The 144,179-nt window shown below is 36.2% G+C and overlaps 1 protein-coding gene across 1 annotated transcript; it reads left to right on the forward strand.

Moving 5' to 3' along the window:
• Positions 1-4,580: 4,580 nt before the first annotated feature.
• On the forward strand, positions 4,581-111,350 carry LOC123529605 (serine/threonine-protein kinase mTOR-like). The gene is made up of 46 exons (XM_053520765.1): positions 4,581-4,867; positions 8,514-8,769; positions 10,135-10,370; positions 10,975-11,076; positions 13,283-13,381; positions 14,457-14,591; positions 16,102-16,164; positions 17,111-17,278; positions 22,315-22,427; positions 22,937-23,116; positions 23,520-23,812; positions 25,076-25,159; positions 25,767-25,885; positions 26,316-26,412; positions 29,629-29,834; positions 30,504-30,507; positions 36,350-36,597; positions 54,387-54,473; positions 56,923-57,090; positions 57,657-57,769; positions 58,655-58,910; positions 59,607-59,750; positions 60,408-60,550; positions 61,058-61,220; positions 61,860-61,993; positions 63,453-63,531; positions 67,485-67,725; positions 74,955-75,148; positions 77,150-77,257; positions 80,062-80,187; positions 80,996-81,127; positions 84,066-84,184; positions 86,442-86,673; positions 90,658-90,755; positions 92,185-92,281; positions 93,080-93,301; positions 95,779-95,961; positions 97,517-97,651; positions 98,393-98,567; positions 98,896-99,031; positions 99,552-99,699; positions 100,717-100,839; positions 102,029-102,111; positions 104,500-104,703; positions 108,927-108,951; positions 109,909-111,350. Exons 2-46 carry the CDS (start codon positions 8,544-8,546, stop codon positions 110,335-110,337), a joined length of 6,870 nt encoding a protein of 2,289 aa, XP_053376740.1. The 5' UTR covers positions 4,581-4,867; positions 8,514-8,543; the 3' UTR covers positions 110,338-111,350.
• Positions 111,351-144,179: the final 32,829 nt, after the last annotated feature.

Consider the following 144,179-nt stretch of genomic DNA (forward strand, 5'->3'; position numbering starts at 1 on the left):
TATGACGCAAGGAGGGTGTGCAAAATGCTCGAGTTATGCATTGTTTTCGAGTGCCCCAAATATTGATCAGTCTATGGTGTTCACTGATGATGTGTAATAATTACATTTTCAAAAATAGTATTACAAACGTTATATGCTAGACATTTCAAAATGCAACTTGTACTAATAATTATGATAATGATATAATAAATTCTTTATTCAAACTCATTAAGATGCGTACATAACATACGAATCTTATTTTCAATGAGGCCTTCTAACAAACACAAAACCATTTACACATACAAATGAAAATGTCACAGGCTTTCCATAGAGCAGACTTGTACATGAAGATAAACGCATGTTAACATAGTGAATCTCTACACTGTATTAATAAAAAGAAAGTTTTTAAGTAAACATTTAAATGAATTTACTGTGCCAACATTTCTAATTGAGTAAAGTGTGTATTTTCAAATTTCTATAGCCCTAAAAGAAAACGAACATTTAAGGAATTTTGTTTTAGGTTAAATGTGCTGAAGATCAAAATTTGTTTTAGAACGAAGGAAATATTTGAGTATCCTCTGTGTACGTTATTGTAAATCACTACTGCAATTTAATTTCACTGAAATATGAATGATTCAACAGTTAAATGCATTAATAAACATTGTAGTTTTAAATCTTTGTACAAAAATAATCCCAGATCAAGGACCATTCCAAATAATGTGTTTTATATTACTAGTACTAAGAATGCGATATCTAATTAATATGCACCCAGATGAACGCCATTTATATGACCATAAATAGTACCCGAATTCATATATGAATTTATTCATTAATCTCTTTGGCATCAAGTTAAGAGAAAAGAAAACGAAAGTATTCAGTTTTGTCTGGAAATGTCAGGTGCAACCGAACTATCGTGACAACTTTACAGCTCTAGTCTCTCTCTAGTTACAGTTATTTGGTATATTATCCCGACACACTTCCTAATCGAAATAACTAGCCTCTTACAATCTTTTTATAAATAGTACATTATTCACCTGTTGTTCATAGCTCTGTACATTACAAGTAAGATTTTTGGTTGCGGGGTTATCCCGCTACCAAAGTTACAAGTGTATTTCTGACAATCATATAACATCTTTATTTGATTCCAAAACACATCCAAAGGATGTTCATGTGCTACACAAAATAGTCCCATTCATGAACAAATTATCAATGATCAAGTAGTTCTTATTCAACATGTATCCTTTCACACTGACCACTTAGATTATACAAGATTTATCAATGATAAGGTGTTCCAGCCAATGGTTATATCATTTCCAGCTGGCAATTTAGATAACTTCATGTTAAGTCAGGGAGAGTTCATCTTAGATATGAGGCACATTTGTATTTGTTTCTCATACATGTATATTTATAGATTGGCATTTAAACAGAAAATAAATCTACCTAAACCCGCAACCACCAGACGTCTCAAGGCTTTGATTTATAGTGTATCTGTCTGACTGTAGCAAAAGTAAAGGGGCACACCTCCGGATATATGTCAAACTTTTCCAAGTTTAAGAAACACTTTCATACAATAAATGTACATCACAATGCGATCCAATGCGCTTCAGGAGCTGTTTTATTCAATGAAGTGTGCACCAATTCCAAATGACTTCATCTTTATTATCTGTTACAAATCTTGCAGAGTACAGTAATATCACCAGCACATCAATATCTGACTTTATTACGACCTTAGTTAGAATTATAGATTCTCGTCGCTGTGTATACATAATAATATTCACGTAGACTGCCGACAGAACATGATGATTGGAAGTTTACATAATGTCATAAATAGTTCTAATGATGAAGAGTTTTAACTTTAAATTCGTTTGAAAATAATGCAGTAAAACGTTGCTTACCGCCTCATACCCCTATACCCACTCTTTTAAAGGGGCATGACTCAAGGCCTATATATATAATGTCTAATGTCATTTATGCAGTTTAATTCTTTTATGACTAATAATAAAAATTTGCGCATTTTAAAGTTTGTAATTCAACGAAATAATAATAGTTTTATATTTTTTACCTGATCATAATATTTTACAGTTGTAACACAATTTACTTTATTATTCTATATTTTCTTTGACTAGACCAGTGAAACAGGCTTAATGTTTAGAGGGAAGGCAAACAACACCAAATATCACCATATGCAAAACAACAGGGAAAGAAACTGTTTGTGATTTTTCAGTTTAAGGGAAATCGCCATACGATTTGTGTGCGAAGAAATTTATAAACCTTTAAAATATTTCGTCACAAAAATTGGTTCAGGTTTGAAAACACGGAAAATTGTATATTTAAAAATATTTCTTAAAAAACTATTGTCCGTTCAAGCTCATGCATTATTTCACATATTTATTTCTGTGTTAATTATGTCAACAATCACTGCTTATTCAATAATGCTATACCAAAACTGTTCAGTGGGTTCTTGTGAAGGATTTTTAAGCCCAGTTTGGTGATTAAATAGCAACAACCGCCATTCATTATTTGTTACCTTGTGTTCAACTGACGATTTTAGATTCAGCACGTAGTCAAAGTCCTGTCCTATATCTGATCCATGGTTTTAGGTAAAAGCGCGCATTTTGCAAACTTCTTGAACAGTCAATCTTATAAGACTGCCCAAAGTAAATAGATTACTCCTAAGATGAGATTACATAACATAACCATGGCAACAAGAAGATGTATTGTAAATGGTTAATTGAATATTAAAATCATATGTTTACTGATAAAAGAGGTAAAAGACGTTTGAATGACTCTTTGTAAGTTATTAACTCGCTCTAAAATCGCGATCCATTAATGGACATTGTTTATTAGAACAATTTTTTTTTGGGTTATTTTTTTTTCAGTGGCGCGCAGCGTCACAAAACATCAGAGTTTCGAGACAAAAACAATTATCTCTGTTTCTCTTATAATATTTCCTTTGCTTTGGTTATATATATTTGTATGATCTACTTTGTCACTCAGTGTCCAGAATCCTTTGAACAAGGTATTGGATTTAGTGAAGCATCCAGTCTGTATCGCTGGCACTATTGTTTATAGTTTTTGACTGAACTATCTAAGATATTAATTGTTTCTATTGGAATTTTCAGACCTAACAGTTCGTCTCGTAATATAAAACTTCCTAGGCCGACCCGGTCTCTCTATTTCTGTCAAATAATGGTGGAGAATGGGGTTGAATGTGCCATATTTTGCCTTCCTCTCGGGCGCTAGTTCAGTTTATCAGTACATCAAGACCATGTTTACATGAAATAACATTTCCATTAAAACATGAGATGTAACAACAGCAGATATAGTCTTTAGTTTAAGAATACTGCTGGTATGAACGTGGCCTGTCAAACGTCACTACCTGCCCCGCGTCTGGTGTAGGTTGTGACAGTATTCGAGGTACAATTTGCGTGGTTCACCCTTACCATACAGTATGGTATAGCATTATAAAACTACATGGCATTTAACCTTTTAATATTTCTGAAATCACACATCTCAAAATTATGAATTTCATAATATATCTTATGTCAATAAATATACATAATAACGTACTATCAGAACACAAATGTGTAATAATATCAAAAATTTACTTATAGCGGTGCAAATTGGTTTTTCAAACACAGTTTCGTTGTTCTTTTGTTTACAATGCTTGCACATGTGCTTTCCAAGGAGTGTATTTGAAAAATGGCGCGTTTAAAATATTTGCAAATGCCGTCACAGCTCTTCAATAAAGATGGAAAGTCACGTGTGGCACATTCAACCCCGTTCTCCCCCCTACGTACTGAGCTACTACTGTTGAATAGATCGAAACGGGAGAACGATCGAGTCGATGGAGCCTTCTTTCCAGCTATTGAGATCCTTTATCAACCAGTTGATTGGTAGATACCCCTGAAAACTTGTCAACTTGGAAATATGACAAGTCGCCTCCTTAATTACTTAATTAGGCCTACTGGTACTGATGATAAACCCGAAAAGAAAATGAGGTTTTTTACCTGCAACTTTTTTATTTCTGCAATTTGTAATAAATGGTTGGTATCAAAATAAAGCTTAACATTTGCTGAAAACTTTACATAATTCAAATTTATATTTAGTTAGCAAACTCACACGATGTGAGGCCCTGAAAGGGGTTAGTAAAATGGGGACTGTAAGCTGGTTGACAGATGATAAATTCGAACTCTTTGTCTTCTACAAAATTTTCTTCGTAGTATTATATTGAAACTTTCCCCCCAAAAGCTGCAACACTCATTCCTGATCAAGTAATGAAAAGTGACCCAATGTCAGGCTTTCATGTGGCGACGGTGAGCATGCGCAAAAAAAAAACACCCTCTTCCCCAGCAATTTTGGATAAATATTTTTTATACAGATAAATGTAAGCCTTCATTTAAGCCTTCATTTATTTATACAGAATATTTACCAATTTTGTTTTTATTTACACCAGTTGGTGTTGTAAATGGAAACTATTAGATGGTGAGTTCAATTTTATAAATAACCGATTGCAATAAAATATTTCCAAGGTGGTCGGATCTGTCCGGGTTTATCGTTAGTACCGGTACGGAACGGAACTTGTTTGTTTCAAGTATGGTACAACAAAGGTGATCCACGGCCACATCTCCGACCGATAGCGGAGAATAATTCCGGTTAACCGGTATTGGCTGCTCTTTTTCGGGCAAATCAGTTTCCATTCTAATTCATATATTTCTTTACATCATTCGTGAGTGTTGAGACTACACTTCGTTCAATCTGTCTTGAAGATGACGATAACATCATCCTTCTTGATTCGTCAAAAAAAAAGAAATGGAGAAAACATAAATTTCCTGAACAATAAAAATGTAGATAGACTGAATTGTAGGACAGCAATCTGCTTCTTAAGGTTCGTAATAGTTTAAGTAAAATGAAATCATGTGAAATAACAGAAAAAATGTGTTTGTCAAGCAAGAAATTTTGAGAAATTGCAAAAAATATCTGTGCTCGCGAAAACGTATGACATTGACAGGACGTTTATTATTAAACTGATGGAGCTAGAAACGTGTTAATATGATTTGAAAATAGCGTATGATAACCCACAGGATTAAGGTGGTGGACCTGTAATGACACTTGGCAGTCAGGCCAGAGAAAATAAAGATCAATTGTAATCCTAACTTTAGGCTTTTAAGTTCGGAAGTGGCTATTCCTACGGTCCCGTAAGAATAGCCTCACAGGCTATAGGAGAGATCGCCATGACGTCACGCGTTAACATCTGTTTATCTGGTGGTTGGCAAAACAAATGATTTTAACACCGTTTGCGTATTGAATCAGAATTTTTAATTTTTAATAACTTTTTTGCTCATGTATGGATTTTCAAAATTCAAAAAGATTTGAAATACTAACAATCTTCATATTTTTGTATCCAAATATCTTTTTTCAATGAATAACCGTTTTAAATGACATATAATTTTAAAAACGGCGTAGTGATTTTCACAACCTTTTGAAAAACACTGTAAGTTAAGCGTTCATAATTAATCCATTTTATTTCGAAATAACAATTAAAAGTAATCAATAAATTGCTTGTTTTATAACCTTTCCACTGATCAAAAAATATTTATGTAATTTGTGTTTTAAGAAAGTTTAGACCGTTAGAAAAGCATCACTATTTACAAAAAACATGGACGGTCGGCTTCTGCCCACCCGATCACTGTCTTATCAGTTCTAAAAATAGAATTTGTATACAAACACGATCTCTCCTATTCCTACGGCTCTCCCGTAAGAATTGTGAAATAGCCCGCAGGTGGCTATTCCTACGGCTCTAAAGACATTTTGTACGGCCATCTTGTATTGCATTGCACTGAATTAATTCAACTGGTATATTTTCGAATAAATTGTTTACCTTTGTCAATCTTCATTTCTCTTCTCTATTTTTTTTTATCACAGAGACATGAAGGGGACATACAACCATCAGCATGATATTCAAAACATGATGTAAACTTAGAATAATGACATATTTATTACTCACAATATTATCATTACATTCATTGAATTTATGGATTTGTTGCTTATATCTATACATATATAGAATCTAGATCTATCATTCGATGACAACAATATTACACATAGACATAAATAAGCCTTTTCCATTATTCGAAATCACTTCCTGTTCTCTCGGTGTGATACTGAAAAGCAGGGCCTCTGCTGTCAATCGCCAATGTCGCCATTTGCGATAATTTTAAGAATTTGGCGCTAAATTTTGCGAACTGGCGAAAATAAGTGGCGCATAGTTTTTTTTCCTCGGCATTTGTTTTTTCCGTAGTGATATAAGCGGCCCAATAATTGGTTCCCGATACACGTGTTTACCTAGACGCTGGTAGTGAATAAAATCGATAACCAGTCTAGGCGGTGTTGACAATTTGACTATTGAAGTTGGTTGACACTTTGAGAAGATAATTGCGTAATAATGTGTGAATTGATGATTAACCAGTAATCAAAACATCTGCCAGCTTGTATGTTTGACCTCTGCCGAGAATTCACCAAAATTAACGCCGATTACGGTGTACTTCATGTGTTGCGATTTTTTACAAAAAAAAAAAAAAGATCGACATGTTTGTGGCATGCAGTTGTATGACTGACGAATTTTAAATAAGTACGAAAGATACATTTAATTTGTTAGTTTTTGCAAGATAATTTTATAATTCCTCAGTTTTCATAAAAGATTTTAACGATGGATCCGAAAACAAAAACACATCGACCTCAATTTGTATCCTGGACCTGGTTAATTTCTTTGAAATGTTCAGAAGCTGGAAGATATCACTTGCTACCATGGCTTCTTAAAAATCATTAGACAAGTGTTCAACTCGACCTTTTAGAATAGAAAAAAATCCGAATTTTCCTTTCCGAAAATAAATGAGTCCTGAAAAATTGGTAATTCTGACCAAAGAGCTATAAAAATAAAAATTACTTCTACAATAAACTAATGCACCTTCAAAACTTGTTATTATTCCTAATGAAATTATTTACAGTATTTTATTTCTCTATGCACACTATGACAGCCAACTAAGAGAAATAAAAGTGGCTCAGAACTTTGGCTCAAAAATGGCTCTAAAGTGGCTCCAACTTTTTCAAATTGGCGAAAAGGTTGGCAACAAGTATGAAAAACCCAGAGGAGGCCCTGGAAAAGCAAACAATTTGTTCGAAATTATGTCATATGAATTAATTCAGTACAGTGCAATTCAAGATGGACATACAAAACTGTCCTTAGAGCCGTAGGAATAGCCACCTGCTGGCTATTTCACTATTCTTACGGGAGAGCCGTAGGAATAGCCTGTGAGGCTATTCTTACGGGACCGTAGGAATAGTCACTTCCTTTAAGTTCGGGGAATGGGGGGATATTCCGGGGTGGCCAGTAACTCAAATGATACAAATCTACCCAAATCTTCACCAAATCTACCCAAATCTTGATAGGAATAATCAAATCTTCGTAGATTAGGTGTTTATATAACATATTTCAACATAAATATATCACTTTGATGGATTATTATGATAACTAACTAGAAAAATTGGCGTTGAATTGAAAGTGCTCATTATTATGTGATTACAAACACTTATGTTACAAATATGATTATTTTAATACTTTCTGTAAGTTTGACATTATTTAAGACAATAGTAGTAAATTCATGACAGTTTCTCTCTCTGTTTCGAACATGTAAAGTGCTAAAGTACCTAAGGGATAGGAGAGATTGTGTTTGTAAACAAATCCATTGTATTTTCTATTTTTAGAACTGATAAGACAAAGACCAGGTGGGTAGACGCCGAGCTTCCATGTTTTTTGTAAACAGTGATGTTTTTCTAACGGCTTAAACTTTCTTAAAACACAAATAATATCAATAATTTTTTGATCAATGGAAAGTGTATAAAACAAGCAATTTATTGATTACTTTTGATTATAATTTCGAAATTAAATGAATTAATTATGAACGCTTAACTTACAGTGTTTTTTTCAAAAAGTTTGGAGGATCGATACGCCGCTATTAAAATCTTATGTCATTTAAAACGGTTATTCATTTTAAAAAGATATTTAAATGGGAAAATATGAAAATCGTAAGCATTTCAAAACTTTTTGAATTTTTAAAATCCATAAATGAGCGAAAAAGTTATTAAAAATTAAAAATTCAGATCCCATACACAAACGATGTAAAAACATTTGTTTAACCCACCACCAGATAAACAGGTATTTATGCGTGACGTCATGGCGATCTCTCCTATATGTTTCTCGTTTAACAGGTCAGATTGAAAAATCTGTAAATTTACAGATTATCTGTAAATGTACCGCATTTTTAGACCTGTTTAAGCCTTGCTGGTAATTGTTATGTTTAGTGTTGTATCATCTTTTAGTCGTAACCAGAGAAGTGGATTGATTCATTTGTCAAAATTCCATTCACTTAAGCCATTGCTCACGCATATTATTTGTTTAGAATTGCAAGGTAATGCCTTACCAATGCTTACTTAATTTCATTCTTATAATCTGTACATTGTTATGCAAATTTCAGTAAACCAGAGTAGAGAAAACAGTTGCAAACATGTCAACTCAGGTTGTTATGGTGCAGTTTGTTTCTGGACTGAAAAGTCGTAATGAAGAGACAAGAATCAGAACAGCCAATGAACTGCATCATTTTGTCAGCACAGAGCTTAGAGAAATGCCACTGGAGGAGCATACACATTTTATGGACCAATTCAATCATCACATCTTTGAGATGGTCTCCAGTTCAGACCTCAGTGAACGGAAAGGAGGAATTCTTTCTATAGGTATTGTTTTATTTAACAGCCACAGTTCGCTTAAGTGTGTGCCCGCTTAGCTCAGCAGGGAGAGCATTGGTCTATGGATCGCAGGGTCGCAAGTTCGATCCCCGGGCGGGGCTTATGTTCTCCATGACGATAATGCGTATGTTCTACGTGATTTGATAAAAGACATTGTGTCTGAAGTCATTTGTCCTCCACCTCTGATAATTCATGTGGGGAAGTTGGCAGTTACTTGCGGAGAACAGGTTTTACTGGCACAGAATCCAGGAACACGGGTTAGGTTAACTGCCCAGGGTTTTTTCTTTCTGTTTCGGGAACATAGCCTATACACCCAATATTGGGAATTCTGACGCGTAAATGTTCCATATTGGGAAATATTCAGTCCCATAGGATATAGTAAGGATGTGTTTAAGCACTTTCTCAAACACTTGTTTCACATTGTACAACCTCTTTAACATACTGCCATCACAAAATTGTCCATAATTTGGTCAGTGTTTGTGCAATTTTGATGAAATTTTTTTCAGAATGTAGATTGGGAATTTTTGCACTCATTTTGGGAAAAATACATACTTTTTGGCATTGGGAATATAGCCGAATGTCGGCTATAAAAACGGCCGAAAAAAAAACCCTGCTGCCTGTCGTTACATGACTGAAATTCTGTTGAAAAACGTCGTTAAACCAAAAACAAACAAACAAACAAAACAGTTCTCTTAAACAGGATAAAAACTGTCATACATATAGGCTTGTTTATTCATGCACATTCGGTAAGCTAGTGGTAGAGCGCCATCTTCAGTTGCAGGAAATCATGGGTTTCTTCCTGGCTGCATCATACCAAAGACGTGAAAAATTGTACAAGTAACCTTCTTGCTCAGCATTAAGAGGATAGTGCTAGGACTGGTCAGTGTGGTGTCAGTATAATTTGATTGGATGGGATATCATGACGCATGTCTGTGGGGTGATATTCCAGTGAGGCAGTACTATAAAGTTTGGCTTTGTACTCAAAAGTACAAGTAGACACCATTGTTAAATTTGTTTATATGTGACTGAAAAATTGTTGAAAAAAGCACACTAAACCCGAACACATGCACATGCATGCACACAAGCATGCACGCACACAGTTGACTTTTAACACATGAGAGGTCACAATTTTGCACGCATGCTCTCACACACACATGCACACAAACTTATCTTTACAGATGAAATCCTACATGGGTGATGTTGTACTTAAACAGCAAAATTAGCAAAAAGATTCAATTACATGATACATTTACAATGTTCTCATTGTTGAGTTCTGCTTATTGTCTTTTGCATGAAACATTCGTAAGGTATTTATGTGAAATTTGATTTGATGACATCTTGATTTTATTTCAGTGAGCTTGATTGGAGTAGATGTAGGTAATACTGCAACGAGAATCAGTCGTTTTGCCAACTACTTACGTAACTTGCTACCATCGAATGATGTGGGTGTGATGGAGATGGCAGCCAAAGCCATGGGTATACTAGCATTGTCCTCTGGTACTTATGCAGCGGAGTATGTAGAGTTTGAGGTGAAACGTGCTCTGGAATGGTTAACTGGAGACAGGAATGAGGGGAAAAGACTAGCTGCAGTACGTTATTTACTGTTAAATAATTTAATTTCGTGGTTTTGGTCAAAACGGCAATTTCGTGGGGATATTAAATTCGTGGATTTCAACTTTTGAACATAAAATGAATGGGACTTTTACTTGTTAGTTGAGATTAAATTTCGTGGATTGACTCAACCACAAAATTCACGAAAATTAGTCCCCCACGATTATTAATGATTTCATAGTATACACATTATCGTACATCTAAATTCTAATATGTTGTCCTGCTTCAGACTCAGTGTGTGCTTGAAAAAGTATTTATAGACATTCATGCAGGTAGGAATTTTCTAACACTGTCAGAATATTCAGTTGTCCAGTTGGTGTAATTATTATGTACTTGTTTCAGAATTTTTTGCACTCCACACAATCTATAGGGATGCACTTGGACTTGGCATTGTCCATTAATCTGTCAGTCCGTAATTTGTGTTGCGCATAAATCTCAAAAAGAATTTGTCCAAGAGTCATCATACATCACGGGATGTTATTCAGCACTCTTCTTTCCATCATTTGAAAGCAGAAATTCGGATATCATTCAAAGGAAAGTGAACTTATTTATATTTACCATTTTTATTATTTTTGATTTCAGGTGTTGTGTTTCAAAGAACTGGCTGTAAACACTCCTACCTTCTTTTTCCAACAAATACAGCAGTTTTTAGACTGTATATTCACAGCTGTCAGAGACCCAAAGGTTTGTATATTGGCTTATTTCAATAGTCTTTTTGGCAGCTCCTGTGGTGTAAGTCTTCTTTGCAGCCTTTGTGGATGCAGTCTCTAAGTCAGACATTTTCTCAACAAGACATATAGTTGATGATATTTACTGAATAACAGTGTAGGTGATTTCAATGAAAATTTGTCCACTTTTTATTTACTTTGGGTATTCATGCAAGTGTGTATTGAAACTTTGTTAGTACTAGGTCAAATCTTGACTTTTCAAAGAAAAAAGTAGAGCTTTTGCACTTGCCGTCTCTGTTACCACAAAGCTATTGACTTGAAACTTAAAACAGCTTTTAGCTCGACTTTTCGAAGAAAAAGTAGAGCTATTGCACTCGCCCTGGTGTTGGCGTAAGTGTCGGCGTCGCCATTGGTTAAGTTTTTGATAAAGTCAAATATCTCTGTTACTATCAAAGCTATTGACTTGAAACTTAAAATGCTTATTTACTATCAAAGTCTACACCAGGAGAAACAATCCCCATAACTCTGGTTTGAATTTTGACAGAATTATGCCCCTTTTTAACTTAGAATTTTTTGTTAAAGTTTTTGATAAAGTCAAATATCTCTGTTACTATCAGAGCTATTCACTTGAAACTTAAAATAGTTATTTACTATCAAAGTCTACACCAGGAGAAACAATCCCATAACTCTGGTTTGAATTTTGACAGAATTATGCCCCTTTTTAACTTAGAATTTTTTGTTAAAGTTTTTGATAAAGTCAAATATCTCTGTTACTATCAGAGCTATTCACTTGAAACTTAAAATAGTTATTTACTATCAAAGTCTACACCAGGAGAAACAATCCCCATAACTCTGATTTGAATTTTGACAGAATTATGCCCCTTTTTAACTTAGATTTTTTTGTTAAAATTTTTGATAAGGTCAAAAATCGCTGTTACTGTCAAAGCTATTGACTTGAAACTTAGAATACTTATTTACCATCAAAGACTACACCAAGAGAAATAAATCCCATTACTCTGATTTGAATTTTGACAGAATTATGCCCATTTTTAACTTAGAATTTTGTGTTAAAATTTTTTATAAAGTCAAATATCTCTGTTACTATTAAAGCTTTTGACTTGAAACTTAAAATAGTTATTTACTATCAAAGTCTACACCAGGAGAAACAATCCCCATAACTCTGATTTGAATTTTGACAGAACTATGTCCCTTTTTTTTTAACATTGAATTTTTTATGCCCCCAAAGGGAGGCATATTAGTTTCCAGCTGTCCTTTCGTTAGTTTGTTCGTTTGTCACAACGTTAACTTTTTGCATGAAGGCACTTTACTCGCGAACCACTGCACCCAGGACCTTCAAACTTCACATGCTGATAGTACTTATTGAGTACATGACCCCTACTTTGGGGTCACCATGTCAAAGGTCAAGGTCACCAGGTCAAAGTCAAGGCGCTGCGGGGGCTTTTGTCACCATTAGTGACAGCTCTTGTTGCTTAAAGTTTTTGATAAAGTCAAATATCTCTGTTTCTATCAAAGCTTTTGACTTGAAACTTAAAGTAATATTTACTATCAAAGTCTACACCAGGAGAAACAATCCCCATAACTCTGATTTGAATTTTGACAGAGTTATGCCCCTTTTAAACTTAAATTTTTTAGTTAAAGTTTTATAATTTTTTTACTGGCAAAGCTCTAATTCAGAGTTAAGCTCTTAGAAGAGTCGAGCCTGCTGTCTTATGGACAGCTCTTGTTTCCTGTGAAATTATTTGAGTTTTATCTCCGGATCATTGCAGTGTAAGTTAAGCCATTTTTATTCAGTAAATACTGTTAATCGAGGGCTTAGAGCAGAACTGGTCTATCTGTATATAGAAATAGAAGCAGATAGACAAGTTTCGCTCTAAGCCCTCGAAATACAGAAATGTTTGCAGCTTATTTTCTGCTGTACCGATATTTGCTGTCTGTGTTCACAAAAATAAATACTCTCTAACATGCTATTGTTATAAATACAGTCCGTTATGTTTAAGCAGATGGTCAGATTTCTTTAATCTTGCCCCATGGCAGTGATTTCAAATAGGGTGAAATATTAGCCTCGTGATAATATCTAATTTTACAATGTGATTAGTTAATTTGTTGTATGCAGTGTCCTGGCTCTAAGAATACTAGTAGAAGAATTATAAATTATACTGCAGTTTTAAGCTATGATTGATTTCATGATTTGATATATTCAGCCCATGATTCGGGAAGGTGCTGTGGCAGCATTGAGGGCAGCTTTAGCGGTAACGTCACAGCGTGAAGGAAAGACCAGCCAGACTTCACAGTGGTACAAGGTTAGTTTCATCTTACATGTTCTATACTATTTGAAATACTAAAAACTGTCAGATAGTATATGTAGTACAAACAAACCAGCCAGAAGTATTGTAGATTTTAAAGGATTTTGATAAATGGCAAAAAAATGCGGTGTTATTATAGGATAAATTGAAAAAAGTGATGAAAATAATACTGCATCAGAAAACAAAACATTAAGTTATAAGATATCTTCAGGAATACTGTGCCATATTAGAAGCTTGATTTAAATGTAAACAAAAACAAAATTGCAAAAACTGATAGACAAGGGATCAAATTATCCTTAAGAAGATAGGAATGTCTTTTTATGCCCCCGGTATCTACTGATGTGGGAGGCATATAGTGATTGTCCTGTCCGTCCGTTTGTCCGTACGAGGTTAACCAAATGGGACCGTTTCATCTAGCATCAGTACCCCTTACTAGAATGACTTGATACTAATGCAGATGTAACCTGTGACCATTCCTCATCTTCAGACATCACCTGACTTCAGTTTGACCTTGACCTCATTTTGACTTAGGTTGCTTTATATGGGCCATCTCTTGGTTAACCAAATGGGACCATTTCGTCTAGCATCAATACCCTTTATAAGAATGAATTGATACTAATACAGATGTAAACTGTGACCATTCCTCATCTTCAAACATCACCTGACCTCAGTTTGACCTTGACCTTGACCTCGTTTTAGACTGAGGTGCAAAATCTATCGACCAGGATGCCACTTGGGGCATCAAGCGTTTATTGAACGCAGCTCCTTGTTTCCAAGATTTTGGGAACGTGATACATACTCTTTAAGAGTATGGAATTTTAGCAGCTTTTTCCTCAAATTGGGAAATATTTTAGGTTAATTGAAATTTATTGTAGTAAACAAGATTAAAGTTAAATTAAATTCTACAAGAAATATGGAAAATACTGCTAGAAAATGAGATAAACTTGGTGATTGCTAATGACAGTTTTAGTAATGATACATATGAAAATGTGACTTTTAAAATTGCTTGGGTCTGGATCAGGCATTTGAATAAGAAATTGAATATATATAAATCATTATTTTGTATTTGTAGCAATGTTTTGATGAGGTAGACAAAATGTATGATGATACAAATGGTCGAGAGAAAAAATTAACGAAAGAAGATTGGGCCCATGGCTCTCTCCTGATTGTTAATGAATTACTCAGGTGCAGCAATGTGGAAGGGGAGGTATGTATCTCATATAGTGGAAAGTAATGGGAATAGAAATACAGATCCTTCCCAGGGGCCTCCTTGGCCAAATGGTTAAGATCCTTGATAAATGAGCTGTGCCATGAGAAAACCAACATAGTGGGTGTGCGACCAGCATGGATCCAGACCAGCCTGCGCATCCGCGCAGTCTGGTCAGGCTCCATGCTGTTCGCTTTTAAAGTCTATTGGGATTGGAGAAACTGTTAGCGAACAGCATGGATCTGGTCTGGATCCATGCTGGTCGCAAAGCCACTATGTTGGTTTTCCCATGATATGGCTCAAATCATTTGACCATCACTGCTATGGGTTCAAAACCTTGCAAGAGACATTTTTTATACGCCTGAAGGGACGTATTATGTTAGGACGCTGGTGTCCGTCTGTCCGTTAGCAATTTTGTGTCCCCTCTGTAACTCTTGAACCCTTTGAAGGAGACATAAATATTCACCACATTGAAATGACGTGCAGAGCACATGTTCTGGATGGCTCACTTCAAGGTCAAGGTCACACTTAGGGGTCAAAGGTCATATGACTATGTTTCGTGTCTGCTCTGTAACTATTAAACTGCTGGAAGGATTTTAAAGAAACTTGGCACAAATGTTCACTACATTGAGACGACATGTAGAGCGCATGTTCTGGATGGCTCACTTCAAGGTCGAGGTCACACTTAGGGGTCAAATATCATACCTTTGGGAGTATATTGCTCTGCATTGCGGTGCTCTTGTTTCCTATGTGAGAATGCCATTCAGCTAGATTCAAGAAGGTTGATGGTTCTACCCATGAGCTTGCCCATGCTTGAAATACAAGTTACATGTGGAGTCTAATTCCACCTAGAAAGCTTGAAAATCGCCAATTGACCAGATCTTTCAGTGTGGCTTAAAATCCAGCAGAACAAAACCATGAATTTCCCATGGTGCATTTTATTTAATGGTACATAGACAGGAAATTGTTACCAGAATGAAGAATTTTCCTTAATAAACTGTCAAAAAAAAAGGTATAAGTGACCAACCAGTGACAAAGTATTGAAGTGGTTAATGCCAAAGTACATGTAGTTGAAATCTTTTAACTTGAGGTTGACCTAACCAGAGATGACATAAGTGCTTTAACAGTATAAATTGTAAGCTGCTTCACTGTAAATGTATTACTTCTAGGACCATACCTTTAATTTGGGAAAAATCCTGAAAGTTTGCAAAGCGGCTAGGCAGAAAATTTTTCCATATTTTTTAAAATATCTACACGTGTGTGTCAGGTTAACAATAAATCCATAGGTGGCAGCAACAAAAGTTAATCTGTCCATTCGTGACACAAATCTTCAGGACAGTCGAGTCAGTTTGGAAGTGCCATTTCGATATTGATTAACTCTTTGCAGCGGAGATATGTGCACATTTATGTGATATAAAATAATGATTTTCGGGTGAGTATCCGTTTTTTTCATCAGATGGGTTGTGGCAGATTTCACATTGATATTATATTTTTGTTATTGTTGTTTTAGAGACTTAGAATGGAAATGGAAGAGATAACTGCACAGCAGTACCTGCATGAAAAAACACTCAAGGTGAGTAATGTATGTCAAGGTGAGTAATGCATGTCAAGGTGAGTAATGTATGTCAAGGTGAGTAAAGCATATCAAGGTGAGTAATGCATGTCAAGGTGAGTAATATATGTCAAGGTGAGTAATGTATGTCAAGGTGAGTAAAGCATATCAAGGTGAGTAATGCATGTCAAGGTGAGTAATGTATGTCAAGGTGAGTAATGTATGTCAAGGTGAGTAAAGCATATCAAGGTGAGTAATGCATGTCAAGGTGAGTAATGTATGTCAAGGTGAGTAAAGCATATCAAGGTGAGTAATGCATGTCAAGGTGAGTAATATATGTCAAGGTGAGTATTATATGTCAAGGTGAGTAATCTATGTCAAGGTGAGTAATATATGTCAAGGTGAGTAATGTATGTCAGTATGCTTGAGAAAGTGTAAATGTTTATGAATCTAATATGCTGAAAAACTGCTGATTTTTGTGGATCTCAAGGTGGCATTAATTCCACAAAATTAAATTTCAATGAACTCAAAAATCACATTTATTTTTAAATTTCATGCTCCTACTTAATTGAAATTTTGGTGAAAAGTGATGAAAACCACAAAACGGTAAGTACAGGTAATAAGCTGAAAAATATATTACTTATATCTTTAAGTTTTACATGAGATATGCTTTAAAGATAAGAAATGTCATAGGAGTATATCTGTATACATGGAATACTTAAAGGACCGTTTGTAGAGGGTGAAGATACTTATTTGACTTCACATATCCTTAATCATTGTTGACTCATCAAATTGGAATTCTTTCATTGAGGAAGTCATCTAGCTAATTTGTGAATGGTTGGTGGTTCTAACCAAGATAATGCTGTGCCAAAAGGGAACACCAATAAAACTAGACAGTGACTGTATGTATCTTGCTTGCATGTGACTTGTAAGACAAAATAAAGATTGTCTCGTACATTTATTGCAGGAGTTTTCCAGAAATAAAATGCAAGGGAGCTTATTAGCATTACAGCACTTTCAGCAGAAGTCGTCTCCCCTGAGCAGTTTCAGTCTTGGAGGGAGGCAGATTACGCGCAAACCGACATTGTTCGAAAGCAGATTCTGTAAGGAATTGATGGCAGAAAACTTTGACAAGGTTAGTGTGTCAGGAATGCAAATGTCCTGAACCAGTGAAGTCATTTTTAAGTTACGGTAAATTTTTGACACACTGCGGGTCATGTCTTGGTAATTTATTCTCATAAACTAGAATAAATTGTGGGTCCAGCATACAAGAATTGTAAAATATGCCACAAATAAAAAGCAACTCTGGTTAAATGATAATCTAGAAAACATGAATAACTTTTTGAAGATTAAAAATAACAGAAAGGTTTGCACATGAAGATGCAGATTAACCTTTACCTTTAGCCTGCTGGCGGCAAGTGATTCTTCCCTTGCGACCAGTGCAGACCAAGATCAGCCTGTACATCTGTGCAGGCTGATCAAGGTCTGCACTGTTTGCTATTCAGTCAGTTAATTGTCAGTGAACACCCCTTTGAATAATAAATGGTATTGCCAAATTGAATGATGGACCAATCCATTTTAGAAATTTAGCAGGCTAAAGGTTTGGACAACAGTCATAACCTGAAAACTTTATCTTAGATTAATTTATTTGTTGTTTATTATGCCAAATTGAGATGGAGATGTAGAGGATATTTGTTTGTTTCAGTGTAAGATTGAATTATCTTTCATGAGTTAACACTAGATGCAGTACTTTCACGGGTGGCATAGCCATGAGTGATAGTGTAAGATATGGTGTTCAAGAGTGAAAGATATTTTGATCTTACATGTAAAATTAACAAATTCTATTTTTATTTCATGTTTTGGCTAAATTTACCCGTTATATAGTTTATTAATAGAGAAAAAAATATTTGTGTGAAAATACCAGATTATATTTTCAATAATATTTCGGTAAATCACTGAAAAATGTGTAAAAAATCATCACGTTGAAGAGATATTAGCCGCGCAATGGGAAAACCAACATAGTGGCTTTGCGACCAGCATGGATCTAGACCAGCCTGCGCATCCGCGCAGTCTGGTCAGGATCCATGCTGTTCGCTAACGGTTTCTCTAATTGCTATAGGCTTTGAAAGCGAACAGCATGGATCCTGACCAGACTGTGCAGATGCGCAGGCTGGTCTGGATCCATGCTGGTCGCAAAGCCACTATGTAGGGTTAACGCACGTTTTTTTGTGTAACAACATCTGCAGAATCCCAAGGGATTGGTTGGTGCACGAGCCCGTAGGGCGAGTGCACCAACATAGCCCGAGGGATTCTGCAGATGTTGTTTCACGAAACAAACGTGCGTTATCGCTATTCTTGCATAAAACACAACTTAAGTGCTGGAAATATCGAAAAAACAAGACTATCCAGCTGACATTTAGCCGATCGAAGTCGGCCGTTTCAGGTTGTTATGGACACATGTTTTATTTATGCATTTCCAGGGCATACAGAAACAGTGCGTATTTTATACATGTCGAACGGACATTCTTGTTGTGGTAATTTCTTTAATATTAAATATATGTAAAATAAGCATGACTTCCCCTTTTTCCGATATATCGGTAGGAACTTTAGCTTTAGAGGCTCGGAATTATGAGAAAAGGGCATAACCCTACACGGCATCCTGTCTTTACACAATTTGCAGGTGAGGTGCCGACAGAACACAATTCTGCTTGGTTTAAATTAATAGTCTGCCCCTTACGCTTTTTAAATGTAAATATTATCGTTTAATAGAAACTGGTATCAATACCTATATTCTTCATGTAGTTAAGAATGAAATCTCTAGGCCTATAACTAGAAAATTTTGCTTTGCACCCCACCCCGTCGCAATCAAAGTTTGATAAACACAAAAATTTGAATTTTTCCAACCTCGATATAATCAACTTAGATTGGATTTATAAACTCAAACATGGTTGGTGAGATCTACAAATAAATTGAAAAATATATAATAAATACTTTCTGTTCATCAAATGTTCATTAACTGTGGAAAAATCCTTCAAACTTTACGCTTCGTCATGTTTATGCTTTACATTACACACCATCACTGTATCAGTAGACTGCATAGATGTGTAAAGTAGACACAAACATTTTTTAAAAGTTTTAGTGTAAGATTTAAAGTTAGCATGTCAACTTTCTCGACTCAAATTAATTTGGAAAACGAAATTGTATTTTTGTAAATTGTTGTTTGCCTATCATTTTCAGGGATTAAATCGCGGCGTGTAAACTTACTATGAGTCTAATACGCGTAATAATACAATAATAAGGAACGTCAATTCAGTCGCGTATCAAGAGAGGTAGCGCTTATTACAGGTTAAAGTAAAGTTAGGTTGAAAAATGATATTTTTAATAAATATGCAGATGAAAAGATTTCATAAATCTCGGACCTTTCGACTTCGGCCAAAATTGATTCGGGATCCATAATTTGCTTACGTTGGACCCACAACAGCATATTCAAAACGTTCACCAACAGCGCGTGCTCACGAGAATCTCCTTGTTTGTACACGTTTTTTACACGTTTGTGCATGCCCAAAATCGGCAAAAAACAAAGGTTTTATGCAAGAATGTTGGTTTTCCCATGGCGCGGCTCAATTATGTATGAGTCTAGGATGACTTTAGTGCTGTTCTGGTTTTTATGCTCCCACATTTATGTGGGGGGCATATAGCATTGCTGCCGTCAGTATGTCCCAAAATTTTGTGTGTCCAACTCCTCCCACACTATTTGCTTGATTTGCTTCAAACTTTCACAGATGAACAAGCTTGATGTACAGATAACAATAAAGGAATGAACTTTTGCTGTGACTATTTTTAGCTCCACTATTCGAAGAATGGTTGGCTATTCTACTCGCCCCGGCGTCGGCGTGACCTTTCTTGGTTAAAGTTTTTCGGCAACCTTTGTTTTTCTGTCATATTTTTGTTACTGTTGCTTATATCTTACTGTAACTTCACATAAACATTGTCCAGTATACAACCAAAATATGTTTAGGGGATGAGCCCATTATACCCAAGGTCAAGGTCACCAATCTGTTATACTTAGGTTATTTTTAAGGTTAAAAGTATTTCGTCTGTCATATCTTTGTTACTATTGCTTATATCTTACTGTAACTTCACATAAACATTGTCCAGTATACAAACAAAGTATATTTAGGGGCTGAGCCCATTATACCCAAGGTCAAGGTCACCAAGGTGTTATACTTATTTTTAAGGTTGAAGTTTTTCGGCAACCTTTGTTTTTTCTTTCATAGCTTTGTTACTATTGCTTATATCTTACTGTAACTTTACATAAACATTGTCCAGCATACAAACAAAGTATGTACAGGGGCTGGGCCCATTATACCCATGGACAAGGTCACCAAGGTGTTATACTTAGGTTATTTTTAAGGTTTAAGTTTTTCGGCAACCTTTGTTTTTCTGTCATACCTTTGTTACTACTGCTAATATCTTACTGTAAGTTCACATAAACATTGTTCAGCATACAAACAAAGTATGTGCAGGGGCTGGGCCCATTATACCCAAGTTCAAGGTCACCAAGGTGTTATACTTAAGTTATTTTTAAGGTTTAAGTTTTTCGGCAACCTTTGTTTTTCTGTCATACCTTTGTTACTACTGCTAATATCTTACTGTAAGTTCACATAAACATTGTTCAGCATACAAAGTATGTGCAGGGGCTGGGCCCATTATACCTAAAGTCAAGGTCAGAAAGTTGTTATACATTTTGTCGAAAGCTTCGTTTGTAGACATATCTTTGGTACTTTAAAAGATAATGACTTGAAATTAAAACATTTCTTTATAATCATCATCTGCATGTGTGGTTACAAACCCCATAACTCTAATTGTATTTTTGACAGAATTATGCCCCTTTTGTACTTTTTGCAATCTTTGCTTTCTGGATATAACTTTAATGCAATATAAGATAAAGACTTCAAACTTAAAATGTATCTTTATCATCATCATCTGCATGTGTGGTAACAATCCCCATAACTCTTGATTTGTATTTTTGACCAAAATATGCCCCTTTCATACTTCATTTCCTGGACATAACTTTGGTACTATATAAGATAACTTGAAACTCAAACATATCTTTACCATCATCATCTGCATGTGTGGTAACAATCTCAATAACTCTAATTTGTGTTCTTGACAGAATTATGCCCCTTGGTGTATCTTCCTTTTAAAGTTGAGGTCTCTTATTGAGACATATATTCATTTTACTGTCAAATTGCCGATTAGTGGAGCGCGATGTTTTACGGACAGTTCTTGTTATTGCAGTTATGGCCCTTTGATAGATTTACTATATAGAATATAGAGAAAAATCTTGTGTCCAACTCCTCAAACGCTTGAATGGATATGCTTGAAAGTTTCACAGAAGAAGGACCTTGATGCGAAGATGACCATAATAATTTACTTTTTTCTGTGGCTATTTTTTTTTCTAGAATTATGGCCCTTTCTTAATTTCACAAAAATAGGCCGTAGTGAAGAAATTTGGTGTGTTCATCTCTTCATACACTTCTTGAAAGAATGGATTAATTAAAAGTTGCTCAGATGCACAACCTTACCTGAATATGCCCATAAAGGATAGGCTTTGAGAATTTTGACCAGTGTTATGGCCCTTTGTTAATTTCATTAGGTTATAGTGAAGAAATTTTGTGTGTTCATCTCCTCATACTCTGCAGTATGTGGGGGCATTCTTGTCTTATGGACACAATTCTAGTTATTTAAAGCTTCAGTTACTTCATGTTGATTTTGATTTATATCTGGCATCCATTTCAAATCTTTACACAGCAGGAATTATTGCGGTACCCAACAGGCCAACATTGTAATTGCTTTGTATCCTTCCTTTATAGAATAAATAAGTGGTTTGTTACTGTCAGACTTTGGTGGACCTCTATTTAGGATAGATTGATTTAAACTGGACAACCAGAAATGCTGGGGGCGGGGGAAGTGGGGTTGGGTGGTTATCTGCTATATGATAAATAATAAGTAGACAGGCAGGTGATTTTTGAATCAAATTTAAGTCTCAATGAAGAGAAAATCACATGCATGGACTAAAAAGGAGGGACAAAGTTAGTTCAATTGAAAAACAGCAAATATATTTTGTTAAAGGTTGGCTTTATGGTTACACATACTTATATTACATAGGTATGTGGACTGGTGTTGCGTCACAAGTCGAGCAGAAGTGTATATGTACAACAGACGCTGCTTATAGTGTTTCCTAGACTGGCAGCATTCAATCCAGAACTGTTCTGCAGGCTGTAAGTTGTATAATCTTTATTATGTTTTGTTGCTTTCAGAAGAATCAGTTTTGGTATGAGTTATTTTTCCTTTGTATAGTGGACAAACCACTTTTACATGTAAACGTTAACAAGTTACCTTCATTTTCTTAACTTGATAAGGGAAAAGGAGATGTGCTTATTTAAATAAAAAGAAGAAAACAATTATGCCAGTTTTACCTTATTTCGCAGACATTTTAATAAGGTGACCATGTACTAAAGGTGTTAAGCCATTTTTACGCTTTAAAAGAATGGCCACAGGTGGGTAGATACATGTAAGACTGTATTGAAAACTTTGAAACCTTGTATTCTGCTTGCAAACTTACTTGGCAGAAAATAATGTTTCTTGGATGTATATCAACTGCATTGTTACCATTTTTAGCTGTAAAACTGAATTGAGTGATGTAGGGCCATTGTTAACGTGTTTGTATTACAGGCTAGGTTGTCCATATAAAGAAATGGTATTTTCAGAGTTTCACTCTTTATTACAGGTACTTAGATGAAACAATACATTTTCTGCTGGGTGCCCTCAAGTCTCAGCGTGAGAAGACGACAGCATTCCAGGCTATAGGTCTTCTGGCGATATCTGTACATCAGAAAATTGTGAAGCACATCCCCCGTATTATGGAGATAGTTAGATTGTCTCTGCCGTCAAAGGATACCCAGACGAAGTAAGAATTAAAAGCTGATAAAATAGCACAGGTCAATTTCTGTTGAAAAAAACTTTGAAAGAACACACACACACACGCACGCATGCATCATGAGATTACCTCATGTGGCAAGTGACATAACTCTAGCTTACATGTTTACAAGATTATGCCCCTTTTGTAACTTACAAATTTTGTGACAGTTTTGCATGTAAGCAGGTTTCTCAGGAAATACCTGACCAAATGTTTCCAGACTCTCCATAAGTCTTTGGCATCATGGGATGACCTCTCCTGGCAAGTTTCATAACTGTGGCATACATTTTAGCAAAATCATGCCCCTTTGTCATCTTAACAAATTTTGTTTCTAATGTAAGCTAGTATGAAGATAGTTAAGTGTGCTGTTAACTTTGGTGATTTACACTTTCAGGAAACACAAGAATTTTGTAGTAGATCCATCAGTATTCACATGCATAAGCATGCTGGCAAAAGCTATAGGACCAGGAATGCGTAAGGATGTACATGACTTACTGGAGTCCATGTTGGTCACAGGGTTGAGCCCAGCACTAACTGCAGCACTGCGGGACCTTGCAGCACAGATTCCACAACTGAAGAAAGAGATACAAGATGGACTGCTGAAGAATCTTTCTCTTATACTGATGGGACGTCCCTTGAAACACGCTGGTGCTCCAAGAAGTCCCGCAACGCCAGCACCAGCTTCTGGTATGTAAAATTCAATAGTAGATACAATAGTCGGTGTAAATTCTGGACACATTTGCATCTTAATCCCAATAGATTTAAGGCCACTTTAAAGGTTGAAATGGCATGTGTTCTTTCAAAAGTCACCAGTATTATTGTATAAATTTATTTAAAAATTGTTACAAGTCTAGATACTAGTTAATAGTTTATAAAGCAGTTTAGTCAGATCGGTATGAACAGATATTCATATATAATTGCTGGTAGCTCAGATCAGAATTGAAAACTTCCTTGCATAAATTCAAATATTTAGTAACTGTTGAATGGAAAATATCTTGTAACTAGTTTCTGCATTATATTCGAGAGTCTTGATGCATATTATATAATTTCATCAGGGCTTAAAGCAGAATGATACAAACAGTCATAAATATTCTTTCCCCAGGAAGCTTGTACAAGGTTGTTTAAACATTTAAGGGTTTTTTTTGCAAATTGAGAACAAACCTGGAGAAGTCGATATCAGACCGAAACTGGTTGTTTCAACAAAAAAACTGCTCTATTTACCCAGTGTATTAGGTGTTGTTGCCTTGTCTTCCACTGGCTCTGTTTTAAATTGAGAACAAGTGCAAACTCTACTAATATTAGGTTATTTAAAATTGTTCTGTACAACTTAGTGATATATTTGGGCGAGTAATTTGAAAGGACATTGCCGATATTTGTTTCTTATTGATATTTTTGGGATTGGTACGAGTCCAAATATACCCTAAAGTATATTGTACAAGACGGTGTTAAATGTGTTTTTGTTACGATTATTTTTCTCAGACATAAAGGAAAACAGTGATTGAATTCAATATTTTAAACGTATACAGAAGCATCATGTCAAGCTTTCATTAATGTTAATATTCATGCTGATGATTTTATCTGTAAAATGCTGTTATTGTTTTGTTACCATGGAGATTCACATAAGCCAATATGGAATTTATAGTAACCAGTATGGAAATATATTGGATGGTCACATGGTACAAATGCAGATTGCTGATTGGAAGAGAAGAAAGACAGTAAAGTCAAACTTCATTCACTTGAACTCAGCATGACCGGCAAAGTGTGTTTGAGTTTTCTGTAGTTCGAGCTGTCAAACAATATACATTATACAGGGATGTTTCCAGGACCTGACGATGGGTTAGAGCGAAGAGGGTAGTTTGAATTATCTAAGTTTGAGCAAAGTTTGACTGTATAGTTAATAATAATGGGCTAAATAAAGTTATTTCTACGTGTGTATTTACTGTATTACAGTATCATCAGCTTCTGTCGTGGAGGGTCAGGATGTCACCAGTATCACCCTGGCATTGAAAACACTTGGCAGCTTCGACTTTGAAGGTTTGTTTTCCTCTTGTTGTGGTTTACTACAGATTTGGCTTTATATGGCTACCCAGTTGTTGTGTCCATTGTTTAAATAGCCACATACACTTGAAATAAACTGCATAGAGTTACTGAATGTATAGACTTTAGTATAAGGTGTTGTTCTCCAGAAAAAAAAAGATCATTTTGTAAGTATATGTTATTTTGGTAGAGTATTCAGGATTCACGAGTCTGAGTGTCTTCAGTTAGAGATTGTATCTAAACTCGAAAAGATCCTTACATGTATATTGATTTTTCTGTCAAGTAGATATATGCATTAACTGTTTCATAATGAAAAACAGAGAAATATTATAAAATAAATGCATTTTTAAGTGTACAATAGGTACAGATTCAGGAATGTTGAATTTAAAAAATGTAACAGTACATACACAGACTATGTATATCTTTGTGTTTTAATAAGTAATTGATTGTACATATTATTTCATTGTTTGATTCTTTTTTGGGACATATTTTCAAAATATTGAGTCACAAAGTCCAGATTGTTCTCTTGTGTAACATTTTTGAGTTAATTCTAAATTACAGCAATCATTTATGATCAAGACACTTTAAATTCTAATTTTTGTAGGGCATTCTCTGACACAATTTGTGCGACACTGTGCAGAACATTATCTGTCTAGTGAGCACAAGGAGATTAGGTCTGAAGCTGTGAAAACATGTGCTAGACTTCTGACTCCACTACTAAATGTGAGTATACAAACTGGAGGAAATAAAAGTTTCATAGATTTAGGATGTTGCTGCTTTTAATTCTAAGTGGTAGCTTATCATTTACCCTGCTAAATTTCTAAATTGAACTGGTCCGTCATTCAGTTTGGGCAGTACCACTTACCATTGAAAGGGGTGTTCACTGAAAGTTCAGTGACTGAATAGCGAACAGTGCAGATCCCTGCAGGCTGATCTTTGTCTGCACAGTTCGCAAAGGTAGAATCACTTGTCAACAGCAGGCTAAAGGTTAAATAGTCCAGTCATGAGAATTTTCACAACAAACAGTGTAAAAGTGAAAAGATACATTTTGTTTAATTTTCAGTCTTAAAAAGATTGTTTTACGGATTTGTCGTTCCACAGATACTAACAAAAGCTATTTTTTGATATTTGCATGTGCTTTCAATATTTGCAGTTATTAGCCAGTAATCAAGGTCAGATCAGTATGGCTGCTATGAATACTGTAGCTGAGGTGCTGAATAAACTTCTCGTTGTTGGGATTACTGATGTAGGTAAGTTGCAAATTGGGTTCAAGCCTCGCTTAGGGTGTAGAATTCTTCATGTGAGGAAGCCCTTCAGCTGGCATACAGAGGGTGGGTGGTTCCACCAAGGTGCCCTCCCTTGATGAACTAATGCCCGAAGGGGCACCTAGGCGTCTTCCTCCATTATATAAAGATGGGATGTTGCGATATAACTTATAATTGTGTCAGTGTAATGTTAAACCCAATAAAAACAAATATATAAATGGGAACTCTTGAGTTTACATATTGATAGAAATTTTCATATGGATTATATAGATTTTATTATGAATTAAGGAACATTCAAGTTTGATATCTATTTTTAGCTCACCTGTCACAAAGTGACAAGGTGAGCTTCTGTGATCGCGCGGTGTCCGTCGTCCGTCAGTGCGTGCGTCCGTCCGTCCGTGAACTTTTGCTTGTGACCACTCTATAGGTCACATTTTTCATGGGATCTTTATGAAAGTTGGTCAGAATGTTCATCTTGATGATATCTAGGTCAAGTTCGAAACTGGGTCACATGCCTTCAAAAACTAGGTCAGTAGGTCTAAAAATAGAAAAACCTTGTGACCTCTCTAGAGGCCATATATTTCATAAGATCTTCATGAAAATTGGTCAGAATGTTCATCTTCAAAACTGGGTCACGTGCCTTCAAAAACTAGGTCAGTAGGTCTAAAAATAGAAAAACCTTGTGACCTCTCTAGAGGCCAGATATTTCTCAAGATCTTCATGAAAATTGGTCAGAACGTTCAACTTGATGATATCTAGATCAAGTTTGAAACTGGGTCAAGTGCCGTCAAAAACTAGGTCAAAAATAGAAAAAGCTTGTGACCTCTCTCAAGGCCATATTTTTCATAGGATCTGTATGAACATTGGTTTGAATGTTCATCTTGATGATATCTAGGTTAAGTTCGAAACTGGGTCATGTGCAGTCAAAAAGTAGGTCAGTAGGTCTAAAAATAGAAAAACCTTGTGACCTCTCTAGAGGCCATATATTTCATGAGATCTTCATGAAAATTGGTCAGAATGTTCATCTTGATGATATCTAGATCAAGTTCGAAAGTGGGTCACGTGCAGTCAAAAACTAGGTCAGTAGGACAAATAATAGAAAAACGTTGTGACCTCTAGAGGCCATTATTTTCATGGGATCTGTATGAAAATTAGTCTGAATGTTCATCTTGATGATATCTAGATCAAGTTTGAAACAGGGTCATGTGTGGTCAAAAACTAGGTCAGTAGGTCTAAAAATAGAAAGACCTTATGAGCTCTCTAGAGGCCATACTTGTGAATGGATCTCCATAAAAATTAATCAGAATGTTCATCTTGATGATATCTAGGTCAAGTTCGAAACTGGGTCTCGTGCCTTCAAAAACTAGGTCAGTAGGTCTAATAATAGAAAAACCTTGTGACCTCTCTAAAGGCCATATTTTTCATGGGATCTGTTATGAAAGTTGGTCTGAATGTTCATCTTGATGATATCTAGGTCAGGTTCGAAACTAGGTCACGTGCGGTCAAAAACTAGGTCAGTAGGTCTAAAAATAGAAAAACCTTGTGACCTCTATAGAAGCCATATATTTCATGAGATCTTCATGAAAATTGGTCAGAATGTTCACCCTGATGATATCTAGGTCATATTTGAAAGTGGGTCACGTGCCATCAAAAACTAGGTCAGTAGGTCAAATAATAGAAGAACATTGTGACCTCTCTAGAGGCCATATTTTTCATGGGATCTGTATGAAAGTTGGTCTGAATGTTCATCTTGATGATATCTAGGTCAGTTTCGAAAGTGGGTCACGTGCCATCAAAAACTAGGTCGGTAAGTCAAATAATATAAAAACCTTGTGACCTCTCTAAAGGCCATATTTTTCATGGGATCTGTATGAAAGTTGGTCTGAATGTTCATCTTGATGATATCTAGGTCAAGTTCGAAACAGGGTCATGTGCGGTCAAAACCTAGGTCAGTAGGTCTAAAAATAGAAAAACCTTGTGACCTCTCTAGAGGCCATACTTGTGAATGGATCTCCTTAAAAATTGGTCAGAATGTTCACCTTGATGATATCTAGGTCAAGTTCCAAACTTGGTCGCGTGCCTTAAAAAACTAGGTCAGTAGGTCAAATAATAAAAAAAACTTGTGACCTCTCTAGAGGCCATACTTTTCATGGGATCTGTATGAAAGTTGGTCTGAATGTTCATCTTGATGATTACTAGGTCAAGTTTGAAACTGGGTTAGCTGCGATCGAAAACTAGGTCAGTAGGTCTAAAATTATTAAAATCTATTGACCTCTCTAGAGGCCATATTTTTCAATGGATCTTCATGAAAATTGATCTGAATGTTCACCTTGATGATATCTAGATCAGTTTCGAAACTGGGTCACATGCGGTCAAAAACTAGGCCAGTAGGTATAAAAATAGAAAAACCTTATGACCTCTCTAGAGGCCATATTTTTCATGAGATCTTCATGAAAATTAGTGAGAATGTTCTCCTTGATGATATCTAGGTAAAATTCAAAACAGGGTCACATACCTTCAAAACTAGGTCAATAGGTCAAATAATAGAAAAACCTTGTAGCCTCTCTTAGAGACCATATTTTTCAATGGATCTTCTTGAAAATTGGTCAGAATTTTTATTTTGATAATATCTAGGTCAAGTTCAAAAGTCACTATGTCAAATAATAGAAAAAACGACGTCATACTCAAAACTGGGTCATGTGGGAAGAGGTGAGCGATTCAGGACCATCATGGTCCTCTTGTTCTTTGTTACTATTGCTTATACCTTACTGTAACGTCACATTAACATTGCTCAGCATGCAAACAAATTATGTGCATGGGCTGGGCCCATTATACCCAAGGTCAAGGTCACCAAAGTGTTATACTTAGGTTATTTTTAAGGTTAAAGTTTTTTGGCAACCTTTGATTTTCTGTCATATCTTTGTTATTAATTCTTATATCTTACTGTAAGTTCACATAAACATTGTCCAGCATACAAACACACAAGTGAGCTTATTATATCCAAGGTCAGGGTCACCAAGTTGTTATACTTGGTATTATTTTCATGTTACTGTCAAATCGCCGAATAGTGGAGCACGCTGTCTTACGGACAGCTCTTGTTGAGACTTTGAATGTAACAAAACACATCCAGCAAGCATTTTAGGTGGTCATGCAACAGTTCAGAAGTTACATGAAGCTTAGTTTACTTTCTTTTACTGTTAGATCCAGATATACGCCTGTGCGTTCTCGGTTCCCTGGATGAGAGGTTTGATGACCATTTAGCTCAAGCTGAGAACCTGTCAGCACTGTTTGTTGCCCTTAACGACGAGGTATTTGAAATCAGAGAGATTGCCATCTGTATGATTGGACGCTTAAGCAGCAAAAATCCTGCCTATGTAATGCCGTCACTAAGGAAAACACTGATTCAGGTTAGAGTTAGGCTGTCATTTAAAGAAATTTTTTGTTTATTGTTTTCACTGACAAATTAATAGACTTCTAGAATTTCCCTGTTTTAACTCAATTGAAAAAGGATATTTCAGGTTTGAGAATGTAAAGTTTCATTTTGTTTTGATTTTTGGGGGTTTTTTCCGGGCCCCTCCCCCTTTTTTTTAAATTGATACTGTTTTTTTCCCTTAAAAAAATATTTTTTATAGGGGGGTGTGACATTTTTTTTTGCGTGGAAAAATTTTTGCTGGCATTTAACAGCCCGGTTTTTTCGGGTCAGTGTCCCCCCTGTTCGACTAAACATTTAGCCACCTTACATCTTAGAAAGGGTTTTAGGGAGACCAGCGGTGGGAAATTTTTTAAGCAATTTTCCCGGGGGCATTTTTCGAAAATTGGTATAAAGTTGAGGAATACCGGTTGGTTTAAAAAAACCCCCAAATTTGGTTGAAAACAAAAAAATTTTAAAAACCCGGGCCATTTGGGTTTTAAATGTTTAGATCCTGACAGAGTTGGAGCATAGCGGTAGGACGGAACAAGGAAAAGCAGAAAAGGCCCCCTGGGTTTCTTTCTTTTTAGCTAAGGGCGGCCAGGTTTCGTAGGGCCCTTTTACAGGGTTCCTAAAATTAAAAGGTATGATTGTTTTATTTTTTTAGGTGGGTTTGCCCTTAAATTAAGAAAAATAGTGAAAAAATTTTTTTAATTTATTTTCAGTAATTTTTTTGCTTTTCTTTAAAAGGGATTTTTAAAATTACACAGTTTTAATTTCTTATGCATGTTTTTTCTTAAACCCATTTTCCCTTTTACATTTTGGGGAATATTGGTGTCTTCATTGGGTTTAAAACATATGATAATGAAATTTTTTTCTCTTAGGGGTTAAAAAACATAAATAATAGGGGAAAAATTGGTTTGAAAAAAAAAAAAAAAAAACCCGGCTTGAGCGGGAAATTTTTTCTTATAACCAAAGGGTTTAGTTATTTCATTCCTTTAGAGCTGGTTTCATTTTTTGGAAATTTTTTTAAAACGAAAATCGCAGCCCTTTTGGGGCATCAATATACATGTTTTTTTTCCCCCCCCGGTTTTTAATTCCAAAAGCTGAAAAAATCCAATCCGAACCCTTCAGAAACTGTGATGGGGCGGCTCCCCAAAAGGGGAACAACCCCAGGTAAATAAGAAAACAAAATAATTTGGGGCCTAAACAGTAAGAAAAATTAGGTACAATACCCCCGGGTCAGGCTGTAATTTTGGGAAACCCCGGGCAAGTTGTGTTTTTAAAATTTGGGATGTTTTTTTACTACCTTTAAATTTAAAGAATGAAAAAATCCAGCACGGGTTTTTTGTTTAAAAGACGCCTGTAATTAAAATACTATTTAGAAATGGCGTTACACTTGACAAAACAAAACGTACAATATACAAGGGCGGTTTAGTAAGTAACAGGGCCCATGCTACTATGGGTGAAAAAAAATTTTTCCGAAAAAAGTAAAATTGGAAATTTCCTGCTGGAAAAATTGGGCCCAAAAGGGTGGGTTGAAGAGCCCTAAAAAAAATTTTTCATTTCTTTGACCCCCTTTTGGGACTCAAAATACCGTATATTTTTTTACAAAATTCCCAAAAATGCCCTGAGCTTGAATTATCTCCCCCTTCCTGGAGACAAATCCCAAAATTTTTAAAAATACCCTTTTTCTTTTTGAAGAAAAAATGCACCACCCCATAAATTTAAAAAAAGTAGGAAAGTTACACATATTATTTCCCCTTTATGGAATGCAACATATATTTTAGACCTTCCCCCCCTTTAAAATTTTTGAAAAAAAGGGGGGTTTAAAAGATTCAAAATCCCCGAAATTATTAATAAATTTCACCCAAAAAATTTTTTTTCCTTCCTACAAAGTCCCCCCAAAAAAGAAATCCTTCAAAAAATAAGTTGCATAAAAAAATTTTTGAAACAACCAGAAACGGGCTAGGCTTGATAATATTGACCTGCCTTCCCTATCAGATTTTAAAAAAAATAAGGGGTTTTTTAAATTTTTTTTAAGACAAAAATAAAAAATTTTTGAAAAAATTTTTGTTTTTTAGGCAAAGAATTTAAAGAAAAGAAGTTTTTTTCAAGTGATTTTATATTTTTTTTGTAATTTAAAACCGGTGAGCGGAATTGGGGAAAGAGGGAAATCAATGGAAAGAGCTGTTTTCCTATCACTTTTTAACCCGTTACCCAAAATTCCCAGATTACAGAAACAGAGGTAAGGGGTTTTTATTAAAATATTTTTGGGGTGCGCCATGAAAAACCAAAAATAGTGGGCCTTTTTCGACCAGCAAGGATCCAAAACCAAACCTTGGGGCATCTCGCAGTTTTGGGCAGGATCCCTCTGTTCGCCCAAAGGTTTTTTCTAACTGCAGAAGGGGTTTTAAGCGAACAGCATGGGTTCCCGAAACCCGACTTTTCGCGGATTTCACAGGGTGGTCCCGGTTTCCCTGCTGGTCCCCAAAGCCACTATGTTGGTTTTTTCATGGCGCGGCCCCTTTAATACGGGTTTCTCTCACTTTATCATTTTAACACTTTTATTTATGTAAGGGTTTAAAAAATGAAAAGGTTTTCAAACCAATTTTAAAAAAGTTTCCAAAAAATATGGGACACCTCGGGGAACCTCTCCCCCGACCTTCAACCTATGTATGGAAACCCCTGTGGGGGTTATCAGTAAAGGGCAGGACCTTAAAGCAACCTTTTTTTTTTTGTTAAAAGGTTTTAAAATTTTCGAAACAAATAAAATGTTGTTGGGACTTGGAAAATGTTTTTTTTTTAAATTGAAGAAAAAATTTTTATTTAAAATTTTTTCCCAAAAGAAAGGGATGCATCTCAAACTGTTGGGGTTTTTGGTTAAACTTTTTCATAGACTTTGAAAAGTCAAAGGTGAGAGCTGTACATTTTTAACAGATGTCCAAAGGGCAAGACCCGTTTCACGGGCATCAAATTCGAAAAAAGTCAAAAAAAAGAACTGTTTACTGTTAAATTTAAATTTTGGGAAGGATGGGTTCCCCTTTTTGTCTAGTATTTGGGGATACAAATCAGTTTAGGGGGACCCTGTTTTTTTCTGGAAAACATCTTTTTCATTACCCGTTTTTGTAATAAAAAGGGGATTTTTTCAACCCAAAAACCCCGTTTTTACAATTCCAGGGGTCATTGGGGGACAATTGGGGCCCCGTTGAAATTTAAGTAAAAGGGTAAGGGGGTGGACCCTTTCAAAAAAAAAATCCCAAACTAAATGGAAAAGGGTTTTGGGGTTCCTTAAGAAAAGAACAATCAAATGGGATTTCCCCAGAGAGGGTTTTTTTGCTTTGTTCAGCTATTTTTTCTTGCATTTAGAAAAATTTTTTTTGGGGATAAATTTTCAGCAGTTGGAATATTTAAACAAAAGCCTTTCGCAGTCAATCATAATAGAACCCAATCTGTGGAAATTTACAAGTTGGAAATTTCCCCGGGGGTTTTTTTATTTTTAAAAAATGGACTTTTTCGAAGAAAAAAAAGGGTTTTTGCAGGGATCTTTGTTAGCTCGGGGGCCCGGCATTGGTTTTTTAATTTTTTTATAAAATTTTTGTATCTCCCGTTTCTACAAAGCTTTTGACTTGAAATGTAAAAAAAGTTATTTTTCTATCCCAAAATCTACACCAGGGGAAAAAGTCCCCCCTAATTCTGATTTGAATTTTTTATAGAGTTAATTTCCCCCTTTTTTAAATTAAAAAAATTTTTTTTGGGTTTAAAATTTTTTTTCTGGGAAAGCTCTAGTTTCAGTCAAACACTTTTAGAAAAAGTCCCAGTTTTAGATTTGGGAAAAAAAGAAACCCAAAATATTTTGACTTAATAAAATTTCTTAAGGGGGTTTTTTTTTGGGCCCGTAAAATTTTTAGAGAACAAGTCTTTAAATTGGGCAAAAATCCAGAACACTGGTTTTGGTTTAAACAACTGGGGTAACTTTAAATGAAAAAGCTGTTTTAAAAAAGTAGTCAAACTTTTTTTTCAAAAGGGAAAGTTTTTGGCAACATGATAAATGGTTAAGGGTTTTTTACCAGCAAAATAATATAATTAAAAAGGGAAAGAAAAACAAAATTTGCAGGTGTTGAGAGTAAATGGGGGGTCCTTGGAGCCCTGGGCCCCACAACAAAAAGGAAACCCCTTTGGTTTTGATACAGAAAAGGGGGGGTCTGGGGAAAAGTTTCTCCCGCATTCTGGGTCCAAAAAACCCGTCCTGACCCCTCCCAGGATGGTAAATTATTCACTTGCATTCATGGAACTTTCAGAAGTTTGAAAGGAACATCTGACTGTACAATAATGTGTATACAACTGTAAAAATACAAAATAAAAGGTTTTCAAACTTTGTTTAGAGTGACCCTGTGGTGGATGGTAGGGGGGATGGAGGTTAGACTTAAGTTAACTTTGTTGTTTATGATGTAACCTTTGATGTATCGCTAATGATCTTGTATTTTTTAAAAGATTCTAATGATAACTTCTCTGTTTGAATTTTATCTGATTTTTTATTAATGTAAATTCAACTGCTTTTAGTAATAGAACTGTGTTTGTATCAAATAATCAAATTCTGAGAACTGTATAATTTCTGTTTTCCTGTGGTCAAGTCAGCAGGCCTCGACCTTAGCGATGGACCGTTGGACCAACGCAACCAAAATATTGGCAGGTCCACTAACTATCAAAAGTTGGGTAGACCAACGGTCAACCAATTTTCAGTCACGGTCTGCAAGTAAAATAAAACCCTTAAAAGTGAAAAATAAGAGGAAAAAATCGTACCCATATCGGAGAATTCACAAAACGAAAGTTGATTTTGCCTTAAGTAAGGCATTCTACAGTTATAAGCATTGGCGAGTTTAAGTCAGGATAGCACAAATGGACTACTCCACCGATCGGGCGAGTGGTTTTTAGGTGGTAACTTTACCAAATTGAGAAATTACATCAGGCAAAATTACCTGGGTTGACTGGAATTTACCCGCGAATCGTAAAAATATCAAAACGTCATGCTGGTAATTTTCCATTCCACAAGCACCTGCGCCCTATCGTAATATCTAATTTACATCGCGGTTACTTTTGACACAAAAAACGCGCGTAGTGCATTCATTTTTTAATATAATCGCTTCAAATTTTCAACACCGCTTGAGAACTAATACAATTTGAATTCTATAACAATTTTAATAAGATATCGACAGGAATGTAGGCAAATTCTTTAAAAACGATCAAATTTTCATATAATGTTTCGTAAAATTTCTAACAGCGCGATCTTCATTATTTATTTCTTTCTTAAAGTAAATAAACGGTACATACTATGGTAATAAAATACAGACTTTTGACCAGAAAGAACAAAAAACACAATTAAAAAATCTTAAATAATGAAAAAGCGGCAGCAATTTAAATACATGGAGTAAAACGATTTTTGGCAAACAGATTTCTGTTAGCGCGGCAGAATAGGTTACGTGACCTCGTGAACGTAAATAGAAATTGTGGTTTTAAAATAAAGCAGTATGATGTCGTTGCGGTTTTTAGTAAGTTTTAAATGATTCTTTGTACATGTATTTTTTGACACAACACTTTGTTAGATATTCTTCTAAAACAATAATGTAAATTCCTTGAGGTCGCAGAGGTAGAATATCCACTATTATCGTTCACGGTTTAACACATTTACATGTCAGTTTATTCGGGATATTGCACATTCGCTTTTAAAAAAATAAAGAAAAAACTTTTTTATTGATTTCTTCTCAACAATTTAAGGAATCGAGAAAGTACAATCAGACAGTGATGTGTCACATGGCGCGAAAACATGACGTAATGCCATGACAATCTCGGGCAACTATACCGCTTTGATCTCCACTTCAGATGCCATAATATTTAAACTGACACACTTCATTTAGCTCTTTGAGGAGGTGTTAATTGATAATGAAAATAAGGCCAATTTCTTTGTTTATCAACAGAATAATTACAGACAATTGTTAATGGTTTTTTGGTTTTTTTTTTGGTTTTTTTTTCATTTTCAACACGGGTCGGATGGATGATGATTATTGTGTCCATATTTTGGGACACTTTTCAAAACAATTATTTTCGGGATAACAGATTGCTACAGTCTTCATTTTTAATTATTTTAGAAATAAGTCCTGTTTCTTTGAGTCGTATAAAGTTATGACGTCTACAACATCACAATTTTTGTAATAGAATTGGAGGTCCACTAAAGTCTGAGTAGGTCTACTAGATTTTAGCAGTTGGTGGACCTGCTGGCAACTGCTGAAAAAAGTTGAGGTCGAGGCCTGAGTCAGTATACCAAAATAGATCTATTTAACCAACAAGACACTTTCCCAATTCCCTGTTCCAGTAATTGATTATGAATGGGAAATATATTATGTTTATTTATATGTAAAGAAATACAGCATTTGATACTAAATTGGGGGATACACACTGGCAAAAAACACATAAATTTGTTAGCTACAATCATTAATGTATAATTTTTTACTTCAGAAAACACAAGTGAGATGCTTGCTAATATGAGTGCCTCGGCCACATTGGAAGAATTCTACCCAGCAATTGCCATAGCAACTTTGATGCGAATAATCCGAGATCCAACCTTGTCAAAACATCACACAATGGTGGTTCAGGCGATAACATTTATATTTAAGAGTCTCGGGATCAAGTGTGTACCGTATATTCAGCAGGTTATACCAGCTTACTTAACTGTGATACGATCAGCTGACCAAAATTTCAGAGATGTAAGTTCATGTTTAGCTTTTCTATTTACTTCTTTTATGATCAGGATCAGGATTATACAAATCATTCTTTAGTTTAGGTGTAGATAGGAATATTTGGCTTAAGAGTAACTGTTTAGCCGCTTACAAAGCCCTGAAGAAAAAAAAATCTTTTCTACTGTATCTACAAAATAGTTGAAATGACTTTCTTTCAAGCGTTATTTTATGACAGTAATAACAACTAACAACTACTTTCACTAATATATTTAATACTGACTAGAAGAACTTGTATTTGGCATCGAAATGTTATTATGCATATATATGTATATTCATATAAAACCATTCCAACATGTTAAACATGAGCACGTACATGTGAATTGAATAATGACACACAAAATCAAATATGAGTTAATTAGTGGATTTAACGATGTGATGTTAAATTTTTCTCTAGGTGCTACCATAGAGAAAAGATGGAAAATCCAAGCATCAGTTCGCTAGCTGATTAACAACTTTTCAAAGCACGTCCCTGTACAAATAATACTTTTCACCTATGTATAGAATTTTTAGCTCACCTGAGCAATGCTCAGGTGAGTTTTTCTGATCGCTCGATGTCCGGCGTCCGTCGTCTGTCGTCCGTCTGTCGTCTGTCTGTCGTCTGTCTGTCAACATTTAGCTTGTGTATGCGATAGAGGCTGTATTTTTCAATTAATCTTTATGAATATTGGTCAGAATGATAACCTTGATGAAATCTAGGCCGAGTTCGAAAATGGGTCATCTCGGGTCAAAAACTAGGTCACTAGGTCAAATCAAAGAAAAACCTTGTGTATGCGATAGAGGCTGAATTTTTCAATTCATCTTCATGAATATTGGTCAGAATGATAACCTTGATGAAATCTAGGCTGAGTTCGAAAATGGGTCATCTTGGGTGAAAAACTAGGTCACTAGGTCAAATCAAAGAAAAACCTTGTGTATGCGATAGAGGCTGTATTTTTCAATTGATCTTCATGAATAATGGTCAGAATGATTGCCTTGATGAAATCTAGGCCGAGTCCGAAAACGGGTCATCTCGGGTCAAAAACTAGGTCACGATGTCAAATCAAAGAAAAACCTTGTGTATGCGCTAGAGGCTGTATTTTTCAATTGATCTTCATGAATATTGGTCAGAATGATAACCTTGATGAAATCTAGGCCGAGTTCGAAAATGGGTCATCTCGGGTCAAAAACTAGGTCACTAGGTCAAATCAAAGAAAAACCTTGTGTATGCGCTAGAGGCTGTATTTTTCAATTGATTTTCATGAATGTTGGTCAGAATGATTGCCTTGATGAAATCTAGGCCGAGTTCGAAAATGGGTCATCTCGGGTCCAAAAACTAGGTCACTAGGCCAAATCAAAGAAAAAACCTTGTGTATGCGATAGAGGTGGTATTTTTCAATTGATCTTCATGATTTTTGGTCAGAATGATTACCTTGATAAAATCTAGGCCGAGTTCGAAAATGGGTCATCTGGGGTCAAAAACTAGGTCACTAGGTCCAGATCAAGGAAAAACCTTGTGTATGCGATAGAGGCTGTATTTTTCAATTGATCTTCATGAATTTTAGTCAGAATGATTACCTTGATGAAATTTAGACCAAATTCGAAAATGGGTTATCTCGGGTGAAAAACTAGGTCACTAGGTCAAATCAAAGAAAAACCTTGTGTATGCAATAGAGGCTGTATTTTTCAACTGATCTTCATGAAATTTAGCCAGAATGATTACCTTGATAAAATATAGGACGAGTTTGAAAATGGGTCATCTGGGGTCAAAAACTAGGTCACTAGGTCAAATCGAAGAAAAACATTGTGTATGCAATAGAGGATGTATTTTTCAATTGATCTTCATGAAATTTTGTCAGAGTGATTGCCTTGATGAAATCTAGGTCGAGTTTGAATATGGGTTATCTGAGGTCAAAAACTAGGTCACTAGGTCAAATTAAAGAAAAATCTGTGTATGCAATAGAGTTGTTTTTTTCAATTGATTTTTATGAAATTTGGTCAGGATGATTGCCTTGATGAAATCTAGGTCGAATTTGAATATGGGTCATCTGAGGTCAAAAACTAGGTCACTTGGTCAAATCAAAGAAAAAACTTGTGTATGTGATAGAGGCTGTATTTTTCAATTGATCTTCATGAAGTTTGGTCAGAATGATTGCCTTGATGAAATCTAGGTCGAGTTTGAACATGGGTCATCTAGGGTCAAAAACTAGGTCATATCTAAGAAAATGCTTGTTTTATCGCAAGAGACCAATTTTTTGGTCCAATCTTAATGAAAATTGGTCAGAATATTTGTTTCCATGAAATCACTAGGTCAAACATGTTTTACACTGTTATGGTGTGTTTCTTAGGTGAGCGACCTAGGGCCATCTTGGCCCTCTTGTTATCTTAGCGGCGTCCCAGGGACTATGTTAATATAATATCGCCCCAGATGAAACCAATTACAGGAAGTGTGGGAAAAACCTAGCTTATTTTTGTTCTTAGGGCTTAACCCGAATGCCTGATATGCTACCAGCTAGGTGATACCATAGACAAGGGAGGTAATCGTGGGTGTTTTATTCTAAAATTGGTCCAGCTAGGTGTCACCATAGACCGAACTGTTGAAGTAGGCCCAGGCTCCTGCAGCCTAGAATTTTCCAAATCACGATATTAGCAGTTCGCACCTGTTCCCTCCTTGCAAGTTTAAGAATTCAACAAAACCCTAATTTCTGCAAGTGTTATAAATGACACTTCCCCAGGGCCCACACTGGGCTGAGAAAAGTTTGATAGTCTGTCACAGGGATGGGTGTCCTCTCATGTGTCGAAAATATTGTAGTTTCCATTATTAAATGGAGATATTTTACCTATAGCTTGGGTCTTTTTTAAATGAAAATATTTATACCTTTTAAGCTTGTAGTATCTTTTAAAAAGTAGTCTTGTGTTGGTTAATGTGTTTTTGTACCCACCTTCGAAGAAGGAGGGGTATATTGTTTTGCAAATGTCGGTCGGGTCGGTCGGTATGTAGACCAATCCGTTTCAGGATGATAACTCCAGAATGCTTGAGCCTAGGATCATGAAAGTTGATAGGGAGGTTGGTCATGACAAGCAGATGACCCCTATTGATCTTGAGATCAGTATGTCAAAGGTTAAGGTCACAGTGACCCTGAACAGTTAAACAGTTTCCGTATGATAACTCAAGAAGGCTTTGGCCTAGGATCATGAAAGTTGATAGGGAGGTTGGTCTTGACCAGCAGATGACCCCTAATGATTTTGAGATCAGTATGTCAAAGGTCAAGGTCACAGTGACCCTGAACAGTTAAACGGTTTCTGGATGATAACTCAAGAATGCTTTGGCCTAGGATCATGAAAGCTGATAGGGAGGTTGATCATGACCAGCAGATGACCCATATCTGTTTTGAGGTCAGTAGGTCAAAGATCAAGGTCACAGTGACCCTGAACAGTTAAACGGTTTCTGGATGATAACTCAAGAATGCTTGGGCCTAGGATCAGGAAAATTGATAGGGAGGTTGGTCATGACCGGCACATGCCCTCATTAATTTTAAGGTCATTAGGTCAAAGTTCATGGTCACATTGGCCAGGAACAGTTAAACGGTGTTCGGACGATAACTCGAGAACGCTTGGTCCAAGGATCATGAAAGTTGATAGAGATGTCAATCTTGACCAGCAGATGACCCCTATTGAATTTGAGGTCAGTAGGTCAAAGGTCAAGGTTACAGTGACCCGGAACAGTTAAACCGTTTCCAGACGATTACTTGAGAATGCTTGGGCCAAGGATCAAGAAACTTGATAGGGCAGTTGATCACGACCAGCAGATGACTCCTGTTGATTTTGAGGTCAATAGGTCAAAGTTCAAGGTCACATTGAACCAGAACAGTAGAACTTTGTTTACAGTGAGCAAATAATTTCTGTTCCTTGTGCAATTACTGAATGCATCAATTGGGGCATTTCATGTTCTACAAGCTCTTGTTAATGTTAACCCTTCAAAACCGGTTACTGAAGGAGCTCCAATCCTGTTGTAAGGACCTGTTTTAGCTAATGTTTTGTTGGTATATTAATATACTTGTGATTTAAACTCCTTTTGGGTCATTTCAGTTTTGAACACAATTAGATTACATTTCAAATTCACTCTCAACTTATAAAGACATAAATAATTAATAATTTCCTTTAGATTTTGCATGTTTATTAACAGCATCTTTTTTGTGAATTTGTTTGAATTTTGAAGAATCATCAAAATATCCTAACTGGTGATTCTTTAGCAATTTTAGCTTTTTTTGAAGTTGTGCCTTCCAAGAATCTTCCATCGGACATTTAGATCTAAAAGAAGCCATTTCAAAAGTGGCAATTTGGTCTAGTTCTATGCCATTTTTAGAGTCCAGGACACAGAAGTCATATTTTTCACACATTTTTCTTTGTCAGACTAAAGACTTAAAGAGAAAAAAAAACGAATAAACAAACACTTGACTTGTGTGTAATTAATTCCTCTGATATTGCGATGATGATTGCCAATTTTGTGTCAAGATGTTTCTTGTTAGCCTCGGTTAAGTCACCGACTCGTAAAAGTTGCTAAGAAAGCAGTTGAAAAGGCGTAAGCAAAAAGCATCACTTCATAATGACTTGAACAGACACTGTCAAGGCAGCCAAAAATTCTCCCTAAAATCTCAAGTGTGATGGGAGACCTGGTATCTAGATGAGAGCCCCTATGCCTTTTCGCAAACCTTCTTAAGCTTTGCATATCAAGAAAGAGGTTGTAGTACCTGGTAAACCTTGAAGCTTGTGATAGTAAGAAATACCTGGGTGGATTGTAATAATTCATGTGCAGGGGCTGGCCATACTTGTTCCAATTGATAAACAGTATGAAAAGATGAAAACTGTCGCAAGGCCATGGAATAAGTTCGTTTAGTACTATCTGATGATGCCAGATCAAGCAAATTCCACCCCACACTTGTCAAGTGGTCCAGATTAGGGGGTATCTTGGATGGAGCTGATTCCCATAGAACTTATCCCACTGCAAATGAGAAAGAGCATCTGCAATTATTATAATATTCTTTTTTAGCTCACCTGAGCCAAAGGCTCATGGTGAGCTATTGTGACCGCTCAATGTCCGTCGTGCGTCGTGTGTCCATCAACATTTTCTAAAAAAAATCTTCTTGAAAACCAGTGGGCAGAATTACACCAAACTTCACAGGAATGATCCTTGGGTGGCCCCATTTCAAAATTGTTCAAGGAATTGAATTCAATGAAGAACTCTGGTTGCCTTGGCAACCTAAAGGAAAAACTTTAAAAATCTTTTTGTACAAAACCACACGGCCTAGGGCTTTGGTATATAGCATCATCTAGTGGTCCTCTACCAAGATTGTTCAAATTATCCCTCTAGGGTCGAATATGGCCCCGCCCCAGAGGTCCCAAATTTTACATAGACTTATATCAGTCAGGGGTGTAACTGTTTTAAGTTATGTAACCTATTTCAGTTACTTTTTCAAGCATTCTATAACCTTTATTAGTTATAAAATATAGTTAACACAGGTAAGTTATTAAAAAAAAGTCTTTTTACTGTTCTCACAAAGTGACCTTTAAAGTGAAATTAGTAGCAAACTGTGGTTAATCAAATTCTCTTTTAGTCTGATCATGACCTGATAAGCATAATGGGATATTAAGAGTTTTATAGCTTTAAACCTTTTGCGTAAAACTTAATCAGCCTTGCGTAAAATTTTTTACTGCATAGCTGGAAAGATAAAAGGTCAAGGATTCAGGAAATAATTGCATTTGTCTCATTCAAAATGAAGAATTGGCACAGGAGGGCTTTGTAATAGTTTATGATAACTGAAACGAGTTATGAAAGTTTAAGCAATAACTCGAATGGGTTATAAAATGCGATAACTTGAAACAGTTACATCCCTGACTGTATATAGGAAAAAAAGTTTAAAAATCTTCTTGTCTGAAACCACAACACTTAGACCTTTGATATTGGTTTGTAGCCTTGTCTTATGGTCTTCAACCAAGTTTGTTCTAATTGTACCCTTGGTGTGAAAAGAGGCCCTACCCTGGGGGTCCGAAGCTTTATATAGACTTATACAGGAAAAAACTTTAAAAATCTTCTTGTCTATAACCATACAACCTATGCTTTTGATATTTGGTATGATGCATTGTCTAGTAGTCCTCTACCAAAATTATTCAAATTATGCCCGTGGGGTTAATAGAGGCCCTGCCCTGGGGTCACTTAGTTATTATATGAGTTATATAGGAAAGAATACTTTAAAAATCATTTGATCCTATTTCCAGGACAGTTTAATTATAATTACCTGATGACCCCAAGTAATATGATGTCACTTGACTGTGACCTTGACCTACTGACCTACTTTCTTGTTTTTTAAGATACAGCCTTGAAATTTTGATGACATACACAGTTTTGCACACCAATCATAAAAATGAATTTCATTGACCTTGAATGTGACCTACTGACTTTCTTAATATTTTATCATCAGTTTGATCTTTGAAACATGTAGCTCATATTACTCAGGTGAGCGATCCAGGGTCATCATGACCTTCTTGTTGACGGGATATTATAACTTAGCTTTTATAGAGATGTTGTGTGACAGCAAAGTTAAAACCCTGTTCCTGACTAAAATCATAACCTGGGTTACAAGTTTGCACTGCAACCTGACTTTCCACATAAAACAGTTCTCTTTTGTTTTGTAGCAAGCTTGCCCAAGTTATTAGTGCAGCCACCACAGGAAACAGTTCTAAAAAAGTCATGTCCCTAATCATCCCGCTTGATACCCATTTAATAGGCCATTTACCCTGTGCTCATTTTCCATCAAACCATATGCTGAAACCACCACCTTCACCCCCAGCACTGTCCACCCAATCAGGTGCCACAATAAGGGTGGCCCTATTATTTTTAGCTCGACTATTCGAAGAATAGTATAGCTATTCTACTCACCCTGGCGTCAGTGTCGGCGTCACACGTTGGTTAAAGTTTTGCATGCAAGTACATACAGCTATCATTTAAAAGCATATAGCTTTGAAACTTATTTTTTCTTTTTCTAGGTCAATTACCAACCTCACTGGGTCAAGTTCCATAACTCTGACATGTATTTTCAGCAAATTATGCCCCCTTTTGGACATAAAAAATCCTGGTTAAAGTTTTGCATGCAAGTTACTATCTCCAAAACTAATGAAGATATTGAATTGAAACTTCACATGTGTCTTCGGGGTTATAAAACTAGTTGATAGCATCAAGTCCCATAAGTCTGAACTGCATTTTGGCCAAATGATGCCCCCTTTTGGACTGAATAAAATCCTGGTTAAAGTTTTGCGTGCAAGTACATACAGCTATTACTAAAGGCATATATATTTGAAACTTATTTTTTCTTTTTCTAGATCAGTTACCAACCTCACTGGGTCAAAATCTATAACTCTGACATGTATTTTGGGCAAATTATGCCCCCTTTTAGACTTAGAAAATTTTGGTTAAAGTTTTGCGTGCAAGTTACTATCTGCAGAACAAATGCATATATTAAATTGAAACTTCACATGTGTCTTCAGGGTTATGAAACTAGTTGATTGCATCAAGTCCCATAACTCTGACATGCATTTTGGTCAAATTATGTCCCCTTTTGAACATAAAACTTCTGGTTAAAGTTTTGCATGCAAGTTACTATCTCCAAAACTAATGACATTTAGGGTAACATTTTCCTGCTTCTGTGACAATAATTCAAATAGTCAGGCATTGGCTGTCTTACGGACAGCTTTTGTTTTGTAAGAATTCTAGCCACATTGCCAAATCTGCCTTCATTGTCCTGGATATTCTAATCTTGTGATGGGGATGTTTAATACCAATTGTTGAGTTAATGAGCCACCTACAGAAGGCCCTACTCAGGGCCACAACCCTACAAGGGAAATTGAGCAAACCTAGTAAAGACTGCTTTTGGCGGAGTGTTACCTTTTTAGCTTTTAATGTGCTAAGTATCTTTTTTCAATTCTAAAAGTTTCTCTCCTGGCAAAAGCATAACCATATCAACTGAACTAGTTAAACACCTAGAAAAATAAGACAAGTAATAGGCTGCACTGTTTTGTCGTGAGCCAAAGGAACCTAAAAGTCTCTGGAAACAGAAGAAAAACTACTGAGCGTGTAACCTGGTGATTTAGTAGCGCTATGTTCTCTACATAAAAGTCATCTAGGTAATGGATAATATTATTGTGACCAACTTTATTTACCAATGACCAGTGCAGAAAAGTTGCGAACTTTTCCCAGAGTGCCCAACTGGTAAATGCACCTATTGGCAACATCGAAAGTAACTGAAAGGCCGACTTAGCATCACATCTGCTCAACAGAGCACCCTGAATTAGCCTTGAATGAGTGAAACTGCTTGTTTAATGTTTGAATACGACACTGTACAGAAATCCTTATCAGTGTGACTGTTAATAGAATCACCATGCAGGAAAGGAAGATGGTGGACCATGCAGTAGTCCCCATCTTTTTTGAGCACCAAACCAACTGGGGAAACAATAAATGTTGGAAAAGGAGGGGAATTATTGGGCCTGATATCCTCCCAGCCTTTAATTCCTTTTCCACTTTTGCAAGGAGAATACTTGGTAGCTCTCTTGCACTTTTTATGTTATCACTCCCTGTGAAAAGTGTGGCTCTGAATTATGTAATGTAAATCCATTTGTTAAACCAGATATAAGCTCCGCAGCAGTGCTTTCAGGATATGTCTGCAAATGTTGAGCAAGTAACTTGACATTTAATGGTATAGAACCCATCTCGTATCGACTTTTGTTGTTGCTGGGTTGAGGCTTTGCAGTGAAGCTTCCTGTAGTTACATCCGCAGCTTTGGCATGCATGATTGAACCTACAATTAGGGGAAAAAAAGGACATTTCATACCTGCATTAAAATAATTGCAACTTATTGTAGTTTTTTTGGCTGGAATTTCAAACTACCTGATGGGAGACCCATACGAAATCTAGCATTACTTTGTGAATGAAAAGTTGACCTAACACCTGGTACAAATTAACCTTGACTTGAGGGCTGAGGCACCCCTCGGTCAGGTAAGTGTATGTGCAGCAGCCAATATTCTTGATTGACAACTCCCCGAGAAGACTGGGGATTGGACACCTTCGGAAGCCTGAACTCTTCATCAAAGTGCCACCAGTTAGGAGACCTTTGGGCTGCCAGGCGTATATATATTGAAAATACTTCAACATTTCTTGCGACTTTCCTAGCATAACGCTCATGAAAATTATAAATGTAAGCTGAGGACCATTTTTCTATTGAGAGCTTTGTGTTACAGGTGGCTGGACGGTTTGAAATGGTTAATTTTCCATCCTGTAAGACCAATTGCCCCTCCTTATAAATTCCTCTTAGGTTTCAGAACGCTAAATGTATTGCATCAATAAACCAACAAAACTTGTAAATTGATTTAAATTACATTATCAGATATAAAATTGGGATAATCACTATTAATAATTTGTAAGGAAAATGCACAAAATGTCTATACATGTACTTAGTAATTATTGACAGAGATGATATATATTAGTAGATATCATATTGTTTTGCATTTTCTGTAAAATCTAATTAGAGTTGTACATTCTTTGTATTATTTCATTAAGTTTTATTTCTAGTTTCAGGTCATTGCAAGCGTATAAACGTTTGATCCTATCCTACTGTTCATTTTTAAATTGATTGTTTTGTAAATTTTATGTTATTTGCACCTCCTCTAACAATAATGTTACAAATGAGCCGCGCCATGAGAAAACCAACATAGTGGGTATGCGACCAGCAAGGATCCAGACCAGCCTGCGCATCCGCGCAGTCTGGTCAGGATCCATGCTGTTCGCTAACGGTTTCTCTAATTGTAATAGGCTTTGAAAGCGAACAGCATGGATCCTGACCAGACTGCACGGATGCGCAGGCTTGTCCGGATCCATGCTGGTCGCACACCCACTATGTTGGTTTTCTCATGGCACGGCTCAAATTATGTTTTACTAACACCTGTTTCTTACTCTGTTTTAATTATTACAGCACCTTATGCGCTCTTTAGTTTCGCTTTTTTATCAGTTTTCAAGTGTTTAGGAAATTACCGGTAAGTTTATTTACACTGTTCAACAATTACTACTAATCAAATTATTGTTATTTGTTCATAATATATTTAATTAATAATATAACAACTATCCTACTTCTTAAATACTGTTGATAAGATGGGTATATTCAGTAGAATTTCAAAACATTGTACTGGAGTCTTTTATTTAATATTTTCATTACATATTAAGGGAGTATTTAATCAAAATTTTTAATAAATAAATGATATATATGAGACTTAGTTACATACCTGTAGTTTATGGAATTCCCCATATTTTCGTAATATTTATTGTACCCCCCGACAACAAAGTTGTAAGGGGGGGTATACTGGTTTCAGGTTGTCTGTCTGTCTGTCTGTCTGTCTGTCTGTCCGTAGACGCAATCTTGTGCGCACCATCTCTCCTTATCCCCTTGACAGAATTTAATGAAACTTCACACAAGTGATCAGTACCAACAGTAGTTGTGCATGGGGCATGTTAGGTTCTTTTAGAAAAAAAATTTGCAGAGTTATGGGACTTTGTTTTTTTGTTACTATACTATATACATAGACACAATCTTGTGCGCACCATCTCTCCTCATCCCCTTGACACAATTTAATGAAACTTCACACAAGTGATCAGTACCAACAGTAGTTGTGCATGGGACATGTTAGGTTCTTTTAGAAAAAAAAATTGCAGAGTTATGGGACTTTGTTTTTTTGTTACTATACTATATACATAGACACAATCTTGTGCGCACCATCTCTCCTCATCCCCTTGACACAATTTAATGAAATTTCACACAAGTGATCAGTAACAACAGTAGTTGTGCATGGGGCATGTTAGGTTCTTTCAGAAAAAATTTTTGCAGAGTTATGGGACTTTGTTTTTTTTGTTACTATACTATATACATAGACACAATCTTGTGCGCACCATCTCTCCTCATCCTCTTGACACAATTTAATGTAACTTCACACAAATAATCAGTAACAACAGTAGTTGTGCATGGGGCATGTTAGGTTCTTTCAGCGACAAAAATTGCAAAGTTATGGGACTTTGTTTCTTGTTAACATACTATGTACATACAGTCTGCATATGCAATCTTGTGCGTGCCTAATTTTTTGTTACTATACTGTATACATACAGTCTATATACATACAGTCCACATAATTATGCAATCTTGTGTGCGTCAAATTGCAATGTACTGTGTCAGTGCATGCGGGGGGGGGGGGGGGGGGGGGGGGGGGGGGGGGTACATTCATCACCTTTAGTGATAGCTCTAGTTTTTTTCTGTAAAACAGTAGAAACAGTGGCATTTTACTTATTACAGGTAAACGTCAGCAGCGAATTTGGTGTTTGAGAGAAATGGTTTTGGAGCAAGATGAATATGAAATTTTTGTTCAAATTCAAATAGACAGAGTCTGTTATTATTTTACACCCTCTTGCATATTTTATTAACTATTGCAACAGTCTTCAAGTGTTGTGTGGTGGCCGAAAAAAGTCTTCCTTTATTTGGTCTCAGACTCTCAGTGTTGTTTATTTTTTCTCTGGTCCTTTGGGATCCTGGAGTCAATCCATTGTAAAGTGAAGTTCCGTCTTACGCTAGGATTTGTTGGGATGGGGTTGGTTGGTGAGGGATGCTGCACATTTCATTACCTCTCATGCTGTTATTAGTTCTGTGTACTAACGGTTGTATTAACTGTTATGCTAGCTGTTGTTAAATAACATTTGGGTGGTTACACTCTTAGAAAATTGAAATGTCGTTAAATGATCTATCCTACCAAAATTGTTTGTTTATCCTAAAAATTTATATTTGACCATACTAAAATATTGGTGAAAATTAATATCTACACAATCATGTCATTTGTATCCTTATAAATGACCTTTGCTTCTGTAGTAAACAAAACACGATGAAACAAAAATAATAATGTGAATGAAAAGTCTTTTGGAGTAATGACAGGTAAGCACCATAAATTCTCCAAGGATATTTTAGTCACAGACCGTTTCACACAGTTCAAGTAGTATGTATAAGCTGCATACGGCAATATTTCTTTGTGGTAGTTGTGTATCTTTGACGTTGTATATCTCAGACTTTATATGTACCAGACGTTATTTATCTCTGACGTTATATGATTATGTCTGCCGTAATGTATCTTCAAGGTTTAACTTATGTATTTTCGACGCAATTATGTCCCGTGGATCCAGTTTTTGTCCTGCCGTTTTTCGTGATCCTGTTATTGCTTGTTCTGTCCTAGTCATATATGACTCATAATTGTAACAGTAATAAAATTAATTTTGTGTCCACAACTACATGTCTACCTTTCTTGGTTCGTCAGTTGTGTCTTTATCTTCCAATTCATCAGAAGCCCACATACCTGTAGTACTTATTAATACTACATAAGGACAGAACAATGACAGGAACAGTTAGGTAAATATATATAAACAGAAAAATTTAAAAAGTCCTTGTGCAGGAATATTGCAGGAAAACTAATCAGACACTGTATCTTGCATAGTCTTTACCTGAATTCAGAATTTGTGCTCAGTACTTTCGAAGACCACTCCAGCTTTTCAACCAGCATCCGATATCATTTTACATTAATTCCTCAATAAAAATAATTACTGAAATATGTGCAGTTTGTTATCACACAAATATATAGAAATGTTCATTGATCATTGAACCTTAAGCACTGGACTTTTACTTTTAAAAACACCAAAAGAGAACCTATGTACACTGTTTCTGTATATTCACGTGGAAAAGTTGTGCACTTAAAATCTGTAATGCAGATGTTTTGAACCAAACAGAACATTATGTGGACAGTTATTACTGGCAATAAAAATTCATTACAAAACAGAATGTTTTTAGCTCAACAGTTTTCTGTTCGAAGAATAATCTAGCTATTCTACTCACCCGGGCGTTGGCGTCAGCGTCGGCGTCACACCTTGGTTAAAGTTTTGCGCGCAAGTACATACAGCTATTACTAAAAGGCATATAGATTTGAAACTTACATTTTCATTTTCTAGATCAATTACCAACCTCATGTGGTCAAGTCCCATAACTCTGACATGTATTTTGGGCAAATTATGCCCCCTTTTGGACTTAGGAAATCCTGGTTAAAGTTTTACATGCAAGTTACTATCTCCAAAACTAATCCAGATATTGATTTGAAAGTTCACATGTGTCTTCGGGGTTATAAATCTAGTTGATAGCATCAAGTCCCATAACTCTGACCTGCATTTTGGCCAAATTATGCCCCTTTTGGACTTAGAAAATCCTGGTTAAAGTTTTGTGTGCAAGTACATACAGCTGTTACTTAAAGGCATGTAGGGTTGAATTTTTTTTTTATTTTTCTAGATCAATAACTTACCTCACTGGGTCAAGTCCCATAATTCTGACATGTATTTTGGGCAAATTATGCCCCTTTTGAATTTAGAAAATTCTGGTTAAAGTTTTGTGTGCAAGTTACTATCTGCAAAACAAATGCAGATATTAAATTGAAACTTCACATGTGCCTTCGGGTTATAAAACTAGTTGATTGCATCAAGTCCCATAATTCTGACCTGCATTTTGGTCAAATTATATCCCCTTTTGAACTTAAAACTTCTGGTTAAAATTTTGCATGCAAGTTACTATCTCCAAAACTAATGCAGATACTGGATTAAAACTCTATAGATATTTTTAGCCCACCATCATCAGATGGTGGGCTATTCAAATCACTCTGCGTCCGTGGTCCGTTGTCCTTCCATCCGTCCGTCCGTCCGTCCGTCCGTCATTCCGTCCGTCCTTCCGTTAACAATTTCTCGTTATCACATCTCCTCAGAAACTACCAGGGGTATTTTGACCAAACTTTGTCAGAATGATGTATTGGTACCCTAGTTGTGTCCCCCTGAAAATCAGACTGGTTCAACAATTTTTGAATGAGTTATGGCCCTTTGTTTATTTCTATAATTTACATAGATTTATATAGGGAAAAACTTTGAAAATATTCTTGTCCAAAACCACAGAGCCTAGGGCTTTGATATTTGGTATGAAGCATCATCTAGTGGTCCTCTACCAAGATGATTCAAATTTTTTCCCTTGGGTCTAATATGGCCCCGCCCCGGGGGTCACTGGTTTATATAGACTTGTATAGGGAAAAACTTTGAAAAAACTCTTGTTAAAAACCACAGGGCCTAGGGCTTTGATATTTTGTTTGTGACATCATTTAGTGGTCTTCTGCTAAGATTGTTCAAATTATCCCCCTAGGGTCAAATATGACCCCGCCCTGGGGGTCACATGGTTTACATAGACTTATATAGGGAAAAACTTTGAAAATTTTCTGGTCCAAACCACAAAGACTAGTGCTTTGGCGTTTTTAATGTAGTGGTTCTCTACCAAGTTTGTTCAAATTATCCCCTTAGGGTCAAATATGGCCCCGCCCTGGGGGTCACATGGTTCATATAGACTTGTATAGGGAAAAGCTTTTAAAATCTTCTTGTTAATAACCTACAACATTCAGATTTGGACCACATGTATGTTTTTGAGTGGCAAGATGAACCTTGACATGAGTTGACCTTGATTTTGACCTAGTGACCTACTTTCACATTTCTGTAGCTACAGCCTTCAAATTTGGACCATGTGCATAGTTTTGTGCACTGAAAAAAACTTTGACCTTGACATTGACCTAGTGACCTACTTTCACATTTTTGAAGGTACAGGCTTCAAATTTGGACCACATGCATAGTTTCATGTTCTGAAATGAAATTTGACCTTGATTTTGACCTAGTGACCTACTTTCACATTTCTCAAGCTACAGCCTTCAAATTTGGACCACATGCATAGTTTTGTATACCGAAACAAACATTGACCTTTACATTGACCTAGTGACCTACTTTCACATTTTTGAAGGTACAGGCTTCAAATTTGGACCCCATGCATAGTTCTGTGTTCCGAAATAAAATTTGACCTTGATTTTGACCTAGTGACCTACTTTCACATTTCTCAAGCTACAGCCTTCAAATTTGGACAACTTGCATAGTTTTGTGTACCGAAATGAACTTTGACCTTAAGATTGACCTAGTGACCTACTTTCACATTTCTGTAGTTACAGGCTTCAAATTTAGACCACATGCATAGGATTGTGTAACGAAACAAACTTTGACCTTGACATTGACCTACTTTCACATTTTTGAAGGTACAGGCTTTAAATTTGGACCACATGCATAGATTTGTGTTCTGAAGTGTAATTTGACCTTGATTTTGACCTAGTGACCAACTTTCACATTTCTCAAGCTACAGCCTTCAGATGGACCACTTGCATAGTTTTGTGTACCGAAATAAACTTTGACCTTAAGATTGACCTAGTGTCCTACTTCCAAATTTCTCAAACTACAGCCTTCAAACTTGTTGCACATGCAAAGTTTTGTGTACAAAGAACTTTGTCCTTGAAATTGATCTAGTGACCTACTTTCACATTACTCCGGCTACAGCTTTCGAATTTGGACCATTGCACAGTGTTGTGTACGGAAATGAAATTTGACCTTGAGCTAGTCAGTAAGTCTTGAAATTTGGAACACTCAAAAATGGCACATTGGTGGGCGCCAAGATCACTCTGTGATCTCTTGTAACATTTAGGGTAATGTTTTCCTGTTTCTGGGACAATAATTCGAATAATCGAGCATTGGCTGTCTTAAGGACAGCTCTTGTTAATTTTAAAATAAAATTTTAGTTGTTAATGCAAATAAATTCATAAAAAGATAGAAACCTAGCAACTACCTCTTAATAATCTTTTAATTTTATGCCAAATTGCAAACAGAGATAAGCTGTTAGGTGCTTAGGCTGAGACTGTACCACAGTAAGACGACGTGTCGCGCACAAGACCCGCAGCTCAAAAGTCAAGGTCACACTTAGACGTTAAAGGTCATGTTTCATGATAGTGCAATGATGGGCATGTCTGGTCCATATCTTTGTCATTCATGCATGGATTTTAAAATAACTACGCTTGAATGTGTGGCACAGTAAGACGACGTGTCGCGCGCAAGACCCAGGTCCGTAGGTCAAAGGTCCTAAACTCTAACATTGGCCATAACTATTCATTCAAAGTGCCATCGGGGGCATGTGTCATCCTATGGAGACAGCTCTTGTTGCTTCAATCTTCCCAAAACTTTGTCTGAATGTTTGTTTTCATAAAATTTTGGACAAGTTCGAATCTAGGTAATGTGGGATAAAAAACTAGCTAGGTCACTAGGCCAAATCAAAGAAAATGCTTGTTCACACTCGAAAGGCCAAGTGTTTTGGTCAAGTCTTAATGAAAATTGGTCAGAATATTTGTCTTTATGAAATCACTAGGTAAAACATGGTAACACTGTTACGGTGTCTTACTCAAGTGAGCGACCTATGGCCATCTTGGCCCTCTTGTATAGACTTTTATGGGGGAAAACTTTGAAACTCTTCTGGTACAAAAGACACAGGGCCTAGAGCTTTGATATTTTGTATGTTAATCACCTAGTTGTCCTCTACCAAGATCTTTCAAATTATCCCCAAGGGTCAAATACGGCCCTGCCTTTGGAGGCACAATTGGTTTAAATAGACTTGTACAGGGAGAAACCTTTAAACAATTCTTGTCTTAAACTATAAGGCCCAGAGCTTAGATATTTAGTATGTGTTATGCTCTAGTGGGTCTCTACTAAGATTGTTCAAGTCATGACCCTTGGGACAGTACAGGCCATGCCTGGATGGTCCCTTGTTTTACATAGATTTATTTGTTTTTGAAGCAGTGGCAAAGAAATTTGGACCACAAGCATAATGTTTGATACAGATTTCAATATTTATCTTGAATTGTCTTAGTCATGACCTACTGACCTACTTTCTTGTTTTTGAAGGTACAGCAAAGAAATTTGGACCACCAATTTAATTTTTAATCAGATTTCAGTAGTTACCTTGAATAATCTTCACCATGACCTACTAACCTACTTTTTGTTAATGAAGCTCTAGCAAAGAAATTTGTTTAAGCAAGCACGTAAACTCTGCTGAGTGATATAGGGCCATCATGGCCCTCTTGTTTAACAGTTGAAAAAACGGAGAACAAAATTATATTCACTCATAGATAACATATTTTTATCGTCTATTTTATTTTGTTTATTTTGTTATTAACACTTAGGTTATAAGCGTGCCCTTTCTATTTAAAATTCGCTGACAACTTGTAGAAATTTGACACGTGTGTAAATAACAAGCAATAAATGTGTTGAGAATGTAATCAACGTGTCACAACTCGATACATTGTATGTGTAAAATATCCCTCCACATAATTACTTACAATTTGCCTATAATTTTTTGAAAAAGGTATTACCAGTATTGTCAATTACAAGAAGCTAAAACCAAAACATATAATTATCAGACACAGATAACAACAGTTCCTCTACAAAAGAAAGGCCCGATAAAGGTAGATGAGTAAAATAAATAAATGATATAGATATATAAATACATTAAAGATGATAAATTTAACAATTAACTGCTGCAGTACACTGTTATACAGTTAATATTAAAATAAAATGTTGACCGCAAAGGTCCCTCGTGTGAATACTGCAATTCCTCATGGCCGACCACCGCGAATCGTGATCATGATCGGGAGAGCTGATTGGTAAGCTTGCCATCACGACTGAACACGCGTAATTTTTTTTACCACAAGGGTTGAAGGGTTTTTGAATCTTCTTCAAAGATGTTTACATGACCTATTGTTGTGTGTTTCAGTTTCTGTTCCAACAGCTTGGATTAATCATAGCCATTGTGAAACAACATATCAAGAACTATTTGGATGACATATTCAGTCTGATCAAGGTATGTACTTGTAGTTGTAGTAATAGTCTATATAGCAGTTAAGAGAGAGTTAACTTTTAGCGTGCTAAATTTTTATAATGGACTGGTCCATCATTCAATTTTGGCAGTACCATTTACCATTTGAAGGGGTGTTTACTGAAAATTTACTGACTGAATGTCGAACAGTGTGCACGGATGTGCAGGCTTATCTTGGTCTGCACTGGTCGCAGAGGCAGAATCAATTGCTGCCAGCAGGCTAAAGGTTAAATAGTAGTGAATTTAAGAAAATAATCAGTCTGGTGGGTTCCATTTAGGTATGAAATAGATGTTTGAAAGGAATAAAGGCTGAAGGCATTCCCCGAGTTCTTTTACACACAACCATGCATTTTATATCCAATCCCTAGAATGACAAAAATGTCAAGTAAGTCGGATTGTTTGGTCATCAGAAGTAATTTTGCGTGACATTCATTTCATATACCACACCTTGTAAAATGCACTTGTATGATGATGTTACTTAATATGGAATTATGTACATTTTTCAAGTAAAATATCCAGCTGGAATAGATGTGTGTGTAAAAGGGCAGAGGAAATTATAGCTTTTAACCCAATATACCAAACTTTTCCTGGGGCAGTCTTTTGTAAGAAAAGTCATATTGCATGCAGGAGTTGCTTCCCTTCAACTCCAGAAATCTGTACCTATACTATAGGTAAGGGAGGTCACTGCATAAAAGATTGAAGAAAAGAACTATTATTTCATTAGTCTAATTTCTTTATTTCTAAAGCATTAACTTCAAATACCTATGCGGCAATATCGTTAATTTAACACATTTAAATGCACAGGAACTGAAAATTGCTTTTATAAAATATTCACCAAAAATACACTATGTGCAACAAGATGCGCATAATGCCACTTTAGTTAAACAAGCACTGATATGATCAATAGATTTCATGGGATTTGGATTTTAACCACTGTACATTGTCTCATTGAATGAGAAACATTTGGACTGTAAGATTTTACAGGCTTTGAAATACTGCAAAATCATAACTATATGAGCCGTGCCATGAGAAAACCAACATAGTGGGTGTGCGACCAGCATGGATCCAGACCAGCCTGCGCATCAGCGCAGTCTGGTCAGGCTCCATGCTGTTCGCTTTTAAAGCCTATTGGAATTGAAGAAACTGTTGGTTTTCTCATGGCACGGCTCATAACTATTTACTGTATAAGCGGATATTTCTGTGGGTCGAAAAGTTGAGGAAGTTTGAATTCGAGACATTTAGCGTGTGGATGTTAACGAAGTCCCGATTTCAGTCTGTTGTAAATATGGAATCTGAAGTATACTAGTAGCTTTATCCTTAACAGAGTACAGATAGAGACAGAAAATGTAAGAATTTGTTCAAATTTTATTAGTCAATGCTTAATATGCACTAATTTTGCTTTGTATGTAGTGTACATACATGAAATATTATCGGTTCTGATCACCAGTGTCAGAATAAATTTCTCCCGTTTACTACCAGACTGAGTGTTAATGTACATTTTGTTATGCCGGGTTGGCTGATATTAATGTTGGAGGGAATACATGTATTAGCGAACCGCTTATACAGTATAAGGGACTATTTTTTGCATACTTTTTGGGTTTAATAATCTGCCTAATAAAATCCAAACAAACAGATTACTGGAAAAAAATAATTTATTTTATCTTTAACCCTTAGCCTGCTAAATTTCTAAAATGGACTAAAAATCATTCAACTTCGGCAATACCATTTATTATTTGAAGGGGTTTTCACTGAAAATTTACTAACTGAATAGTGAACAGTGCAGACCATGATCACCCTGCATGGATGTGCAGGCTGATCTCGGTCTGCACTGGTCACAAAGGCAGAATCACTTGCTGCCAGCAGGCTAATTTTTAGGTTAAAGTTTCAAAAGCATATATTCTATCTCTAGGAATTAACATTCTGCTTGAAACCTACAACATTGAGTAGACCTTCGTGGTAGGTGTAAGCTATTGCTTTGTGTTCTAGAGGCATCTTGGAGACTGATCCCATTTCTAGTTTTATAATTGTAGCATTGTATGATGTCCTCTTTGTTATGATTGCTCTTCCAAAGAAAGTTGTAAGCTTAAACTTTGGAGGTTTTTACCACATTCTTTTGAGATGTAATTTAATCCACATGCCTCACCTCAATGCATGAAGTGGATAACTGCATTGACTTAAAGAAGGACTTACTCACTTTTTGCGCTAAGGTGATGATGTACATCTTGTGTAACTTGTATTGACTGAAGGTGGGAAAATATTTGGCATATGTTTAGAGACAATAAATTTTTTTTTTTGTTAGAAACTCAAATCTATTAAGTATCTGCATTTACCAACATAATTTTAGCATTTGTTCAGCTTTTAACACAGCACATTTGCTTGAAAGTTGAGCTTTTCTTCTTTGTTAACTGGTATAGTGATTTACAATACTTTACAGGAGTTTTGGACACCAAATAGTCCAATGCAGAACACAATAATTCTGTTGATCGAACACATTGTTACTGCCCTCGGAACAGAGTTTAAAGTGTACCTACCCCAGATTATACCCCAGATACTCAAAGTATTTATGCATGATTCCAGCAGTCAGAGAGTCGTCACAGCAAAGGTATGGCAAACATTGTTTCTAACCTTTACCCTGCTAAATTGATAAAATGGACTGGTCTATCATTCAGTTCAGGCAGTCCCACTTATTATTCAAAGGGGAGTTCACTGAAAATTTGCCTCCTGGCTTTCAGTTATTATCATTTCAACAGCGGAATTTGAGTACAAAAGCATGCAACGTAAAGGCAACTTCAAGCAAGTAACAGTGGAGAAATATTTAATTGTAGATAAATGGTGACTTAATAATTTTTACTTGGTATTTTCTCGATAATTTCTTTTGAATTAAATCATTTTAAATATAAATCAACTTTCTAGTGTTTTGGTAGCTTAATAAACATTAATTTATATATTGATGATAGTATGTTTTTAATGGTTAATTTTGGGTGCAGAGATTTTCATGCTTAGAGAAAATTGAAAACTTGCATTAATTGATGTAAAATGAATTTTAAATTGAGTCATTTCTTCAACTTGTTTCATTACACACAAAAAAATAATATTTTGAGAAATCCTGTAAATTATTTTATAGTGTATAAACATATCCTAATATAGTACATGTATAAAACATTTCAGTTACTGAATGCTCTACAGCTGTTTGGTGCCAATCTAGATGACTATCTTCATCTCCTCTTACCCCCAGTTGTAAAATTGTTTGACTCTACAGATGTTCCTATACCAGTTAGGAGGTAGGCTATACTTTTAATTTTCTAAGTGTACAATATAAGTATGTATAGTGCAAGGATTTCTACCTAGTTGATAGTACCCTAAATGAAAGGGTAAGAAAATTATACACTCAGTTAGAAATGTGTTTTTACACAACAACTACACATTCCAATGTGACTATGACTGCTTTTAACATTTATAATTATCTTGTAATTTGTTTAATATTCAAGGGTGGATCCAGAAGTAATGTCACTGGAACTATAAAAATGTGAATAATGAAAATTCCTACCCAAGTACTATGATCTGTTTGCAACATTTTTTTGAAAATATTAAAAATAGTTGCTTATTAAGATATCCACATACACAGAAAGCAAAGATGGCTGCATGTCACTAACGTTATTGACATCAGAAATTGATATATTTGTTGATTGATATGTTTGTTGATAAGGAATAACAAGCCTTCAACACTACATAACAAAAACTGTAATCCATGAGGATGCCACTATTGTTGTCATGTTTGACTGCTAAAAGATGTAGTTTCTACATCATTATAATTTCATATGAGTAGGTGTGTTGTTTAAGTGTCAGTTGGTATTTGTCTTTTTTCGGTTGTTGTTTACTCTTTATTATATGAAAGAAACACTGTTTTTAGAGTGAGGCAAATTGTCTTTGGGGTTGAACTTTGAAGTTTTATATCTTTAATTTAAAGTGAAACAACCCTAGAAAATATATATAAATGTAATCATTATTTAATTAGCTTACATCCTCACCTGATTTCTTTAATGATACAATGATGAATAAATGTGCAAGGGACAAAGTGACATTACTTCTGGATCCACCCTCAATTTTTTTTTCCTAGAAAATGCATTCTTACATCAGTGCAGTTTTCAGTTAACTTGTTATTGCAGAGTTGCCTTAGAGACTATAGACAGGCTGGCAGACAACTTGGACTTAACAGATTTCGCTTCTCGAGTGATACATCCACTGGCTCGAACCCTGGACATGACCCCTGAGTTACAGCACACAGCAATGGACACGCTGTGTGCATTGATTATGCAACTGGGACAAAAGTTCCTCATATTTATTCCAATGTTGAACAAGATTACAACAAAACATAAAATACAGCATCAGAGATATAACATCCTTATGTGTAGGATACTGAAGGTGTGTCGCTTTTTACATTCTGATTTTATATTGTAATATCACATATTTTTGGATTTCCAAATTTTTGTGAACCTTAAACAGCATTTTTATTACGCAAGGTTTCATCTGTGCTTAGCTTATCATTTTTCCTGTAAAATGTTGTTACGGTAATGTTAGCAAACATTCGTTTGCATACCTTCCCTTAGAGGAGCCTTCATGGCTCAATGGTTAAGGTGGGTTGATCACATGCCTGGCACCCATGTGGGTCTGAAAAGACAGTTGGGGTGTAGAACTCTTTATGTGATGAAGATGTCCATCTGGCTTACTGAAGGTAGGTTGTTGTACCCATGCTTGGAAAATGCTCAAAGGGTCACCTGAAGTATTCCACAATCAAAAGCTGGAAAAGACGCCATCTGTCCTAAGTTGTTGAGGTGTGACGTTAAACCTTACCAAAAAAAAAAATGACCTGACCCTCTAAGGCCTGTTGTATGCCGGATGTACAGAATACTGATTCCATCCATGATCATCACAGCTTACACACTTCAGTCATGTGTTAGATAACTATTACACTTTTGAAAAAGTACTGTAAACTTTATTGTATCAAATAAAAAAAGTCACTTGACTTTACCTGTCATTTCGACTTAAAAATACATTAAGAAAACATTTTTTTCACCTAGTCACATACCAATATCATGACTTAAGAATGAAACATTTTAGGGTACGACAATAGCTGAAGAGGAGGACGATCCCATACTGATGAAGTACAAGAGAAACAGATCTAAAGTGGTTGAGTCTGAGAAGAAGCAGAGTGAGCAGACGGTTATTAAAAAACTTCATGTCAGTTTCATCAATTTACAGATGGTAAGTGCAGCATTAAGGGAAGTTGACAACCCAGTTGATACCTGTAAGGTCTGGTATAGGCAGTTAGGTAAGGCACCAAACTAAATATTACAACACATACTCTAACATAAAACTTCTGTTTTTATCAATTTCAAGGATATTTAAGCAGGAATGTAACCATGTGTAAACAAGGTCACACATTGTACCATTTTATATATGCAGATTCCATGGTGAACTGCAAGCCAGGTATGGCACTGTATTACATAGTCAAAACAAGCTTGACAGGAAAAGAATGCTTGAATTATTAATTTAATCTAGCTTTTTACAGCCTTAAAATATTTGTTTTCTGTTACAGAATCAACAATATTCTTAGTGCTGCTCTTTTGCCTTCAAGATTATGCATATGTTATAACATGTAAAACTTGCGTTTTTCACTAGTTGCCTCCAGTTCATAAGACTGATATAATGCATTCATAAACTTGCAAAATAAATCCCAAGAAACAACATTTCCATTCACTATGTCTTAGAAAAATATTTTAAAATTTCATGTTCCCAGGAAATCTCTCTTTATGTCAAGACTACAAGATTTTAAAGGATATTAATAGAATTTTTCACATTGATTTCTTGCATAGTGAATGATATAGCTGGATATGATTTGAAGGTGACTTTAATTTTTAGGCTCTGGGTGCAGGAAGACGAGTCTCTAAGGAAGATTGGATGGAATGGTTGAGAAGACTGAGTATAGAGTTACTGAAAGAGTCCCCTTCCCCTGCCCTCAGGTCGTGCTGGGCTCTTGCTCAGTCCTACAATCCTTTAGCACGGTAAGTTCACCAACACTGCTTAACACCAATTGTGAACAGAGACATCTAGTTTTTAAAGACCACTAGCTCCCATTGCCGGTATATACATCTGCCAAATAGTTGACCTGTGAGTAAAGATTATATGCAAAGAAAGACCAATTTTTCGGCTATCCATATGTTGTCTTTATATATCAGGTTTACTGTATTTATTTGGACAATTTGTAATTTTATTGACATACCAAAAGTTGTAATAAAATTTGAAATTATTGTGTTACTTTACTTCCACTATGCCCGTGATGAAAAAGTTTGAAGTGTAAATGTATTTGAATAGTAAGTGATTCCTTCCAGAGGAAACTCAGGACTCGTGTCATATAAGGAGTGGCACAGTGGTGACCTCACTCTGGTTCGTACCCATGACGACCAGGTTGAGCAGCTGGTACTTTTACCTCTATACTTCAGCTTCCCATTAATTTACATGTAGATACAGCCTGCAAAGTCCTTTAAACATTTGTTTTGCAATGTTTTCAGAGATCTATTTAATGCAGCGTTTGTGTCATGTTGGACGGAGCTGACTGAGACACAGCAAGACGAATTGATCAACAACCTGGAGCAAGCACTCACATCCCAGGAAATACCTGAGATCACACAGACACTGCTTAACCTTGCAGAATTCATGGAGCATTGTGACAAGGTCTCAAAATTTTTAACCCTTCTGAACTTTGTTTAAGAAGTCCTGTTAATATTGGTGGATGGTCTGGCATCCATTGCCTGTCTTCTAGCATCAGTATTTTTACTAAATTATCTTCTCTGAGACTATTGGCCGGTATTAAACAAACCTGGTCTGTGGCATCCAAGCATGGACCTCTCAGATTTTTCGTATGGTTTCAGTAGACCCTTTCTAGAGCCACCAAGCTAAAAATAGAAAGTCTTTAAACTACTTCTTCTCATGAACAGCTTGATGGATCTTCACCAGGCTTGGTCTGTAGCATCTGTGTATGGAATTCAAATAGTGTCCATTGGTTCCTTTTAGGGGCTGCCCTAGCTAAAAATAGAAATAACCTTTAAACAGCTCATGAACAGCCCAATGGATCTTCACGAAACTTTACCTGAAGCATAAGTGCATGAACTGCTTTCTGTTGTGTTCAAATGGTTCAACTTGGATCCTATAAATGGCCACCAAAGCTAAAAATAGAAAAAAAGAATATTGTTTAGATATATAAAATCATGGTTCTGATTTGTGTTTTCTAAAATTTAATGAGGTGCAATACAAATTTCCTTTGTTTACTGATATAATGTTTGTGTATTAAAAGTGAGATATATATTATAATAGGGACCATTACCCCTTGAAGCTTCACTATTGGGGCAGCGTGCAATGAAGTGTAGAGCATATGCTAAAGCTCTCCACTACAAGGAAGAGGAGTTTCATCGAGGCCCAACAACTGACACATTGGAAGCTCTGATCAGGTATGAATATGCATTTGTTTAACCTTTAGCCAGCTGGTGGTAAATGATTTTGCCTTTGTGACCAGTGTAGACCAAGATCAGCCTGCACATGTGTGCAGGCTAATCATGGTCTGCACTGTTTGCTATTCAGTCAGTAAATCATCAGTGAGTACCCCTTTGAATAATAAGTGGTACTGCTCAAGTTCAATGATTGACCAGTCCTTTCTAGAAACTGAGCAGGGTAAAGGTTAACAGTATGCAGCTTGTCAGTGTCAAAATAGTATTGATGCAATTAGAATGTACTAATCCTTATTTGGACATAGCGTAATGTCTTTTCATAACAAAAGCCAATACGAGACGATGAACTCCATTTTGAGCTACAGAGAACTCTTTGTCTTCACTTTGATGCAGTTAGCATAAAAGTTGAAATAATGAGGCCATCTACTTCCATTATTGTACTCCATTTGTCGCTGTTGGCTGCCACCATTTGGTAAAATTTTTGTATGTAAGCTAGTATCTCAGTAAGTATTAACAAGAATAGATTTAAACTTTACACACTGACTGCAAGGACTTGGCATGCACTGCACAAGTTCTATAACTATTTTTATCACATGTTTGATGTCACGGGAGTGTAATAAAGCCATTACGTAATAGTGTAATAAAGCTTTGATGTAGACGTTGTTTAAAGTATCGGAGACGTTGGTCAAATTGACTTGTTTATAATAGTCAAAGAAAGTATATTTTTTATGTTTCGGCTGGAAAAGCTTACATTTGATAAAAAGAATATTACATTTGTGACTTTCCACATTGAATTTATTAAACTTGTTGGATAAAATTGATAAAATGCTTGGCAGAGCCTCACATTTTATTTTATTCACCTGGTTTTATAAATTCAGTATGAAAAGACACTCGTGTAGTATCCTCTATATGCCCATTTTTTGATGTAGCAATATTTGATTGTTTTCGTAGGAAAGCATATTTCTCCGCAACCACTTGTTGATGGAAAATTCATACATTTAAAAAATGGCTGATGGCCGAGTGGTTAAGGTCGCTGACTAAATCACTTGCCCCTCGTCGATGTGGGTTCGAGCCTCACTCGGGGCGTTGAATTCTTCATGTGAGGAAGCTATCCAGCTGGTTTACGGAAGGTCGGTGGTTCTACCCAGGTGCCAGCTCATGATGTAATAATGCACGGAGGGGCACCTGGGGTCTTCCTCCACCATTAAAGCTGGAAAGTCGCCATATGACCTATCATGTGTCGGTGCGACGTTAAATCCCAAAAAAAAAAAAAAAAAAAGAAAAAAGAAATACACCGGTTCAATCACTATATGTTTTGTTGCTTCTTAAAATTATGCCACTTTCTTTGACTTAACATTTTTTGGGTCAGTGTTTTCATTTTTTAAACTTTTTATCTTGACGAGGTTTTGAATAATCAAGCATTGCTGTCCTCCAACAACTCTTGTTTAAATTCTATTTTTAGCATCAACAACAAGTTACAGCAACCAGAGTCTGCAGCTGGGGTACTCGAGTATGCCATGAAACATCACAGAGCTGATCTTGTATGTACTGTGTTTATTGTGAAATCAGTTCATTTTGTTGGCATTAACTATCTTGGTTTCGGTTGAAATGGCTGTTTCGATGGGGCTTGGATTTTGTGGTTTTTGAATTCTAAAATTTTAATACATGTAAATGGGAGTTTTCATTGTTTGTGGATTGTCACAACTTTGACATCCATGCATGGTTAATTCCTCGTAAATATTAATGAATAAACATAAAAGCGCATTTCAGAAGAATTTCTTTACATAGACATCAAATTATAAACTACAACTTAAAATTTGACTGCTACTTTTTCCTACTTTGCCTACTTTTTAGGTCTGTTCCTACATTTTTCCTACTTTTTTTGAAAAAACTCCTACTATTCCTACTTTTTGTACCCCACAAGAACGAAGTTGTAAGTGGGGGTATACTGGTTTCAGGTCATCCGTCCGTCTGTACGCAGACAGAACCAGCTTTCCTCATCCCCTTGACAAAGTTTAATGAAACTTTACAAAAGTGATCAGTTACAACAGTAGTTGTGCATTGGTGCATGTTAGGTCTTTTCAGGAAAAAATTCTGCAGAGTTATGGGACTTTGTTTTTATTACTATACTATATACATACACACAATCTTGTGCGCACCATCTCTCCTCATCCCCTTGACACAGTTTAATGAAACTTTATACAAGTGATCAGTAACAACAATAGTAACTGTTGTGCATGGGGCATATAAGGTTCTTTCAGAAAAAAATGCAGAGTTACAGGACTTTGTTTTTTTGTTACTATGCTATATAAATAGACACAATCTTGTGCACACCATCTCTCCTCATCCCCTTGACACAGTTTAATGAAACTTCACAGAAGTGATCAGTAACAACAGTAATTGTGTGCATGTGGCATGTTAGGTTCTTTCTGAAAACAAATTTGCAGAGTTACAGGACGTTGTTTCTTGTTAACATACTATGTACTTACAGTCTGCATATGCAATCTTGTGCACGCCTAGTCTTCTGGGCCCTTGCACACAAGTTAATGAAACTTCACACATGTGATCAGTACCAACCATAGGTGTGCATGATGCATGTTACATTCTTTTAGATAAAAATTCTGCAGAGTTATGGGACTGTGTTTTTTGTTACTATACTGTATACATACAGTCAATATACATACAGTTCACATAATTATGCAATCTTGTGTGCATCAAATTGCAGTATGTTGTCAGTGCATGAGGGGGGAGGGGCGGTGTGTGGGGTACATTCATCACATTTAGTAATAGCTCTTAGTTTTATCTAAAGGAGAAGAAATATGTTAGGAGATGGTGTAAGTCTATTTAGATAATGAATTTTGTTACATAATATAAGGACTGGTGGTGTACTGGTGATGCTCTGGAGACTTTTGACATGCTGCTGTGACCACTTATGCATGCAGAAACCTGCTGTTAGTTTGTTATGTGATTTGAATACTGACCTTGTTATTGAAGCATATTAAGAGGTTTCAGGTAGCTATGTACAATGGGAACTTCAAAGCATCATGAAAATAGATAGACCTTATATGTTTAACAAATAATCAAGGCCTTCGAGTGGTTTATCATCTGATTTACCACGGTTCAGAGTTAAGATCCATAGAAATTGAACCATGAGGGCATTAGCCCGAGTGGTTAAATACTGAAGCATCTGAACGATGAACTGTGATAAATTATAATGATAAATTACAAGAAGGCCTTGATTGTTTTCATTCTGACATTTTCATTGATATATTTCGTACCTGTATTTCAAAATTTTCCAGGGGTTAAGCCCGCTGACCCTCCTAAAATGACTGGGATACCTCCTCCTACACTTAAAGATGTAGACAAAAAAATGCACCAGAGACCCACCATTTCATGCCTGTATTTCAAAATTTCCAAGGGAGAGCCCCCTGACCCCCCTAAAATGTCTGGGATTCCTCCTCCCATACCTCAAAATTTAGACAAAAAAATGCACCACAGCCCAATCTGACTAAAGTACTTGATCTTCTAAACGAAGATCTGAGAACGACCCATTCACATTCGTCTTCTGTATATTTTGGATTTCCAATATTGCTATTTTTATTTTCGCAAATCTATTTTCGTTTGAACCAATCAGACAACTTGTTTGAATGTCAAAGAGTAAGAAAAATTTGCAGTTAATCCAGGGCTCGAACCCGGGCCTTTCGCTTACAGAGCAAGTGCCCTACCGACTGAGCTAACCGGCTATCTGACATCTTTCGACATAAAAATTGTTGATATCAAAAACCAAGGCTTTTTAAAGCTTGCAGAATGTTGTAAGTTAGCTTTTGATTGGCTAGCGGAAGGGTTGTCAGAACGAGGCCATCAATAGCTCGTTGTCAGATCCTATGCATAGCGTAATAGGAGATGTACTTTAGTCAGATTGCACCACAGCCTACCTTTTCATACCTGTATTTCAAAACTTTCTAAGGGGACAGCCCCCTTATCTCCACCCCTAAAATAAAATGAGAGGAATACCCCATCCAGTAGACAAAAAAATGCACTTGAGGCCACCATTGCATACCTGTATATCAAAAACATTCCGAAGGAGACCCTGCTCATCCCTTCCACCAACATTGACAGAGGCTCGGCTCCCGTACCTACCCCTGTCTGCTCTATGCATCATGCCTGTGATGCTTTTGTTCTAAAACAAATGCCCCTCAATCAAATATTTCTGGATCTGGGCCTGAGTTTGTTCTCATAAGTTCCTACATTTTATCATCAGATTCCTACTTTTTACCTACTTTTTTATGTCAGAGGCTCTAACTTTTCTCCTAGTTTTTCACCAAAGGTCACTTGAAAGCCTGTGCTTCATATTTATATATTTGAAACATTAGGCCTATGTTGTTAATTATAGGAAATATTTCAGCTTGTTACCAAATTAAGGAATGTTTACAGTTTAATGTTTCCTAGAGTGAAACAGTATACCAAGGGTGAACGCAATACTGTTGTAAGTCCTTCTTTATTTAATAGAAGTTACTACAGAATTGCGTTCAGCCCTTGATTATATTGATCAATTGTCATTTCCTAAGAATTTTGTGAAACTTGACTTTTAGCCTGCTGGCTGCAAGTGATTCTGCCTTTGTGACCAGTACATGGTCTGCACTGTTAGCTATTCTGTCAGAAAATTTTCAGTCAACTCCCCTACAAATAACAAATGGTATTGCCCAAATTGAATGATGGACCAGTCCATTTAAGATATTTAGCAGGCTAAAGGTTAAGGCCATGATTTCCGTCTTCCCATTGGCTGCACTACAATCATATCATAGCATTAATTGTGATGCAACTTTATCTGTTCCAACTGTTGCCATTTGCAGTTTTTACATGGAACAGTAAGTATACAACATTATACTAATTTGTTAAGGAGAGGAAAGAAAAAGTATGTGCAAAATATTGTTGGTTGCATAATATCTTATTGGATCCATATGAAACACATCAGTGTATGTGTTGATGCCTTCGCCCATAATATATTTGAGCCATGCCATGAGAAAACCAACATAGTGGGTTTGCGACCAGCATGGATCCAGACCAGCCTGCGCAGTCTGGTCAGGATCCATGCTGTTCGCTAACAGTTTCTCCAATTCCAATAGGCTTGAAAAGCGAACAGCATGGATCCTGACCAGACTGCGCGGATGCGCGGGTTGGTCTGGATCCATGCTGGTCGCAAACCCACTATGTTGGTTTTCTCATGGCACGGCTCATTTCAAACTAAAATGAAAACTATAAAGTCATAAAAACTTAATTTGATAAATACTTATAGCATTTTTAGTCACTTTTATTTCTAAGTACAGTCTGAATAAGTTGTTAAGTTTTAGAAATATCTAAGTAAATAGGAATAATGTCTGTATGAATTTGTCACAGAGAGTAAACACTTTATCGTTAAGTTTGTATTATTCTGATTATCGTTAAGTTTGTATTATTCTGATTATTGATAAGTTTGTATTATTCTGATGAGCAGAAAATCCAGGAGGGCTGGTTTGAGAAGTTGCATGACTGGAACCGAGCATTGTCTGCATACGAGCAGAAACAGGAGCAGACTCCAGACAGTGTAAACTTATTGCTAGGGAGAATGAGATGTCTTGAGGCTTTGGCAGAGTGGAATCAGCTACACCAGCTTGCCTGTGAGAAATGGCCGATGGTCAGTGATGATGTCAGGAGCAAAATGGCGACAATGGCATCTGCTTCTGCATGGGGCCTAGGTATGTATTATACCTTGAAATCACTTACATTCAAACCTGTCTATAAAGATCACTTTTGAGGGGACAAACAGGTTTTTAGCTCACCTGTCACAAAGTGACAAGGTGAGCTTTTGTGATCGCGCGGTGTCCGTCGTCCGTCCGTGCGTCCGTCCGTAAACTTTTGCTTGTGACCACTCTAGAGGTCACATTTTTCATGGGATCTTTATGAAAGTTGGTCAGAATGTTCATCTTGATGATATCTAGGTCAAGTTCGAAACTGGGTCACGTGCCGTCAAAAACTAGGTCAGTAGGTCTAAAAATAGAAAAACCTTGTGACCTCTCTAGAGGCCATAATTTTCAATGGATCTTCATGAAAATTGGTCAGAATGTTCATCTTGATGATATCTAGGTCAAGTTCGAAACTGGGTCACGTGCGGTCAAAAACTAGGTCAGTAGGTCTAAAAATAGAAAAACCTTGTGACCTCTCTAGAGGCCATATATTTCAAAGATCTTCATGAAAGTTGGTCAGAACGTTCACCTTGATGATATCTAGGTCAAGTTCGAAACTGGGTCACGTGCCTTCAAAAACTAGGTCAGTAGGTCAAATAATAGAAAAACCTTGTGACCTCTTTAAAGGCCATATTTTTCATGGGATCTGTATGAAAGTTGGTCTGAATGTTCATCTTGATGATATCTAGGTCAAGTTCGAAACTGGGTCACGTGCCATCAAAAACTAGGTCAGTAGGTCTAAAAATAGAAAAACCTTGTGACCTTTCTAGAGGCCATATATTTCACAAGATCTTCATGAAAATTGGTCAGAACGTTCACCTTGATGATATCTAGGTCAAGTTCGAAACTGGGTCACGTGCCATCAAAAACTAGGTCAGTAGGTCAAATAATAGAAAAACCTTGTGACCTCTCTAAAGGCCATATTTTTCATGGGATCTGTGTGAAAGTTGGTCTGAAAGGTCATCTTGATGATATCTAGGTCAAGTTCGAAACTGGGTCACGTGCGGTTAAAAACTAGGTCAGTAGGTCTAAAAATAGAAAAACCTTGTGACCTCTCTAGAGGCCATATATTTCATGAAATCTTCATGAAAATTTGTCAGAATGTTCACCTTGATGATATCTAAGTCGTGTTCGAAACAGGGTCACGTGCCATCAAAAACTAGGTCAGTAGGTCAAATAATAGAGAAACCTTGAGACCTAACTAGAGGCCATATTTTCCATGGGATCTGTATGAAAGTTTATCTGAATGTTCATCTTGATGATATCTAGGTCAAATTTGAAAGTGGGTCACGTGCCATCAAAAACTAGGTCAGTAGGTCAAATAATAGAAAAACCTTGTGACCTTTCTAAAGGCCATATTTTTCAATGGATCTTCATGAAAGTTGGTCTGAATGTTCATCTTGATGATATCTAGGTCAAATTCGAAACAGGGTCATGTGCCGTCAAAAACTAGGTCAGTAGGTCTAAAAATAGAAAAACCTTGTGACCTCTCTAGAGGCCATACTTGTGAATGGATATTCATAAAAATTGGTCAGAATGTTCACCTTGATGATATCTAAGTCAAGTTCGAAAGTGGGTCACGTGCCTTCAAAAAGTAGGTCAGTAGGTCAAATAATGAAAAAACGTTGTGACCTCTCTAAAGGCCATATTTTTCATGGGATCTGTATGAAAGTTGGTCTGAATGTTTATCTTGATGATATCTAGGTCAAGTTTGAAACATGGTCAACTGCGATCAAAAACTAGGTCAGTAGGTCTTGAAATAGAAAAACCTTGTGACCTCTCTAGAGGCCATACCCTTGAATGGATCTTCATGAAAATTGGTCAGAATGTTCACCTCGATGATATCTAGGTCAAGTTTGAAACCGGGTCACGTGCCTTAAAAAACTAGGTCAATAGGTCAAATAATAGAAAAACCTTGTGACCTCTCTAGAGACCATATTTTTCAATGGATCTTCATGAAAATTGGTCAGAATTTTTATCTTTATAATATCTAGGTCAAGTTCAAAACTGGGTCACATGAGCTGAAAAACTAGGTCACTACGTCAAATAATAGAAAAAACGACGTCATACTCAAAACTGGATCATGTGGGAAGAGGTGAGCGATTCAGGACCATCATGGTCCTCTTGTTGTAATATGTGGGCAGTATTTACTCACAGATTAAAATACCCTGTAAATGTTAAAATAGCAAACAAAACCAGCTGTCTTTAAAGCTCTGTTCAAATGGTTCCGCTTGCTTGCACAGTGGCCACTAGAGCTAAAAATAGAAAAATCTTTGAATGACATCTCCTCCTAAACCTCTGGTCAGATTTTGAAAAGATTATTCAGATTATCCCGATTTGCCTGAAAATATGCATATACTATGTATATAGTAGAAACTTTAAAAATGTTTTTATGTGAAACAGCTGGCCAGATTTTAAAATAATTTTACACAAATAGTCTTTGTGTGACCCCCCACCAAGATTGTTCAAATTATTCTGATTCATTAAAAAATAAAAATGGGGCGTGATCACTTTTCCCTACATTTATATATTGGAAACTTCAAAAATCTTCTAGTATGAAACTGCTGGCCGCATTTTAAAATAAATTCACACAAAGTGGTCCTTGTTTGACCTTTGAAAAAGATTTTTCAAGTTTTTTTGATTCATCAAAAAATATGGTCACCAGAGGGCATTGTCACTTCCCTATATGTAAATAGTGGAAAGTGTAAGAATTTTTTTTTTGTATGAAATCGCTGACCTGATTTTAAATATTTAATTTCACACAAATGGCCCTTGTTTGACCTTCTACCAAGAGTGTTCAAATTTTTATACCCCCACCAAACATGTTTGAGGGGGGTATATAGGAGTCAGTTTTGTCGCGTCCCGTCCCGTCCCGTCACGTCCCGAAATCTATTATCTCAGTTATTACCAAATGGATTTGATTCAAACTTAAAATACATGTTCCACCTTATCACCCACATCATGTGACACAAGGTGCATAACTCTGACACCAAGTTTTCATGAATTATGTCCCCTTTTACTTAGAATTTAAGGTTAATTTTGTTGTATTTTCACTATATCTCAGTTATTACTAAATGGATTTGATTCAAACTTAAAATAGATGTTCCACCTCATCACCCACATCATGTGACACAAGGTGCATAACTCTGACACCATTTTTTTATGAATTATGCCCCTTTTTACTTAGAATTTAAGGTTGATTTTGAAGTATTTTCACTATATCTCAGTTACTACAAAATGGATTTCATTCAAACTTAAAATAGATGTTCCACTTCATCACCCACATCATGTGTCCACATCATGTGACACAAGGTGCATAACTCTGACACTAAGTTTTCATGAATTATTTCTCCTTTTACTTAGAATTTAAGGTTAATTTTGTTGTATTTTCACTATATCTGAGTTATTACTAAATGGATTCGATTCAAACTTAAAATAGTTGTTCCACCTCATCACCCAGATCATGTGACATAAGGTGCTTAACTCTGACATAATTTTTTTTATGAATTATGTCCCCTTTTACTTTAAATTTAAGGTTGATTTTGATGTATTTTCACTATATCTCAGTTATTACAAAATGGATTTGATTCAAACTTAAAATAGATGTTCCACCTCATCACCCACATCATGTGACACAAGGTGCATAACTCTGACACCAATTTTTCATGAATTATGCCCCTTTTTACTTAGAATTTAAGGTTAATTTTTATGTATTTTCACTATATCTCAGTTACTATTGAATGGATTTGATTCAGACTTAAAATAGATGTTCCACCTCATCACCCACATCATGTGACACAAGGTGCATAACTCTGACACTAATTTTTCTTGAATTGTGTCCCCTTTTACCTAGAATTTAAGGTTAATTTTGATGTATTTTCACTATATCTTATTCTGATTGGCTTAGAGCCAGAGGGAAGTAACCTTTTTTTAACTTTTGTACTGAGTTTCTTCCTCTTAAATTCAAGGAATTAGTCTATTTTTAGAAATCCTATTTTTAGATTTTCAATATTTTAGGTATTTTTCTAACTTTTTAATTATAAGTCCTATGTAAAAAGTAAATACATTTTTCTGTGGTAACATGGGTCGGTAAGACATTTTTTTGTATTCACTTTCAGTGTATCTCTAATATTAGAGATTTTTTATATTTACTAGTATTACTATACTAGTATTATACTAATATTACTTATATGTGGAAGCCCAGGATGAAGTACTCCAAAGACTAAGTATTTTTAAGATTTCTTATGGTTGCCATTCTTCTGTGACAAGACCGTATGGTGGGGGTATGAGTCACTCCTGTGACAGTTCTAGTTATGACTTGTCTGAAAACATGGCCACCATGGGGAGTTGTCACTTTTTCCCTATAAGTATATATTTGATTCTTTAAAAATGTTCTTGTCAGAAACAACAGGCCCAATTTTAAAACAATTTCACACAAATGTTTCTTTGATATTTGGCTTGTGATATCATGGTTTGGCTGTCTACCATAATTAATTAAGTTAATGCCCTAGATTCAAAAATGGCCATGCCCATGTGTGTGACAGGTATATAATATAGGCTCTTACAAAAAAACTTTGAATATCTTTTTCTCTGAATCCATTATAGCTAGAGCCTTGATATTTATGTAAACCTAATTCTGTATTTGTACCGTTATGTTATACAAAGACACTTGAAGCCTTTTACACAGGGGAGTGCTTTAGGGTCAATGTCCCTCTGGTTTTTAGCTCGACTATTCATAGAATAGTAGAGCTATTGGACTCGCCCATGCGTCGGCGTCCGCGTCCCAATTTGGTTAACTTTTTGTATGTAAGCTGGTATCTCAGCAACCACTTGAGGGAATGGATTGAAACTTCACACACTTATTCACTGTGATAAACTGACTTACATTGCACAGGTTCCATAACTCTATTTTGCTTTTTTACAAAATTATGCCCCTTTTTTGACTTAGAAATTTTTGGTTAAGGTTTTGTACGTAAGCTGGTATCTCAGCAACCACTTGTGGGAATGGATTGAAACTTCACACACTTATTCACTGTGATAAACTGACTTACATTGCACAGGTTCCATAACTCTATTTTGCTTTTTTACAAAATTATGCCCCTTTTTCGACTTAGAATTTTTTGGTTAAGGTTTTGTATGTAAGCTGGTATCTCAGTACTCACTAATTGGAATGAATTGAAACTTCACACACTTGTTCACTGTCATGATCTGACATACACAAAGCAGGTTCCATAACTCTGTTTTGCTTTTTTACAAAATTATGCCCCTTTTTCGACTTAAAATTTTTTGGTTAAGGTTTTGTATGTAAGCTGGTATCTCAGTATCCACTAATGGGAAAGGATTGAAACTTCACACACTTGTTCACTGTCATGATATGACATGCAGTGCAAAGGGTCAATAACTCAACTTTGCATTTTACAAAATTATGCCCCTTTTTAAATTTAGGAGTTTTGGGTTAGATTCTTATATGTAAGCTGGTATCTCAGTACCCACTAATGGGAATGGATTGAAACTTCACATACTTGTCCACTGTCATGAGCTGATAAGCACTATGCAGGTTCCATAACCCTATTTTGCTTTTTTTAAATATTGCCCCTTTTTCGACTTTCGTATTCATTCAGTCGACAAGGCTGTTGAATAGTCGAGCGTTGCTGTCCTCCGACAGCTCTTATTTTTAATTTCACCAACTTTAGTCAAAGCAGTTTTATACTTTTTAATAAAGAATCTACATCAAAGTATTTTATGTGTAATTATTATAGTTTATTTACATTGTTATCCTTTTTATCATACTTTTTTGGAAATTTGTCAGACCAGTAGAGGAAAGATATGGTTGAAGACAAGCAATGTAATTGCAATCATTTGGTTATATTTACATTCGCCAAATTCTTCTCCATTGAAACTTTCGACGTTCATTTCGTATGAACAGCAAAAGGAAAGGCGCGAAAGTTACGTCATTGCTGCCTAGTGATAACCGACCGCTGTTTTGACGACGTCCGCGTATAGTCAGGGAGAACGTTCCTTGGATGACGTCGCAGTTGTTCCGTCTAGTGAACAGAATGGCTGGGAAGCTGATTTTAATGTTAAATTCTACAAATTATATGCAATCCATGATATTATATAGTTTACAAATGGAAATATAATGTAAATATAAGTAATGGAACTATTTTTTACGATGTTCATGCGAAATGAACAACAGAATAGGATCGGCAAATTAAACATGAATCGCTAATGCGATTCATGGATTTGCCGATCCTATTCTGTCGTTCATTTCACATGAACATTTCGCATGAACACCGAAAAAAATCATTTCATTTCCTAATTATCCAACGATTGTTGTGGTACTGTAGATTTGATACAGTACTATATTACAGTCTTGTCGTTTTATACAGTTAGAGACTGATATTGACGTAGATATTTAATTTGGACCTGCCTAAATGTAATATTCCTTTGAAATTATAGGTCAACAGAACTACAAAATTGACATTAACATGAGTCCACAATGATTATATTACAAGAAAATTTTATGAAAAAGTTTATGAAAATTTTATTTCTGTTAATTTTTAGCTTGACTATTCGAACCTGCACTCTGACCTGCATTTTGGCCAAATTATGCCCCCTTTGGGCTTAGAAAATCCTGGTTAAAGTTTTGCATGCAAGTACATACAGCTATTACTAAAAGGCATATAGATTTGAAACTTATTTTTACATTTTCTAGATCAATGACTAACCTCACTGGGTAAAGTCCCATAACTCTGACATGTATTTTGGGCAAATTATGCCCCCTTTTGGACTTAGAAAATTCCGGTTAAAGTTTTACATGCAAGTTACTATCTCCAAAACTAATGCAGATATTGAATTGAAACTTCACATGTGCCTTCGGGGTTATAAAACTAGTTGATAGCATCAAGTCCCATAACTCTGATATGCATTTTGGTCAAATTATGTCCTCTTTTGAACTTAAAACTCTTTTGATATTTTAAAATTTTGGGTAAATTTTCCAGTTTCTGGGACAATATTTCGAATAGTCGAGCTTGGCTGTCTTAATGGACAGCTCTTGTTTTTCAAGCCTTTATCATCTTTTTGTGGACCTGTATGTTTGTTTATTCAGTATTTATATGCAACACCAAGAGTGAAAAAAAAAAAGAGTATTGAAAGGTCATGTAAGTTATTGTCATCATAATCATGCATAAATTAAATGGATTTAAGAAGTATTGAATTATTAGGATGTTTGATTTTTTTAGGTCAGTGGGACACTATGGAGGAGTACATGTTATTCATACCCCGAACAACATATGACGGAGCATTTTATCGTGCCGTGTTTGCTGTGCACTCTGAGAACTTCCTGCTGGCACAGCAGTGTATTGACAAGTCTCGGGACATACTGGATACGGAGCTAACAGCCATGGCTGGTGAGAGTTACAGCAGGGCTTATGGGGTAAGTTGTCCCAAACTTACTTAGTTTTAAACCTGTTTATTTTACATTTGCCCCATGTGGTTCTGGGATGATTTATGTATGAAAAGAATTGGAACCACTGCCGTACCCTTGCATGATCGTAAGAGGCGACTAATAGGGTCTTAACACCTGGTTTTGCTGTAACTCTGTGATTCCAGCAGGTATGCAAATTTTGATTCCATACCTCATGTTTTTATTTCGATGTAAATGAGATGTGAAACCAAAATTTGTAGTCCTGTTTGGTGCCATATAACCTATACTGTGTTGGTGCACCTTAAAACCCCAATAAATAAATTATCTTACATTTATTATAAGATTTTTTTCAAGTTGTACAGTGTATTTGATTATGCTTGAAACAACTTTCTGGTTTTCTGACCATTTTTATCCCTTGGTAGAGGATAGTGGAAACAAAGGGCTGATTCCCCACTCACAGTGATTCAAACTTGGTAACATTCGAATCAAGAGTCCAGTTTTCTACCTAACCACTGATGCGTATCAATGCATTAAGGTGATAGGTTACTGCTAATTTTATTTAGCATTAGTGGGGGTGCTAAACAGACTTAACAGAACTAAATTGTTGAAGAAAAACTGACGATTTTTGTTTCCCTGCTTTCAGAAATGTGGATTTGTCATAAATTTTGATCAAGCTGAAGCTGTATTCATAAAATCACCTGTAAATTCTCAACAATTGGAATGGGACTGTTGACTTTGATTTCTGTAAAATATAAGTAATATGGATAATTAAGCTACTTAAATTAATTTGAGCCGCGCCATGAGAAAACCAACATAGTGCGTTTGCGACCAGAATGGATCCAGACCAGCCTGCGCATTTGCACAGTCTGGTCAGGATCCATGCTGTTCGCTTTCAAAACCTAGTGCTATTAGAGAAATTGTTAGTGAACAGCATGGATCCTGACCAGACTGCGCGGATGCGCAGGCTGGTCTGGATACATGCTGTTCGCTTTCAAAACTTATGTTGGTTTTCTCATGGCATGGCTTATTTTGACTCTTCTCAGAAAAGGATCAGCACATACAGAGGTCATGAAATTCTAGTGTAAATAAAACATGAGGAAGATTGATCATCTTTTTCTCTTGTAGAATTTGAAGAAGGCTAAATGAAACATGAAAATTCCATATTCAGTTCAATGCATAGACTTTGATTAGCAGGGTCAAACATAGAAGATCAGTTGTTTAGGTCGCTTGCTTAGAATCACTTGCCCCTCTCAAATGTAAGTTCGAGCCTCACTCAGGACGTAGAATTTTTCATGTGAGGAAGAGATCCATCTGGCTTACGGAAGGTGGGTGGTTCTACCCAGCTGCTCACTGATGATGAAATAATGCACGGACAGGCACCTGGGGTCTTCCTCCATCATTAAAGCTGGAAAGTCGCCATATGAACTTTACTTGTGTCGGTGCGGCGTTAAACCCAACAAAAACAAAAACACCATAGCAGATGCTTTTTTAGTGGTCACACAAAACTAAAACTGACAGTAAAAAACTAAAGGCTACTTTTGGATCTTCTGATTTTTCTCTTCTATTGTTTGCTTGGAGGCAGAATAAAAAAAATGAAGCAAAAGGCCCTATCTTTTTTTTATCAGCTGAAGTACTTCAGATACAACAGTATGGTTGAATGAAATTATACTCACAGAACTATATTTGCGTCAAATGTGCAGAACTACCTTAAAACAGATTAGCCATTCTGACTCATGATGGTCATATCCCATGAACTTGTTTTGGTTTGGATAATTTTTATTTTATCTGAATGGCCATCCAGCTGGCTTATGTAAGGTCGGTCAGTCAGTGGATCTACCCAGATGCCTACCCTTGATGAAATAATGCATGGAGGGGCACCTGGGGTCTTCCTCCACCACCACCAAAGGTGGAAAGTCACAATATGACCTATAATTGTGCTGGTGCTGCGTTAAACCCAACAAAAAAAAAATCTTAATATGCTTAAGAGAGCCTTAATGTTTCTGCTGACAGGCAATGGTGAATGTGCAAATGTTGTCGGAGCTAGAGGAGGTGATTCAGTATAAGCTGGTACCGGAACGTAGAGAAGCCATCAAACAAATGTGGTGGGATAGACTTCAGGTACATTATCTTCACATTTGTAGAGGCTTATAGTATGTTTATATTGTGTTTAATTATGTCTCCCACCACACAGTGGTGTGGGAGACATATTGATTTACTCCAGTCTGTGTGTGTGTCTGTCACAAAGCTTGTCCGCACTCTAAGTCGGAACATTTCTCATCCGATTTTCACCAAACTTGAACAAAATGTGTTTGACCATAAGACCTCGGCCAAGTTTGATAACTAGCCAAATCGGTCTTGGAGTTATGGCCCTTGAATTACAAAAATCGGTCTTTTTACTCTTGTCCGCACTCTTATTCGAATATTTCTCGTCCAATCTTCACCAAACTTAAACAAAATGTGTTTGACCATGAGACCTCGGCCAAGTTCAATAACTAGCCAAATCAGTCCAGGCATTTTGGAGTTACGGCCCTTGAATTATCGAAAAATTGGCCTTTTTACTCATGTCCGCACTCTTAATCAAACATTTCTCATCCGATCTTCACCAAACTTGAACAAAATGTGTTTGACCATGAGACCTCAGCCAAGTTCGATAACTAGCCAAATCGGTCCAGGCATTTTAGAGTTACGGCCCTTGAATTACCGAAAAAATCCGTCTGTTTACTCTTGTCAGCTCTCTAAGTCGAACATTTTTCATCCGATCTTCACCAAACTTGAACAAAATGTGTTTGGCCATAAGACCTTACCCAAGTTCGATAACTAGCCAAATCCGCCCAGGCACTTTTGATTTATGGCCCTTGAATTACTGATTGGATCCACTCATCCAGACCGTCTAATTGGATCCACTTGTCTAAAACATCTAGAGAAACTAACATTTTTCATAGAGACAGTTGTGGGAGACATGCGCTTTTCTCAAAAGCATCTCTAGTATATTTTGTTTTGCTCTTTTGTAAGATATCTTACAGAATCTTGTTGTTTTACCTGTTTTATTTTCAGCCGTACTGATTTTCGAATTTACAACTGAGCTTTGAACCAGTCTTGAAAACCAGCTTTGTATTTGTCAAGTCAGACTGTGTTGAGATGAAAATTTGAAGACTGGTTTCCTAACAATGGCTTTATAAATTTGGAGAATTTCACAATTTAGGGGAAGCTCAGTACATTTTAATAAAACAAATTTTGATTCGGCAGGATTTGTAGAAAATTTTGCATTTTTAGCTCACCTGAGCCAAAGGCTCAGAGTGAGCTATTGTGATCGCTCACCGTCTGGCATCCGTCTGTCGTCCATCTCTGTCCACACTTTCCTTTAAACAACATCTCCCTTTAAACCACCAAGCCAATTTTCACAGGGATGATCCTTGGATGCTCTTCTTTAAAATTGTTCAAAGAATTGAATTCAGTACAGAACTCTGGTTGCCATGGCAACCGAAAGGAAAAACTTTAAAAATCTTCTTGTCCAAAACCACAAGGCCTAGGCCTTTGATATTTGGTATGTAGTATCAACTAGTGAGCCTCTACCAAGATTGTTCAAATTATCCCTCTAGGATCAAATATGGCCCCGCCCCGGGGGTCACATGGCTTATATAGACTTATATAGGGAAAAACTTTGAAAATCTTCTTGTCCAAAACCATAAGGCCTAGGGCTTTGATATTTAGTATCTAGCATCATCTAGTGGGCCTCTACAAAGATTGTTCAAATTATCCCCCTAGGATGTAATATGGCCCCGCCCCGGGGGTCACATTGTTTCTATAGACTTATATAGGGAAAAACTTTGAAAATCTTCTTGTCAAAAACAAAAGGGCCTAGGGCTTTGATATTTGGTATGTAGCATCACATAGTGGGCCTCTACCAAGATTGTTCAAATGATCCCATAGGATGAAATATGGCCCCGCCCAAGGGGGGGGGGGGGGGGGGGATCACATGGTTTATATAGACTTGTAAAGGAAAAAAACTTTAAAATCATCTTGTCTGAAACCACAAGGCCTAGGCTTTTGATATTTGGTATGTAGCATTGCCTTGTGGTTCTCTACCAAGATTGTTCAAATTATTCCCCTGGGGAGAAAAGAGGCCCTGCCACGGTTTCCCTAGTTTTACATAGACGTATATAGGAAAAAACTTTAAAAATCTTCTTACCTGAAACTGCAAGGCCTATGCTTTTGATATTTGGTTTGTTGCATTGCCTAGTGGTCTACTACCAAAATTGTTCAAATTATGTCCCTGGGGTGAATGAGGCCCTGCCCTGGGGGTCCCAAGTTTTACATTGGCTTATATAGGAAAAAACTTTAAAAATCTTCTTGTCTGAAAGTTCAAGGCCTATGCCTTTGATATTTTGTATGTATCATTGCCTAGTTAATCTCGAACAAGATTGTTTGAATTATGCCCCTGGGGTGAAAAGAGGCCCCGCCCCAGGGGTCACTTGATATATGAGTTACATAGGAAAAAATACTTCAAAAATTATCAGATCATATTTCCTAGACTTTTTAATTATATTTACCTGATGACCCCAAGTGATAAGGGTCACCCGACTGTGACCTTGACCTACTGACCTACTTTCTTGTTTTTTAAGATACAGCCTTGAAATTTGGATGACATGTACAGTTTTGCACGCTAATCTTAAAACTGACTTTCAGTGACCATGAATATGACCTACTTTCTTGTTTTCGAAGCTTTAGCAAAGAAATTTGTTCAAGCAAGCAACTTAACTCAGGTGAGCGATATAGGGCCATCATAGCCCTCTTGTTATATGCTTACTTTTGAAACAATGGGATTGTTATATTTTCACCTTTTACGGGTTTTCTTCATTGGAAAATAAAAAAACTCCTGTAGATTATTTGGGATAAGATAATAAGTTTGATTAATTACACAGGGTTGTCAACGGGTGGCTGAAGATTGGCAGAGGATCATACAGGTTCGATCACTAGTTGTCTCTCCCCAAGAGGACATCAAAACCTGGCTCAAGTACTCCAGTCTCTGTCGTAAAAATGGAAGATTGGTGAGCAAATTTTGTGGTCACATATTTATAGTAAAATGCTGTTTTACAGGGCAGATTTTGTCTAGAGACATGCAAAGTACTAAACTCATATAAGGTAAATATAAGTGAATTTCAGCGGTCAGGAAGTAAACTGACTTGAAGAAGAAATGAAATTTGTTGATTTACTTACCAAAAAAATGGCATTGTTTGTTGTTAAATTCTTTTTAATGTATTAGTACTCAGAGGTATAAAAAAAGTACTATCATTCCAAGCAGAAACGTATCCTACAATCCTTGGACCGAAAGTCAGTTTGTTGATGAGAACAGATACTTATAATATTAATATAGCATAATTGGACACATTATTCGAATGAATATAAATATTTCTGTACAGATGTATTAATTTTGCTGTCAGAATATTGGTGTCTGAAACTGAAGTAAAAAAAGGAGAAGAGTTATAAAAAATACTAAAAGATAATTTGTGTTGCTAAAATTTGTTAGAAATATGAATATTTTATCCCATCCGTAACCTTTAACCTGTTATATTTCTAAAATGAACTGGTCCATATTTCAGTTTTGGCAGTGCCATATGATATTCAAAGGTGTGTTCACTGACAGTTTACTGACTAAATAGCAACCAGTGCAGACCAAGATCAGCCTGCACGTCTGTGCAGGCTGATCTTGGTCTGCACTGGTGAAAAAGCTGTCAGCAGGCTAAAGGTTATTATATATACTAATTATGGCAATTAATTTCTGTTTAATGGAGATATCATAAAATGACCAACAGTGGGTTGACCACAGTTTTGTTCATAGTATACTTGTATTTTCAGGCACTGTCTCACAAGACACTGGTTATGTTGTTGGGAGTTGACCCAAGTAAACAGCCAGACCAGCAGATACCTACAGTAAACCCAAAAATAACGTTTGCCTATCTCAAACACATGTGGAAAAGTAACCAAAGGGTATGTTTCTAAATTTTGTCATGGATTCTTGAAATTTCATGAAAATGGTATTTCTTGGTATATAACTTACTGTCAGATCCGGTGAAGTACAAATAACTACTTCTGATGAGGCACAGTCATGACCCCAGGATGACTTGAACTGGTGACCTTTAGCTTTGATTGGTTTGGTTGTATTATTTCACAGAAATGTAGAAGATTGGGTGTTTTTCCAGCTGTTTAAGCATTAAAAGACATGTTGTATTATTTCAAACAAACTAATATAGACTTCATTGAACCAGTTTGACAACTTTCACATTCAAGTTTAGGGGCCTCCGTGGCCGAGTGGTTAATGTCGCTGACTTCAAATCACTTGCCCCTCACCAATGTGGGTTCAAGCCTCACTTGGCATTGACTTCTTCATGTGGGGAAGCCATGCAGCTGGCTTACGGAAGATTGGTGGTTTACCCTGGTACCCGCCTGTGATGAAATAATGCATGGAGGGGAACCTGGGGTCTTCCTCCACCATTAAAGCTGGAAAGTAGCCATATGACCTAAATTATGTTGGTGCAATGTTAAACCCTAACAAAAACAACAAATTCACATCAAGGTTAACTATTAGAAGTGATGTCAGCAAGAATTTGTTTTCCTTATCATAATGATATTCAGCATATTCTTTGATATCAACACTATTGATGGGGACATTTTTATATGCATGTTGTTGTTGCATCAGTCCATGGAAGAAAAAACTTCATTGATTTTAACTTTAAACTTTGCAATTCACATATTTATATTTCTGTGAGATCCACATATTTATATCCCTGCGAATTCCACTAAATTAAATATATATATTATCCCTGTGGACTCCACATATTAAAATTCCTTTGAACTCAACATACCGTATTTACCCTAAGTCTTGGGACACCCTAAATCTTGGGACACCCTTAAAATCTGGAAAAATAATTATTTTTCTTGTCCCTAATTTTTCGGACATGTATTTTCTCAGCATATTTTTCGTCCCTAAGTGTTGGGACTATGGTTGTTACTGATTCATGATGTAAGTCAAATACCGTTATTATACATTGTATGGTTTTTGTATCGATCAAAATGTCAAATAATTATAAGAACCAAAGATTACTTTTTTAACATTTACGTGTCGTGTTTTTACTTGATATTCTTTTGACAGTAAAGTGTTTTTTACCATACCAGTTAAGTGTTGTATATTTTTTTCTACTGCAGCCAGGAAGTCCGTTTTCCGTTAGTTAGTTATTTTTATTTACCACGGACTGGAATTTACCCGCGAATCGTACAGCTATCAAAACGCCATGCCGGTAATTTTCCATTCCACGAGCACGTGCGACCTATCGTAATGTCTAACTTACAACGCCGTTACTTTTGTTTATTGACACGTATACAAAAAACGCGCGTCACACATTCATTTTTTGATTTTATCGCTTCATATTTTCAACGTAGATTGAGAAGTAATATAATTTGAATTCTGTAACGATTTTAAAAAGGTATCGACAGAAATGTAGGCAAAATTCTATAAAAACGGTCGAATTTTCATAAAATTACTTGCAAAATTTCAAAGAGCGCGATCCTACATACTTATTTCTTTCTAAAAGTAAATAAATGATGCAAACTATAGGCATAAAATTCAGACTTTTGACCACAAAGTGCAAAAAACAGAATAGAAAAATCTTAAATAATGAAAAAGCGGCAGTAATTTAAAAATATGAAGTAAAACGATTTTTGGCAAACAGATTTCTGTTACGTGACCTCGTGAACGTAAATGGAAAATCGGGACGCGGTTTAAAGAAACAAAAACAATGATGTTGTTGTTTTTTTTTTAATAAGTTTTGAATGAATCTTTGTGCATGTACATGTATTTTTTGACACGACACTTTATAATAAGATATTCTTCTCAAACCGTTTTGAAATTTCCTTGAGGGCAAATAGGTCACAGAGGTAAGATATCCGCTATTATAGTTTGACACGTTTACCTGTCAGTTTATACGGGATATTGCACATTCACTTTAACAAATTAAAAAGAAGTTTTTTTTCATTGATTTTCACAACACTAGATCTACTTCTCAGCTCTTTAAAGAACTGAGGCGGTACGATCAAACAGTGATGTACAACTTGGCGCGAAAACATGACGTAATGCCATGAAAATCTCGGGGAAACTATACCGCTTTGATCTCCACTTCTAATGTCATGATACCAACACACTTTTAGCTCTTTGAGGGATGAAAACAAGGCCAATTTCTTTGTTTATCAACAGAATAATTACTGATAATCGTTAAACTTTTATTTTTTCGCTTTCAACACGGGTGGGTGGGGGATTTCACCCGATGACCGAGAATTGTGTCCATATTTTTGGGACACTTTTCAAAATAATTATTTTTCGGGAAATAAGTCTTGGGACAGTGAAAAAAATAATTATTTTATGCTGTCCCAAGACTTAGGGTAAATACGGTATTTATATCCCTGCGAATTCCACTAAATTAAATATATATATTATCCCTGTGGACTCCACATATTAAAATTCCTTTGAACTCAACATATTTATATCCCTGCGAATTCCACTTATATATTATATCCTTGTGAACTCCACCTATAGATATCTCTGTGGACTCAACATATTAACATTCCTTTGAACTACACATATTTGTATTTCTGTGAGATCCACATAATTATATCCCTGTGAATTCCACTTATTTACATCCCTATGGACTCCACATATTTACATCCCTTTGAACTCAACATATTTACATCTGTGTGATATCTACATAATTTTATTCATATACATATATACCTGTGAAATACCACTTTTGGTCCAAACAACAGAAATCTTTTCCAACAGAATTAAGTTAATTCACAAAATCAATTTGATTTATGTAGCTGTGTTGATTGTAAAAAAGTTAATTGTTGTATAGTTTTTGTGTATAATATATTACAGAGTGAGGCATATGAGAAGCTGCAGATGTTTGTCCAACATTCTCTACAAACAAGGTCTCTACAACTCCTATCACCAGAGGATGTTCCCCAGAGAACTGAGCTTAATAAACTAATGGCAAGGTGAGGACTGCACAACTTGATGTCTGAATATAGTAAAACTCAGGAATTGCAAATTTTTTGCTTAGAGGCAGTTTTCTTATAATGTACTTGCTGTTTGTACTAAGTCTTACTGTTTGCTCCTCCAAATCCGTAACAGGGATCAAATCCAGTTACAGTGACCAAATTCCTAACAGGGACAAAATCAAGTTAAATGGACCAAATCTATAATAGGGACCAAATCAGTAACAAGGACCAAATTCCTAACAGGGACAAATTCCAATTACAGGGACCAAATCTGTAACAGGGACCAAATTCCTAACAAGGACCAAATCTATAACAGGGACCAAATCTGTAACAGGGACCAAATTTCTGACAGGGACCAAATCCATAACAGGGATCAAATCTGTTGCAGGGACCAAATCTGTAACAGGGACAAATTCCTAAAAAGGACCAAATCTACAACAGGGACCAAATCTGTAATGGGGACCAAATTCCTGATAGGGACCAAATCCATAACAGGGATCAAATCTGTAGCAGGGACCAAATTCCTTATCTGTAACAGGCACAAAATCAGTAACCAGGACCAAATTTGTAACAGGAACAAATTCCACTTACAGGGACCAAATCTATAACCAGTATCAAATTCCTAACAGGGATCAAATCTATAACAGGTTCCAAATCTGTAATGGGTACCAAATTCCTGAGAGGGATCAAATCTGTAACAGGGACCAAATTCCTTTCAGGTACCAAATCTGTAACATGGACCAAATCAGTAACAGGGACCTATTCATATTTGGTGTTTTTATGCGCCCATCTGAAAGACTGGATGTATTATAGGAACGCCCTTGGCGGGCAACGTCCGCAAACTTTGTCCATCGCATTTCTTCTTCATGTATGGAGGGATTTTGATATAACTTGGCACAAATGTTCACCATCACGAGAAGGAGGAGTGTCATGCGCAAGAACCAGGTCCCTAGGTCTAAGGTCAAGGTCACACTTAGAGGCCAAAGGTCAGATACAAGAATGACTTTATCCAGAGCATTTCTTCTTCATGTATGGAGGGATTTTGATGTAACTTGGCACAAATGTTCACCACCTTAGAGGTCAAAAGTCAGATACAAGAATGACAACTTAACAAGCTCTCGACAGGCGTTTTTTGTGTCCCTTGTTGTTGATTGTAACTGTATTTGGAAGATCCATATACAGTCAAGTCTGCCTAGACAGGTTGAAATTGGAACAAAAGTCGGTCAGTATTTGACCTAGAGTCATAAAACATTGCAGGGTTGTTATATAGCACGTGAAGATGTTCACCTGTTGTTCTGTTTAGGATTTCACTCGGCCAGACCAGAGTTATGGTCCTTGACTTAGTAAGAAATACACGTAACGTTTATTATGCACCTGTCTTAAAAATATTTCATCTAAAGTCATGGAACCATTTACAGTAACAGGAAGTAATAAGTCATGTGGGGAAGTTGGCAATTACTTGTGGAGAACAGGTTTGTACTGGTACAGAATCCAGGAACACTAGTTAGGTTAACTGCCCGCAGTTACATGACTGAAATACTGTTGAAAAACGGCATTAAACCCAAAACAAACAAACAAAGGAAGCAGGGACATCAGTGTCCTACGGATACACATCTAATTTTTCTAGATTTTTATTAACATGGAAGTGGTGTTTATATGCAAACAAAAAATATTCTGAAACAACAATCTTTCAACAAGCAATGGCCAAATAGAAAATTAAAAATTTTATATTATCCAGAATGGCTGAAATTTACAGTTGAAAAAAAGTTATCTTATCAAAAAGTGTTTAATTCAAAATCAAAACTAGTCAAGAAGTTTTAAAAAAGTTAAGTTCCTGTTACCACCCTTGAAGTCTATTTAATGAAGTATGATAAAGTTATTGTCTTATATGAGCCGTGCCATGACAAAACCAACATAGTGGCTTTGCGACCAGCATGGATCCAGACCAGCCTGCGCATCCGCGCAGTCTGGTCAGGATCCATGCTGTTCGCTAACAGTTTCTCCAATTCCAATAGGCTTTAAAAGCGAATAGCATGGAGCCTGACCAGACTGCGTGGATGTGCAGGCTGGTCTGGATCCATGCTGGTCGCACACCCACTATGTTGGTTTTCCCATGGCACGGCTCATATGTATTCAAAAAAAAAATTTGCAAAAGGTGGACCAAACGGGATGAATTTTATTCAGTTGGGTTGCAGTTAAAAATAATCTATGTAAAGTAACTGTATGACATTATCCAAAATGTTCTGTATTTCAGATGTTACTTGAAGCTTGGTGACTGGTCAGAAGCCAATCTTGGCCTCAATGAGCAGACTATACCACAGGTCCTTGATTACTTTGCTCTTGCCACGGAGCATGATAAGAACTGGTATAAGGCATGGCACATGTGGGCACTCATGAATTACGAAGCAGTTCTGTTTTACAAGCAGAAAGATTCGGGATCACAAAGTCAGGAAATTAATTTACCAATCACACCAAGGCCAGACACGGTTAGTTTTTTAGCTCACCAGAGCACAGAGTGCTCAAGGTGAGCTATTGTGACCGGTCATTGTCCGGCGTTGTGCGTTGTCCGTCAACCTTTGCCTTGTTAACACTCTAGAGGCCACATTAGTGACACAATCTTTATGAAACTTGGTCAGAATGTTTGTCTTGATGATCTCTAGGTCAAATTCGAAACTGGGTCATGTGGGATCAAAAGCTAGGCCAGATCAAAGGAAAATCTTGTTAACACTCAAGAGTCCACAGTTTAATCATGAGAATTGGTCAGAATGTTTGTATTGATGACCTCTAGGTCAAGTTCGAATCTGGGTCATCTGGGAAAACCTTATTAACACTCTAGAGGTCACAGTTGTAACCCTATCTTCATGAAACTTGGTCAGAATGTTTATCTTGATGATTTCTTGGCCAAGTTTGAAACTGGGTCATGGGTCAAAAACAAGGTCAGTAGGCCAGATCAAAAGAAAATCTTGTTAATAGAGTCCACAGTTTAAGTTTGAAACTCATGAGAATTGGTCAGAAAGTTTGTCTTGATGACCCCTAGGTCAGTTTTGAATCTGGGTCATGTGGGGTCTAAAACTAGGTCACCTGGTCAAATCAAAGGAAAAACTTGTTAACACTCTAGAGGCCACATTTGTAACCCAGTCTTTATGAAATTTAGTCAGAATGTTTGTATAGATGATCTCTAGATCAGTTTGGAAACTGGGTCATGTGGGGTCAAAAACTAGGTCAGTAGGCCAGATCAAAGGAAAATCTTGTTAACACTCAAGAGTCCATGGTTTAAGTTTGAAACTCTTGAGACTTGGTCAGAATGTTTGTCTTGATGACCTCAAGGTCAAGTTCGAATCTTGGTCATGTGGGGTCAAAAACTAGGTCACCCAGTCAAATCAAAGGAAAAACTAATTAACAATCTAGAGGCCACAGTTGTGACCCAGTCTTTAAGAAACTTGGTCAGAATGTCTTGATGATCTCTAGGTCAGTTTTGAAACTGGGTCATGTTGGGTCAAAAACTAGGTCAGTAGGGCAGATCAACTCTGGTGAGCAATCATGGTCCTCTTTTTGCTTTTTGTTTTGCCTTCATTTTGGAGACTGTACATGTCAACATACTGTAAAAACCTTTACCCTGCTAAATTTCTAAAATGGACTGATCTGTCATTCAGTTTGGGCAGTACCATTTATTATTTGAAGAGTTGTTGACTGAAAATTTACTGACTGAATAGCGAACCGTGGAGACCAACATCAGCCTGCAAGGATGTGCAGGTTGATCTTGGTCTCTGCGCTGGTCGCAAAGGCAGAATCACTTGCTGCCAGCAAGCTAAAGGTTGATATTTGTGGGGAGGACTAATTTTTGTGAATTTTGTGCTTGAGTAAATTCACAAAATTAAATCCCAACACAGGTAAAATTTCCATTCATTTTATATACAAAATTTAACATCCTATAATTCATATTCCCTCAAAATATCTTGATTTGACCCAGACTACAAAATTTCAAGCCCTTGAAATGAAATGATTTGACAGCATCAGTCATCATTCTTCATGAAACAGTCAAATTTTGTTCGCTCGGTAATTCGTACACCATCCTTCGCTCAAACTTGTCGTGAGATCCTGGCAAAATCCCTGTATAATATATCTTGTTCAATGTCTTGAACAATAATACTGTGAAATCATTTTCATTCGCGTAGGAAGAATTTTTTGCGTATTTCGCGCTAGGATAGATGCGCGAATTTAAGACCGCACTTTTATTAGCCCACCATCATCAGATGGTGGGCTATTTAAATCACTCTGCGTCCGTGGTCCATCCATCCGTCATTCCGTCCGTCCATTAACAATTTCTCGTTATCGCATCTCCTCAGAAACTACTGGGGGGATTTTATCCAAACTTTGTCTGAATGATGTATTGGTACTCTAGTTGTGTCCCCCTGAAAATCAGACTGGTTCAACAATTATTGAGTGAGTTATGGCCCTTTGTTTATTTTTATAATTTACATAGATTTATACAGGTAAAAATTTTGAAAATCTTCTTGTCCAAAACCACAGAGCCTAGGGCTTTGATATTTGGTATGAAGCATCATCTAGCGGTCCTTTACCAAGATAATTCAAATTATATCCCTGGGGTCAAATATGGCCCCGCCCCGAGGTCACATGGTTTATATAGACTAATATAGGGAAAAGCTTTGAAAAACCTCTTGTCCAAAACCACAGGGCCTAGGGCTTTGATATTTTGCATGTGACATCATCTAGTGGTCTTCTACTAAGATTGTTCAAATTATCCCCCTAGGGTCAAATATGGCCCCGCCCTGGGGGTCACATGGTTTATATAGACTTATATAGGGAAAAACTTTGAAAATCTTCTTGTCAAAACCACAAAGCCTAGGGCTTTAATATTTGTTTTGTAGCATCATCTAGCGGTTCTCTACCAAGTTTGTTCAAATTATCCCCCTAGGGTCAAATATGGCCCCGCCCCCGGGGGTCACATGGTTCATATAGACTTATATAGGGAAAAGCATTTAAAATCTTCTTGTCAATAACCTACAACATTCAAATTTGGACCACATGTATAGTTTTGAGTGGCAAGATGAACATTGACATGAGTTGACCTTGATTTTGACCTAGTGACCTACTTTCACATTTCTGTAGCTACAGCCTTAAAATTTGGACCACATGCATAGTTTTGTGCACCGGAAAAAACTTTGACCTTGACATTGACCTAGTGACCTACTTTCACATTTTTGAAGGTACAGGCTTCAAATTTGGACCACATGCATAGTTTTGTGTTCCGAAATGAAATTTGACCTTGATTTTGACCTAGTGACCTACTTTCACATTTCTCAAGCTACAGCCTTCAAATTTGGACCACATGCATAGTTTTGTGTACCAAAAAAAACTTTGACCTTGACATTGACCTGGTGACCTACTTTCACATTTCTCAAGCTACAACCTTCAAATTTGGACCACATGCATAGTTTTGTGTACCGAAATGAATTTTGATCTTGAGATTGACCTAGTGACCTACTTTCACATTTTTGAAGGTACAGGCTTCAAAAATTTGGACCACATGCATAGTTTTGTATTCCGAAATGAAATTTGACCTTGATTTTGACCTGGTGACCTACTTTCACATTTCTCAAGTTACAGCCTTCAAATTTGGACCACATGCATAGTTTTGTGTACCGAAATGAATTTTGATCTTGAGATTGACCTAGTGACCTACTTTCACATTTCTAAAGCTACAGGCATCAAATTTGAAGCACATGCATAGTTTCGTTTACCGAAATGAACTTTGACCTTGAAATTGATCTTGTGACCTACTTTCACATTTCTCAAGCTACAGCTTTCAAATTTGGACCACATGCATGGACCACATGCATGAGCCACATGCACAGTGATGTGTACTGAAATGAAATTTGACCTTGAGCTTGTCTTGAAATTTGGAACAATCAAAAATGGCTCAGTGGTGGGCGCCAAGATCACTCTGTGATCTCTTGTTACTTTTCGGATTTATTTTTTCATTTCTGAAATTGAAAATGCACAAAATAAAGCCCACGCGAAACAGTCCTTTTTCACGTTTGCGCGAAATTTCATGCCAGCGAATTTAAATGATTTCACAGTAACTTGAAAAATTTTGCTAGTCTCGTTGAGTTTGAGCGAACCAAATTTCAACCATATATGAGAACTTATGAACAGTGGAAATGAGCAAATGCCACAAAATGTAGTATTAAATTGATTTATCATACAATGGATCAAGTGGTTGTTTTTATGGCAGAAATAAAATTTTAAAAATCTCTAATCGTGCTGTAGAAATGTAATCATTTGGTGCTTTTGACCTACCTGGTTTGTGTGATTTGAAGTTGTATTGGGAGAGTTTTTTATCTGCCTTGAAGTATTTACTGAAAGAATTTTGTTTTCTTTGTCAGAAATCAGCAGTAGTGGTTTTGTCTGACTTCTGTTAAAGCCAAGGTTTTTATTTTTTTTATTAGATAGCAGCAAAAATTCACAAGTATTGTGTACCAGCAGTTCATGGATTCTTCAAGTCAATCAGCCTGTCATCACAGAATAGTCTGCAAGATACACTCCGGTAAGTACTTGCCCCTCACTAATATGGGTTGGAGCCTTACTCGCAGCATTGAATTCTTCATGTGAGAAAGTCATCCAGCTGGCTTACGGAAGGTTGGTTGATCTACCCAGGCACCCACCTGTGATGAAGTAATGCACGAAGGGGCAGATGGGGTCTTCCTCCACCATCAAAGCTGGGAAGTTGCCATGTGACCTATGATTGTGTCGGTACGATGTTAAACCTAACAAAACAAAACTAGTATCTATGCCTGTATTCCAGATCAAGAACTTAGTCAGCTGTAATATTTGGTAAAAAGACCTGCTACAACGAAAACTGTAAATAATATATTGACCTTGTTCAAAAGTTTGGCTTGATTTTTGAAGAAAAGTGAACTTTCAATGAGAAATGAAACATTTTCATAACCCTCTGCAATACATTGTCACATAGATCTATAAATAGCTCATATCAATTAAAATATTATGTTGTTCTGTGAAGTAATTTACTTTGAAATCTATGAGCTGATGAAATTTGTAGTCATTTTTCAAAAGGTAATTATGGTCATGAAATTTTAACGCTGCTGCAAGGTTTGCTACCTGGTGATGGATGTTGTTAAAGCATTACCAAACTGATTTAACTCCAATAAAGACCAGTATTTCTATTGGTCAATTTTCACATTTCGTTTAAAATTAACCAAGCTCATCAGATTTTCTTGAAAAAAAAGAAAGAGTTATTGTCATCACTTGATCGGCGTTGGTGTTTGCATTGCCTGGTTAAGTTTTATGTTTAGGTCAGATTTTCTCCTAAACTATCAAAGCTATTGCTTTGAAACTTGCAACACTTGTTCACCATCAATAGCTGACTCTGTACAGCAAGAAATATAACTCATCCTGCTTTTTGCAAGAATTATGGCCCCTTTTGGACTTAAAAATATCAGATTTCTTGGTTAAGTTTTATGTTCAGGTCAGATTTTCTCCTAAACTATCCAAGCTATTGCTTTGAAACTTGCAACACTTGTTCACCATCAAAAGCTGACACTGTACAGCAAGAAACATAACTCCATCCTGCTTTTTGCAAGAATTATGGCCCCTTTTGGACTTAAAAAAAAATATCAGATTTCTTGGTTAAGTTTTGCATTTAGGTCAACTTTTCTCCTTAATGGTCAAAGCTATTGCTTTAAAATTTGGAGCAGTTATTCGCCATTAAAAGCTGACTCTTCACAGCAAGTATTGTAAGTCTACATTTTTTTTGCAAGAATTATGGCCCCTTTTGAACTTAGAAAGTCATGGGTATGACAATATTTCTATTATACAGAGACAAAAAAATTAGATGAGCGTCTGCACCCACAAGGTGGTGCTCTTGTTTAGACTGGTCTCCAAACTTAATATCAACAGACCTTATAAAACTGAATTTTAAAACAGACGAATATTTGATGGAATTTTTCTATCTACAGATTACTGACCCTGTGGTTTGACTATGGACAATGGCCAGAGGTTCATGAAGCACTTACAGATGGCATTAAAGCTATTAAGATAGATAATTGGTTACAGGTAAACACATACCAATTTATTAGATAATTGGTTACAGGTAAACACATACCAATTTATTAGATAATTGGTTACAGGTAAACACATGCCAATTTATTAGATAACTGGTTACAGGTAAACATATATACCAGTTTATTAGATAATTGGTTACAGGTAAACACATACCAGTTTATTAGATAATTGGTTACAGGTAAACACATACCAATTTATTAGATAACTGGTTACAGGTAAACACATACCAATTTATTAGATAACTGGTTACAGTTAAACAAGTAAACAAATACCAATTTATTAGATAACTGGTTACAGTTAAACAAGTAAACAAATACCAATTTATTAGATAATTAGTTTAAGGTAAACAAACACCATTTTATTAGATAATTGATTACAGGTTAACAAATACTAGTTTAATAGTATTTATTTTAAAAAGAATATCTAGACATGAACCCCGCTGAAAAAAAATATATTAGACAAACCAGTAGGTGATTCTAATACGTTTTTCAGCTGGGTTAGAGTCTGAATATGTCCCATTTTCTACTAAACAATGTTGAATCACCTTGCTTGTATTTTTATGAAAGGAAAAAGACAATTTTTGCGAGTGTGGCCTATAGGTCCAGGTGATAGAAAAAGTGACTGATAATGTAAACTAAAAGAGCAGTACATTCAATTTCATGCAGATTCTTGAGTTTTTGCTTCGTGTCTAGAGCAGAAGTGCACAAAAATGGGCTCTAGCTGAGTATCAGAGAATGAATCCAACATATGTTTTTCTCAAGAATCTGACAATCTTTTTTTTTTCTGAAGGTGATACCTCAACTTATTGCCAGGATTGATACATCTCGTACTCTTGTGGGAAGGTTGATTCATCAGTTACTGATGGACGTGGGCAAGGAGCACCCCCAGGCCCTCATCTACCCTCTCACAGTGGCGTCTAAATCTAATGTTACAGCTAGACAGAATGCAGCAAACAAAGTGCTGAAGAATATGAGAGAACATAGTAATACACTGGTACAACAAGCCATGTTGGTAGGTTTACTACATGTGAGCCGTGCCATGAGAAAACCAGCATAGTGGGTTTGCAACCAGCATGGATCCAGACCAGCCTGCGCATCCGCGCAGTCTGGTCAAGATCCATGCTGTTCGCTAACAGTTTCTCTAATTGCAATAGACTTTGAAAGCGAACAGCATGGATCCTGACCAGACTGCGCGGATGCGCAGGCTGGTCTGGATCCATGCTGGTCGCAAACTCACTTTGTTGGTTTTCCCATGGCACGGCTCATATTGTGATTGATATAACAAAAAATTGTGGTTTTAGTGGCGCAGAACCTGGTGGTTGCTGGTTCAAAGCTAACTGGGGTCACAGTTTCACCTATAACACCAGGACTGGTCTGTCAAGGAAATGGAGTAGAGCATCCAACGTAATAAAAATCATACTCACTTATAAACTCCATTAAGTTACAGTGGAACCTAAAACGTCAATATTTTTCCATACTGACATTTGAATTTCATAACGGAGTGTGTGACGTCGTTTGTGATGTCAGTTTCATGTATCTCGTCACGTTTAAAAGTTCTTTAACGCTGATATTTTCAGTTTTACTCAAGCTTACAAATAAATTTATATCATTTAATATATAATAATCTTAAGTATAAATGCATATGTAATAAAAAGATTATTAGATTTGCACCGAGAAATATGCACCTAATCTTTCGTGGAATAATATTGCGCTCCTAAAGTTGCGCAATATTTAGGCTGCAGAACTCGTGCATATTTCTCGATACAAATTATCTATAAATATAAACTTACCTTATCCATTGCTTTAACCGTCAATTACAGCATGAAGAGAAAGAACATTAAATTTAGACGGTTGTAGTTACGTAATATTTCATTTTTTTCTTAACATTATGTCAAGAGTTTTAACATTAAATTAATGTATTAATGATGATAGATAATTATTACATTGTTTTTAGCTCACCTGTCATAAGGTGACAAGCCGAGCTTTTGTGATTGCCCTTCGTTGGTTCGTCCGTCATCCGTCCACAATTTCTTTTGAACACGATAGAGACCACATTTTGCAGTCAATTTTAATCAAATTTGCACACAACTTGTATTGGCATAATATCTCGGTTCCTTTCGAAAACTATCCAGATCCCATCATTGGTTCCAGAGTTATGGCCCCTTAAAGGGCCAAAATTTGCTATTTTGGCTTCTGTACATGATAGAGACCACATTTTGTAATCAACTTTAATCAAACTTGCACACAACTTTAATTGGCATAATATCTCTGTTCCTTTCGAAAACTGGCCAGATTCCATCATGGGTTCTAGAGTTATGGCCACTTAAAGGGCCAAAATTTGCTATTTTGGCTTTTGCAGCCATATAGAGACTTTATTTGTGGTTTGATTTGATACAAACTTGCAAAATATCTTTAACAACAATAGGTCCTAGATTCCGTGATGAATCCTTCTTATCCAGTCATAGGTTCTGGAGTTACAGCCCCTGATTGACCCCTGAAAGAGCCAAAACTTGTTAATTTTTACCTTGTGAACACGATAGACGTGACACTTTACATTCGATTTAACCAGACTTACACACTTAATTCACAATAAGATCTTGATTCCTTTTGAAAACCGGGTAGATTCCATCTTGAGTTCTAGAGTTACTGCCCCTGAAAGGGGCAAAATTTCTATTGTGACCCTTTCAGCCATATAGAGGTTTCATTTATGCTTCGATTTTATACAAACTTGCACAGAATGTTTATCTTGATGAGCTGTAGGCCAAGTAAAAAAACTGGGTCATGTGGGGTCAAAAACTAGGTCACCAGGTCAAATAAAAGGAAAAGCTTTTTAACACCCTAGAGGCCACATTTATAACCCTATCTTCATGAAACTTGGTCAGAATGTTTATCTTGATGATTCCTATGCCAGATTCAAAACTGGGTCATAAGGGGTCAAAAACTAGGTCACCCAGTGAAATCAAAGAAAAGCTTGTTAACACGCTTGAGGCCACATTTATGACCCTATCTTCATGAAACTTGGTAAGAATGTTTATCTTAATGATTCCTAGGCGACCAAGTTCGAAACTAGGTTATGTGGGGTCAAAACCTAGGTCACCACTCAGATAAAGGGAAAAGCATGTTAACACTGTAGAGGCCACATTTATTACCTCATATTCATGAAACTTGGCCAGAATGTTTATCTTGATGATTCCAAGGCCAAATTTAACAGGTGAGCAATATAGGGTCATCATGACCCTCTTGTTGGTAATCTAAGCAGAAAGGTACATATCTACTTTAAAGTTTATAGTTCACCACTGCAAAAGTCATGTGTTTGAGTCCCTAACTGGGCAAGGTTCTTCTTTGAATAACTTACAAAAAGAGAATGAGATGGGGAGAGCCAGTTTGTACTGGTACAATATACAGAACTGTACTACAACACGTTAAACAGTTCTGAAAGGAGGCATATAACCCGGCAAGAAAAGATAAAACAAAAACTTTCTCCCTTAGGTGAGTGATGAGTTTATTCGAGTGGCAATTTTATGGCACGAGCTGTGGCATGAAGGCTTGGAAGAGGCATCTAGGTTATATTTTGGTGAGAGGAATGTGAAGGGAATGTTTTCTACACTGGAGCCGCTTCATGCAATGATGGAACGAGGCCCACAGACACTCAAGGAGACTTCATTCAACCAGGTAAAAAATGCAATTTCTAGGTTACATGATACTTATTTATTGCCTTCTACTATTTTAGACAACACCGAGTCTAGCAGAAGGAGACTTTATACAGCTGCCACATGGCACTTAAAAACTGCTGTTATGATAGTTATAAAATCTATAAGATCTTTTGGAGGCATTAAATGCAACCAAGCATATTAATAGCAGACTCTGTTCTTGAGTCTCTCACCATGTCTAATACGCATAATTGCAGAGAGTAATTAAGAAATTATGTCTCCCACCACACAGTGGTGTGGGAGACATATTGATTTACTCCAGTCTGTGTGTGTCTGTCACAAAGCTTGTCCGCACTCTTAAGTCGAACATTTCTCATCCAATTTTCACCAAACTTGAACAAAATGTGTTTGACCATAGGACTTCAGCCAGGTTCGATAACTAGCAAAATCGGTCCAGGCGTCTTGGAGTTATGGCCCTTGAATTACCAAAAATTGGTCTTTTTACTCTTGTCCGCACTCTAATTTAAATATTTCTTATCCAATCTTCTCCAAACTTGAACAAAATGTGTTTGACCATGAGACCTCAACCAGGTTAGATAACTAGCCAAATCGGTCCAGGCATTTTGGAGTTACGGCCCTTGAATTATCGAAAAATTGGCCTTTTTACTCATGTCCGCACTCTTAATCAAACATTTCTCATCCGATCTTCACCAAACTTGAACAAAATGTGTTTGACCATGAGACCTCGGCCAAGTTCGATAACTAGCCAAATCGGTCCAGGCATTTTAGAGTTACGGCCCTTGAATTATCGAAAAAATCCGTCTGTTTACTCTTGTCCGCTCTCTATGTCGAACATTTCTTATCCGATCTTCACCAAACTTGAACAAAATGTGTTTGGCCATAAGACATTACCCAAGTTCGATAACTAGCCAAATCTGCCCAGGCACTTTTGATTTATGGCCCTTGATTACTGATTGGATCCACTCATCCAGACCATCTAATTGGATCCACTCATCTAAAACATCTAGAGAAACTAACATTTTTCATAGGGGCAGTTGTGGGAGACATGCGCTTCTCTCAAAAGCATCTCTAGTTATTTATTGCAAAAGAGTGCTTTAACACTATTTATGCATGATGGGTGGTTGTACGTCGGGTGTAATAACTGTACGAGGGCGCAGCCCGAGTGAAATTATTTGTATGAAGTATTACCGTCCGAGTGTATAAATAGTGTTAAAACACTCTTTTGCTATAAATAATTTCGATTCTAATATGCCCTTAATCTTAAACAGTAGATAAAATATAGAGGCGCTCTTTCTTAGTCACAACAAAAAATTTGACGTCACCGCACGTTAAAGTGACGTCATTCTAGCGTAAGCGTGTTTTAACAGAGACAATCGAATTAGAATGAAGATTCTTTTCTGTTCAAGAAGAATATCAAATCTTCAAGTTTACAAAATATTATTTAAGTTTTCGAGTTTGACTCCTTTATGGTTGTTTAGGTTGTACGTCATTAGAGGCATAATGATGAGAATATAAAATTTGATTTAATAATTGTAATTGTTTTCTCAACCTTGCAGGCATATGGAAGAGATTTAATGGAAGCGCAGGAATGGTGTAAGAAATATCAGAGATCCGGGAACGTGAAAGATTTGACGCAGGCCTGGGATCTGTACTATCATGTGTTCAGAAGGATTTCAAAGCAACTACCACAGGTACTGTACATACTCTAATAATTAAAGTTACCTGTTAATTTTGTCCTACATATGTATATCAGTTCGCAGACTTTCGCTGTGATTTGATTTGCTCGTAGATTTTTATGGGTGATTCACACGAAAAAGATTGGTATCCAGTATCTGTTCCAGTAATGCGTAAGGAAAACACCATTTCTAAATTACACAGGAAACAGATTTTGGTGGCGAAAATCTGGGAGTTGGTCAGACTGCTCCTTTTTGCAATAACTTTGCGGGGAGGTGAGGGTGGGGCCACTAAGGGATGCCCTTGTCAGTCCATCCATTTAAGTTTGTGCCATGTGTATATCAAAAAGCAGTGTTATTCAGCCTGTTAAGTTGTGCATCTGCTGTTTTAATAGGGATTTCACACTGCCAGACCAGAGTTATGGCCCTTTACATAGTCAAAAATGTGCTTACAGTGACGGGGATTGGGGGCACCAGTGATGAACATGTATGGGCACACATCCAGTTTTCCTTTTGAAATTCTGATTTAGTTAGGTGTTAGAAGACACCATAACAGTTCTTTACTGCTTTAATGATGTAGTAGATCACCTTTCAGAACTTTATACCAATTTCTATGTTGCGTCATCTTATTTGTGGATATAATGATTGTTTTATTTCAGACAGACTTCACATTTTCAGTGCTGAATATATTCTAGTTATTTTGATATAGGTTTTCAGTATCTTTGTTGTATGAACATGTTAAATTTCTCGACATTTCAGTTGACATCACTTGAACTACAGTATGTTTCGCCAAAATTATTACGCTGTCAAGACTTGGAACTAGCCGTTCCAGGCACATATGATCCTAAACAACCTGTTATAAAGATCCGCCGTGTTCAAAGTTCCCTGGCAGTCATTACTTCCAAACAGAGACCTAGAAAGATTAGTGTCTTTGGTAAGTCATTGAGATTTTTTTCAGCTGTTTCTTGCTCTGCTCGACTGTTGGAAGATTTTCAAATAGTAGCAGTTTTGTAATCACCATTTCATCAGCACCAACGTGCGCATCACAAAATTTTGCTTACCCAACTGGTAGAAAGTTACTATACTTCATGTCAAGCTACCTTTTGAAAAAGTAGGGAAAACCCATCTAATGAAAAACCACTGTCTCAAAGCCATTTGGTTTAGAGGGTTTCATTCTATTATCAAAAGAAGATCAGAGAAAATGTTTGCTTTCAGAATTTGATTCTAAATATTTGACTCTATCAATGGTGGTAAATTTATAGGGAGTAATGGACAGGAGTACCAGTTCTTGTTGAAAGGCCATGAAGATTTAAGACAAGATGAACGTGTGATGCAGCTGTTTGGATTGGTCAATTCTCTGTTACTTAGCAACCCAGAGACATTCCGCAGAAATTTGACGTAAGTTTCAGTGTCTACATACATGTGTTGTTGTTACGTCCCATAAAATTTGAGACATGTACATTAGCAGTTGTTTGTCAGTCATTCAGTTTGTAAATATGAAATGGATAAATTATGGACTGTAATAAATTCACAGATTTTAATGAATAAATAGTTACTTGAATTAATCATTTCATAAGGTCATCATAGTTTTGAAATCTGAACTTTTGAAAAACTAAATCAGGGTTTTATTATGTTGTTTTTAAGAAATATTTTGCATTGAAATTTATTAAATCATTAGATTCCAAAGTTGTCCACTAAAATCATACAGAGTTTTGTTTGGTCTATAAGCACACTGCAAAAATTGAGGTTAAAAGGCAATTTTGCTTCTTTCTTGGTAGAGGAAGACTCTTGGTGCGTCACCAGGGTTTATTTCAGGCATTGATCACTGTGTAGATCCACTCGCCATCAACAAAACAACTGGATAGCTTCTTCACATTCATGTCATTAGTTTTCATTGTACCTACATATTTACTTTCAGGATTCAGAGGTTCTCTGTTATACCATTGTCCACTAATTCCGGGCTTATAGGCTGGGTACCACACACAGATACTCTTCATTCTTTGATCAGAGACTATAGGGAAAAGAAGAAAATTCTGTTGAATATTGAGCACCGACTTATGCTGAGGGTATGTTGATACACCATTTACTGTACTTAATACTAATGGGGCTCATGTGTAGTTTTGGTTATAACTGCCTTTATCATTTGAGCCGTGCCATGAGAAAACCAACATAGTGGCTTTGCGACCAGCATGGATCCAGACCAGCCTGCGCATCCGCGTAGTCTGGTCAGGATCCATGCTGTTTGCTAACAGTTTCTCTAATTCCAATAGACTTTGAAAGCGAACTGCATGGATCCTGACCAGACTGCGCGGATGCTGGTTGCAAAGTCACTATGTTGGTTTTCCCATGGCGCGGCTCATTTCCCTGCCTAAGTATCTGAACAAGTAGAATAGAGGACTTCTATGCAAGCTTCCAAGAATTTTATGACCCCCTTCGAAGAAGAAGAGGTATATTGTTTTCTTAATATTGTTCGTCTGTCTGTCCGTTGGTTGGTAGACCACTGGATTTCCGATCAATAACTAGAGAATGCTTGATAACACAATAGTCAGATTTCATTGGAGGATCGCATGTAGTCAATAAGTGACCTTTATCATGTTGGTCGTAGGTCACAGTGACCCCCAAGACTGAAAACTGTTTTCACTCGGCAACTAAAGAACACTTGCCTACAGTCGAAATGCTTTGATGGATGATTGCCTGTGGTCAGATGACCTCAATTTGGAGTGGAGATCAGTAGGTCAGTGACCGCGAGAGTGAAAATGGATTCTACTCAGTAGCTGAAGAACACCAGCATACAATCAACAAACTTTATAGGATGATTGCCTGTGATCAATAGATGACCCTTGTTATTTTGTGGGGTGAGAAGATAAAAGTCAAAGCCACAGTGATATTAAATGAAGTCTTTTTTTCCCTCTGTTTCTGATTGATTGTGGGGGAGGAAGAAGTGAATTATTTGCAGTTAACAAAATAGCACTGAAGGTAATCCTGGAACACTGAACATGTTAGCATAACTGAAGTACTGTTGAAATGCAGCATTGGACAAAACTATTGCATACAATAAGTTTGATATATTGTTTCTATAATAGATGGCTCCAGATTATGATCACCTGACATTGATGCAGAAGGTGGAAGTGTTTGAACATGCACTAGAGCATACACAGGGAGATGACCTGGCCAAAATACTCTGGTACAAGAGTCCAAATTCTGAGGTAAGTTTTGAACACACGGGCAGATTAACTAGTGAAATTACTGTGGTACAGGAGTCTAGACTTAGAGGCATATTTGAACATGTACTATAACACACAGGGAGACAACCAGGCGAAAATACTCTGGTACAAGATTCCAGTCAAGAACATGTACAAGAACGCAGACAGGGTAAGAGCTTTGGGAGTATACTCTTGTACCAGAGTCCAAGATCTGGGTAAGTTATAACATGCTGTAGAGCAGACACAGGGACAGGACCTTGGGAATGTACTCTGGTCCAAACTCAGGGGTGTATTTTAAATATGCACCAGAACACACCAGCAGGTGACCTAGCCAATATGCTTTGGTACACAAGTTTAAACTCTGAGTAAGTTTAAACATGCTCTGAAAGACACACAGGGAGGTAGCCTGGTGAAAATACTGTTGTGTTAAAGTTAGAGTTAGTTATATGACTGACATGTGTAATGTTGAAAATGGTCCAAGTTCAAATAATGCTGGTTTTAGGGATAATAGATAGATTGTGTAAGTTTGTGGATTTTCAAGATATCTTTTATTATTTTAATTTCATATTTTAAATATTCCTCTGGTAGGAAGTCTTTGTAAACATGTCTGTTGTGATTAACCTTTAGCATGCTAGATAAATTGTTGTCTGCTGGAAATGTCGTCTGCTGAAATTGTAAAGTTCATTCAGTTTGCTCCAAAATTGGAAGAAATATTGTCAGAGTAGCAAACAGCTTGGAACCTGATCAGACGCCGATTTAATCGGCGTCTGATCTGGTTCCAAGCTGTTTGCAAAGGCTGTTAAATTCGCCTGCAGCAGGCTAAGGGTTAAGATGTAGGTAAGTGATTTCCTTTACTATATTTTAACAGTAAAGTGCTGTTACACTTAAGGTAATAAAACATTCGGAAAGATTTGTCAGAGTGAACAAAATAATTTATAGTCAGAAAATGCTTCTTTGATGAAGATGGTACTCAGTAAGCAAGGATTTTCAATTGAAAATACACCAGGGTGATTTTTGGAGGATCAATTCTAAACTACTGGAGACATTTTGAAAAGGAGGGAAAAGATACCTCAGAACTTTTAATTGCATGTAATACCAATGATATTATGAAGAAACCCTTGAAAAAAAAAATGTTAAGGAATACAAAATGTATGCACATCAAACTATTGAAATATTAATAACTTTAATTTAGATATGGTTTGATCGGAGGACAAACTACACACGCTCTCTTGCAGTGATGTCAATGGTAGGATATGTCCTAGGTCTGGGTGATAGGTAAGTGGAGAACTTAAGATATCAGTTTTTTTTCTTCTGAATTTCTCTCTGCTTTTTTGAGAACCTGTTTTGACTCTGGTGTTTGCTTTCTCCTAAGTTTACTTGGGTCTCCTTGGTTGAGTAGTTTGAATCCTTTACACTTCACTTATGTGTGTTTACGGTCAAGGATCCTTTCTATAAGGTCAAGGTTTCTTTCTATTATTTTATGGGAGAAAGCCATTTATCTGTTTTTTCAGAAGATCAGTGTTTCTACCGATCGAGATACATGCCTTTGTCTAAAATAATGCTGAAAGGGGCACCTAGGGTCTTTGTCTGGAATTAAGGTAGTTCTGCACGTTTGATAAAACGGAAGTATTGGCAAGACATTATTTATCCGTATAACATAGAATAAAGCCTGGGCTCGGCATACAGAAGTGAAAATCATTTTATGAAATTGATGGCAATCCATGAGTAAATTTACTAAAATGGCAATGTTACTATCTTTTTAAAGATAAAATATCATATCAAAACTTTTGAGTCCAAATAATGTCTTGAAATGAGCTTGAATTGTGCGGATCTCTGTAGTAATCATGGGCAAATATCTCAAAAACGAGCACAAAAACATATGAGCCGTGCCATGAGAAAACCAACATAATGGCTTTGCATCCACGCAGTCTGGTCAGGATCTGTTTGCTTTCAAAGCCTATTGCAATTAGAGAAACCGTAAGCGAACAGCATGGATCCTGACCAGACTGCGCGGATGCGCAGGCTGGTCTGGATCCATGCTGGTTGCAAACCCACTATGTTGGTTTTCCCATGGCACGGCTCATATATATTTTATTTTACCAGTACTGGTATGTTTATATATGATTGTGAGAAGTTTCATTAAAATCTACAATGTAGAAAAACGTCTATTTAGTGAAAATGTTATCAAAATAGCAATTTTCCCTTAGTCTTCCATTATGAAACATTTTGTGTGGTTCATATTTTTCAAATCAGTCTAGCAAAAACTCAAGCCACTGACCCCATGTTTTTTATTTGCGAGATTTTTAATCCCCCACCAAGAGTGGTTTGGGGTTATAGGAATGACCTCTGTCCTTCCATCCGTAACATTTCGTGTCTGCTCTGTATCTCCTAAACCCCTTGAAGGATTTTCATGAAACTTGGGTCAAATGATCACCTTACAAGACAATGTGCAGAACACGAGTCAGCCATGTCAGCTCAAGGTCAAGGTCACAACTAAAGGTAAAAGGTTTGAGCCTTCCCTTTTGTGTCTGCTCTGTATCTCCTAAACTCCTTAAAGGATAATCATGAAACTTGGGTCTAATGATCACCTCATCAAACTGATATGCAGAACACATGAGTCAGCCATGTCGGCTCAAGGTCAAGGTCACAACTCGAGGTCAAAAGTTTGAGCCTTCAATTTGTGTCCACTCTGTATCTCCTAAACCCCTTGAAGGATTTTCATGAAACTTGGGTCAAATGATAACCCCATCAAGACGATGTGCAGAACTCATGAGTCAGTCATGTCAGCTCAAGGTCAAGGTCACAACTCTGGGTCAGATGTTTGAGCCTTCCATTTTGTGTCCACTCTGTATCTCCTAAACCCCTTGAAGGAATTTCATGATACTTTGGTCAAATGATCACCTCATCAAGACGATGTGCAGAACTCATGAGTCAGCCATGTTGGCTTAAGGTTAAAGTCACAACTCAAGGTCAAAGGTTTGAGCCTTCCATTTTATGTCTGCTTTGTATCTCCTAAACCCCTTGAAGGATTTTGATATAACATGGCTATAATATTCGCCTTATCAAGACAATGTGCAGAATTCAAAATTCATCCCTGCCAGCTTAAGGTCAAGGTCACAACTCAAATGTTTAATGGTTCCATCCAGTACCATCATCCCTTTCACTGTCCATAATAGTGGTGGGGGATATAGCTGTCTTTCAGACTGCCTTGTTCCAAATATATGCTGAAGTTTTGAAAAATCAGGGTTTAATCAAATTCTACATTGTAGGAAATATTTTTGCAGAACTACCTTAAAGCAGGCAGCCTCAGTGGCTTAGTGGTAAGGTCACTGACTCTGAATCACTTACCCTAAACTGTTGTTTGTTTTAAACCTCACTTTGGGCACAGAATTCTCTCTTTTGAGGAAACCATTTGTCTGGCTAATGGAGGGTCTTTGGTTGATTTCAGATGCCCATCCTTGCCTAAAATTATACCAGGAGTGGCACTCGGGAGGTCTTCCTCTACCACCAAAAGCTCACCGTGTGACCTGTAATTGTATGAAATTGATAGTTGACTCCCTTCACAAAACAAAACAAAGCTGGATGCTAACTTGCCATATGACTGTAGTTGTCATACAACTTCAGATACAGCAAAATGAAAATAGATATGTTTGTTATTTTCAGACATCCCTCCAACCTTATGTTAGATCGTATGAGTGGAAAGATTATTCATATTGACTTTGGAGATTGTTTTGAAGTTGCCATGGTGAGGGAAAAATTCCCTGAAAAGATACCTTTCAGGCTTACACGCATGCTTATAAATGCCATGGAGGTAGGTGCAAATATTTTTTTATGCCTATTCAGAGAAAAGTGCTTCAAGTGTGGGAGGTATTGAGTTTGATCCCTGCTGTTGTCATACCCACCAGTAGATCCCTTGCTTTGCACTTAGAATTGGAAGGGAAACTGGCTTTTCTTCTCTCATACTGTCATGGTGATGGATTCCTTCAGGAATGAGTTGTCGAGAGTGATTGATATAAGTTGTAGAACTTGTTTTGCAATCAACCTGAAATGAAATAAGTATAAGCTAAAGAAGAGGGAGTATATTGATTTACTCGTGTTGGCCAATCTCATCTGACTACTCTAGTAGACCATTCGGTTTCTGATGGGGAAATATGAAGTCAAACTTCATAGGATGATCGTCTGTGTTCCTTTGATGCCAGGCATCAAACGTCTTTATGTGATGATTACCTGTGAAATGTCAAGTAAAACATCATTTCCACAGTAATTATACCCCCAGACACAAAGTATATGGGGGCTTTATTGTAGGCATACATGCCTGTCCATCGGTCTGTGAATCTGTCCCTCATATCCGCTCAATGTGTTCTCTATGACTGGGAAGATTTCCATAAAACTAGTATCATTTTGTTAACCTCATCAAGACAACATGCAGAGTGCACAACCCAGGTCATTTGGCCAAAGGTCAAGGTCACACTTCGTGGTCAAAGATCAAATAGCTTACATTCGTGTTCGCTCCCATATCTTCTTAACCACTGAAAGGATTTTCATAAATTAGCATTAGCTGTTAACCTCTTCCAGATGACATGCATTGTGCACAACTCAGTTCATAAGATCCAAGGTCAAGGTCACACATAGCTTAAATTTGTGCCCACTCCGTAATTATCTTCTTATCAAGTGGAAGGATTTTCATGTATTTAGCATCAAGGTGGCTTGCAGAATACAAGCCAGATGACTAGGTCCAAGGTCAAGGTCAAACTTGAAAGTCAAAAGGACATGATCGCAATCTTTTACATTCCCTTTATCAAAGCAGCATCCCAGGGTATTAATCACCTTCAGTGATAGCTCTAGTTTTGACCTCTACTGCTCTTTTGTATAAGACTTTAAAGAAGATGTAATTTATTGGTAAGAATTAGATTCATTTGCTAGGATGTTACTGAATTGATCTTGAAGAAATGACTTTATTTCCCCTAACTTCTGCAGGAATAAAATGAATGAATGAATAAAGTGTAATTTCCTTTTAGATTTTTTATCTGTGTTTCCAAGTAAAAAAAAATATATTTTGTTATTTTGAATCCTACATGTGATGTATAGGTGGAACATTACAAGATTGAGATGTGAAGTGATGTGAGGGAAAATTCTGCTACTTAGAGAAACATAAGTGCAGATTTTAAATGGCTGTAGGAAGAGCTTCGTTCTATTGATCCTTTTGTCAACACGTAGATCTTGCTTGGCATAGTGGAGGAACTTTCTATAAAGCTGTTGGTAAATAGTGTCGAGAGTATTGTATAATTTATTGTTTGAAATAACGAAGTGATGTAAAAACTAGAGAGGTTATATTGATTTAGCTCAGTATTGAATCTTATGACTATCTTTAGTGAACATGGTTTTGATGGGTACTGTTAATAAACGTATAAGGAGATCACAGTCTGTCGGGGTTAAGTCTTTATGGTTTATGTGATATGTCAAGAAACTACAGTTCATTTCCACAGTTAATTATACCCCATCATACCAAAGTATATGGGGTTTATTAGAAATGTGTCTGGTCTGTATTGTCCAGTTCGTTATGTGTTTCAGTGGAGATTCTAACACAATTCAATGAGAACTCTTGAGCATCAGAGGCCATCATATTTATGAAGGTCATACTCGGGGTAAGATCAATAGCTGACCCTTTGTTTCGTCCCATAATTCAACCACAAGGACTTTTCTAAAACATTGAGGTAACCTTTAGTGACATCGCAGGCAAACTTCATATATAAGATCCTAGGTCAGTAATAGCTAAATTTTTTGTTCATATTTCTTCAGGAATTTATGTACCACAGTTTTGGAGTCTACAATGGCCAAGCCAGCCAATACTACCCAGGCCTGAAATATGCCAGTGCCGCAATTTTACACATAAACAGCATCCGTATAATCACCTTCGTATGTCAAATTCTTGTCGTTAGATTAAGATGTAATTTAGGTAGAATAGATTCAAATTTTAGATACCTGAGAAATTTAGACTTCCAAACCCAGGGTAAAATGAAAGGCAGAATGTCAAAAAGTTACAGTCTAACCGTGCTTAAACAACAGGGAAGAGATACATTTGCGTCTTAAATGATCGCTACTTAGGTTGAATTTATTTTTAACTTTGGAACAGGTTTCCTTTGCTGTTTAGGCCATATTCTTTGGGTTTCAATTATGAAATTTTTACAATAATTACTGCCTTTCCCTTGCAATAAAATGTTTTTTAGTCTCTAGAAATCGGTGATTTTTACCTACTATTGTTACAGCCTTTCAACAATAAAAGTTGTTTGACCATCTTTCAGCCAATTACGGATAGGGAAGTATTGCATGAGTAACATCTTTATCTGACTAGATTGCGTAGTATGATAAAAATAGTATTTAGTATTTTAGTTCAAAAACAATTAATTTCTGTTTTTCTATAGAACTTATGACGAGTAATATATATCACAATATATGTATAATTAGTTTCTGATTTACTTTCAAAATGTTGACACAAATTAACTGACACAATTGCATAATTACTGCATTTGGTCACTCAATTACACTGGTTTAGTGTAATTGAGAGCTCCTGTATTTGTCGACTTGTGTATCAGTAATTAGCACTGTCCAATCGGTACTTCGGGTTATGCTAAAAATAATTTTAAATCTAAGTCTCCTCGAAAATTGGTGGTGGCCCGACGAGGTGTAGAAAGGTAATATGGAACTTCCTTCAGCGTTGACATACTGTCATACCATGTAACAGTAGACTGTACCTTTTAGAAACTGTATTCTAAATGTTTGAATATATGCTCTTACAGTCATGATGGAGTACTACAGTATATGAAGAGTAATGTCTGATTAAAATAAGCAGTCTATGGTTACTGAGTTCTCTACTTTACTAAATGGGGTATTATGGTCACTGTGATAGTAACTAAAACATTTGATAATATACAGGTGTTATGTATTTTTAGTGCATGTTGTGATATTACATGCATATAATAGTGGATATCTAGAAGCTAGTTTCAAAATGATCAATTTAGGGAGATGTTAAAAAGAAATATGTCAGCCATTCATTATTATGTATTTCAAAAATACAGATTATTTAGTTATTAACTCTATTGAGAGGATTCAAAATTCTATGGATTGTTGCAAAGGGATGTGTAATGTTAAGTGAAGCATTTGTAACATTTAATAGATCTTATCTAGGAAATCTTATGGGATTACCTGATGTAGATGACCTGTCTTGGTACTGATAAAAAGAAAAGTTAAGGCCAACATCTTATACTTGAACAGTTCTGTAAATCACCTAGAATTCACAATGGAAAATTTAGTGATACTTGTGGTACATAGGTCTTTTTATTTGTAAACTTTATTTACTACAATTTGTATTCAAATGCCTTAGAAAAATATAAAATGCCGTGCTCTGTTTAAGAGAAAATTTTCATTATCAGTACAATTTTGTCGATTAACCAGCACTACTAAAGTATCTAATGCTTTACCCGAAACACAGTAGGACGCTTAATGTGTTACTAACAAATGACCCAAAATTACCGCCATGCAATTGTAAGTACACTAAGTCTTATGGTTTTACTCACCACGTGTGTTTGCAAATCACCTTTTATTTTAAAGGGAAATACATTTGTTTACACTTCTATATCAGGCAGTTTACTCTAAGGCACATGTAGATTTTTACTGATTTAAGATCTCCGTGGCCGAGTGGTTAAGGCCGCTGACTTTACATCACTTGCCCCTCATTGTTGTGGGTTCGAGCCTCACTCGGGGCGTTGAATTTTTCATGTGAGGAAGCCATCCAGCTGGTTTACGGAAGGTCGATGGTTCTACCCAGGTGCCTGCTCGTGATGAAATAATGCACAGAAGGGCACCTGGGGTCTTCCTCCACCATTAAAGCTGGAAAGTCGCCATATGACCTATCATGTGTTTGTGCGATGTTAAATCAAAAAAAAAAAGAAAAGAAAGATTTTTAAATGGCATTTTGATAAAAAAATACATTCCATGGAAATAGACAAATTTGTGTAGCTGAAACCAAATGATGTTTCATGAAACTGTAGGGTATTTAGGATGAACATATTTTCAAATACATCTATAAACAGTGTTGGAGAAGGTAGAAGACTTCAGGTGATAAGATAAATTTCTTTAAAGCTACTTGCCCACAGTTTGAGTGAATTTTTTCAGCATGCTCATTTCCACCAACTTTGGCATAAAGTGTATATATGACACTGAAAAATGATAGTGGTTGAAAATAAAAGTGAGATATTCAATTTGGTAAAAATGTAAGCATAATGTAAAATTTCTGCATTATTTTGAAAGCGTTGCTATGGTTTACTACCTTCTGTTCAATGTTTTTGGTCATTTATAAGAATACCTTGCAAAAATCTTATGTCAATAAGTTTGTACCACTACTCACTTTCAGAGTACTCACTTTTTATGGATTTTTGAGAGAAATTATTTTTCACCTTAAATGTATGGTTTAGTCCCCTTAACTTGAATTACTCATTCATGAAATGAACAGTGCATTCAGCTAAAGCCCAGAACAGACAGAATTATCGACATGTTTGAAAAAAAAAAAGATTTTATTTGATACTAGACTTTTCAGTTGTAAATAAATTTATTGACATTATTTCCTCTTAAGAGTTACTTGTATCAATAAGGACTTAATTACAGGGAGAAAAAATTCAAAATTTACAAGATATTTTTCTCATCATCTTCAAAGAAAAAACTAGGACAAACTATTTAGTATTATTATGGCTATTGACCCTTATTGTTGTAATACTTACCTGGTGGGAAAAAAATTATCTGTATCTGTATGTTATTACTTTTTCATCTCTTCTCATAAATAATTCATCATTGCAATTTACTGTAATAAATAATACACATATTGTCCTGCAGAAAATTGTATTCGGCAATAATTTCTTAAGAGCCAAGTTATAACAAAATCCTGGGATAATCCTTATTGACTTTGAAAATTACTTACCCGGTTACCTGAATCAAGCAATGGTGGGAGTATATGTGTTCTACAAACAGCTGTCAGGGTTTTGTTTGGTTTGTGTACATATATTACTTAGCATCTGCTAGTACATCTTAAATGTAGAGAGAAAAAAGTGTTTCATGGACACAGTTTGTCATCTGATATTTTCTTCAGCACCTTTATTATTTTCAGCCACAACCAAAACCAAAGTAAAAACTGCGCGCTCGGATCCTACTTACTCAGAGAGCAATAACGATCAGGGAGATAACTTTGAGAATGTTGAGCTGACACAAACTAGTCATAAAAAATCTGTAGCGGAGGTGAGCCAGACTGCAGGAGGAGATAACTCTCAACAAGAGAGCCTCAATAAGAAGGCTATAAGCATTGTTGAGCATGTACGTGCCAAACTGACCGGTAGAGATTTCTCCGTGGAGGCACCAGTGGATGTAGCCAGTCAGGTTGATTTGTTGATAAAGCAGGCAACATCGCACGAGAACCTGTGCCAGTGTTATATTGGTTGGTGTCCATTCTGGTGAGGAATTCCCAAAGACAAAATCTGTACTTACAAAGACGTTGATGTAATTATTTTAATATGACAAGACATACAAATATTAAATTAAACACACTAACTTTGACACCTCATCCATCTGGCAGTGCTTGAAGTGAATAAGAATTTTAGATTAAAGGCATAATGGAATTTAAAAAACTATAGCAAACATATGTTTAAACACTCATATAGGTTGCACGCCATACAGACTAATAAACTAGTAGCCCTTGTTCAATTATTCTGCTGGTTGTATAATCTTTTCTTTTTATATGAATTAATGAAACCACACAAAGTCTTATACTGTATATTCTTTCCTAAAATTGAATGTCTTTTTAGCTCACCTGAGACAAACTTAGAAAATCATGGGTATGATAATATTTCTGTTAAACAGAGACAAAAAAATCAGATGAGCGTCTGCACCCGCAAGGCAGTGCTCTTGTTTAGTTTTAGTTTTGAGCTCAAAACTTGTCTGCAAATACAACCTTGCCATTTAGGAACAATTTAAGAATGAGAACATGAGAATTGTAAAAGTATTGTATGAACTCTGAGGTAATATGGAAATATTGTCTACATTGTATGAAGAAGTGAATAATGTTTGTCAGTGTTGTACTGGTATTGTTAATTCTGTGTGACTCTTGGTTACATCTTGCACATGTATTGTAATTTGTATATAAACAAATGTTTAATTGCTGTATGTAGATATAACAAATATGTGAAAAAGGATTTGTGTTATCAAAAAGACGTTTATATATAGTTTCAGATATGAAAGCAACTTGTACACAGTTACCACTATATAAATTTTGTAATCCAGAAACAGAATAAGATTGTATATATCAATTAAAATGTTTTATTATGTACAGTTCTTGTACTAATTACATGGCATGCTACATGTAAAAATGCTTTAGCGTGGTACATGCAAAACTATTAAATATGTTGCAGAAGTGCTTTTTTCTTGTTGATTGATTATGATGTGATTTTGGAATATAAATTATGTTGAAGTGATTAATGCTGTGTTTGTCTGACAACGAAGAAGAATAAAGCACTGAAGATATGTTTTCAGTGTTTTTAAACTTAAAAAAAGATACATTGGAAGCTCAAAGTGGGAGTCATATTTTAATTTGATGCAAGGAAAATATTTTCTGTCACACAAAGAATTGGTCTTGGTCAAAGGCAGACATCTTTTGGTTAAGGTTCATGTCTGCCAAAGGTCAAGGTCATTGGGTTCAGATATTTTGTAATGATGTTGTTTAACGTTTTATGGGAAACTTTTCAATTTCTTGTATTTTAACTACTGTCCCTATTCTCATCAAATTTTACATGAGGATTTGTCCTAGTAACAGTCAGACATCTTTCTTTTGTGTTATGGTCAAGTACGTCATAGGTCAAGGTCACAGGTAAGATATTGTGCTAATGTTTTACGCCACAATTCTTATTTTCGTTGTGTCTTCTGACATTACTATCATTTACTCTCAAATGGAGACTGTAGCCAGGGAGAATTTATGTTTGGTTATGGGGCTACAAAGGGGCCTTGGGATAACTTGCCTCATTTCAATCAGTTGAAAGGGTCGATCCCTTCCTTATCTGCATATTGCTTTTTTTAGTTTCCTCAAACACACCCATCCCTTCTGCCCCGCCTCTTCACCCATTTCACCCCAAATCTCGATCAACCTGAAATTGTTTATTGTCCTCATACCACTCTTCTGTTACACCATATTTCTTTTCTTTGCATACACCCCTTTCTACATCCTCTGTTAATCACCTTCCTCCAAAAACCTGAATTTTAGAAAATAAGATTTTATTATTCCCTGCCGAGAGCTTTTAAGAGTTTTTAAATAAGTTAACTGATGTATGGAGATGCCACCAAGACTAGATTTGTTGCCCTTTGTACATGTATATATAACACATGTTGTTTAATTCCATTTTTCGTCCGTCAGAAATCGTATCTCAAACATAGTTGGAAGGATTTCAATAAAACATGGTAGAAATGTCAATGGCTACAGGGCAACGCGGTACTGCAAGTTTCTTTAAGACTGGTTGAAGAAGACAAGATTTATGGCTCTGCAATTACATATATGAGCCGTGCCATGAGAAAACCAACATAGTGGGTTTGCGACCAGCATGGATCCAGACCAGCCTGCGCATCCGCGCAGTCTGTTTAGGCTCCATGCTGTTCGCTTTTAAAGCCTATTGGAATTGGAGAAACTGTTAGCGAACAGCATGGATCCTGACCAGACTGCACGGATGCGCAGGCTGGTCTGGATCCATGCTGGTCGCAAACCCACTATGTTGGTTTTCTCATGGCACGGCTCATATAGTACATACACAGTGTTTATTCGATTTTTTTGTCCGTCCGGAATTAGTTTATAGGATTTCAATAATACATGGTAGAAATGTTAACTGCTTTAAAAAATGCGGCCCTGCAAATTTCATTGAATTTTGCTTATTTGTATAATTCATAGTCTTTTTTTTGTGCCCATCCAGAATCCTACCTCAGACATGGTTGAATGGAGTTCAATAACACTCGTAGATACAGAAATGCGGCCATGCAAGTTTCAGACAGGTTGCACAAAGTAAGCGAGATTTGGGGTCCAGTATACGTTTGCATAATACGTTAATAGTGTTTTTATTCTATCTTCCGTCCTTCTGTCCACCCGGAGCCAAGTCTCAGACATGGTTTGAAGGAAAGTTTAATAAAACGTAGTAAAAAGGTATTTGGTTTATCAGTGTTTTACGTATAATCCAACAGGTAAATTGTGTTTGTAAATTTTAAAATCAGTTTACAGTTCACTATAGATGTTCCTGCCAGGAGGTAAATGATATGTCTACCACCAGCTTTGTCATTTCTTCTATGTGTTGCGTGGCTAAAGGAACAATAGAGAAAACAAAAGAGTTGCCACATAAATACCCATACGTAAGAACGTTCGTCTGTCAGAAAGTTCGCCCACGCAACTCTTCCGTCACCAATGGATTGATTTACACCTACCTTCACAAGAGTGGTCATTGTCGAGCTTAGTTGTGCATATCGTCGGCATTGTCTGGTTCGATGGTTTCCAGAGGAGGTAATTCGTCAAATTTTATGATGTTTTGGGCACTAATTAATATATTATTTGGTGGATTTACACCACAACGTACAGGAGTGATCAGTGCCAAGCCTCAGTATGCATATTATCGGCATTTTGCGCTTCGATAATTTTGAGCTGAATTGTGGCTCTTAATTTATCAAATTTTAAGATTTTTTGGCCACTTCTCTTATTATGTCTCCCACCACACAGCGGTGTGGGAGACATATTGATTTACTCCAGTCTGTATGTCCATGTGTTTGTCTGTCACAAAGCTTGTCCGCACTCTTAAGTCAAACATTTCTCATCCGATCTTCACCAAACTTAAACAAAATGTGTTTGACCATAAGACCTCGACCAAGCTCGATAACGAGCCAAATCGGTCCAGGCATTTTGTAGTTCTGGCCCTTGAATTGTAATGAGTAAACAGTATATAAAGACTGACTTGCTATTTAGATGATTAGGCAGTTGTGGGAGACATTCGCTTTTCTCAAAAGCAGCTCTAGTATTATTGGACGGATTTACCTCAAACCTTTCACAAGTTATCACTGCTAAGCCTAAAACATTTCGAAATGTTCCGGTTCAGTGATTTTCAGCGAAGTCATGGCCCTTCATTTGTCGTACTTTACCTTGTCCAGGCAACTGCTTTGATACAACTGAGAGGAATTACACCAAACTTTATAAATGATCAGTGCCAAGCCTAGTTGTGCATATCACGGCTCGGTGTTTTTCAATTGGGATGGCCCCAGATTCATCAAAGTTTATTATGTTTTAGCCATTTCTCTTATATAATTTGGTGGATTTTCACCAAACCTTACAGGAGTGATTAGTGCCAAGTATAATTAATTAATTATGCATAATGTCGGCATGTTCCGAATATGATTCAGTAATTTGTATGGAAGTTACGGCCCTTTATTTGTCAAATTATGTGCTATTTTGGCTACAACATTGGGCAGATTTCCACTAAATCTTGCAGTTATCAGTTCCAAGCCTAGCTGTACATGTCATTGGCATGTTCTGGTTCTCCGGTTCAGTGACTTACATTTGTGATTTGTCATGTTTTACAGTGTTTACACTAGTTGTTGTATTCAGTTAGGCTGAATTTCACTAAAACTCGCAGTATTAGTGTGAAGCGTAATGTTGCATATTATATCATGTTCTGATTAAATGATTTTCGGCGGAGTCATGACCCTTGATTTGTCAAATCCTTTGCTCTGTGCTACTTCTCTTAAACCACTGGTTGGAATTTCACAGGAGTTGCCACTGCCAAGCCTAGTTTTGTACATCGTTGGTATGCTCTGGTTCAGTGATTGTCCTTGGAGTTATGGCTCTTACATTTTGGAATTTTACAATTTCTGCATGGTAAGTTGTGGGAGACGTACGTTTTTCGTGAAAACAGTCTCTAGTTAAATATTGTTTCTATGAGCAGGATTACCACTTTCCTATACATGCAACCTCAAGCACTAATAAAATCTGTAAAAAGACCCTATGGAAGCGTAGAATGCAACCAAGCAGAATAATTATAGCAGACTCAGTTTGACTGAGTCTGTTCATGAGACTATTTTACTAAGAGCAGTTTCCTACCTATTTTACTACCATCAGTTAAATGGTTTATGGGAATGTTTACCAGTTACATGTAATTGACAGCATTTAAATTATGTTACTAAGAGCACATTACCAGTTTCCTATATATTTTTCCAGCAGTTTAATGGTTTTTGAAAGCAGTTAAATAGATTTCTATTTTATATTACTACCACCAGTTAAAGTATTTATTAGAGCAGTTTACCAGTTTCCTATAAGCTACTGCCAGCAGTTAAATGGTACATGTATACATATGAAAGCAATTTACCAGGATCCTGCTACTGCTTGCATTTAAATGGTTTATTAGAGCAGTTCCCCAGAATAGTTTACCAGTTTCCTCTATGTTACTGTCAGCAGTTAAATGGTTTATTAGAGCAGTTTACCAGATTCGTTTACCAGTTTCCTCTATGTTACTGCCAGCAGTTAAATGGTTTATTAGAGCAGTTTACCAGATTAGTTTACCAGTTTCCTCTACGTTGCTGTCAGTAGTTAAATGGTTTATTAGAGCAGTTTACCAGATTAGTTTACCAGTTTCCTATACGTTACTGCCAGCAGTTAAATGGTCTATTAGAGCAGTTTACCAGATTAGTTTACAAGTTTCCTATACGTTACTATCAGCAGTTAAATGGTTTATTAGAGCAATTTACCAGATTAGTTTACCAGTTTCCTATATGTTACTCCCAGCAGTTCAATGGTACAAGTATATGAAAGCAATTTAAAGGATCCTGTTACTGCCAGCAGTTAAATGGCTGATAAGTGCAGTTTACCTGATTAGTTTACCAGTTTCCTATACGCTACTGCAAGTAGCTAAATGGTTTATTAGAGTAGTTTATCAGTTTTCTATACGTTACTGACAGCGATTAAATGGTTTATTAGAAGAGTTTACTAGTTTCCACTACGTTACTGCCAGCATATGGTATATGAAAGCAATTGACCAGGCTCAAGTTACTGCCAGCAGTCAAATGGTTTATGAGAGATTTTTTTTATCAGACTCCTGTTACTGCCAGCAGTTAAATGATTAATGAGAGAAGTTTACCACTTTCATTACTGCCAGCAATTAACTGTTTTATTAGAGCAGTTTACCAGTTTCCTATATGTTACTGTTAGCAGTTAAATCATCGATTTACAGGGTTCCTGTTACTGCCTACAGTTAAATGGTTTAAAGAGGTTGCCCAGGATAGCCATTATGCTGGCTCCCAATAGTCCGTCACCCTCTACAGCTTCCACCGGGACCCAACCCAAACTCGGGGTCCCATAGGGCCCTACTATTTACTGCTGTAACGATTTTAGGCCACCGCCCCACCCCAGCCTTACGCCTTGCCCGGGTTCCTTCCAAACGAGAGTTCTCCCGGAATGGTGGCTACCTATACCTGTTGGGGGACAACCCTCTTTACAACGGCCACCCAGTCCTATCCAAAACTCAAGTTCTGTGGCGGAGCTTTGGGCAAACAAACTGAAAGAAGTAAAAAAAAAATTCGAAGACGGGCTCAGACCAAGTTTTAGATCAGCTCACGAGTTTTTCCGGAAAGGCGGCTACACGTGCCTGGTGGGCGACAACCGCTCTATTACGGTCACCTGGTCCGATCCAAACTCAAGGTCTTGGGTGGATCTGGGGGCGCCAAAACAGAAAAAAAGTGAAAACTTCTGATACTCGCTCATTGCTAGTAGTAAACTAGAGTTTTCCGGGAATAGCCACTGTGCTGCCCCCGAACCCCTCCCCAATGACCGTCACAATGACCATCCGATCCCAACCAAAACTCAGGGTCCCATAGAACCGTCCTATGTACTGCTGGTACGATTTAAGGCCACTCACCCCTGCCCAATCCCCCCCCCCCCCTACCCCCGCCTCACACCTTACCCCAGGTTCCTCCCAAACAAGGGTTTTCCCGGAATGGTTACCCGTGCCTGATGGGGTATGGCCTCTTTACACAGACCATCCAGTCCGATCCTAAACCAAAGGTCTGGGTTGAGCGGGGGTACCCAAAATGAAAAAAGTGAAAAATAATCAAAACGGCCTCAGACTAATTTAAATGGCCAGTGACGGCATCAATCCTTTTACTGAATGTGTCACTTCGGCTCAAGTTTGTTTTTGCACCCGTCGTAAAAATACATTGCCAGAAAATAGTTTGGGTATCATATCAGATGCAGGAAATGTTGAAAATAGGGAATGTATGCGATGCTACAAGGCAACAGGAGCTCTTGGACCCAACCGGGCGGTTGGATTGAGTTTGACAGAATATAAAAGTGGCTACACTCTGGGGATTTGATCTAACCGCAGATCAAGGTTGCGAGGAAGGTCAACTTCACCCTATAAAATGGGGAACCTGAGGTTCAGTTTGCACAAGCACTTCCTACTGTCGTCAACGTGATAGTGTACGCAGAATATGACAATCAAATTGAAATCAACGGGCTGAGAGAAGTCACCACAGATTATTAAACATGGATGGTCATGCCTATGCAAGAAAACTCAGAGAAGATGCTGAAAAAAAAGAGAAATATCACGAACCGATATTTAAAAGAAAACTACAGAATATGCGGGACACCTTACACAATTGTGTTGTGGATGAACTTCAAACACTCATCGATGACGTATATAAGAACTCTTTTAGATGTAAAGTCAATTACAACATCAGCTGTGTTTGTTTACATCTACTGGGTGAAGTTGTCATTGAAAAAAACTCTTAGTCAACTGAATCTCTACAATGGCATGGAAAAGTGGTATCCAAAACTAGAGCTTTTGGGAGTCCATGGCAGAGAGAAATATAAGGGGGAAGTTAGACTGACAATCATATCCACGGGAAAGCTGGATGAGTATGGGCAGAACGAGTGAAAGACGCCTGGAATCATGAATACCCATGAACTTCAATACATCTTGGATAAATTGTTTATATTGAGAACACTCAATGGAAACGTGTGCGCCAAGGGTGATCTACCAAAGCTGAAACCCTGTCATGTTAAAGCTTACTTAGTGAACACGCATGACTCAGAACAGCCTGGAGAACATTGGATGGCTATTTACTTCGAGAAAATACAGCTATCTACTTTGACTCTCATAGATTACCAACCTTAGAAGTAGCTATTCAACCTTTCTTGGACAAAAATACTAGAAGCTGGACTAGGAACAACATACGATTTCAAAATGGAAGCAGTGCTATGTGTGGTGTTTACTGCATATTTCCTCTGTAAGCTTTAGTCAAAGGATGTGATTTAGAGACTATTTTGACTGTCAAATTTCGTTTAGAGCCAAGATATTGGCATCTCAATGACAAAGACGTGGGAACTTGGTTTAAACAATCCTATGGACACTTGTATGCAAAAGCTAGATCACTAGCTAAACCTGAACATTGTCAATGTTGTACAGCAGACCAATCTAATAAACTTGCTTTAGCTTTGTTTAAATTGTAAGGGTTAGACCATGATTATTTGTATCCTTAATATTCTGTGTTAATAAAGTTACTTGTTCAATAAAAAATATGTAGACACAATATTCTTGTTATTTTTCCCTATATAGGGGTAGTAGTAAGTTGCCATAAACGACCATGTTCATACAATACTCTAAATTGAGTGTCCTAGTTATTTAAAAGAAAACTTTGTGAAAATTAGTGACATGCATAGTTATAGAAGCAAATATACTTTTTTGTTTCACAAGTAAAATGGTTTTACACGAAATACTTTTTATTATAGCTGCATTCATTATTGGAATTATCTTCCTAAAACATTATACTTTTAAAGACTAAAGTAGCTTTTAAGCGTGCTGTAATTTAAAAACAGTATTTGATGGACAAAATGGTAATTCATGAGATTTCAAAATGTGTACTTTTAAACTGCGGGTTTTTAAAAAGTTTGTATTCTGTATGTTATTATGTTTTAAGTTATGTATAGCTGTTCGTGCTTGGTCGCACATTTATGAGCAATTTTTCACTATGGCTACCAACAACATCTTGCCAGTGTTATATCTATCTATGGCTAACAACATCTTGCCAGTGTTATTTCTATGGCTAACAACATCTTGCCAGTATTATATCTATGGCTAACATCTTCCCGGTTTTATATCTTACTGCTTTAGTACATCTTAAGCCATATGCTTTATACTTTGATTTTAGAATAAAGTAAGACCATGGACCCCAATGGAAATAGGTCTCCGGACTTTATCGAGTTATCATGTGCAGGCATATGACATTGAACTTTGACTGTGATATTATAGCATTATTGTGATACCCTTGAAGTTGTGGTATAAATTGTCAGTATTTTTATATGTCTGTTATAGTTAGTTATTCGTCCGTGATAGATTGTTAAGATGTGCTACAAACTGTAGTTGGACATACGGCGCGAATAAAATCTTATCTTATCTAGTCCTGGTCTTATTTCAACTTAGTCATGTAGATGTTGGTCCTCCATGTAAGATCAAATCTCATTGGCGGCTAATTTATTGATTATCCGGTCCGCGCGATCCCCATATAAGCAAATACATTGACCTACATTCCATCATTCGATTACAACGGAGTCTATTGCCGAGCAAATTGAAGAACTGCAACAACTCGAAGCCAGAGCTGCTGTTCTTCAAAACAGCATTCTAAATAATCTTAGAAGAGAAGAAGAGAGGTGGAGGGAGACACAGAGAAGGACAAATGAGGCGTTAAGGATCGCCCAATCCTTAAGAGATAGAGAACAGTGGAGACGGACAGAAAGGCAGATAATGGAGGAGAGATATATGGGACGACGCTACGTCAGTGTTGTTAAAGTTCACCCCTATGTCCAAAGTGTCCCTGTTGATAGCACCACTGACTAGACTTTCTACTCAAACACAACGGCCCTTTTCAGGGCCACTCCATTTCTTTTCTAAAGAAAGTACCTTTTTTATTGTCTACTGGTAAAAATTATGGCAGCCTCCTGGATGGTGATCTGGCACCCAGGAAGGTGTTCTGACACCCTGGAGGGTGATCTGGCACTCTGGATGGTGATCAGGCACCATATGCTAAATTCCCATAGGATGCCAGAGACCCCTCCAGTAATTTATTTTAGTAACATGACCAGGGTGCCAAATCACCGCTTTTTACTACTAATATTATGTGTCAGTACGTCGATATTTTGTCCTGTCTCTCATTTGAAAATAAAATGATCGACGTATCAAGAAATAAGCCTTAATTCTTAAGAGTCACTATATTGTGCACGGATTTCAGGCAGAGCATGCTGCCCACATCCCTCCAAACGGACAACGTTGTATCAGGTCTGCAATTGCAGAAAGATTGATGGGTTTGCTCGTAAAGTAATAACTGTTTTATTTTCAGTATTAATGGAATCCATTTTGCATGATTAGCAATTAAATATTCGAGCCATCGAACTTTCTTATTAAAAAACAAGGAATTTCCACTGTGCGTGTCTAAAAACGTTTTTAAAGAAAACTACTTATCTGGTATTGGCTCGAACTTTGAACAGAAGGTACATGTATCTGAAAATAACATAACAGTATAAAATCAGATTATTGTATTTCTTCTATATAAAAGCAACGTTCGTTTTTCTCACTGCGCATCTGCTTTATTGATTTTAAATATTATAATGACACGCCCTCGTCAATACATGCAGCGTGATATATCGAGCTCACATATGGCTACGTAGACCTTACGGTGGAATACGGTTCTACCTTTTTATGATGGAATAACGGCTGATCTGATAGTTTTCTTCAAAATGAAGACAAGATTGGTGGTTCACGTTGTCGTTTTGCTTCTTTTAGCTGAAACAGTAATTGGAACACGGCTTGACGGAAATAATTCGTTGATTATTCTGTTGGAATTGCAAATGGATCACTGTTCGTCTATTTCCCATTGCACCATCAAATCTCCAAACAATGCAAGTTTGGTGTCGTCTGCTGCAACGTGTTGTAAAAGCTGTTCATGTGACAATGACTGCAAGGATCTGGGGACATGTTGTCCAGATTTCCGGCTTGCTGATGTGATAAGCGTCACACTGTCAAATAGTATTTCAGATTTGTCCGATCGGCTGAATAATTTGAACTCTACAATTACTAAGGAGCTACTGGAAATTAGGGATTCACCACGTGACACTCAGGGACTTATTGCTTGTGTGGAAGCAAAGGCTATTACGAATGACTTTCGTTTTGAATCTAAACGGTTACCAAATTCTTTTTTGATGGTCAACATATGTCCGCTAGACTTTGAAGGTGATTCGGACATGGAAAGGAAATGTATTGACAATGTTCCGTTGGAAGATTTCAAAAACAACAAAAATGACCCTGACCTTACCATCCCTGTGACGTCATTTGTGTAGTAGTCCTTTACCCCCTTTGGTTGAAACTGGCCTCGCCCCATGGGGGCACAGGGTTTAAATAGACCTGTATAGGGAAATACCTTTAAACATTATTGTCCTTAACCATAAGGCCTAGAGCTTAGATATTTAGTATGTGGCATGCTGTAGTGTTTCTTTACCAATATTGCTCAAATCATGACCCTGAGGTCAATATATATATTTCACGCACGGGGGTCCCTTGTTTTACATTGACTTATATAGAAAAAGTCTTTAAACATCTTCTTGTCCAGAACCATAAGACCAAGACGTTTGATATTTTGTATTTAATATTGTCTAGTGGTCAACTATCAAGTTTGTTCAAATCATGACCTTGGGGTTTAAATTGACTGCGACCAGGAGTCAACAGTTTGTAATTGGCTTATATAGGGAAAGCCTTTAAAAATCTTTCCTGAAACAATAGGGCCCAGAGCTTAGATATTTAGTATGTGACATGCTCTAGAAGTTATATCGTCTCTCATTCTGTCGTTTGTCACTGTTGTCGCATTCACATGACAAAATATTCACACCCGATGTATAATTTAGTCGCAAAGTTTTATCAGGATTTTAATTCACATGTAGTACATATTTCGGAACTCCCATCATTTGGCTTATGAAATTCATTGGTGATGGATTTATTTAATACTTTTCGTTTATTAACTATTTTATATTAAGCCACACTTTAAAACTATTATCTTTTTTCAACGAGGAGACTAAAACACATATTTGGTTGTAAAATTCTGATTTTCTCTTTTGTCCTTTGTAAAGTCTTTTCGTGTGTGCATGTATTTTGTTTTTGTTTAGCATGACGAAATGTACTCGAATTGCATAGGTGCATATATGATTTGAACCAAGTCTTGAGCATAAAAACAGCGCATAAGGTAAAAGACCCTAAATGACAATCGACATATTTACTTATTCCCCTTGTGCGTTTTTGCTGCATTGTTAAAACTATTTATTCACAGATTTGATTAAAACTTTGAATATGGTATGTTATAAAACGTCCGTCGATGTGACACCAAAAAATAGCAGTACATGTGAAGTCTGCTTTTAAATATATGTTAACTCCTACATGTGCAAACGTTGCCTTCATAATGATTTTGAAACACTAAGTAATTGTTTCTATAAATTACACGGGCCAACATTCATGGCAATATGATCATACAAGATGTCCACATAAGATCACCTCAAAATGATATTGGCAGTAAAGGCAGTTGAAATTCGAAGCTATATAAAGACTCGATGCAAGCTTGGCGTATCTGCAAAGGAGATTTTTGAGAAATTGTGCGAAGTTCTTTGGCAGAATGAAGTGTCGTATGCCACAGTCACGAGGTGGGTTAAGAAGTTTAAAAGCGGCTTTGACTCCATTAATGATGCACAAAACCTGGACGTCTTTGTAGTGCCACTTCTAACAATATGGTCGAAAAAGTCTGCGATGTGTTTAAGTTTGACTCAAGACTATCTGTTCAACAGATAGCGGTAGCTAGTATAGTTGATATTTCAGCCGCAGGTGTATTCCTCAAACTAAAACGTAATTTGAAAATGAGACGCATTACAGCGAGATGGATCCCTCATTTATTGTCGGACAAGCAAACATGTGTCCGGCTGGAAACAGCTAGAAATCTGCTTAAAATGTTTCCAAAATACAATAGAAAGCCGTTTCTGGAGATGAGTCATGGGTACATGTTTTTGAGCCTACTAGGAAAATTAACAACAAAATATAGGCTACCAAAACTGCCGCCGCCCCTCAATTGCCAAAAGATTGATGAGTGCTAAGAAAGCAATGTTTCTTATTTTCTTTCATATCCGTGGTCTGATAATGCAACTGGTTGTACCAAATAAAAAAATCTGTGATTGGATTATTTTATAAAGAGAAGTGTTGAAGAAACTTAAACAACAATGTTATAAACGACGCCCACACATTGGGCTTAAGCACCTATCCTAGCTGCACGACAACGCCCCTGTGCATAAGTCTGCTGTTGTGACCTCGTTTTTGAATAAGGAAAGGGTTCGAGTTCTTCCACATGTACCATATTCCCCAGACCTAGCCCAGTGTAACTATTTCTTCTCCAGACTGAAAAAACAAAACATTTAGCTGGTAGACATTATTGGTCCCGACGCTGTTTATCAGTGTACATGTATGCTGGGTATACCTGAAAATGGGTATGAAATTGCCTTTACAATAAACGTTTGAAACTTTGTGTACGTAGTAAGGTGATTACTTTAAGGTATGACGCGTAAATAAATATCAAACGCGTGCTTTTATTACTCTAGCTGGATTACTTTTTAAATGGCCCACATAAATACATGCCACTGTCTAATTGTCCACTGCACCTATATGACGGTCACCAACTAAGTTCAAGATGCAGAACTACAGATAACGTCTGATTCTGAAATTCTGAAAGACATTGATACTGGAGTAGGACTATATAACCCGTATATAGGTATTATAATCAATAACTGAATTGTGTAAAAATTATATGGCAAGTCAACAAGACTTTTTGACTTAGTTGTTACGGGCCTCAGGTGCAAGAATTTTGCGCTACAGATATGCTCTTCTATCAAAGTATAAACGCTGGGCAATATTACTGAAAATTAACTGTATTAACATAAAACTAGTTTAACAAAACATCTAACAAATACAGTAAATTAGCTCCATTCTCAACTACAATACCAATTTCGTCGTCACACAATTAAACACAAATCAGTCCTGTTTAGCTCAACTATTCGAAGAATAAGGGAGCTAGCTATCCTACTCGCCCCGGCATCGGTGTGAGCGTGAGCGTCACACAAATGTTAAAGTTTGTGTACCACCCAAAATATTTTCAAAGTCCATTGAGATATTGCTTTTATATTTTGCATACTTGTTTACCATCATGACCCCAGTCTGTAAAAAGGAGGAGGCAACTCTATCAAGCATTTTGACTGAATTATGGCCCCTTTTCGACTTAGAATATTTTTATTGTAATGTTAAAGTTTGCGTATCACCCCAAATATTTTCAACGTCCATTGAGATATTGCTTTCATATTTTGCATACTTGTTTACCATCATGACCCCTGTCTATAAAAAGGAGGAGGCAACTCTATCAAGCATTTTGACTGAATTATGGCCCCTTTTCGACTTAGAATATGCTTATTGTAATGTTAAAGTTTTACTCATAGCTTATTTTATACTATCAAGCACTGAGAATAAAGCGCGCTGTCAACTGACAGCTCTTGTTTATATTACAGCTTAGCAAGTACCATTAAAGTGTGTAGCTAAATCATTTGATCAAATTTAACAACATCGGTGCTAGTGCCATGCCGAAACCCTCGAGTGCTCTCAAAATAATCAGTAAATAATCCATTGACCCTTTTATATGTTGAAGGACACTGATACCTGAAACATATTTCCTTCTTTGCATGTATCAAACGATTTCTTCCACAGTACACTAAATTTTATAATATCGTATATTTTCTGAAGATCGATGCGACAATCCACATAACCCGGTCAGACACTGTTTAAGAATGGTTACGTAAGTATATGACTTGTTTATAGCCTTGTGTGTTGCTAAAAATCTTATAAAATTATCATTACCTTTTATATTTTATTATATATCTATTTATTTTTATATATAAATAATCAGGCAATCAAAGGTTTATTTTATTTATCAATTATTTCATTAGATATGAATCTTATTTTTATATTTTTAAATGCTCGTTCTTGGAACCTCTTATGCCTATCATTTTAAAATAAAATTATGGGGTCACAACGCATATAAATTAATACTCCCCTGAAAACTTTCTTGCAGCCTGTCTGATCGCCGTCATAATAGCAAGTTGCAATGACATGTGTCTATCCAAATAGGCCTAGGTGGATCCCATCCTTGGCAAAGAGTTGTGTTTTGGCTCGGAATATTAGCCTATGGTTCCAATAACGGATGTGTTTGTGGCCTTCCGGTAGGGTTTTTAAGTATTTGATTTGCCTGTATTTGACACATAATGTTCTTCTGTTAAGTTTTTTTTTGGCTTCGATCGAGCGAATAATTCACATACAAAAACCTAAACAACATTATAGTCCTTCAGTAGCATTGAATCTATTTTCTCCAATGTACTGGTTACTTCTAGTGATTGTATTCTAGAGTCAATGTCATTTTCCCCTGGCTGTAGCAGAACGACACGAGGCTTGTGTGTACGAAGAAAGCTGTCAAACCGGCATTTGAAATAGTTGGTACAGGTTCGATGACCGTTATAGTTTTCAAAAGCTAAGAGTCCACCAAGTCCCTTGTGGAACACCGCTCATTCCTTCAGGTCGTAGTTGGCAGGCAGTATCTGACGACGAAAGTTGTCATCAAGCCTACGAATAAAACTCTGTCCTAAAATTGCAACTGAGATTCTCGAATTTCCCATTTTCAAACAAATGAAATCCAACGTTCTTTATTTAGAATCCAAAGTTCTTTGTTTACGACGTGTGAAATTGTTATAAAGTCCAAACCTAGCTCTCTATATATAATAATCCCAGTCCTTCATGTATTGATATTTGTAACAGAAACGAAATGTGTATAATTTTCTAGTGAAAGCTGTTTAAAAAAAAATGATAAAATCTGTAAAATTTGTGAATAAAATCAGAACATTCCTTTGCAACCCAAGATAACTGGAATAAACTGGTTAGGCAGATTTAGCTCGGATTGTATAAATTCCGTGAGGCCGTTCCTCCTACTTTCCGTCATAAATTTTGCTAATGCTACGTGGACATAGCTTGTACCTACAGTTAAGTTTAACAACAGTTTTATGACGTTCATTTTCATCAAAGTATAACAGTTGTCTGATATTTGTTCTATATCAAATCTGTATTATTTGTCATTATTCAATACGTCATATAGATGTTCATCTACATCAGTATAGATATAAACTCCAGGTCTGGAGGTAGCTTGAACGCACAAACTAAAAAAAGATGAAATATAGTTCGAAAGCGGTCTCAGACGAAGTTTGATATCCGCTTACGAGTAAACAAGAGCTTTCCCGGGGTAGTCACTATGCTGGCCCTTATAGACCGTCACCCTCTACAACGGCGACCGAGTTTGACCGGAATGATGGTCACCCGTGCCTGGTGGGGAAAGCTTTCCCTACAACGACCACCCGGTCCGATCCAAAACTCATTGTTTTTGGGCGGGGCTGGGGCGACTCTAGTGAAAAAAGTGAGATATTCCCAAAACGGCCTTAGACCAACGTTAACGACACGCTGATGAGTAAACAAGAGTTTTCCCTGATTATCCACTATGCTTCCCCTCTACGGCAGCTTCGATCCAAACACAGACGTACAGCTCCATAGGACCCTCCTTTTTACTGCTGTAACAATTCAGACCATCCCCGCCCAACCTCAGCCTCACACCTTGCCCGGGTTCCTCACAATCAAGAGTTTTATCGGAATGGTGGCTACCTAATCCTGCCGGAGGGCAACCCTCTCTACAACAGCCACCCGGACGGGTCTAAAACTAAAGCTCTGTGGCTGAGCTTGGAACAAACTGAAAAAAGTGAAAAATTCCAAAAACAGACTCAGACCAAGTTTTAGATCCGCTCGCGAGTCAAAAAAAAAAGAGTTTTTCCGGGAGTGGCGCTATGTTTGCCCCAATAGATCAGTACCCTCTGCAACGGCCTTCCGGTTCAAAACAAAACTCAGGGACTCCTCTTATTTATTACTGTAACAATTTTAGGCCATCCTATCCCACCCAAACCTCACACCTCCCCCTTGTTTTCTCCCAAAATATAGAATTCCCGGAATGTTGGCATCCAATGCCTCGTGGGGGAAACCCTATCTACAACGGCCATCCGGTCCGATCCAAAACTCAAGGTCCATGGCGGAGCTAGGGGACAGCAAAACTGAAAAAATAAAAAAAAGTCCGAAATCGGCCATAGACCAATTCTGAGATACGTTTACGAGTAAACAAGAGTTTTCCCGGGGTACAAACTATGCTTGCCCCACATATAACGCCACCGTCTACAACGACCTTACGGTCCAAATCCAACGCAGGGCCATATAGGGCCCTCCTATTTACTGCTGTACCCCCACCCCAACCTGCCCTCATACCTCTCCTTGGAGTCCTCCAAACAAGAGTTCTCCCGGAATGGAGGCCAACTGGCCTAGCGGGGGACAACCCTCAATACAACGACAACCCGGTCCGATCCAAAAATCAAGGTAACGGGCGGGTCTGGGGGTACCAAAACTAAAAAAATGTTCTAGCGTGTCCATTTATCAGTGACTGCATCATATTAACAATTTATATCAATACGTCGATATTTTGTCCTTTCTCTCATTTGAAAATGTAAATGACCGACGTATCAGTGAAATAAACATTTCCTTCTTGAAAGTCACTATACCGTGCGCGGATTTCAAGTAGAGCATGCTGCCCACATCCCTTTAAACGGACAAAACTGTATTAGGTCTGCTGTTACAGAAAGACTGATGGTGTTAACTTGTAAATTAACACTTGTTGAATTTAGATATCTGGTATTGGCTCGACCTTTGATCAGAAGGTACATGCATTTGAAAATAACATAACGGGGTAAAATCAGATTATTGTGCTTCTTCTATATAAATGCAAAGCGCGATATTCACTCCTGCACATCATCTTAATTGATTTTGTAAATTGAGCCGTGCCATGAGAAAACCAACATAGTGGGTATGCGACCAGCATGGATCCAGACCAGCCTGCGCATCCGCGCAGTCTGGTCAGGATCCATGCTGTTCGCTAACAGTTTCTCCAATTCCAATAGGCTTTTAAAGCGAACAGCATGGAGCCTGACCAGACTGCGCGGATGCGCAGGCTGGTCTGGATCCATGCTGGTCGCAAAGCCACTATGTTGGTTTTCTCATGGCACGGCTCAATTATAATACCACGCCTTCGTTAGTTTCTGCAGCGAGGTAATAGACACTGTTTAAACTTCTTTTTCTCATTTCGAACTCACATTATGGCTATATAGACGTTGCGATGGAATGCGGATTTTCCTTTTTATGATGGAATAACGGCTGATAAGTGTCGTCAAGATGAAGACACGATCATTGGTGGTTCACTTAGTCGTTTCGCTTCTTTTTACTAAAACAGTAATTGGAACAAGGCTTGACGGGAACAATTCGTTGATTAACCTGTTGGAATTGCAAATGGATCACTGTTCGACTGTTTCACTTTGCACCATCAAATCTCCAAACAATGCGAGTTTGGTGTCGTCTGCTGCAACGTGTTGTAAAAGCTGTTCATGTGACAATGACTGCAAGGAGCTGGGGACATGTTGTCCAGATTTCCGGCTTGCTGATGTGATAAGCGACACACTGTCAAATAGTATTTCAGATTTGTCCGATCGACTGAATAATTTGAACTCTACAATTACTGAGGAGCTACTGGAAAATAGGGATTCACCACGTGACACTCAGGGACTTATTGCTTGTGTGGAAGCAAAGGCTATTACGAATGACTTTCGTTTTGAATCTAAACGGTTACCAAATTCTTTCTTGATGGTCAACATATGTCCGCTAGATTTTGAAGGTGATTCGGAAATGGAAAGAAAATGTATTGACAATGTTTCGTTGGAAGATTTCGAAAACAACAAAAATGACCCTGACCTTACCATCCCTGTGACGTCATTTAGAACCAACAAAACATACAAAAATTTATATTGTTTCCAGTGTAATGAAGGTGGGCACGTTGGAAGTAAATTTAGCGTCTGGAGAGTGATCATGTTTTGTGCGTCATCGAAGGTTTTCTACAATTATGATAATCCATATACTCTGTTCCGGCAAATCACGTCGGCAGCTAGATTTTACAACTGCAACTTGCTGTATACACCAAGGACAGAGGTTAAGGCCTTAATTAGTAGATGCGACCCAGTGGATATCTACAAATGCCCGGTTGAGTCGGACAAACAGCTAAAACACGTTTGTGGAGCTTTTCATTTGCCAGTTATTTTTACAGAAAACTATCGAACATTTAAAAGGTACAGAAATATTGCCTGCTTTCTCTGCAACAAGGAAGAAAAATTTTGGTCGAAGTGTGTAGATAGTTATCCGAACGTAGAGGAATATAGCATGGAGCTAAACCTTCTACTTGACGGCCATAACAACATATTGCAATATAATGAATCTGATCTGCACGTGTTGAATGTTACTGTTATAAAATATGATGGCGGTCCATGCAAGGCAGGATTTATTCCGAGCCAGGAATTGGTAATTGTCATTTTTTCAATTAAACACTTGTTCTTTCTGTCTGATAAGAAACATACAATTTCGAAACGTTCGTTTTATATAAATGTAGAAATCTTTCGACATGAAATTAACGAAAGGTCTTTGCCTAAATATACTGAACAAAACAGCTAACCCGCCGTCTTTTGCTAGTAATTTAAAAGTTACTGAACGTACAAATGAATTTAGTCTACGCTTACAACAATATGTTGCTGATAAGTCTTTTACAATTTCAACAAAATCAAATAATTATGTTATCATATATATTCGCTCATTTTACGACTTTAGCCCATCTTTGAAATGTCACAAAAATACACTAAAACGTCTAGAATTTACAAACTAGCGATAAACGATATGAGGGAGGAAAATGACAACACAAGCATAATAATAGCGTTATCATGCCCTATCGTAAGAGAGCATTTAATATGTGTGTGAAATTTAAGATTTCCTAGTATAAAGTCAAAATCTACACTTCGTTATTTCTGTATGATATATATGTTCATAATATTTCATGTGTATTTTTGTGACCTTTTGATAACGTGGTTTGGTAATAAAATGAATAAAATTGTATTTTTGCGCAGTTTAATACTATTGATATTTTGATATGTTAATATTAATAGATCGATCTAACTGTCCCCTTAATTTCAGTAATTTCTAAACTATTTGCAAAATACCAATGGCGGGTTAGCTCTTTGTTTCAGTACGGGTTAACTGTCTCCGGAGATTAAAAAGAGAAAAAAAAACTGGAGCAATTTCAAACTCAAACAAAACGAATCAAACCATTAGTTTACAATAATTTTCTTTAACTAGACTCAAAGAAAAAGATAAAATAAATCGTATTAAAATCATCTGAAAGATTTCTTCGTGGAAGTTTTTTGTGCCACGTGAAAAGTTACAGTAGTGTTCCCAGCGTAGTTCAAAGCCTAGCTTAAGATCTTCAGCTCTCTCGGTTTATATACTGGATTTGGACGGGGAGCTGAAGTGCACTCCGTAGGGAAATCATACCAATAATCGTGCCAGAAATCTGACACGCTCGCGTTTGTACATTTTAAAAGAAATCGGCAGCAGCACTTTCTGATCAGTTAATATATAGTAAAATCTACCATTGAGCCAAATTTTACGCATTAAAACCCATAATTGATGGCAGAACTACCTGACAATTTCGAACAGGTCTGACACGTTTACTCTACGCCGCCATCTTGCTCCTTTGAAATACGAGACTGACCTTTCACCCGCGCGAACCGCTAAGAGAGCACTCACATGTGCCGCTTCGTATTTGAAGTTGCATCATATCCCGGTGGCACAAAAACTTGGGAAAATGGTTATTTTTTATTGAAATTGATTTGAATTATTACTTTCATAGATAAATCCTTAAGAAAACTTGTATGTATAAATCATTTCTTTTGTTTACAAGGTGCTCTAGAGACTCTACATGTGTATTTTTAGCGGCTCGCGCTGTTACGTCATGCGAGAATCTCGTTGTAGCTATTCAACAATGGCCGCCGAAATGATGCTGATCTAGCAGTGACTTGTAAAAATCGGCGATTTTATTGTAAGATTTGCTTCCAGAATTTGATAAATGGTGTTAACTGATGTAGAAGTGATTACTTTATCAAGATATCCATACATCTTCGTTCAAAATTTCAGTTAACTACGTTTGCGACGAAAAGTTGGACAACTTTTTATTTTGGTATGGTTTCATAGTAGGCCTGGTCCAAAACTCTAAAGCCGCAACTATGAAAAAAATAAAATATAAAAAAGCGGCATTTAGAGTTTTGGAAGCCAGGACTATTCAAAGCCACGATCTCCGGTTAAAGCTTTCGTACGCTGTTGAATTCTTTAGTTATGTTAGGTTGGAGCAGACACAATACAGGTTAAAAATGTGTGTGACCATTTTTCCCCTTTGTGCAGGCGTTCTAGTACATGGGGGGCGGGGGGGGGGGGGGGGGGGGGGGGAGCTTGAACCATATTAATTGCAATGGTCAACAAAAATATACAAGGCCACGCCAAATTGATTAGATGGTCACAATGGATTTCCCTCTCCATTTCTTCAGAATAATGTTGTTTTTTTTTTGAAAATTATCTCCCGCTCGCTTCAATTTTTGCAGACTGATGATTTCAAAATGTAGTGACAGGGACTCATAAACACTAAGAGAACATGTTTCAGCCTCTGTACGTATTTGTCTCAACAACTGCAACAGTATGCAACATTGACGGCCGATATGACAGTTAAATTTTGTAAATAAATCTGGGAAAGGTCATTAGGAAGAATTTTCGCGGGTCATTTTCTTCTCAAGATGAATATCAACATCTCATTATTTTAAACAGTGTCATCAAATAATAATTGGTGATAAGAACAAAAGTTTTGCTGCAATCCTTGAAATACACATATATATCAGCAATAATTAGGTAGCAGTTAAATGATGTACAGGTGGTATAATTCATTCCGGACTACACATCCATTGTTACAACATTGAAATTTAATTCTGTTAGAATTAGAAATACGAATATTAAACTCTGGCAACGGTCGATGATAATGATTAGCATCCAAATATGGGTCAGCTCCGGCAACGGTCGCTGACATTCAGTAGTGTCCAAATCTGGTTTAGCTCCGGCAATGGTCGCCGATATTCATTAGTGATCAAATTTGGTTTAGCTTCGGCAACGGGCTCTCAAATTTGGTTTAGCTCCGGCAACGGGCGCTGCAATAGGTCTTTGTTTTGTCCATATTTTGGAACAGTTCAGACGATGATGTTGTTTAATTTGACCTTATAGTTCAGCCATGTCGGAAGGGTAAAACTGAATGCAGAAAAAAAAACAGGAAAGAATCAGGGGTCGGGGAAGTGGTGGGGTTTGGTTTTTATAAATGAAATAATTATTAAATTCGTACAATATATAATAAAATTTAAATAATTTCTGAATTCTACCTTGCACTGGAGTTATTTATATAATTAATGAATTGTCTCCATTGGAAACTTACACAAAAAGAAATCCAAGGATATATGGTTCCGGTTATGTGTTGGATAAAATATTTAACGGCTCAGGTGGTCCAGATTTACTTAATGAATTTTTGATCGCTGGAATACATGTTTTAGTTGATGTATTTTACAATTTATTTAACAAAACCTTTGATATCGGGTATTTTCCTGAACGGTGGTCAGAAGGATATGTTATTCCATTACACAAAAAGGAAGCATTAATAATGTAGATAACTATAGAGGGATAACCTTGTTAAGCTGTGTCGGTAAATTATTTACACGTATAATTAATAATAGATTGCGAAATTGGGCTGAATTGTATAATGTATATATTGAAGCGCAATCTAGATTTAGAGCTAATATGAGTACTGTTGATAACATTTTTGTATTGCATGGTTTGATATCACATATGTTAAACCAGGGGCAACAACTCTACTGTTTGTTCGGCGATTTTAGTACAGCTTTCGATTACGTAGTTAGGGATAATTTGTGGTATAAGCTTGTCAAACTAGGTTTACGTGGTAAAATTTTAGACATCATACAATCTATATACAGTTCTGTTAAACCAAGGGTGAAATACTTGAACAAAGTTAGTGAAGAATTTACATGTACACTTGGTGTTCGTCAAGGGGAGTGCTTATCTCCCTTTCTATTTTCTATGTATGTTAATGACCTTGAGGATACGTTCATAAGTAGCGGCTTAGATGGAATAGATGTAAATGTTTAAGATATTTTTGTTACTTTATGCAGACGATATTGTAATTTTTGCGAATTCTGCTAATGAATTACAAGACAGTTTAAATTTATTAAATAATTATTGTAATACATGGAAACTTAAAGTAAATACATCAAAAACAAAGATTATGATTTTTAAAAGAGGCGTTAGGGTACCCGCAAACCTTTCTTATTATTATAATAATAGTGAGATAGAAATCGTCAATAAATTTACATACCTTGGAATAGTATTTTCTACTGGAGGGGCATTTAATGCTGCTAAAACCACTTTAGCGGACCAGGCACAGAAAGCAATTTTTCAATTAAACAAATACCTGTATAAGTTTACTTATATAACTGCTAAGTAAAAATTAGATCTATTTGACAAATTAGTGTCACCAATTTTAAATTATTGTAGTGAAGTTATTGGTTTTGGTGATTGACAAAGTATTGAAAGAATACATTTACAGTTCTGCAAAAAGTTATTAGGAGTAAAGAAAACAACATAAAATGATTTTATATATGGAGATTTAGGAAGAATGACCTATCAAACATTGCAATCGTATAATATATTAAAGTATTGGATAAAGTTGTTACATAGTAATGATAGAAAATATGTTTATAAACTTTATCAATTGTTGAAAGGTGATTTTGAAATTGCGCCCAATAAGGTAAATTGGTGTTCTTCTGTTAAAGTGTTACTATGTTCACTAGGTTTCTATGACGTATGGTTGCAACAAAATGTTGGTGATGTAAATGTTTTTCTATTTGTTCTAAAACAAAGACTTAAAGATAATTTTATTCAAAATTGGCATAGTCGATTAGAAGATTCATCGAGGGCACTTTTTTATAGAACGATATGTATATTTGAGTTTCAAAACTATTTAAATGTAATTAAATTAATATTGATAAATATTCAAAAGCCTTGTCAAGATTGAGAGTTTCTTCACATAGATTAAAATCGAATCTGGTCGATGTACAAGGCCAGTAAATACTCCTATGAATGATAAAAAATGTTCATCATGTAATGTTTTAGAAGACGAGTTTCATTTTATTCTTGAATGTTCATTGTATAGAGATATTAGAAAGAAGTACATAAATAAAAAGTATTGGAGACATCCTAGTATGATTAAATTGGCACAGTTATTTGAATGCAAAAGTTAAGTCAGATTAGAAATCTTGGAAAATATACATACTATGCTTTTGCTTTAAGAAATGAAATAGTTTATGGTACAAATAACATTTAATTATCTAGATGTGTATATTTAGTGAAGGATTTCCCATTTCTTTATAAATCAACATTATCATCAGGTCTCTTATACAAAGCTTAATGTAATGTTTTCTAGTTGTAGAATGTGAATTATATTTAACACCAGAGACCGTGATCAATCTTACAATTCGTTTTCCGGTAAGGTTGATATCCATCGGTTGAAGATCGTTCAAATTAACTGAATTATATTTGCTATTACATTTTGTCCATCAGTCTTACTTTTAGTTTCGGTAAGATTATGGTAGTAATAGAATTTAGGTAAGTTCATGAAATGTGGTAAATAATTATAATTATATTTGAGTTGTAAATAATTATGTATATGGAATTCATTAAATTGATAGATCTAACTGATCAATTTGGGATATCAAACATAATACGGCTAGTGTTTTATGCATTTCTCTATATGATGTCATAGATTTGTTTTTTGGTATACAACTTTCTGTTTTGTAACGTTTTTATATATTTGTGAAAATTATGTTTGTCTTACTTTCCCCATATATATTGTATATCACCACTGTTCGTTTATATTATGTATATGTGTGCCACCGTGGGCTTATAGCCCAATGGAATATATTTGAATAAACTTCAAAACTTAAACCTTAAATGAATAAATAATGTATTGTTTCAGGCAGCTATAGTAATAACGATTATATCATCAGAAATGTGTTGTTTTTACACATTATCCCGTTAAAGTAGGCGCAACTTGACCGCGATGGTTGACCTTAGGCTGATTATTCATATCGATTATTTCATTAATATAAATAAGGAGTGCTTAGGGTATCCATGTTTATTTATATGCAGTAAGTTTTAGTCGTAAAAAGACTCCTATCGAATATAGTTTCTGAATATCCTCATATAATTTGTCCATTCTAAAATGTTGATCAGATTGCCCATTAATTAAAATTATATTGGATTTGAGTGAATTTCAATTTCTGGAGGGATGTTACCTTTTGTTACTTATGTTATTAAGAAATTAAAGTCAGAGGTTGTGTCAAAAATTAATGAATTTTACTATGTGACTGAATTTTTGTTACTATGATTACATAGGGATGCTGCCTTTGTTATTTATGTTATAAAGAAAATAAAATCAGAGGTTCTGTCAAAATGTTAATGAATTTCAGGATGTGACTGTCTAGCATAACTCGAACAATATTGAATTCACACAATGATAGAGCTCACTGAAAGGAAGTGCTGTGATAAGGAACCATAACTCTAGGTGGAACCATTTTTAGCTCTCTTGAGCACAAAGTGCTCGGGGTGAGCTTTTGTGATCGCTCACCGTCCGATATCACAGGACATAGGACATAGGGTTTTGATATTTGGTATGTAGCATCATCTAGTGGGCCTCTACGAAGATTGTTCAAATTATCCCCTGGGGTTAAATACGGTCCGCCCTTGGGGTCACATGGTTAACCTATACTTATATTGAGATTTTTTTTTTCAAACTCTTCTTGTTCAAAACGACAGGGCCTAGGGCTTTAGTATTTGGGATTTAGCACAATCTAGTGGGCCTCTACTAAGATTGTTCAGCTTGTATCACTGCGGTCAAATATGGACCCGCCCTGGGGTCACATGGTTTATTTTGACGTATAGAAGGGAAATCTTTGAAAATATGTTGCTCAAAACCACAGGGCCTAGGGCTTTGATATTTTATATTATCATCATGTAGTGGTCCTCTACCAGGATTGTTCGAATTATTTCTCTAGGGTCTAATATGGCCACGACCTGGAAGTCATATGACTTATATACACTAATATAGGGAAAACTTTGAAAATATTCTTATCCAAAAGGACAGGGACTAGGGATTTGATACTTGATATGTAGCACCGTGAAAAAGTCCTTTACAAGGATTGTTCAAATTACCCCCTGGGGTTATAATTGGCCCCGCTCCGGAGGGGTGCATATTGTTTAAATAGACTTGTATAGGGAAAACGCTTTAAAAATTATCTAAACCATAAGGCCCAGAGCTTAGATATTGAGTATGTGGCACGATCTACTAGTTCTCTACCAAGATTTTTCAAATCATGACCCTGAGGTCAATATATGCCACGCCTTGGTGGTCCCTTGTTTTACATTGACTTATACAGGAAAATTATCTAAAATTATTTTATCTTGTCCATAACAATACGGCACAGACCTTAGATATTCGGCATTTAATATTGTCTAGTGGTCAACTATCAAGTTGTTCAAATCATGTCAAAATGTGATAGGGAAAACCTTTAAAAACTTCCTTTCCGAAACCATAAAGTCAAAAGCTTAGATATTTAGTATGTAGCATGCTCTAGTGGTCCTCTACCATGATTGTTCAAATCATAAACCTGGAGTCAATATAAGCTACACCCGGTTGGTCCATTGTTTTACATAGACTTATTTGTTCAATGAAATTTGGACCACAAGTATAATGTTTGATACAGATTGCAATACTTTTCTTAAATAGTCTTAATCATGACCAACTGACCTACTTCTCTTGTTTTTGAAGTTACAGCATAGAAATTTGGACCACCTGTCAGTAGTGTATAATTTTTGTACAGATTTTAATACTCACCTTCAATTTTGAACTACTGACCTACTTTCGTGACTTACTCAGCTAGTTTTTTGGTTTTGAAGCTTTAGCAATGAAATTTGTTCCATCATGACCCTCTTGTTTAATTGTCTCCCTTTTGTAAAAAGCTTGTCCGTAGTCCAAAACTATGAAAGGGATTGACTTGAAATTTTATATATTGAGACAGGTCAGTGAGAGGAAGTGCAGTGTCATACAATCGTAACTCTGGCTGACCTCATCTTTTCATTATCTCCTCATATGTGAAAAAAGTTTTCCGGAGCAGAATTGAAAAATATAAAAAGTAATGACTTGATAATTAACCGACACCATTTTTGAATCATCTCCCTTTTTGTAAAAAGCTTGTCCGGAGCTATGAAAGCGATTGACTTGATATTTTATTGATAAAGGTCAGTAAGAGGAAGTGCAGTGTCAAAGAACCATAACTCTAGCTGACCCCATTTTTTAATTATCTCCCCTTAATGAAAAAAGTTTGTCCGGAGCATAATTTAACGACTATCAGGGATTGACTTAATACTTTATATATTGATAGAAATCAATGAGAGGTATTTAAATGTTAAAGAAAAATAACTCTAGCTTACTCTGGCTTTGAATTATCTCTTTTCCGGTATAGGTCAGTGAGAGAAAGTGCAGTGACCATAACTCTAGCTGGCTTCATTTTTAATTACCCCTCTTTGTGTTGAAAAGTTTATCCAGAGCATCTCTATGCTTTCTTCACACTTAAAATTCTTTAAGAACACACTGAGGAGGAGTGCAGTACCAAAGAACAATAACTCCAAATTACACTGTTTTATTATCTCCCTTATGTATAAAAGATTATCTAGAGAATAACTTGAAAACTATATAAAGGATTGACTTAATATTTAACAAATTTATTAAGGTCTTTGAGAGGAAGTGCAGTAACTAAGAGCATAACTCTATTTGACTCTGTTTCTTAATTCCCCCACCCCCTTTTGGATATTTGCTTCGGAGAAAATCCATCGGTGTTACCTATTGCTTTGTTTGAATTATTAGAGGAAGTTGCTTCTCCGTTATAAAAAGAAATATTAAGCAAAAAGAAAGCGTAAATATAGTACACTGCGAAAATTCTTGGTTTAACCGAGAATGTTTTGAAAAGAAAACGATTTTATAAAATGTTAAATGGGTATAGAACAAATAACAAAATGTTTGAACAAGGATATTTTCCTGGGCGCAGGTCTGGTTTGTTATCCCTCTGCATTTAAAGGGTAGTATTAACGATGTTAATAATTACAGATGTGTCACATTACTCAGCACGGTAGGACAATTATTTACTCGTATCTGGAATAATAGGTTATTGAACAGGGCTGAAAAATATGGTGTTTATGTTGAAGCGCAAGCTGCATTTAGGTCGTTAATGGGAACTGCTGACAATATTTTTGTGTTACATGGTTTAATTACACATATGCTTAACCAGGGAGACAACTGTTTTATGCATTTATTGATTTTACTAAATTTATTATTTTTTTCGGGATAACTTATGGTTAAAAATGATTAAATTTAGGTTAGTGGGTACACGTAGTAAAATCTTAAACATAATACGTTCTATATACACATCCGTCAAATCTAGAATAAGATACTGAAATACGTTGAGTAAGGACTACGAATGTACACTAGGCGTACGACAAGAGGAGTGTTTGTCTCCCTTTCATTTTTCAATGATTTCAATGATTTGGAGGATAGTTTCATGAAAATGAATTAAAAGTAATAGATGTTAATATGTTCACAATATTTTTTATATTTTATATGCAGATGATATTATTGTTTTTGGCCAACAGTAGTGAGGAGTTGCAAAAACGTTTAAATAGTCTTGCTAATTATTGCGACAGATGGAACTAACAGCTAATACTGCCAAAACAAAAAATGCAATATTTAAAAAAGGTGGCAGACTACAAATTAATTTAATGTATAATTATAAAGACATTAAGATTGACATTATAAATAAATTTACATATTTAGATATAGTATTCACAACTGGGGTTTCATTTACAGTAGCACAAAATACCATTTCAGGGGAAGCAATGAAGGCTATTTTTAAAATGAAAAAATACCTATAAAGTCGCTTTCCCATAGATTAGAGTTATCTGATAAACTTATCATGTCTATTATGAATTATGGTTGTGAAGTTTGGGATTTTATACACGGTAATGCCATAGAAAGAATACATAATGTTGTTTTGTAAACGCATTCTAGGCGTGAAAAGAACTACACAAAATTGTTTTAATCATCATGAGCTAGTTAGGCTCTCATTCCAGACAATACGTTTTTATAACATCCTAAAATACTGGATAAAGATAAAATAAACAAATGAAAACAAATATGTTAAGAAAGTGTATACTTTATTGAAAAATGACTATGAAGATAATCCTAATAATACAAATCGGTGTTCTTAAGTTAAAAATCTTCTATGTACATTAGGTTTTAATACAGTGTTGGTAACACTGCCCTATTTTTATATAATGTGAAACAAAGGTTAAAATATCAGTCTAACCTACTCTAACCTACTTGTTCGAGTAGGTTAGAAAACTCAAGTAGGGCTCTATTTTATAGACAGATATCAGACTTTAGGTTTCAACCATATCTCAACTCCCTCATTAATGTAAAACGGTTTTGTAATAGTGTTACTAAATTGAGATTATGACCTCATAGATTGCATATTGAGACTGGTAGATGGACTAAACCAATCAGTACACCTTTAAATGATAGAATATGTTTTGCTTGTGATGTCTTAGAAGACGAATTTCATTTTGTATTGGAATGGAAATTATACACTGATTTAAAGAAACGTGTAATATCAACTTACCATTGGAAAAGACCAAATATGCCAAAATTTATTGAATTGTTAAATATGAATAATGTACTTTTTATCATTTTGAATATATATAGTAAATCGTGACTTATTTAGAGGAGAAAAATAATAAATATACGTTCATACTTATTTATAATGCTGACAGTATATTGTGCTCATTCTACTTGTGTGTATCAGTTTGTTTTGGGTCTGTGCCATAATAAGTTGATCTATATACTTTATTGTGTGCTAACTCTCTCTGTAACTATCAACTGCAATTTATGTGACATTCAGATAATTTTGCTGTAATAATGTTGATTTTCTAGTATGTGAACATTTCTTCAGTGTGTTTATTTGGGGATTGGAATGCTAGAACAAAAAAATACAAGACTATATAAATGTTGATTTTGACATTTTCACGAAATCGACATAGATGAAGTGTATTATAATTTTCAAATGAAATTAGATAAATTCGATAAAGGCAGTGTTAGACTTGAACGAAAAAATTGTGACAATTCATGTAACAATTATGGCTACAGGTTTATAGACTTTTTGCAGTATAACAATCTGTGCTTACTTAATGGTAGAACAAATGGGGACATAGAGGGGAAAACTACGTGTAAAGGGGTCAGTACAGTTGACTATTTTCTATGCACGTCTAGTTTATTTTCACATGTTTGTGAGTTAAAGGTAGCTGATTTTTGTCATTTGTTGTCAGATGTACACAATCCTTTAGAGCTTTCACTAAATTTTAAAGTAGAAGATCAAAGTAATACAGAATTATATGTAAATAAGGTAAAAAACTGGGACCCTCTTAAGTCAAACTTATATTGTGATAACATTGATGACTCTATTGTACAAAATATATACACAAATCTTTGCCGCATTGAAAACTGTAATAGTGTTACTAAAAAAGCAAATCGATGATGTTGTAGAACATCTCTCGAATTTATTTATAGGTAGTGCTAGTAAAACATTCGGTCATTGTAAAAATAAGCTACAAGTAAATGACATACAATATGATAAAGATAAAAAATGGTTTAAAAAGGAATGTAAAGTGGCACGAAAGAACTTCCATCGCGCCAAATACTTGTACAAATTGCGTAAAAATGATGTAAACAAAAGAAACATGCAATGTAAAAGTAGATCATACAAGTCATCGTTAAAAATGCATTTGCTAGTTATAAGAGGACAAATGCCGAAAACCTGAAAAAAATGAAATTTTCAAAACCTAAACAGTATTGGAAGATATTGAATGGAAGAAAAACAAATAGATCAGGTGCGAAATTAAATGACTTGTATGAATACTTCAGGCAGTGTAATTATGCAAATGTTGATGAAAATAATGTTGATATAGATGTCACTGATGATAATATTAATCAGGATCTAAATTAATCCATTTATATGGAGGAATTAGAGAAAACAGTAAAAAACTTAAAGAATAACAAATCAAGCGGTGTTGACAATATCTGTAATGAATACATTAAGGCCACTGTTCCGAAACTTAAACATGTACTGGTTAAACTTTTCAATATCATTTTTAAAACTGGAGTTGTGCCGAATTCTTGGACTGTAGGGAAAATTGTTCCAATTTATAAAAACAAAGGAGAAATCACAGATCCTGCAAATTACAGACCAATATCCTTACTAAGCTGTTTAGGAAAACTTTTCACAGCGATATTAAATTCAAGACTGGAAAAATTTACATCAGATAATGATATCATAAACAAATTTCAAGCTGGATTTAGAAAAGGTTATTCCACAGTTGATAACATGTTTGTTCTTAGTACTTTAGTTGAATTGTTAAAACACAGTAAAATGAATGTATTTTGCGCTTTTGTTGATTTAAAAAGTGCTTTTGATACCATATGGAGAAATGGACTTAGGGCTAAACTTATAAACTTCATCTCAGTGTTGTTATATTTTCTGGTCCTTCGGGAACATTGATTTCAACTCATTTAGATTTGAAGATTGAATACTGCTTAAGCCGGTGCTAGGGGGCGTGGGTAGTGTTGCATTTTCCATTACTGCTCATAATCAGACTCAATCAAACCGAGTCTGCAATTTTCACTGTTTGCATTGTTTTCGGTGCTTCCGATGGATCTACTTTCCAGATTTTATTGTTGATAATATAAATGTAATTTTTTACGAGTTATTAAAAATACGTATGACAAAGCAAAATCGTGTATTTTTTCAAATGGCTTTAACTCTGATTATTTCCCTTGTAATATTGGGGTCAGACAAGGGGAAAATTTATCGCCCCTGCTTTTCTCCTTGTATCTAAATGATTTGCATGATTACATTAAAAACAGTAGTTTAGTAAATGGTGTAAAATGTCATAAACACGGTAAAGAAAATGATATTAACAATTATATTAAACTGTTTGTTATTTTATACGCTAATGATACGGTTATAATATCTGACTCAGCAGCAGATTTGCAATCAGCACTAAATGTTTATGAATCATATTGTGATGATTACAAATTAACTTTGAATATGTCAAAGACAAAAGTTCTTGTTTTTTCAAGAGGTAGACAAAGAGCATATGATTTTAAGTATAAAGGTGAAAGTATTGAAACTGTTTCAGAATTCAAGTATTTAGGTATTTTATTTAGCCGAAGTGGTTCATTTTACAATGCTAAAAAAGAGATAGCCAAGCAGGCAACGAAAGCAATGTACTGTCTGATTAAAAAATCTAAAGCGTTATGTCTACCGCTTGACATGCAGATTGAACTGTTTTCAAAAACTGTAAAACCTATACTTTTATATGATTGTGAGGTATGGGGATATGGAAACTTAGATGTAATTGAAAGGGTACAGTTGAAATTTTTAAAGTATATTTTGAATGTGAAAAATTGTACGGCAAATAATATTGTTTACGGTGAAACAGGTGTTACACCAATATCAATTGACATCAAATCGAGGATTGTGTCATTCTGGTCAAAACTCAAATGAAAGTAAGTTAATAGGGGATATGTATGCCATACTTTTAAGTCAATTTAAGGAAAAAAACGTAAATAACGTAAGACATTATTTATAGATCAGAAATGTTAAAGATATATTGATAAGCAGTGGAATGATAAATGTATGGGAAACACAAACATTCCCAAATGGTAAATGGCTTTATATGATTATAAAGCAAAAATTACGTGATTTATTTCTAAATGAATGGTATTCAAATATTGAAAATTCAAGTAATTGTAAAAATTATAGGATATTTAAAACAAAATTTGGTTTTGAAGAATATTTGATCAGTACACAAACAAAATATCTTAAGTATATTGTTAAATTCAGAACGAGAAATCACAGACTGCCTATAGAAACCGGTTGTTGGAATAGAATCCCTTTAGAATTAAGGAAATGTACATTATGTAATCAAAATATTGGCGATGTGTTTCATTATCTCTTAGAATGTTCAGCATGTAAATATTGCAAGAAAAAAATTTATTAAACCACAATACATAAGGAACCCTAATATCATATCATTTGAAAAATTAATGACAACCCATTTACACAATCATATTGAATATAGAAAGCTATGTATGTTTATTAAGGAAATTATTAAAATATTTGAGTGATGTTTTGAATACAGTGATTTATGCTAGTGGTGATATATGTATACATTTTGTCAGGCATTATTGTCATTACTACAAATGAAATGTTTTTGGTTATATATATTCTGTTGAAAGGAACATCTCCCTTTGTATAACCATGTTAAATGTATAATATTTAGCCTCACTGATATTATATGTCAATATTGTATTTTGCCTCATATTATCATGTGTATCATGAAATGAGAGTAATAAATTGAATTGAATTGAATTGAATTGAATTGAAATATTTTGAGATGATGTATACTGTACAGTAAAACAAGTGTACAGTATACTGGTTTTTATAAATCCCAAGTTAATTTGTTTTGAGTGACAAGATCAATGTATGATTATATTGCTAATTATTGACAATTATATATGGTAATCATTTTATTACAACATTACCATGTTATATTTGTTTTTGAAACAAAGTATTTACAAAAACAGACTTCATACAAAACTCGTCTTAAAATTTGTCACAATTTTGTTTGGTTTGTAAAACATATGGATTTGTATTTTTCGATACTATTTGTTTTGATAGTCATTGGTATTATCACGCATTAAGGACACTAAAATGCAATTTATTTTAAACCTTCTCGACACATCAACTTCAGATGAATGTACATGTTGTACTCTGTCTTCCCATATATCATGTATTGCATGTCCTCTTGGGCCATTTGGCCTAATGAAGTATTGAAATAAACTATCAAACTATCAGACTATTATATCATAGGCATAGTATGGAAGTACCTTGTCACCAG

Source organism: Mercenaria mercenaria, chromosome 13, assembly GCF_021730395.1.
Source record: "Mercenaria mercenaria strain notata chromosome 13, MADL_Memer_1, whole genome shotgun sequence".
NCBI lineage: Eukaryota > Metazoa > Mollusca > Bivalvia > Venerida > Veneridae > Mercenaria > Mercenaria mercenaria.

What these genes read in the sequence shown, in the direction of transcription:
- LOC123529605 (XM_053520765.1), top strand. Translation starts at nt 8,544, where the DNA reads ATGTCAACTCAGGTTGTTATGGTGCAGTTTGTTTCTGGACTGAAAAGT. An exon ending in TCAAAGGATACCCAGACGAA is followed by an intron (nt 23,117 to 23,519) that starts GTAAGAATTAAA and finishes TTACACTTTCAG; the next exon opens with GAAACACAAGAATTTTGTAG. An exon ending in GTCCTAGGTCTGGGTGATAG is followed by an intron (nt 102,112 to 104,499) that starts GTAAGTGGAGAA and finishes TGTTATTTTCAG; the next exon opens with ACATCCCTCCAACCTTATGT.